At 36.3% G+C, this 134,586-nt stretch overlaps 9 protein-coding genes, 1 long non-coding RNA gene, 1 other non-coding gene and 1 pseudogene across 14 annotated transcripts in view; 5 read left to right on the forward strand and 7 right to left on the reverse strand.

Moving 5' to 3' along the window:
- The window catches only part of LOC147538632 (uncharacterized), a 3,105-nt pseudogene extending 419 nt beyond the window's left edge, over nucleotides 1-2,686 (forward strand). The window contains exons 2-5 of the transcript XR_015225895.1: nucleotides 81-215; nucleotides 313-338; nucleotides 1,165-1,209; nucleotides 2,144-2,686. The product of XR_015225895.1 is annotated as an uncharacterized LOC147538632 (transcript). The remainder of the gene's footprint in view (nucleotides 1-80; nucleotides 216-312; nucleotides 339-1,164; nucleotides 1,210-2,143) is intronic.
- A 12,767-nt stretch (nucleotides 2,687-15,453) lies between these two features.
- On the forward strand, nucleotides 15,454-20,529 carry LOC147538633 (calcium-dependent protein kinase 28-like). Its single transcript, XM_086639811.1, has 12 exons — nucleotides 15,454-16,501; nucleotides 16,937-17,067; nucleotides 17,604-17,645; nucleotides 17,784-17,895; nucleotides 18,004-18,082; nucleotides 18,304-18,473; nucleotides 18,749-18,875; nucleotides 19,018-19,133; nucleotides 19,224-19,331; nucleotides 19,478-19,540; nucleotides 19,753-19,926; nucleotides 20,065-20,529. The coding sequence occupies exons 1-12, from the start codon at nucleotides 16,100-16,102 to the stop codon at nucleotides 20,227-20,229; spliced, it is 1,689 nt and encodes a 562-aa protein (XP_086495937.1). The 5' UTR covers nucleotides 15,454-16,099; the 3' UTR covers nucleotides 20,230-20,529.
- A 434-nt stretch (nucleotides 20,530-20,963) lies between these two features.
- LOC147538634 (transcription factor bHLH121-like) lies at nucleotides 20,964-23,926 on the reverse strand. The gene is made up of 5 exons (XM_086639812.1): nucleotides 23,558-23,926; nucleotides 22,672-22,793; nucleotides 22,363-22,490; nucleotides 21,794-22,285; nucleotides 20,964-21,479 (listed from the first exon to the last, which is right to left on the reverse strand). Exons 1-5 carry the CDS (start codon nucleotides 23,686-23,688, stop codon nucleotides 21,330-21,332), a joined length of 1,023 nt encoding a protein of 340 aa, XP_086495938.1. The 5' UTR covers nucleotides 23,689-23,926; the 3' UTR covers nucleotides 20,964-21,329.
- Nucleotides 23,927-34,728: 10,802 nt separating this feature from the next.
- LOC147538635 (uncharacterized) lies at nucleotides 34,729-38,880 on the reverse strand. The gene is made up of 2 exons (XM_086639158.1): nucleotides 36,708-38,880; nucleotides 34,729-36,611 (listed from the first exon to the last, which is right to left on the reverse strand). Exons 1-2 carry the CDS (start codon nucleotides 37,073-37,075, stop codon nucleotides 35,567-35,569), a joined length of 1,413 nt encoding a protein of 470 aa, XP_086495284.1. The 5' UTR covers nucleotides 37,076-38,880; the 3' UTR covers nucleotides 34,729-35,566.
- Nucleotides 38,881-46,682: 7,802 nt separating this feature from the next.
- LOC147538636 (small nucleolar RNA R72) lies at nucleotides 46,683-46,771 on the forward strand. The gene has a single exon (XR_015226828.1). It is a non-coding gene; the product is annotated as a small nucleolar RNA R72 (small nucleolar RNA).
- Nucleotides 46,772-58,139: 11,368 nt separating this feature from the next.
- On the forward strand, nucleotides 58,140-59,671 carry LOC147538637 (uncharacterized). Its single transcript, XR_015226025.1, has 3 exons — nucleotides 58,140-58,188; nucleotides 58,313-58,419; nucleotides 59,200-59,671. It is a non-coding gene; the product is annotated as an uncharacterized LOC147538637 (long non-coding RNA).
- Nucleotides 59,672-66,523: 6,852 nt separating this feature from the next.
- On the forward strand, nucleotides 66,524-70,389 carry LOC147538638 (putative disease resistance protein RGA1). Of its 2 annotated transcripts, XM_086643314.1 has the most exons (2): nucleotides 66,524-69,636; nucleotides 70,237-70,389. In XM_086643314.1, the coding sequence occupies exons 1-2, from the start codon at nucleotides 66,583-66,585 to the stop codon at nucleotides 70,267-70,269; spliced, it is 3,087 nt and encodes a 1,028-aa protein (XP_086499440.1). In that variant the 5' UTR covers nucleotides 66,524-66,582; the 3' UTR covers nucleotides 70,270-70,389. The 2 variants fall into 2 exon arrangements, with proteins under 2 accessions (XP_086499440.1, XP_086499439.1); XM_086643313.1 differs by lacking the exon at nucleotides 70,237-70,389 and having other exon boundaries at nucleotides 66,524-70,230.
- Nucleotides 70,390-72,511: 2,122 nt separating this feature from the next.
- On the reverse strand, nucleotides 72,512-80,271 carry LOC147538639 (uncharacterized). Its single transcript, XM_086642985.1, has 7 exons — nucleotides 80,203-80,271; nucleotides 80,032-80,118; nucleotides 79,704-79,829; nucleotides 79,311-79,448; nucleotides 74,187-74,569; nucleotides 73,815-74,037; nucleotides 72,512-72,990 (listed from the first exon to the last, which is right to left on the reverse strand). The coding sequence occupies exons 1-5, from the start codon at nucleotides 80,269-80,271 to the stop codon at nucleotides 74,552-74,554; spliced, it is 438 nt and encodes a 145-aa protein (XP_086499111.1). The 3' UTR covers nucleotides 72,512-72,990; nucleotides 73,815-74,037; nucleotides 74,187-74,551.
- LOC147538640 (uncharacterized) lies at nucleotides 74,806-75,738 on the reverse strand. Its single transcript, XM_086639974.1, has 2 exons — nucleotides 75,682-75,738; nucleotides 74,806-75,576 (listed from the first exon to the last, which is right to left on the reverse strand). Exons 1-2 carry the CDS (start codon nucleotides 75,736-75,738, stop codon nucleotides 74,806-74,808), a joined length of 828 nt encoding a protein of 275 aa, XP_086496100.1.
- On the reverse strand, nucleotides 75,753-79,095 carry LOC147538641 (uncharacterized). The gene is made up of 2 exons (XM_086639990.1): nucleotides 75,805-79,095; nucleotides 75,753-75,758 (listed from the first exon to the last, which is right to left on the reverse strand). The coding sequence occupies exons 1-2, from the start codon at nucleotides 79,093-79,095 to the stop codon at nucleotides 75,753-75,755; spliced, it is 3,297 nt and encodes a 1,098-aa protein (XP_086496116.1).
- A 1,914-nt stretch (nucleotides 80,272-82,185) lies between the features above and the next one.
- On the reverse strand, nucleotides 82,186-85,481 carry LOC147538642 (tubulin beta-7 chain-like). Its single transcript, XM_086639159.1, has 3 exons — nucleotides 85,027-85,481; nucleotides 83,449-83,718; nucleotides 82,186-83,152 (listed from the first exon to the last, which is right to left on the reverse strand). The coding sequence occupies exons 1-3, from the start codon at nucleotides 85,421-85,423 to the stop codon at nucleotides 82,473-82,475; spliced, it is 1,347 nt and encodes a 448-aa protein (XP_086495285.1). The 5' UTR covers nucleotides 85,424-85,481; the 3' UTR covers nucleotides 82,186-82,472.
- Nucleotides 85,482-118,049: 32,568 nt separating this feature from the next.
- Nucleotides 118,050-125,121, reverse strand: LOC147538643 (BRCA1-A complex subunit BRE-like protein). Of its 2 annotated transcripts, none has more exons than XM_086640813.1 (14): nucleotides 124,863-125,121; nucleotides 124,581-124,668; nucleotides 124,292-124,469; nucleotides 124,112-124,202; nucleotides 123,949-123,984; nucleotides 123,741-123,839; nucleotides 120,772-120,902; nucleotides 120,615-120,663; nucleotides 120,408-120,497; nucleotides 120,267-120,320; nucleotides 119,852-119,917; nucleotides 119,101-119,198; nucleotides 118,896-118,981; nucleotides 118,050-118,335 (listed from the first exon to the last, which is right to left on the reverse strand). In XM_086640813.1, exons 1-13 carry the CDS (start codon nucleotides 124,947-124,949, stop codon nucleotides 118,912-118,914), a joined length of 1,137 nt encoding a protein of 378 aa, XP_086496939.1. In that variant the 5' UTR covers nucleotides 124,950-125,121; the 3' UTR covers nucleotides 118,050-118,335; nucleotides 118,896-118,911. The 2 variants fall into 2 exon arrangements, with proteins under 2 accessions (XP_086496939.1, XP_086496940.1); XM_086640814.1 differs by having other exon boundaries at nucleotides 118,050-118,573.
- Between the last annotated feature and the right edge of the window lie 9,465 nt (nucleotides 125,122-134,586).

A 134,586-nucleotide genomic window follows, 5' to 3' on the forward strand; every position in this document is an offset into this window, starting at 1 on the left:
CAAATTTTGTTTTGATTCTACTTTTGTGAGTAATGGGTAGGTTTTTGTTTACACTTTTGGGTTTGTTTTGTTGATCAAAGGAGAAGAAAAATGTGAAGAAGATTAAAGAAGAAGTAGGAAAGCAAAAGAAGATAGTTGAAGGTGAAGATAATGGTAAGAAGAAGGAGAAGAAGGTTTTTGATTTGCCTGGGCAGAAACGTGATCCTCCTGAGGAAGTAGGTTTTTTTTTTTAAATTGTTTGATGGATTTCTTGAAATTTATAAAAATTTTAGGGTTTTAGAGTGATGGTTTTGTTGTATTTTGAATTTGCAGAGAGACCCATTAAGGATTTTTTATGAATCTTTATAGGGAGAATTTGACATACACCCCCACTATTATATGAATATTAGGACTACACCCCCACTTTTTGAAAACTTTTGATATACACCCCCACATGTACGGAAACCGTCAACTCAGAGTTAAGTTGGGTGTGTGCGAAACACACGCACCAACCATGACGATTTTACCCTTTTGTAGATGTTGAAATATTTTGAGCGATTTTGACATACACCCCCACTATTATATGAGTTTTTGGACTACACCCCCATTTTTTGAAAAAACAAAATTTTTCAATTTGCCCTCCAACTATCATCTTTTACCTTTTTTCTTATAAACTTATTTATCTTAGACAAGCTAAAAGATCAAAGCGAAAGAAGTTATTTATCTTATATGTCAAATAAGATAAATAAGTTCCTCCCATATAAGATAAATAAATTCTTTCGCTTGATATCCCAAATAGTTCCTCCCATCTTTTCTATAGTTTGATATTTCAAATAGTTCTTTCGCTTTGACCTTTTAGCTTGTCTAAAATAAATAAATTTATAAGACAAAAGGTAAAAGATGATCGCTGGAGGGCAAATTGAAAAATTTTGTTTTTTTCAAAAAAATGGGGGTGTAGTCCAAAAATTCATATAATAGTGGGGGTGTATGTCAAAATCGCTCAAAATATTTCAACAACTACAAAAGGGTAAAATCGTCATGGTTGGCGCGTGTGTTTCGCACACACCCAACTTAACTCTGAGTTGACGGTTTCCGTACAAGTGGGGGTGTATATCAAAAGTTTTCAAAAAGTGGGGTGTAGTCCTAATATTCATATAATAGTGGGGGTGTATGTCAAATTCTCCCATCTTTATATGAACAGATGTCTGGTAGTGATATGGCAGCATTTTGGTATGAATTCTACTTCAGGTTTTATTCTTGCTTTTTTAGGTTTATTGTTGGGTGGTCTTAGACCTCTATCACCCCAAAAGCTAGTTCAAGAGGTAAGACTTCTCCCGCCCAGACTTGTTATAACCTCGCTCTGATATCAGTGTTGGGTCGTCTTGGACCTTTCTCACTCCAAAAGCTAGCTCAAGAGATAAGGCTTCTCCCACACTTTTTAACGCACCGGGATTAACCTAACAGATGTAATAGTATTTTTGGAGAGGACAAAGATGAGTAGACTAGTTGTTCGGTGAAATGGGGAAACCCATACGAGGTGATTTCTTTACATGATTTATGCGTGTTGTGCAAGACGACGCCATTTTTTCTTGTTGTGTCTTTAAGATGCTTTAGAGATTGGCATTCAACTTCTTAGAAAAGAAAAAGAATGCTATCTCACGATATGAAGATTTGTTTAGGACATCTTTATATAGGTCTCAAGGACTGTTAGAATCGGATGGTCTTGCTAGCTTGGGTTCGAATAGTAGACTTATTTATAGTCGTCAAATTGAATCACTTCTATATGTTATGAGGTGTTAGCGGACATTAATATCCTCTGTTGCTAAATGAATGAGCTTTTTGGGTTTTCTTTGCAAGCCATATGATTCATATGTCTTCTGACCCACCACCTATTTTGCACCAATAATGCTATGAAAATATTAGTTATTCTTAGTTTCGTACGTAGAACTTGATAGTTTTTGCTCGACTGCTCATGAATTCTTGATGGACTAATGATAGGCTTTTCTAAAATGTTTTTTAAGATAGCTGCTAAAATCCGAAACAATTAGACATTTATCCATCTTGTTCACTTATTTGTGTCGTTGTTTTTCCTTTCGTTTCGCTGCATCTCAGGAACATGGATTAGCAAATTTTACACAAATTAGTCCATGTTGTTTTGTGACAGGATGATGGAATGTGGGTTGCTACCAATAGACGTGGCAAAGAAGGTTTACGAGAAGAAACAGAAGAAAACTCAACTATAGAAACTCAGGTCGCCAATAAAGTCCGCTACCTCAGTGACCAAGTCTGTCTCTGTAACTACTATTACGAAGAAATCAGCTTCCACTAAATCTTCCCTACTCCATCTTCAATGAACAAGAGACCTGTCTCTGAATCTAAACCCGTGTTGAATCAGTGTAATAAGAAAAGAGAAGTCCACGATGACAAATTGTTTGATGAAGATGACAAGGAAGATTTTGTTCCTTTGTGGAAGACAAAAATTACTAAGAAACCAAGATTATGAACTAGTCAACTTATCCCAGTCCTGAGTCTTCACTATGTTTATTTCATTTGACTTGGAAAGTGAAGTTATATGGCAAAGTTTTAATGTAAGGATCATATTCATCTATATGATGGGTCCCTATGATTCATATTCATGTAAGTTGCTTTCAACCTTTGTGTATTTTTGTCCATGTTTGACAAGTTTATGAGGATTTGTGTTTGTTTACTTCTTGTCTTTTGTTCCGACTAACTTACAAGAATTGGGTCAAGTAATTAGGTGACTCCAAGAAATAAGTCTTGGTTCTAGTGGGTAGTAACATAGATTTTGAAGTCGTAACCTCCATGGGGAACCTCAAATGTGCTTTTTGCCCTAAAGAGTAAATGGTCATGATTCACATATACCTTTTTTTTAAAATGGACTACAATCTACATTAGTCATAGCATGACATTGATACAACATCAATATGTGATAATCACGATAACCATTTAAGTTAAACAATTAACGAAAGAGGCTTAAAACACAACAACATACGAAAGAGCATAATTCAATAACTAGGAATTAAGCCTGTCAATGGATATCTGAATATTCGACATTCGATCCGCATCCGTATTCTAATTTTACAAAAATATCAGAAATTTCGTATACGGATTCGGATATTCCTTATCGGATATCGGATACGGATACACTAATATTCGATCCGATAAATATTAGGCCTGTAAACGGTAGCTTATCGGATCGGATATAGGCATATCCGTATCCGAAGCCGATACGCTATCCGAATATCTGTATCTGATAATTATCCGATGGATATTATAAATTAATATCCGATAATATTAACGGATATCGGATAATATCCGAAACTTTAACAAAATTTGAAATGTTTTTTTAATTTTTAACCATTAAATTTAAATAATAAATCTCAACCATACATTTCATATATTATTATGAATAAATTTAAATTTTTATTATTTTTTTATATTACTTATCGGATACGGATATTTATCGGATCGAATATTAGTGTATCCGTATCCGGTATCCGTTATCCGATAAGCAGATATCCGATAAGGAATATCCGTATCCGAAATTTCAGATATTTTTTTAAAAATTCGAATACAGATGCGGATCGGATGTCGAATATCCATTGACAGGCTTAATAAATATCTGTATTCGATAAGTAATATAAAAAATAATAAAAATTTACATTTTTTAATAATAATATATAAAATGTATGGTTGAGATTTATTATTTAGATCTAATGGGTAAAAATTTAAAGGAAAAAAATTTAAAATTTTATTAAAGTTTCGGATATCGGATATTATCCGATATCCGTTAATATTATCGGATTCGGACATTGATTTAAAATATCCGCCAGATAATTATCGGATACAGATATTCAGATAGTTTATCGGATTCGAATACGAATATGACTATCTCCGATCCGATAAGCTACCGTTTACAGGCGTACTAGGAATTGAACCTGGGACCTCCAAGCTTTTGGAATGTACGTCAACAATATCAACCACTTGGGTACGTAGAAGTGTTTGATAGAGTATTGACTAGTGTCTTATTGTCTGCAACCTTCTTATATTAGGCGTAAAATGCGTTTCTCTGAGTGAAGTTGATGCTCTCGAGCATAAAGAATCGTTATTTGGTTTCATCGTATCCATCACTTACAACAAATCCAACAGGTGGAAGCTGGGTTCCAACATTCAATAATTTGGGAGCCGAAGAAATAGAAGACTTTTTTAGAAAGACATAAAGTAGGAGGAAACGGTTATTTCTTGTGCTTCCAAGATCTTGTAGTTTTCTGGAGGAGGGATCCCTCCTCCGGATTTTCCTCTTTTTTAGTTTTTTAGTTTGTTTTTTCGATTAGATCTATAATAAGAATAATCTGAAGTAGACGAAGAGGAAGCGACGAGGAAGATGAAGACTCCATTAACAACAATTCCATCGTCAGGAGGTTTCATCCCGACATATAGACGGTTTTGATAGATATTCAAAGACGTTTTTAATGAGACTTTCTCACTCTAAAAATGAATTCAAAGAAGGTTTTGAAGGTTTCATAGTTGATCTATACACAGTTGTGATTCGTGGAGAAGATGGACTTTGGATATGGTTCTTACGTGAACAACAACGAAGATCTGGGTTCAATGAATAAAATCAAACGACGGGAATTGACTAAGTAATCTCTTCATCGGTACTAGTATCATCATATTACGACTTCTTATTTTCAATTTTATTTGTATTACAATTCTATATTGTCGACCTTTAGGGTCTTTTCATTCTTGATCTCAAAGATCTTTTCATTTTTCATCTTTTCTTTGAATCCGTGTCTGGTCAATTCCTTTCCCTTCATGAGGCACCTTACATTCGAAAGTTCTGTGAACTTTACTTATGTAACTCTCCTGTAGTTCTCAAAGGAATAACAATTATCATCCACGTAATTTTGTGATTGTATCACTTATGAATGAAATATGGTTTCTGACTAATAACTTGGGAGCCCAGCTTCATGGTGTGCCTAACTCGGAAGCTCCACAACTGGGTTCCAAGAGCGGTATCGAATCTCTCTCAACATCTAGTTTGGAGCGTTGTTTTCATTATATTTATTTTTTTCTACTTTTTTCAAATATGAAATTCAAAATTTCCCCCTCTCTGGAAGAATTGGTCAAATTTTAAATTTGGAGTTAATAATTTAATGAGGGAATGGATGAAAGATCCAAAATTGGGCCCAAAATAAGAGCCCAACCCATACTCGGATATAATTGTAAAGCAGGTCTAATGCGTCAGACCAGGAGATGAAATGTCCGGAAAGTCCTTACTCTTTTCGAAATTTACGAAATTGCCATAAAAAAGTTTCCCAGAAAAGCGAAAATTTCTGAAAAACTAGCTGACACACCAGGCTATCAGACAGTGTACTTTCCACATATTTACAACATTGCCACCGAAAAATTTTGTGTTTAAAAATTTTCAAAAAACACGAAACTTTTTGAAAAATAGTCTGACGCACTTACATCAAACCTTGTACTTTCCCACAAAATTAGAGAATTGCCATTACAAAATTACCAACTTGCCATTTTCGTTTTTTTTTTTCTGATTTTTTTTTTTTTAGTTTCTCCCACATATATTTCTCTCTCTAATCTCAACAAATTTCTCTCTCCAATCTCAACAAATTTCCTTCTTTTTTCCAGATTTATTTCTTATCTCTTTAAAATTAAATTTTCCTCATTTTTGATAGTTTTCCATTGATTTGTTTTCATATATTCTGTGTACTGGGAATTTAGTTATGTACTAGATATTTTTGTACTGGAAAATTTTCTTGTTTTCTGGAAGTTGTCTTATGTACCAGGTATTGTTCTGTGTACTCGGAATTTGGTTATGCACTAGACATTTTTGTACTGGGAAATTCTTTTGTTTTCTGGAAATTGTCTTGTGTACCGGAAATTGTACAGTTTACTGGGAATCTAGTTGTGTACTAGACATTTTTATACTGGGAAATTTTCTTGTGTACTAGAAATTGTTTTGTTTACTGGAAATTTGGTTATGTACTAGACATTTTTGTACTGGAAAATTTTCTTGTTTTCTGGAAATTGTCTTGTGTACCGGGTATTGTTTTGTGTACTCGGAATTTGGTTATGTACTAGACATTTTTGTACTTGGAAATTTTCTTGTTTTCTGGAAATTGTCTTGTGTACCGGAAATTGTTCAGTTTACTAGGAATCTGGTTATGTACTAGACATTTTTATACTGGGGAATTTTCTTGTGTACTGGAAATTGTTTTGTTTACTGGAAATTTGGTTTTGTACTAGACATTTTTGTAGTGGAAATTTTCTTGTGTACCGAGAATTGATCTGTGTACTGGTCAACTTTAAACCAATTTCTTTTTTTTGTAATCAAATCTTTCCAAAATATGAAACAAAATAAGAATGTGAAACAAATCTTTCCAAAACGTGAAACAAAATAAGAATGATGAAGAAGATCTTGGATGTACTGGTCAACTTTAAACCAAATATTTCCAAAATGTGAAACAAAATAAGAATGATGAAGAAGATCTTGGATGTATAAATCTGGAAAGATCTGGAAACAAAATAAATTTAAAAAAAAAAGATAGAGATGAAGAAATAAATAAATCGATTGAAAGAGATGAAGAAGATGAATAAGAACATAAAACTTAAAGAGAGAAAGAACTGTAAACTTTGATGTTTTTAGAGATTGAAAGTGATGAAGAAATAAATAGATTGATTGAAATAGATGAAGGAGATAAATAAGAACATAAAACTTTTAGAGAGAGAAAGAACCGGAAACTTTGATGTTTTTAGAGATTGAAAAAGATGGAGAAGATAAAATATGAAGCAAAATAAGAATGATGAAGAAGATCTTTGGATGTATAAATAGGAACAAAAGAAGGAATTGAAACCGAATACTATGGGCGGAATAAATAAAAAATGGCCGAAATTTCGTCAAAAATGGCGCCATTTTTTCAAAAAATCTGAATGTCTTTCTGTTGTGACGTCATGTACGGGAAACTAATTAATTCGCTGTCTCGCGTCAGAGTGTCAGAAAACTGGGAAATATTCCGCCCAAGGGCAAGAAGGGGAGGAAAAAAAAATAAAACCAGGAAAAAGCCCAATTTTCTGACATTTGGACCTGCTTCACATTTTTGGCCAAAAATAGATTAGGCTCTCATTTACCCCCCAAAATTTGGATCTCTCACTCATTTTTTGTAATTTAATAGTTGAAAATTAGAATTAGAATTAGAATATTAATATTACACACCTATAACACAAATATCCAAAGCAAATTAAATTTGAGATGGAAATCTCTAATTTATGAATTTCTTTTGAAATTAGGAATCCAAGAGACTCCTTAATGTTAAGAACTACAATAATTGAATGTGAATCTTTCATTTAAGAGTCAATTGGATTTGCTATTAGCTCCCCAATGTTCAACTAACCCATGAGTTCCACCAACCAGTCTAATTTTTTCCATTTCTCATAATTGTTAATGTACTTGTGCCTACAGCCAGCCAGGGCAGGGGTCTAAAGTGGACACCTTGACCAACTTAAAAAATTGTATGTATCACATGCTACCATGATATACTCATGTATTTATTGGGGCATATTTTTAGAGCTAGATTATACAAGCTTGCTGTTAAATATAATATAAATAGGCAGTTGGTGGTCCATAATGGCATTCAAATCTTCAATTTCTCACACTAGTTATACCATCAGAGCATCTCCTAGATACAACATTGGCACATTGCACAGGTAAGATATATAGTTTCTAGAATCTAGACAAAAGAAAAAGAGTGGGATTCTGAGGCCAACTTAAATGAAATTTACTCAGCTTCATTTATTATTTTCAAAAAAAGAACTCCATTTATTATATTATATGAAGTAAGATACTCTAAAAGGCCCCCAACTCCTCCTAAGGAGCTCCCAACAATCTAATTTTTTTCGTGTGCATATGGGGCGCAAGTGCGCTAGATTTTTATTCTAAATTTGCAATTATTTGCTCTATCAACTTAGGAGTGACATGTAAATAGTTGTGCATGAGTACGACATCATCTACTTGACTATAACGTTTGAGAGTTACAGCTTGAATAGACGTTCGAAACAATAAACATATGTTTCCTAGGCGTTATCAGAAACGTAACTTGATGTTTCTCCGGCGTTATCATTTCCTAATTCAATATGAAGACCCATATTTAACAAATCTAATTCTCGAAGAATAGCATCGAACAATATATTTATGGGGATTCTCTCCCAACTAAAATTGATTGTGTTTGTTCTTTAAGATCAAAATTAAATAAATAAGGGATGGTTGATTGATTAGCTCCTCTCGACATGACCACAAGTGAAATTTTATCAAAATGATGTATTTCTTCGGAGATTGCCGACTGAAATACCCCATATTTGGCTTGCCCTTTACTATTAATCTGCATTGATTCAATTTTTCACATTGTAGTGAAATTGGGAAATTTGTAATCCATATAATAAGAGAGAAGGGTATTTCTTTTTGAAATATACCTTACATCTCACAAATTTATTTGTAGGGTTGAGATTGTAACCCTCAAACTTATATTCAATTATTACACCTCACAAATAAATTTTCAACGGTTGTTATTATAGAACTATCTAGACCCATCGGGCACAGATTATACCTTCGTGAAGAAACAAAGTGACCATGTCTGATTATAAGTAAAGGCATTCAGTGCAGTCAATGTGACATAGTTTCCAATCCCAACCATGGTGGGTGTGAAAGTAATCTCTATTCCTCATTGCATTTAGGTAGGACAGTGGATAGGCAGATAGCCCAACATAGGTAAATAGTTGGTTCAATGTTATTCTCTTGCCCTATCTCCCATACCAGGCCAGAGTAGGGGTCTGAATGACACTTAGGATTCAGAAGGTTCCGTAAGTACTTGTAGGGTCAGTCAGTTTGTGGTTTTTAGGGTACACCATTAACCCGAACCGACTTGTTCCCTCTTCTACACGTTTGTCTTATGCCTCATGGTGTGACAGTGGGCTATGTGAAATCAAAAGGTGAACTTTGACTTGGCTGTCATATGATTAAGTCCAAATCTGTCAATGCTTGGACCAAGTCTGCCCCCATCTTTAGGAAATTTTCTCTATACTTCCTTCACCTTTTTCTAGATGCTACTGTAGAGAATCTATGTCTCATATTTGCTCCTTTGTTTCTTAATTCAAGAATTATTTTTTCTTTTATTTTTTTTGAAAAACAAATTATAACTTACAAATTCTGTTGAGATAGAGTGAAAAATTATGGGTGTTCACAAGAAAGATTTGATTGCAATTCAACTAAATAATTTATCCAATCGAACTTCTTGACTCTTCCACAATGAATAGAAAATGGGTGTATATGGATTTCCATCCTTACAATATAGGTGATGATCAAACTTAGTTTACTCCCAATCATTGAGGCTTATTATTTGTCTTACATGAAACCATTATCTAGTTTCAATTAAGAAGAAATAAAAAACTTTGATACCATTGACTTAGTTTTTAAAACTAATGGGGAAACATAACACCCACAATTAAACCAAATCCAACAATTGCATGATTAGAGAGATGAGGATGTTGAACAATTGCAAGAAAAACAAAGAGGAGAAAGTAAAGACAAAAGACATAGAATACCGACATCAGATCAAAAATAAGGGAACGGGTAAATATTAATTTTAGATTATTTGGTTTACTTAGTCGCTCTTTAGTTTACTTAGTTTCCTTTCTGTTTTGAATAAATCTTATTCTTTAGGAAATAGTTTTTTATTTTATTTTTGGAAGACGACTACGATCTACCTAAGTCGTGATATTTGACATTTGATACATCATAGATGTGATAAGCTCTAACCGCCCACTCAAACACTAACAAGACCGGGCCTATAGCCCAACAAGACAATGGCCTGAAGCCCAACAACATTATTTATACCCTAATAATCTCAATTCAAATAACTAAAGATCCCACCTTCGCTGGGATTCGAACCTGGGACCTCCAGAGCTTTCTGTAGTAGTTATTTTAATAAAGTCGAATTATTGAGTCCATCTTTACTACTGTTTTAGTTCTAACAAATTTGGCACCAGAGTTGAAGGCTGCAACCTTCCAAGTAACTCCCAAACACAGGAATTCAAGAATGTCAAGTGCAAATGAAGGTCTTTTTGTCCAGCCACCACTTCTTCGTTTCGATGGTCATTATGACCATTGGAGTATGCTTATGAAGAACTTCTTAAGATCCAAAGAAATACTGGAGTTTTGTAAAAAATGTTATGAAGAATTGCAGTAAAAAAAAATATGACAGAAACACATTAAAAGAGGTTCGAAGATATGAAGGTCAAGAATTACCTATTTTAAGCACTAGATAGGAAAATTCTTGAGACGATTCTACAAACAGACACAACGAAACAAATATGGGATTCGATGAGGAAGAAATACGAAGGGAGTCAAAGAGTGAAGCAATCAATTCTTCAAACTTTGAGAAGAAAATTAGAAACTCTTGAAATGAAGGCAGGTGAATGTATTAATGAGTATTTTATAGAGTTATGTCAGTATATAACAAAATGAGGTTTTATGGAGAGAAAATGCCAGATGTCACCATTGTTGAGAAAATATTTAAGTCCTTAACAAAAAGATTTAATTATGTAGTTTGTTGTAAATCTAAGAATACTGAAACACTCACCATTGATATCACAAAAGAAATGAAGAGGAGCACACTTTAAAGATTATTACAGGTGAGATAATCAGTACAAGGGGGCGTAGCAGAAATACTTATAGAGGAAGAGGGAGAGGCAAAGGGCGTCAGACATTCAACAAAGTAGTTGTAGTATGTTACTGACGCCTTCAACTCGGACATGTTCAGTATAAGTGCCCTACCTGGGAGAATAATGCAAATTATGTCGAGTTGGATGAACATGAAAAATTGTTTCTGATTGCCTTTGTAGAAGAACATGAAGTGAAATATGATGATATATGGTTTTTAGACTCAGGATGCTGAAATCATATGTGTGGAGATGCCACAAAATTTGTTGAACTAGATGAGAGTTTCAAGTAGCATGTGAAACTTGGAAATAACTCCAAAATGTGAGTAAAAGGGAAAGGAAATATAAGACTACAACTGAATGATGTAACCCATATTATTACAAAAATATTTTATGTACCGGAGTTGCAGGAAAAAGGGTTAGCTATTCTCTTTCATGGAGAAATATGCAAAATATATCATCCAAGTAAAGGTTTAATTATTCAAACTCGTATGTCGATCAATCGAATGTTCATACTGTTAAGGGATACACAAGAAAAGGAGGCTTGCTTTCACACAAGTACCCAAAATCTCACTCAACTATGGCATCGCAAATATGGCCGCTTAGGCTATAAAGGACTCAATATGTTACAAACTAAGAAGATAGAAGATTGTACGTGGACTACCTCATTGTTAGGCCTAAAAATAGGTCTAATCCCGCAAGTATACGGGGTCAAGTTATAGTATTTCTAATAAGTCGAGTATCGTCCCAAGAGACAAGCTATTTTATCTAAATCTCGAGTTAAACCCCCTTTCAAACTTTTGATTTGATTTGGAAACTACTATGAAAAAAAAGAAAGCAATACTAATAGACTAATAAGAATTAAATCAAGATGAGAAGAAGAATCTAGGGATTTCGATTTCACCACATAAATGGACTACTTAAGACAAGCATTCAATCAACAAATCACTATTTGTTTATAACTCAAAACCTAGCTTAATGAACTAATTAGGTTTCGGATAATATTCTTTAATAGCACAATTCAAAATCAAGAATGTATGATTGACTACCATATAAAACTAATTTCCTACACTATCATTCAAGATCTAAAAGGCACATCTCATCTAATAAATCAATAAAAGCATGAAATATCTAATTATAATACATGAATGATAACAAGGTTATAGAATCAACATGAAATGACAATCAATAGGCATTGAAGCTCAAAATAAGGATTCATTGATTTATAACATATCTCAAAATAAGCCCAAATATGGGTTTCCTCTACACCCTAGATACAAAATTTAGCTACTCATGGAATCTAAAATAATATTCATTGAATTCATAAAATAAATGGAATTACAAAAGATTAATGGAAAGAAATCACCAAGAATGTTCCCAATCCATATTCCCATGTATCTCCATTTTGATGTCCAATTTAAGCTCCAAGTATCTCAAGAATATTGCTCAAAACTCCAAATAATAGCTTATTAGAAGATAAAAGAAGAGAAATTTAAAAGAGAGATAGAAGAAGAAGAGATTTTAGAGAAGAAGGTATGGAGAAATTAGAAGGTTAGAAGAAGAAATTAGAAGGAGAAAGTAAATCTAGAGAAAAGATGAAGGTGGTAGAGAAAAGAATGGTGGCTAGGGTTTTTAGTTGAGAAGAGGTAGAGAGAAAAGGAGGCTAAGAGAGGAAAAGAAGGGTTAGGGTTTTACAACTACAAGAACGAGGAAAGAGGGGCCAAGAAAAGAGGAGTTGGTTGGTCTTCTAAAGGTGTTTATATAGGATTAGGGTTGAGTTGGGGTTAAAATTGGTAAAAAATGGAAAGCTGAGGGCTAAAAGGGTAATAAAAGGGTTTAAAAGGGCAAAACCCTAGTTAGGCTGGCGGCTAGGGTTTAAAGTTGGGAATTCGGATGCTTTGGTGTAGCCGGGTGCAAGTTAACAAGTCGCGGTAGGGACAGCAGCCGTCGATGCTCCCGCGCACGGATCTGGGTGGAAGGGAAGATGCCACGCGTCCCGGAGCACGGAGTTTAAGCTGCTCCGGGTGCATGGAATAAATGATAAAGGGGTTGATGCAAAAGAACCGTCAGATCTTGAAAACACGGAAGGTTACGGTCAAGATTAAAACGTGGAGACGGGGCTACCGAGTTAAGCTGCAACGGGGTGCATCGGATCATGCGCTAAGGGTCCTATTTTGTTGCTTAGCGAGAATACGGGAATTTGATGCAATGACGTCCGGAGCGCGCCACGTGTTCCTTGGTGTACCGCGCGCCAAAATAATGCCCGACACTGTACTGAATGCTGACCAAATGTTGACCTGACTTTGACCTTGGTTTATTCCTTCGCCCGGACTCCGATTTGACTTCCGTTTTCTCCTACGGACTCGTCTCGACCTCCGATTTGACTTCCGTTAGTCAGCAATGAATTCAGAAATAAAATCCATTAAAAAAATCAAACTTGGGAGCTTACTAATATGCTCGTGGGTTCTACAATTATTGGAGTGCTATGCATATATAAAACAAAATTGAACGAACTCGGAGGAGTAGACAAGTACAATGCTCGGTTGGTTGCAAAAAGTTATTCTAAAAAAAAGGGATAAACTTTACTGAAGTATTTGCACCAGTAGCTTTTATGGGCACGGTCAGGATGAGCTGCACTTGTAGCTCAAAGATGATGAAATATTTATTAATTGGATGTAAAATCATCATTCTTGCAAGGTGAACTCGAAGATGTGTATGTAGAACAACCAAAGGGTTATGAAAGAAAAGGAAGTGAACAAAAGGTGTACAAACTGAATAAAAGGGATAAACTTTATTGAAGGAGAATCAACCTAACTGTCTTGAGGGTCGGAGCGGTTTCGGAACCCTTTGCAGGTTTCCCCAGGTTTCTAAGGAGCTAGAGCAAGAAGAAGGAGAATCAACCTAAAGGAATATCCATTCATAACAGACGTTGGCATGCATCAAGTCTCGATTTCTTGCTGACTAACGGAAAACCAATTTATGACATCAGCAGATATAGTCAGGCACCGTGACACGTGTCGACCGAATGTGTCAAATCTTTTTTATATTGGGTCTAATACTTGGATGACATCAACTGCGACGTCACGAACATGGATATGTGCCACCTTATCTTAGGACGTCTGTGGCAGTCAGACGTGGATGCTACTTACCGCGGTCGTGCTAAAACTTATGAATTTTTTTGGAATAAGAAACTGGTTACGTTGCTGCCCCTTGAGGAAGGCTCTGAAGAACTGAACTCCCTTAAAAAACGGTTCGGCGAACCTCTTGAGAGAAGAGGAGGCTGATGCAGATTGTACTGGGCCGATCGGCCAAGCTAGTGGGCCTCACGACTGAGTGATCTAAAGGGCTTCACGTGTGAGTCTATTAGGTTTAGGTTTGAGAGTTTCTATGTTTGAGTATTTCCTATTGAGTTTAGGTTTAGGAGTTTCTAAGTTTGAGTGTTTCTATATTTAGAGCATCTCCAATGGGACACTCAATCTCTAACACTTAGAGTGCCACATATGACTTTTTGGAGTTTTTGTTAAAAAACCATCTTCAATGAAACACTTTGTTAGACACTCTAATATGAGGTGGACACATTTATTATAGAGTGTCTAGAGAGAGAAACTCTAAAATGAGAGTGTCTACTTGAGACTCTCTAAGTGTTATTTTAAAATTCCAACCAATAGAAAACCTTACTTTTCAACTACTTTTTATCTATTGGATTAAGGAGGGACATGTGTGTTAAGTATAGAGACTTTAGAGATCTCCATTGGAGACCAACAAAAATTAGAGTTTCTCTATATTGACATTTAGGAAAGAGAATCTCTATTGACACTTGACAATTAGGATTTATAGAGTGTTTGTTAGAGTGTCTCATTGGAGATGCTCTTAGGAGTAGGGGTGAGCAACGGTCGGTTTTTTTCGGTTTTGGCTCGAGCCGAAGCCGAACCAATTAGTGACGGTTTGACTAAATCGTCGGCCGAAGTCGAGCCGATCATTCGGCCGACCGACGTGGTTCGATTCGGTTTGGTTCGGCTCGGTTGAGTTCAATTGATCGGTTTAGCCGAACACAATTTGGAGAAATTTGTAAACTAATGTTATTCATTTCATTGCATATGCCGAAAATAAAAATTAAGAACCCATCATACTTTTCCACAATTACATATGCCGAGAATGAAAATTAAAAACTCATCGTACTTTTTCACCATTACAAAAAATAAGGTAGACTTGTGAATACAAAATTTATAATTTTAAGTTACTAACTAAGAAGGGGTTGCGGTAAATAGAAAATCAGTGAAGAAGTACCTTTAAAACCATTCAATCAAGTTGAATAGGTGGTTGATGAAGGCGACAACAACAACTAGGAAAGATGATGGATAATAATATGGAAGACTTAGATTAGGGTTTTTTTTTTAAAAAAAATTCCTTTTTAGTTTAACACTTTTTAACTTTACAAAATTATTATTTCATTTTTCCTTAGAGTTCGGTCGGTTCGGTTTGGGCGGTTTCTAGAAACTCAAGTCGAGGCCAAACCAGACCGATTTTAGGTTGTTCGGTTTTTCGGCCGGACCGAGTCGAACGGTAATCGGTGCGGTCCAAAAATCGATTGGTGCGGTTCGACTTGGTTTGGTTCGGCCAATTGGTTCGGTTTTTGCTCAACCCTACTTAGGAGTCATAATTTGAGTCTATCTAGAAGAGTCTAAGTTCCTATAAAAGGAAGTCAAGTCTGTCATGTTATTCACTTTTCAGAAAATAATGAATCAAGTTATCGTTTTTCGCTTTATTTTATTAGTTCTTCATTTATGTTTTAATTTTCTTTTCAATTTCTGTTGCGTCTACATCACTTCCCTTACATAGAACGACGAATGAGAGAGAGAGAGAGGGAGAATCCAAAGTGGTGGTCGGAGACGGTGGTGAAAATGAAAATTGAGGAAAGCGGTGCTCCGTGTCCGGTGAAGATGAAAATTAAGGAGTAAATCTTTGAACTTAATGTTAGATTGCCATTGCCCTCTAAAATTTGATTCAAAGTGGATTAGCTAAATCACCCACAGGGATGAGACCGTGAGAAAGAGTTTGGGCAGCTTTTTTTCTCTCTCCTAACTGAAGAGAGAGAGAGAGTGAGTAAAACAGTCTACATGTTTGACTAAGAAAGAAGCTGTTTCTTCTCTTTTTCCTTCTTCCTGCCTTAAACCTTCATCAAAGTAAATTCTGATCACCACCACCTTACAATGATTACCTACATATTTATGTGAATTCTGAGATACCATCTACTAAATTTCTGCTAAAAATCGAAACTTAAAACTTGGGTGAAGGTTTGAACATTCTTCTTTTTCAGGAAAGATTAAAATTTCAACTCAATTCAATCTAATCCAGTCCAAATCCAATCATGGGTCTTTGTCTTTCAACCACCAAAGTCAGTGGTTCTAATAGCAACGCCAGCGCCGGCGCCACCACCACCACCACAATTAGTAAGAACCAGAAAGAGAATACCCGAACCTCTACATCAACAACACAACAAAACCCATCTCGACAAACCCATAAACAGAAACCCCATGAAACCCATAAAAATCGCTCTCAACAACCACACAAGGAAAAAGGGGGAAATTCTAAGAAATCAAGTGGAATTATACCGTTTGGGAAGCGAACAGATTTTGGGTATAATAAAGATTTTGATCAGAAATATATGATTGGGAAATTGTTAGGTCATGGGCAATTTGGTTACACTTTTGTTGCTACTGATAAGATTAATGGAGATCGAGTTGCTGTCAAGAGGATTGATAAAAACAAGGTATTATCTTAATTCCATATTAGTTCTTGTTGTTTCTTGAACTGAGTTTGTTAGAATTTAAAGGGTGATTTTTTGCTTTTGAATTTTTTGTTTTGATTGGTTAAATTTAGGCCTTTAGAATCTGTTTAACTTGAAATTGGATGAACAGTTATGGTGGGTAATCATGGAATTGAGTATTTGAGTGCTCAGATTTTTTATTAAATTTGGGTGTTTGAAGTTGATTCAGAGATTTGATTAATGGATTTTATCACTTCTCATGGTTTTAATAGGACAATTGTGGAATCTATGAGAGAAGGTACTTGTAGTAGTTGTTAGTAGATTAGGGCTGATTTCCGACCTAAACTTCACTCGAAAGAATGTTTTAACGTAAATTTTGTTTGAATGTGAATAACTTATTCACTTAAGATGTTGATGCTAGTATCTATTTTGTCGCAGATGGTTCTTCCAGTCGCTGTTGAAGATGTTAAACGAGAAGTGAAAATATTGCAAGCTCTCACAGGCCATGAAAATGTGGTTCAATTTCATGATGCCTTTGAAGACGATTCTTACGTGTACATAGTAATGGAGTAAGTATTTTATAGCTTCAAATGCCTGATAGTGCTTTAAAATATAAACTACACTAACTCTTGTATCAAATAATAAAGAAAGAGATTAATTCGCAGATTCTTCTACTTTTAGTCATGTCAAAGTTGAGAATCGATGGTAAAAGACCATGCATTTTTCTAGTTTACTTTGTTATTTGGATATGAAATGTGTACATTATACCAAAAATATCAACTATAACATTCATTAAATCTAAAAAAGGGCAATCTTCAGCCTTTGGGAACATTGTTGAAGTTTTAATCGTAGCAAATAATTTGTTGAAAAAAAAAATAATTCTCGGTCTTCTAATATTTCTATGTAGCAATTTGCAAACGGGAAACTAAGTTTTATGGCACTAAGCCTTATTTCCGAATTAGGTTATTTGGTTGGTTTTTCGTTTTACCTTTTTCCCACCGATGTTTTTGAGCTATTTTTATCTTTGAAATTGTCGAGAATGTGCTTCGTGATGCTATTGGTACCACCTTTTAGATATGGTTTCTTACTGTATTATGTTATATAGGTTGTGCGAGGGTGGTGAACTACTTGACCGGATACTGTCCAAGTAAGACTACTCAACTTTACAGAGTAAATTCCATTTGTCATCTTAGGTCAATTCAAACTGTACTTTCTTATTATCCGTGTACCAGTGGTATAGTCATATTTATGCTACTAACCCGAAAAATGGATTCTCTTTACACAGAAAAAACAGTCGTTACACTGAGAAAGACGCAGCAATAATAGTGAGGCAAATGCTCAAAGTTGCAGCTGAATGTCATTTACATGGTTTGGTGCACCGTGACATGAAACCAGAGGTAATGTCCGACTGAACTAAAACCTAGAACATCCTAAGTCTTTTCTGCTTGAAATAATATGCTTTTTCTTAGTGTCAGTTTCTTACTCGGGGATATGATCATTTGTAGAATTTTCTTTTCAAGTCGGCTAAACTGGATTCACCTCTGAAGGCCACAGATTTTGGTTTATCGGACTTCATAAAGCCAGGTTGGTAGATAACTTTTGCTGAGATTTAAGAACTGAATGTTTTGTTAGTCGGATTTTGAATTAGATTTTGCAATTCAATAATCTCTTAGAAAACAACGTTTGCCAAGCCAAGATTCGTTAAAACAAGTGAGCTAAGTCCTAATCTTCTAGTATGCTGGGTTGTGCTCAATAGAGATATCTTAAGCATTTTCTTGTTTTTCATGGCTGTGATCAAAATGCAGGAAAAAAATTTCAAGATATTGTTGGAAGTGCTTATTATGTAGCACCAGAGGTACTAAAACGTAGATCAGGGCCCCAATCGGATGTATGGAGTATCGGTGTAATTACATATATTCTGCTCTGTGGGAGGCGCCCATTTTGGGATAGGACTGAAGATGGTATATTTAAGGAGGTAAGATACATTCCCAACTTTGAACTTCTTTTGACGTTCTAGGTAGTAAAAATTTGCATAAACAATACCAACAAAGAAAAAAAAGTAGAAAAATAGGGATGAACTTGTAAAGTGGCTGCATTGATATGGATATACAAAGATATTCTTAAGTATTGGCCGATTATGGATTTTAACATGAAACGCTATAGTTGAATGTTGTAATTATCATCTTACCTTACGCTTTCATGCAGCTTATGATACACTAATTCTTATGTTCCATCCATGATTTATAATAGGTCATGAAGAACAAGCCCGATTTTCGTCGAAAGCCATGGCCAAGTATTAGCAATAGTGCGAAAGATTTCATCAAGAAATTATTAGTGAAAGATCCTCGTGCCAGATTGACTGCTGCGCAGGCCTTGTGTATGTATTTGATGTTCTGTCATATCTCTCTATCCCTCTTGATTAACACTTTGAATTGCTCCAACCACAAATATATATATATATATATATATATATATATATATACATAACCTTACCTGTCATTATGAAAATCATTTTTCAGCACACCCATGGGTTAGAGAAGGTGGAAATGCCTCTGAGATCCCTGTCGATATATCTGTACTATCTAACATGCGACAATTTGTGAAGTATAGTCGCTTAAAGCAATTCGCGCTCAGGGTATGTCATTTTGGCTTTGGTTTGACCATTTCTAGAATTCAATGTGTTAAACTTCTTCTAAGTTTCAATTTCGTACTGTATTATAAGCAGGCCTTGGCGAGTACACTTAACGAAGATGAGATAGCTGATCTGCGGGATCAATTTGATGCTATCGATGTAGATAAAAATGGGTCTATTAGTCTTGAAGAAATGAGACATGTATGCATCTTGATTCCTGTCACTTGTTTTTTCGGTTATCAACTATTACTTTTTACTTTTTCTCGTTCAACGAAATAGCAACAACTTCAAAACTTTTATATTTTAATTTCCTTATTTTTACATGGTTATTCCTGTTTTCTAAGCAGGCCCTAGCAAAAGATCTTCCTTGGAAAACGAAGGGGCCACTCGTTACGGAGATTCTTCAAGCGGTTCGTATTTTTCCCTAATAATTCATTGCTGAGTTTTTGTTTTCTTAATAGTTTTCGTAGTACTTTATTTGCTCTAAAAACTCTAATAATTCATTGCTGAGTTTTTGTTTTCTTAATAGTTTTCGTAGTACTTCAGAAAATATGGAGCCTAAATGAAACTCGAAAACATTAATTAGAAACTTTGTGGTTAATGTTTTGGGGATGTGAAACAGATTGACAGCAACACAGATGGGCTTGTGGACTTCTCCGAATTTGTTGCAGCTACCCTACATGTACACCAGCTAGAAGAACACGACTCGGAGAAATGGCATTCACTATCTAAATTTGCTTTTGAGAAATTTGATGTGGATCGAGATGGTTTCATCACACCGGATGAACTAAGGATGGTTAGGGTCCTTATTTTAAGTTCTAAGACACATAGCTTGATATTTTCTTTTACTCTATAGTTAGTATATAACCGAGCTTCCTGCCTTTTGATTGATGATGGGGAATATTGAAAATAACTTTCCTGTTATTCTATGCAGCATACTGGACTTAAAGGCTCAATTGACCCACTTTTAGAAGAGGCAGATATCGACAAAGATGGGAAGATAAGTTTACCGGAATTCAGAAGACTTTTAAGAACAGCAAGCATGAGTTCACGAAATGTCCCAAATTCGCCCCGTCTCAGAAACTCTCGTAAGTTATAGATTGTATTGGTAGACCGTTATATATTAGTAGATTAAAAATAATAGAGAAGAAAAAACGGCAGAGGAAATGAAACTATACACTCTCAATCTTATCTCGTTCCGCTTCCCCTATGGTCGGATTCAGGGGATCAAAGGTGAAAAATGAAATCTATTTGTTTGATGGAAATCACACCAAGCTCCTGAAAACAATTTACGTCAAAAGGATAAAGTTTTTCGATAGGTGATTCTTATGAAATTTGTTCTACCTTGTATTGTACAGAAGATTTATAAGTTATTTACGCAAAGATGTTAGTCGGTCAATTCTGTTACTGCTTTTACTATTTTGATCATAAATACTTCCAAGTGATCAGAGTTCTAAATATAATTCCAATTTAAGAAAATTTTTTTTACGGAAAATTGGTTAAACCTCCGTATAAAACTTTTTTTTCGGTAAGAAAGAATCACTCAAGTTTTTCTAGTCTTCCGCTCCTTGTGGCATTATGGTAAGATCAATGTTGATTCTGAGAACAGACATCAAGACTATTTTCGACTCTTTTTACAATCCGATTTTGTCAAAAAATCAATTTTGCACAAGAGTTGTAGGTAAACCTATTTCCTAGACCTCTACAGTTCCAAGAAATGTAATTCTAGAAGGAGCAGAGTTTAGCATTGTGACTGAGAGAAAGAGAGGGCTCTAATATATTCTTCACTTTTAACATAAAAATATAAAAACATGCTCACTAAAACAGAAAATATTAAACCACAAGACAGAAACTAAACTTTTATTCATTCACTTGTATGCTTTTCTGTCAATTACATTTCAAAGTATGGTGATTCCACCAAACTCCCTTAATCTCATTACCGTTCATATATTACACTATGTTCAACATTACTGCCGATATTTTTCTTTCTTCCACAAATTAAAATACATCAGATGGTTATTATTTGATTATGTTGGACAATACCTTTACGACATTTGAGACGTTTTGCACCCTTCTACGGAGGTAGATCAGAAATCAATGTCGAGAACCAGGATAATAATACCCGAAGAATAGGACGGCGAACACAAAGAACACGTGAGAGAATCAGAGTATCAGTTTGGATGTGGGAAGTATTACTACTTAGTTATCAGATTTTGGAGCATCTCCAACACTATTGGAAGAGCTATCTTGTAAACCTCGAGACGAATACCTGCTCAAACAGCTCTCCTCTCTAACACACCTTTCTTTTGCTTGTGACTTCTTGCCTTTCCTTTCTGCACACGAAGCTTCCTGCAAACATTTGGTTTAATCCAACATTTTCTTTATTTGCTTCTACATGTAATAAAACTATTTCTATTTAGCTAGAGAACTATTGCAGTTGGGGGAGGAATCAGCTCGAGGACCGAATAGGGGTCAACCCAAATGCTGCCAATCCGAGCCTAGCGCTTTGGCCGAGTTCTCAAAGACTCAAACATAACAACTAACTAGGGCAGGGGATCGGCGTCTGAGTGGCTTGGGCTACCCCAATCCAGATCAGATCCATGAGTTACTCTGGTGGATAGGTCAGTCCTAACTACTTGGCTAGAGAATAAGTTGAAATTCACCTGGTCTGCGGTAGATCCAGGTGTCTTAAGTTCCAGCTCAGTGGCCACATCATTTGAATCGTCACTTTGTTCATTATTGATGGCTCTTTGGCGATCAGATGACTTGCTTTTCGAATCTTGCTTGCTTGAAGTATGTGACCTACTACTTGGCTGCATATGTGGCGTAACATAATGGGCGGATAGTTGTTCCATATGGGGATTACCTGGGCCTGAGAACGGGACATAGGTCGAACAAGGATTTGGAATTGCACCAGGAGTCGGATTTCTAAAGAAGGGGAATGGTTGAAGAGATGGGTGCATAGGAATCGGGCCGGCAGGAACAGGAACTGGTACATGGTATGGATATGTATGTGGGCCCATCACAACTGAAGGATCCATTGGAGCCCAAGGGAACATAACCCTCAGTCTTTGCTGATATTGGATGTTAAGATTGTCAATATCAGATTTCAAAGATGCCTTTTCTTCTCTCAGTTCGTTCTTCTCCTGAGTCAACTGTTCAGTGAACAACAATAATTGTCAAAATAGAACACAAACTTCGCCTAGAAATTAACTTTATTCCTCACAGTTACCTCATTTGATTCTTCTGAAAGTGTTGAATATTCTTCTTTAAGTTTGTTAACTTGAGCTGTCAAATCTTTTAGGACTTGGATTGTGTCAGCTAGAATGGTTGCCTTGTCATTTTTGGGCCTATCAGGATCTGCAAGTTCAAAATCACTATCAGCTATCAAGTTATCCTCCGGCATATAAGACATCAAAAATCAAATCTTTGGTAAATATTTGATAAGTCAAATCTTTAAGTGCTAAATCCATAAGAATTATATCTATATTGCAATAGGAGTAGCACATAAATATCCAGAAAACAAGATACATCTTATTACCAAGTGCATTTCCGAGCTCCAAAAACTGCTCATTGAGTCGATCCCTCCTTAATTTTTCTCTGTCAGCTTTCTGAACTTTTCTTGCAGCAATGGAATCCTTGACTTCAGCTTCCGGCCTTTGACTACAAAATGAGGAAAAAAAACCCTTGATAATTAATTGTCAGCAAACAAAGTAACTTGAGAGTAAGAACGTGCACGATACAAACAAGTTCAAGCAAAGCAATCAATAGTCCTAATGCATGCGATTAGTAATAATCTTAACCCTTCATTGATATGTCACGAATATCTGGCATTTTCCATAGACAGCCCAAGTTCTACTTAATTTCTGGTTGCTTAGGTTCAATAATATGACCTAATCTGTAAGATACCCACACAAGTTCAGCAATATAGAGTATGAACATTATGGTTTGCTGGTCTGGTTCATGCAATTCCAGATCAAACAGCAATAGAAAAGCCGAAGTTATTCAGTGAAGATAGGCTAGCTATTCAAGTCATTCAAAATTCAAATAACTGCCTAGACCTTAATTGAAGTAATATTAATAAAAGTAGTACTCATTAACTAAAATTTCAACTAGAATGTCTTTAGACTCTTAAAGCCCTAATTCTCTACAATGGCAAGAATCCACTTCCCAAGTTACTGCAGTCAACTGATAAACCTAAAAACCCTAATCTCCATATCTATCACATATACCCTTCCAACAACAAATAACATCAAAAGAGTCAGAAGAAGAACAAAATAGCTAACAATGTGAAAAACATATGTTGAAATGGCAAAATCAATACCAAATACTTGACAGAAGTAACCAGAAAATAACAATTTAGGTCAAAATTATTAATCAAACTACTACAAAACCTAGTTAAAAGTGAAGAATCGGTGAATATGAACCTGGATTCAGGGAATGAGGTTTGTAATCGATTGGAAGGCAAGCAAAGATCAGGATGAGGTTGATGAAGATCGGAAACGGGGATATTTGATTGAACAGACTGACAGAAAGCACTTGATTTCCATTGATCCATCTAAATGTTCAAAAATTAAGGGGAAAGAAATCTAGGGTTTTCGAGAATTCCGATCAAATATCCTTCGCCCCCAACCCAATTATGGTGTCGTTGTCAATCGTGCTATCCACGAGGATAATGCACTTACTGTTGTCCGTAGATATCGAAAAAGATTGAAGAGAATAGGGGGTTGCCTCTAAAGGCATCCCTCCTTTTTACTCAGACTTAGCCTTCCCTGTTGGCTCTTCTCGTGGCCTTCGGACTGGTCTTAGTCCGTGTTGTTCAGTGTTCAAGCCTAGAGCGGATTAGGGCTTGGTCCATAGGGCGCGAAAAGATACATTATACGAGCCTTTCACATTATATGAAATAGATACATTAAAAAAAGGATAAATTTTGTAGTGTATATAGATCTTCCTACAAAAAGAAAATTGATGTCGAACATGGTCATTGCTTCTAGGGGAATGGTCCTTGCTTCTGGAGACATAAGTGTGTTCGGCTACCTAGATATCAAATAAAGAAAGCATGCACTGCTAGGCACGAACAAAACCTTGTTCTAGGCACGAACAAAATTTTGTTCTAGGCACGACACAACCCTGCTCGGCTAGGCACGAACACAACCCTGCTCGGCTAGGCACAAACACAACCCTGCTCGGCTAGGCACGAACAGAGACTTGATTCGTCAGACACTAAAAGCTCTATGAGAACAGGATCCCAAACCCCATGCTTTTATATATAAAAAAACCTGAAGGTCCTGCTCCGAAGACACAAATCACAAGACATTGTCGTGATAGTTCGGCTAATATTAATGTTGTTGTTAACTCCTCACAACTTGTGTTAGCATCTGTGTTCCATATGTCCTCCCAGGGTTGAATAGAGGATCCCGATAAAGGTAGAATAGGTGTCAGAGCTCGAGACTCAAGATAAAAAAATAAAGTACATTCAGTGGGAATTTTATAAATAGGTAAAGTTCCAGTACGCAATAAATTATAATTAGGCAGAACAAAGTTAAAAGCATAGCATAATTTTATTATAGAAGAAATTACCTTAGAAACCGAAAGAGAAAAAAAAAGTCTGATGTGAGAGTTGTCCTACAGACGAATACTCAAAGCGTAGGGGAAGAGCCAGACAAAGTAAATAAGCATAAATCTAGAGTTGAAGGAGAGGAAGACGAAACAAGTATGACCCCGAAGCAAACATTCACCCCTCGTTGACATCGAAAAGGATGAGGTCTTCAGCAGGGACGGTGTAAGTTAGTGGGCAACCCAGGTTATAGATTTCGTTGGTAGCCATTTGCTTTAGCATGCATTTGGTCAGTAGTCCATTGTCTAAACATGATTTCCATGGATAACTCTTGAAGACATCATACATTATAGATTTATGTTTTGCCCGGCCAACTTCCCTTCGATTTGCGAAACACGACAGTGGGGGCGACAAGAAAGCAACGAGTAGTCAAGAAAAGAGTACATAAATCTTAAGATTTGGAAAGGGTCAGTGTGAAAAAGGTCGTTACTCCAAGAAGTGGTAAGCGTCTCTATTTATAGATGTTCCGAAAGCAGTAAATGCTTCCATCTGAGCAGAAACATTCATGCATTGACATATGCAGTAACATCAAATGGAGACGAGTCCCAAGGAAATGTCTATACCACCTCAGAATCTGCAGACAAGAGTTGGGTGGCAGATGAATGAAATAGTGGTCAACAGAAGGGGTCTACTAAGAGTCATACTTCGGTAGCACGATTATTCCTCCCAGGAACAACGAAATAGAAGCATAATAACAGCGCAATGGAGAACTTAACAAAATTAGAAATAAAAACCTAATTTATTGATTAGAACCAAGTGTTCAAGAAGTACAAATTAAAAGACAAAAAGAAAGGTCAGTTGTAGAATTCTTCTACCTACCCAAAAAGATTGGCAATAGCGTCGAGAGAAAGTTCGGCCCGAGGAACCTGATTATCATGTTCAGCTTGGAACAAACAAGCACACTCCAAGCTTTTTGTTAAACTAATCAACCGACTATTGACTGACGAGCAGTTCAAACTCGTCTGAGGTTTTAAACTAGTCCACTACCAGGGCTAGGGGTGGGAATCGAACAAAAATGAGATGCATGTCCACAAGTCAGTCTCTTGGCAGTAAACAAATGGAAGTTACAAAATTGGAGTGCACTTTACACGATATTTATGGATTTGTTGTTGAAGAAAATCTCTTGTTTATGTTGTTTTCTGGTAAAATTACATGTGTCATCCACTAAAATAATGACACGTAAATTTTTTTTCTCATTTTGTTTCTTTCTTCAAACTGAAATATTCTCTCTCTCCATTACTTTTCTAATTTTTTTTTCTCTCCAAATTCTAATTTTTCTCTCGCTAAATTTTATTCTTGCTCCTTATTATCTCTCCAGAGTTTCTCCATTTTTTTCCTTTCGCACATATTTATCCCTCCAATCTCAACTAATTTCTTTTTCTTTTTACAATTTTTTTCTCTTCAGATTTTTTATTTTTTAAAATTTATAATTTTCTCACAACGTACTTTATTCTTCTTATCATTTTCTATTCTACGTAAAATGAATTCAGATTATAATGAGACATAACTCTCATTCCGAAATTATATATAAAAGTTAATTTTTTATAAATAATGAAAACAAAGTACAATGTTAGATAATAAAGTAGAGATAGATGTTTTTTTATGAAAAATGAAATATTTAACAAATAAATGAAGAACAAAATAACTCTATTTGTAAAGAAGTATATGTTATTTAGTTACTCAATATATAATTCACTTTCAAATTATAAGCATTCGAAACCATGTAAATATAGTTCTATCTAATAAAGGTAATCGATAATGTGCAGCCATACTGTGACCTATCATAACTCTTGTAACACACATTTCTCTTCGTCCTTCTTAAGTTACTTCGAAAGGCCTCGAATTTTGACCTTTGTTTCTCTCACTTTCTTCAGAAACAATAAAATCTTCACTCTGAACATATCTGAAGATACATAAAATGGTCACCTGTTGACATTCGTCAATAAGTCAAGAAAAGACCAAAAACCCAATGGGTCAACTTGTCTAAAGGCAACAAGATCGCTTTGTTCGAAGAGGTCTACCACCTAAGCCCAGAACTAGGAGGTCGGCAAGATCCTCTAAGGAGTTCAAGCCCTGCCTCAAACACAACCAGGTCTGCCTTAGGATTTGCAAGAAGTATTGGAGAATCCACGTAAGCAAGGGCGGTGTCTTACACCCTAAACATGGGAAGACAGAAGCGCGACGCGCGCTTACCGACTTAATCCCGAATCTTCCTAGAAATCTCAGTCGGCTACGGTCATAAGTGTTTAATTAACTTGGACTTCAAGAGTCTCAAAGGATGAAACATCTCCCAGAAAATCTATCAACTCGGCAGGATATTAACAAGAGATCCTTGAACATAAGAATTTCTAAATACCAAGATACGAGATAAACATAAAGAGGAAACATTAACAAAAAAATAGTAGTTCTAATATGAGACAGTGGATCTCAACCGCCTCAATCTCACCGTCTATCATAAACGGTCCAAAGCAGCCTATAAAGGTCATCTCATCACCTTTATCAAGGGACGTTCCCCAAGGATCAATCCATACTCAATACTTTAATTGCAAAGGGAAATCTGATTGTCCTGAACATCGGATGGGTTTTCGAACTCTTTGCAGGTTTTCTCCCAGGTTCTCAGGAGCGGGGGCGAGAATTTGTGGAGCAGTATAATTCACTCAGACGCGATCCAACTTCAAGTCTCTTATTTTAGACTAATAACCAGATTGTCATTTTTTGACATCAGCAATATCATAGTCCAACACATGTTTCCCAATAAAGTTATGTAGTGCACACGCTACAATTACGATGTTTCTCTACTTTTGAAGACTAGAACGTCGCATCATCTTTAAAATTGGGAAGCGAGCTTTCAATACTCCAAAGCATCTTTCAATCACATTGAGCAATGATGAATGCGCGTAGTTGAACTGCTCTTTAGCAGAACACAGTGCTCAGCTACTTCCTCTGTAATCTTTAAGATGGTACCTCTCTCTCTTGTAAGGCTCTAAAAAATCATTTACGTTAGAATATCCTGAGTCAACCAAGTAGTATTTCCCTGTTAATAAATTAAAAATTATATCATAAAAATTGGTTTGTGATAAATTAAGTTACCTTCCAGAGGATGGGGAATATTTATTTGTTCATCAGTAATTGTCTCTATGAACACCCTTGAATCATTTGTTGTGTCTTCCGACCCCGGGAACAACAAACTCAAAACACATATCAAAATCGTTTGTATACATAATATTTTGAGTAGGTAAAGTTTTTCTACCATGGTAAGGTATTTGTGATTTACCGGCTAGTACAGAAGCATTCACGTGTATCCCATCATTTGCACCAATATTCTGAATATTAATCAAATAACATAATTATAATAATAAATACTCCTAAAGTTATACATAATTTCATAACAATTATAATACCTGAAACCAAGGTCAGTATATGTCTCCTTTGCTCCTAATGTAAGGGTGCACGGTCTGAAAGTCATGAGACATGTTGACATACTTGGAAAATTTACTTTGAGACTCTTGAAGCCTAAGTTAATTAAACACTTAGGATCTTAGCTGACTAGGATCTTTGTAAAGATTCGGGATTAAGTCGGTAAGCATGTGGCGCACTTCTGCCTTTCCATGTTCTTGGTGTAAGGTATCGGCCTAGCTTACATGGACTCCCATATACTTCTTGAGAATCCCAGGGAAGACCTGGTTGTGTTTAAGGGGAAACAGGGTTGGAGCTCCTTAGAGGATTTAGTCGACCTCCCAGATCTGGGCTTAGGTGGCAGATCTCTTTGGGCTTAGCGGTCATGTTGCCTTGAGACGAGTTGACCTGTTGGGCTTCTGGTATTTTTTTGACTTCTTGACGTTAGTTAAAGGTTAACCATTTTGTGTATCATCATGCATCACACAAGTCATACAATACATATGCCTTCAAATGAAACATATTTGGACACCAATTGACGTGGCCATTTAGTACATTATAAACATATTGTCTTCCAGTGAATGAATTATTCCTATATGGTTGTCTCGTGAAGTACCTACAATTATATTGTTCGAGAAAATGCATTGTTAATAAATCATTAATATGTTCTTTTTTATAAGTACTTGTTTCACTATCTGAACTCATTTCAAAAACTTCATAAATTTTGTTGCTTTAAATAGTTTCAAATATTTTCTATTAACGCAATCAAGTTGAATTGGTAGATTACCATTTTTCTCTAGTCGGTGTTTTCACATATGTGGGACTTTCTAGTTGTTGCCTCCAAACACTTTCATTGTCTCAATCACGCACATTTGAAATGTTAAGAAAACATAATTTAGGCTTTCAAATGATAAATCTTCAAAAGATTTTTGAACAACATGAACTAATTCATCAATTGTTTTGGGTGTTGCTTGATGTTACAAGGATTGAATTGCCCGAAATAACCAAGATTTAGAACATTAAAATCTGGATTATTTGGTGCTTAAAAGGACAAGCGAAAATCAAATCCATCTCTACAAGTGGCTTCAAGAAATTCATTATCGTTTGGATCTATATGTGGTCTTGCGTTGTCTTGTTGAATAAATATAGTTTACATATTGTTACTATGTGGCCATCTGCTTTGAATTGACGGTAAAACTTTGTTAATGAAGCATGATCGAATAACATCTTTGGTAACCGATAATTAGTTTTGTCTCTGAGGTTCCAGCAGTTCGATTTTTACTATTCCTCTTTATAGGCTCTTGAAATGTAAGTGGAAAAATTCTTATCTTTCCATTGAATTCTTCATTGCTAGAAGACCCAAATCTTGGATGTGCAACCACGGCTAAAAACATGACTTTTGTGATGAAACGTTTACTTTTACAAGTACGTTGAGGCTTTTCTTCTTGTCGGAGAAGAGAATATTTATGAGATTCTTTTGTTAAATAAAACTATTTTTCATCAATATGCACATAATTGAGCATATTTTTGAAGATCGGTTTGTCAAGAAAATTAAACTCCTCTTCAAGCATTGATAGACAAAAACACAACCTGGATTTCTTATTTTCATCTGTTAAAGTTGGCTTTAACGGATTTGAATGAGTCCTAATGCTACCTTCTTTGATTCATCTATGAAGTGTTCATTTTGACATGTCCACAACTGTTTCTAATGAACGGATATTTGTACGCTAACGTAAAGGAATTTCAGAAATTTTAGTAGGATCAATCTCACCTCGCTTACGCCCAACTCGTTTTGATAGCCCATGGGACACATTGGCCAAATATCCATAAAAAATATTGGGTAATGCTTGATGCCAAATACGACGAATTGCGTTTGGATGTACACAAAATAATTTGACAACTTTAATTGCAACACCTCTTTTAAGTTTTCCATTTTGACTTTGTTTGAGAAAGGACCCAAAGATTGTTAGTCGTTGAAGATTCGTTAAATTTCTTCTCGATGTTGATTGTTTAGGAGAATTGGGAGTAGTTCTCAATTGAGCTTCCATTATGTCAAAGATGTAGAAACTTATAAGAAAGATAGATATAGAAATACAAAAGTAACATATGAAGATAAAAGAGTTTTTTTCATGTAAGATGGGGATAAGAAAAGTGAGTGATGGGTATTTATATACTCCTTGTTACAATTTCAAGCTAAAGTTAAAAATCAAATTTTCATCAAAATTTCTAAGTTCTTTGATTCGATTTGAAACTAAACTTTCAAAATCAATTTATACTCCTATTAGAATTAGTTGCCGCCAAATATCTATAGCAAGGGTTGGCAGTTTGGCACCACTACTTTGATTATCAATTTCCTTAAGTCACGAAGAAGAGAGCCCCGCCTTACGTCACGAAGAAGGTGATTTCCCTTTCTCCTTTCTACCGAACCCTCAACACCAACTCCAATCTATCAACCCTAATCCTTGATTCGCTCATTCCTCTAACAATCTCACACAAAATCATCTGAGTCTTCTTGTATTATCTTAACATAATCATAAATCTAAGGTTTTTCATAAACAAACACACCCAATCGACTAAACCACTGATCTAGGGGTTATCATCAAGATTGCTAGAAGACTTGAATCAGACGGAAAAACTCAACCCTGTGAGCTTACTCACTCTCAAAGAAGATCTTAACACTAACAACTAACTGAAGATGGAGCTGCTGCAAGATGAAACCCCAAAAACTTTCAATACATTGGTAACACCAGGGAAGTAAAAACACGATCATCAATACTTTTTTCACTATAATCTTTAGCTTCTCTCTTTAATCTTATCCCATATGAAATTCCAGTGCGACTTCATTGGGCACTTGAAACTTCATCTTCCTTACATGCTCTATGTGATGATGATGGCTGATGTCAAAAAATGGTCTTCCGTTTATCAGTCAGTGAATCGAGATATAGCTTCTGTTATGATTGACATTCCGTCTAGGTGATTGATACTCCTTCCTTTGATTCCTGCTCCTTGCTCCAATAATCCTAGGGGAAAACTTGCAAAGGGTTCGGAAACCTCTCTGACGCTCAAGACAGTCATGAACCATATTCTTCTTCTTGAGCTCTTCTCCTTGTTGCGCCTTCTCCTTTGCTCCTTAGTGTTTTTTTCTACACCAAAAACGGAAAAGCAAGTAAAAGTGTCCAAAAATATAAACTTACCAAAAATAGAAATAAAATTAGATCAAATTTAAACTAAGTCCCCGGCAGCGGCGCCAAAAACTTGATGGGCCTAAAAGGTTACCCTAAAAGGTCTCCACCCGCAAGTATATGGGCGTCAAGTAATAAGTCCGGTAAGACCGGTTCGTTCCTCAGAGACTAAGTTAAACTAAAATCTAACCTTAAAACTATTGAGATTTAAAAATGGTTTGATTGAGGTAAAATAAAAATAAAATATAAAACTCAAAAATAAATAAATAAATAAGTCGGTATTCAGAAAAAGGGAACCTAGGGTTTTCGAATCCGTCTTCCTAATAATTCTAACGACAATTTAATGTTGATCTAATTAGAGAGTTCTTTATATAACTCAGGTTTTAGTCCATGAACGGTCTAAAAACCCGGAAGATTTTATCGTTAAAATGGTAAAAACTTTAATAAATTATCGAGAAAACAATTATTATGACTTCATCTAAAACCCTAGATAAGAAATTTAGTTTCTCATGATGATAGATGGAAGTTTAACTAAATAAATGATGGGAGAAAAGTAGAAAAAGTTGGATTTCTTACTGATTTTGCAGCCAAACAGAGCCTTAAGGAATTGATTTCCTTCTGTTTTTCCCGGAAATCTGCCAAACGCACCCTCTGGGAAAACGATTTTCTCGTCTTCCCGGAAATGGATTCCTTCTGGGAAAATAATTTTCTCGCCTATTTTCTCGTCTTCTCCAACTCTGTTTCTCACTCTAACCTCCTGTTTCTCTCTTTCTCTTTAAGTATTCTATTACTCTCTCACCAAGAAAACAGAAAACAAAGAGTAAAATAAAAAACAAGATGAAAAGTAATGAAATCCGAATCTCTCCATTATTGTTCTCTCTCTCTCTCTCTCTCTCTATCTCTCTCTCTACAATCTTTTTCTCTTTCTTTCTCTGTAAAACTCTCTATCTCTCTGTAATCTCTCTACCTCTCACAAATAAAGAAACCACAATTAAAGAGATAAAAGGAAGACAAATAAAACGATAGATGAAGATGGTGATGATCTCTAAAACCGATTCCCTCTCTGTTCTCCTTTCTCTCTTTCTCTAATAATTTCTGTTAGGGTTGAGCTCCGGGAAGATGAACCCCCAGCCGAGAGATCTCCCTACCTCTTGTTCAACCTCCCTTTTATAGAAGTCTTCCCTCTTTTGATTCTGAAAATATATTCATCTCTATCTTTCTCTCTCTAATCTTCTAAACCAGCCGAGAGCTTTTGATGAGACATGAAAATGTCCCATCTGAATCTCTTAACTCGGGTTAGTTAGTTCATTTCGAGCAGTTACTCTCATGAAATACTTGTTTCTCTTGTCCAGGTGTCTTCTATGGAATTGAGCGCGAAAAACGGTTAAAATCGGGAGATTGACACATTAGGGGCATTTCGGTAATTTGGTGCTAATGATGCTCTGGTAGTTTGGTCTATTTTGGTACTCGGATGAAACTAGAATTCAAGACGAACTCGTGGGCGAAAACAGAACTCAAATCGGAATTCGGACGAGAAAAATATAGTGGGTCAAAGTTGGTGTCAAATTCAAGTCAACTTTAGTCTTCAAAGACACGTGGCGATCAACCATTGGAGAGGTATAAATTCTGGTTTAGTGGTTGGTGCAATGGTTATTTCGGGACCCACTACAGGAGTTGATTTCACGTGGTGCGACGCAAGTTACCATAGTAGTCCCGGGTGCTCCATGCCTTCATCTCCACACATTTTATGATCTGACGGTTGCCTTTTAATCCTTGCTACTAAGTGGGTTTAATTTGTGCATTTCAATTCCTTAAACTACTGCTGCCACACCATAACGGCTCCTATTCTTGCCAGCCTACACACGTTCATAGGCCATGCTCATCTCCTTCTTTTGCTCTCATATCTTTTTTAAAAAAATAAAAGGGTTTATTTCCTTTTAGGTTTTAAACAGTAGAGAGAGGGGATTTGAAATGGTGTTTAGAACTGGAAAGGAAAGAAATATTGAGAGAGATTGGTAAGATATATTTTGGAGTCTTTCTCTTCTCAGGTTCCTTAGATATTCAGTGGGATTGAAGGTTTTAGAAAGACAGAAGGACTCGGATTTGAGAGAGAGGGAGTCGGTTATGGAATATAAAAAAACAGAGAAGAACAACTGAAGGACATCTCGGATTTGGGGAAGACAACCTCTCAAGCTCAACTAACAAGAAATTACAGAGAGAGAGGGAGATAGAGAGAGAAACCATCATCATCATCTTCATCTTTTCTATTTCTTCTTATATTGTTTCTTTATTTTTGTGAGAGAAATCAAGAAACAGAGATTGATAGAGAGGTATTGAGTGATTGTATAGAGAGAGAGAGAAAGAGATAGAGAAATCCAATAAAATCAAAGTTCATTATCTTTTCTTCTTCTTTTGCAACTGTTTTCTGAATTTTTGTGAGAGAAATCAAGAAACAGAGAGTTATAGAGAGAGAAAGGAACATTTTAGAAGGATTTAAAGAGAATTTCCAGAAAGTAGAGAGAGAAAATCAGTTGGAGAAGATGAGAAAATCAGTGGGAAAATCATTTTCCAACAGAGAAATCGATTCCGGGAAGATGAGAAAATCGTTTTCCCTAAGGGTCTGTTTGGTCTGTTCTCCTGGAAAATCGTAAAAACAAAAGGAAAACTCTTCCCTTAGGGTCTGTTTGGCTGCCAGACAGGAAATCAGCAAGAAAAGTTATGATTCTTCTTCCATTCTCTCTTTTACTTTTCGTATTTATTTTAAATCTCGATCATGATTAATTAATAATCTCTCATCTAGGATTTTATGAAGAAACTAATTCTTGATCTTTTAGATATATTCTTGATTGATTAATTCTTTTGATTGAATGATAAAGTTTAATTCATTTTGGTTTGATAAATAGATTTTCTTTTCACTATTTATACTTTTCGATTTGATGCATCGTGCTTATGTTAAATCATTTGACGGTTCATACTTATTAATTGATAAATAGTAGTTTAGAGATTTATTTATTTAAAATAAAATGATTACATTGTTATGTTTTATTCGGTTTTAACGAAAACATCTCCCGGAATTAGGATAGTTCATTATCCGAAATTCTGAGTTATAAAAAAGAGAATTAACCATTTTAAGTATTTGTTTCTAAAAGTGATTTTATGTGGTGGAATCCTAAACCCTAGACTCCTCTCCCCATTTGAGTTCATTTTCATTTCCGTAATTTTATTTATTTTATTTTAAAAACCAAAATCAAAACCATTTTCAAAATCGTCTTACTTCCAAGTCTTAGAATAGGTTTCACTTAGTCTCTGAGGAACGAACCGGTCTTACCGGAATTTATTATTACTTGACGCCCGTATACTTGCGGGTGGTGACCTATTTAGGAAACTTTCTAGGCCCACCAAGTTTTTTTTTTTTTTTTTTTTTTTTCATAGTACTTTTCTGGTAATCAAACTCAAATACACAAAGAACTTTCTTGACATTATTCTTTCCTTGGGTCTAATTCTCTTCATTTTGCTTCATGCCTTATTCTCAGGGTTCTAACAAATGGATTTCTATCTTCCTCTAGTTGACACTGTTTTCAAGTTTCCAGACTACAAGAGAAAGGTTTACTTCCTGATGACATCCCTAGTGGTTGTAAAATTTGAACTCAAGAGATCAACTGAGCTCTAATGAATGTTGCGAGGTTGAGTAGCTCTTCACTCTACTCGGAGTTAACGCAGAAGAGGTCACTCAAAGCAAAAAGAAAGGCTCAGAATCTCACATAGGTTAAGTCTCCACTAATGATCGATTAAGTTCTCTCAGAAAAGTCTACTCTTCACCTATCTAACACTCACATGGCTAGTACACAGACAACTTCAAGACTCGAAATTCATGGAAAAACCTTTAGCAAACGGATAGTCCGACCAACTAGATTTTATAACTATTAACAAGCAAAAACAACTAGACTCACATTTTCAATCCAAAAATTAAAAATTTTGAAAAATTTTAAACCCTTTTGAATTTTTGAAATAAGGACTTAGCAAAAATTTCAATCCCCTATCCCCAAACTTAAACCGAACATTGTCCTCAATGTTCTGAAGACTATGCAAAAATAACAGGATGAGGGAAAGATATTACCTGATTCGGAAGTCCTAAGCGTGGGTTGCCTCCCAGAAAGCGCTAAGTTTAACGTCTTCAGCCAGACGAAACAGATGACTCGAACAAATAGAAAGAACTAACCTACTGGATTACAGATATGTGTTTAACTGTAAACCAATATTCGATACATCTGTGGGTCCACCCAAAACACAAAGTTTTCAGTGAACGATAGTCTCACATCTTTGTGAATTGCAGAGAGTGCATGTGAGACTATTAAAGATGAGGGGCAATCCCCAAACTTAGTGGATGCACAGTCCACTAAGTAACTATAAATACTTGGACCAATGACTAGAAAGTCATCAAAAGGATCGACATAACAATGAAGGGCCAATATATCCGTCGAAGGCAGAAAGTCATCTGCAAGCTTAGTGGATAGAATATCCACTATTTCCATAGACGTTCTAGAGGAGACATCTGAAGTGTCCCAAAAGGGATCAACAACCGAGTCTGAGACCATGTGAAAGGTCAAACTAGACTCTAAGGGTAAGGCAATATGCTCGGGGACCAGGTCAAGGTCCATGGTTTCCTTAGGTACACAGTCTGACAAAGTATCTAACATGTCTCTAACGTTATCAATGTCCTCAAAGACATCTGAAGTCTCGCAGTCAGGTATAATATCATGCCTTCCTAGAATTTCATCTAAGGCTGACTCCTTACAAATCTCAAATGTCGGAAAGTTCAGAATAGTGTCATTCCCAAACTTGCTCATAGAGCCATCATCTTGAATATCAATGTCTAGTGTAGTCCTATCATGGTGAGATGACATAGGTGGAGGAAGCAAGACAACAAGGTCATCAGACCTTTCAGGCTCTAAGGTATTATCAGTAAATTCATCGACATTTAACTTAGTACTAGGGTTAGACGTATTAACCTCGTCATCGTACCTAGTACCTTCCTGAGTTTGGGGTGGTGAACCCCCTTCCTCGTCGGCGAATAACTGTGACTTAAACATTTTCATCTGTTGAGCCAAGGACTCAGTATCCTGCTGCATTTGAGTCGCAAATTGTGACATAATCTCAATAAGACGACTCTCGGACTCTGATCGAGATCTATCTTCAAGAGTCTCCTCATAATAAGGTTCGCTAGTGTAATTAAACGTAGACTCTTGATAATAACTTCCTCCGTACATATTAGGATCATACCTGTCTCTAAAGTCATTGGTCACAGAATAGTGTGGACAATAAGGTCTCTCATATATATTTGGCGTCGGACCATATCCATCGCTAATCGGACCATCTCTACACATTTGCTGATAATCTCCTAATGTCATATGAGATCGATCAGGCTCATATGGTCTACTCCACTCACTAATCGGACTGTTTCTAGACATTCGTTTATAATCCTGAAATGTCATACCCGGTCGGTTAGGCTCGTCTCTACACATCTGTTGGTACTCTCCTAGGGTCATACCAGTTCGGTTAGGCTCAACTAGCCTATTCCCCTCGTTAAGTCGTTGACAATCTCTTAGAGTCGTACCACGTTGGTTAAGCCAGTCTTTACGCAACTGTTGGTATTCTCTTAAGGTTATATCAGTTCGGTTGATGACGGGTCCCTTTAGATCAAGGTCATCATCATCAACAGGGTACGTCCAACCATTAGAAAAATGCGCCATGATGGTCAGGCACGATCACAAGATGAGAATTGACACTTATGTAACTAAACTTGACTCCTTTCTTTTGGTCCGAATTTTTTTTTTTTTTTAATTTTTTTAACACGAAAACCGAGGAAGCACTACGAAGATCTTATAAAAAGTACCCACTAACAGGGGATTCGTGGGTGATTAGAGAAAGTTACCTCCCGTTCGAGACGGGCGACGACCTTTGCAGACGACCCGGGCCACTCTCCCCGCGAGTGTTCGAACCCGAGGCTTCGTTTTGGTTTTTCGGTTACAATTTATAAGCCCTCTAATTTAGGGTCAAAACTTTAATCCAAAAATAAAAACTAGAAAGTCTAAAGTCTCTCTCTCACCAAAAATAAAATAAAATAAAAAAATAAATGTAAATTTCTTCTTTTCGACTCCTCCTCCTTGTTTGCGTCTTCTCTTTCGCTCCTTAATGCCCTACACACCAAAAATAGAGAAGCAAGTCAAAGTAGCCAAAAATTAAAACTTACCAAAAATAAAAACTTCCCAAGATTAGAAAAAATTTTGAACTTAGTCCCCGGCAGCGGCGCCAAAAACTTGGTGGGCCTAGAAAGTTTCCTAAATAGGTCACCACCCGCAAGTATACGGGCGTCAAGTAATAATAAATTCCGGTAAGACCGGTTCGTTCCTCAGAGACTAAGTGAAACCTATTCTAAGACTTGGAAGTAAGACGATTTTGAAAATGGTTTTGATTTTGGTTTTTAAAATAAAATAAATAAAATTACGGAAATGAAAATGAACTCAAATGGGGAGAGGAGTCTAGGGTTTAGGATTCCACCACATAAAATCACTTTTAGAAACAAATACTTAAAATGGTTAATTCTCTTTTTTATAACTCAGAATTTCGGATAATGAACTATCCTAATTCCGGGAGATGTTTTCGTTAAAACCGAATAAAACATAACAATGTAATCATTTTATTTTAAATAAATAAATCTCTAAACTACTATTTATCAATTAATAAGTATGAACCGTCAAATGATTTAACATAAGCACGATGCATCAAATCGAAAAGTATAAATAGTGAAAAGAAAATCTATTTATCAAACCAAAATGAATTAAACTTTATCATTCAATCAAAAGAATTAATCAATCAAGAATATATCTAAAAGATCAAGAATTAGTTTCTTCATAAAATCCTAGATGAGAGATTATTAATTAATCATGATCGAGATTTAAAATAAATACGAAAAGTAAAAGAGAGAATGGAAGAAGAATCATAACTTTTCTTGCTGATTTCCTGTCTGGCAGCCAAACAGACCCTAAGGGAAAAGTTTTCCTTTTGTTTTTACGATTTTCCAGGAGAACAGACCAAACAGACCCTTAGGGAAAACGATTTTCTCATCTTCCCGGAATCGATTTCTCTGTTGGAAAATGATTTTCCCACTGATTTTCTCATCTTCTCCAACTGATTTTCTCTCTCTACTTTCTGGAAATTCTCTTTAAATCCTTCTAAAATGTTCCTTTCTCTCTCTATAACTCTCTGTTTCTTGATTTCTCTCACAAAAATTCAGAAAACAGTTGCAAAAGAAGAAGAAAAGATAATGAACTTTGATTTTATTGGATTTCTCTATCTCTTTCTCTCTCTCTATACAATCACTCAATACCTCTCTATCAATCTCTGTTTCTTGATTTCTCTCACAAAAATAAAGAAACAATATAAGAAGAAATAGAAAAGATGAAGATGATGATGATGGTTTCTCTCTCTATCTCCCTCTCTCTCTGTAATTTCTTGTTAGTTGAGCTTGAGAGGTTGTCTTCCCCAAATCCGAGATGTCCTTCAGTTGTTCTTCTCTGTTTTTTTATATTCCATGGCCGACTCCCTCTCTCTCAAATCTTTGAACATGGTAAGAAATAATAAACCCAACTATCTCCTTGTCGGTTTTCATTCTCTCTTTCTAAACATTTAAAAACTTTCCTTCATTGATCTCCTCGGTTAGGAAAGTCTTCATCAACACAGCTCTCTCTTTCTACTGTTAAGAGAAAGATTTCATCTTCTCTCTCTCTGAATATCTTCTATCCATTTCGGTTTAGCCGAGAGATTATCTCTCTAAATCTCGGTTTGTGAAACATTCCTTTCTCTTCTCATTATTTCCTTTTTCTTCTTTTGAATCGTTGAAGTCGGTTTTTGATGGAGTCGGCTAAGAAAAAAAATGGAAACTCCCAAAAAATGGGAAGTCTCGGTTTTAAGCTGAATAATTGGTGATGAAGGTGATGATGCTGACGTCATGATGACGTCAGCAGAGGCTTTGACTCATGGTCCACCTATTTTTACCCGAACTTTGACTTGCTCTAATTTGCTCATCCGGACTCCGATTTGACTTTCGTTTTCGCCTACGGGTTCGTCTTGGTCTCTACTTTCCATGAGTACTAATATTGACCAGAATACCCTTGTCATTAAAATGACCAAAATGCCCTCAAGTGTGTGTTTCTTCCGATTTTAGCTATCTTTCACACCGAACTCCGTAAAGACACCTGAGAAAGAGAAACACTCAATTTATCAGAGTAACTGCTCGAAATAGACTAACTAACCCGAGTTAAGAGATTCAGATGGGACATTTTCATGTCTCATCATAAAACTCAAAATACATAACATACTTTCTTCACATTATTCTTTCCTTGGTAAAATTCTATTCACTTTGCTTCATGCCTTATTATCAGGGTTCTAAATAATGATGGCGTTCTTATCTTCCTATAGTTGACACTGTTTTCAAGTTTCTCAGACTACAAGAGAAGGTTTGCATTCCTGATGACATCCCTAGTGGTTGTAAAATTTGAACTCAAGAGATCAACTGAGTTCTAAGGAATATTGCGAGGTTGAGTAGCTCTTCATTCTACTCAGAATTAGCTCAGAAGAGATCACTCAAAGCAAAAGAAAGGCTCAGAATCTCACATGGGTTAAGTCTTCACTAATGATCGATTAAGTTCTCTTAGAAAACTCTACTCCTTACTTATCTAACACTCACATGGCTAGTGCACAGACAACTTCACGACTCGAAATTCGTGGAAAAACCTTTAGCAAAAGCATAGTACAACCAACTAGACTCTATAACTATTAACAAGCAAAAACAACTAGACTCACGTTTCCAATCCAAAAATTAAAAATTTTGAACCCTTTTGAATTTTTGAAATAAGGACTAAAAATAAAAATTCAATCCCCATCCCCAAACTTAAACCGAACATTGTCCTCAATGTTCTGAAGACTATGCAAAAATAACAGGGTGAAGGGAGAGATATTACCCGGTTCAGCGTCCTCTGTATGGGTTGCCTCCCAGAAAGCGCTAAGTTTAACGTCTTCAGCCAGACGAAACAGATGGTTCGAAAAATAGAAAAAATTATACCTACTGGATTACAATTATGTGATTAACTGTAAACCAATAATCGATACATCTGTGGGTCCATCCAAAACACAAAGTTTTCAGTGAACGATAGTCTCACATTTTCGTAACTTGGTGATAGTGTAAGTGAGACTATCAAGAAAGTAGGGCAATCCCCAAACTTAGACGACAATAAGGTCGTTAAGTTTGGCACCGCACTAGAGAGAGTACAGACCGGATAGAATGGGTCTTCATATGGATGATCGACAGAGGGAGTGAGTGCTTCAAAATCTACATATGGTTTTGAGGGACAAAATGCAAAGTAATCTAAAGGACTATCAATGACACCCGGACTTAAACTAGGGTTCTCTAAAACAGGTACTTCGGGTTCCTTCAATGGAGAAGCCCTACTATCAGACTCACAATCCCTAGAAGTCGAGTTAGATAGTCCTTCTATAATTTCTTTTATCATGTTATCATTGGTGTCCCTAAAGAATTCTAAATCTTCGCCTAAATCAGGCGAGTCAATCCTCTCATTTAGCAAATTGGTCAACCATGATTCATCATCCTCAGTTGAGTCAAACAACTTCAAATCATCTTCAACTCTAGTGAACTCTTCATTATGGTCTGAATGGATTTCAAGTTCGATACACTGAGAGGATATCTCAATATCGGGCTCCATCGTTTCTGAGATTTTAGTCTCAATAACGATGTTGTCGGGAGAACTGTACTCCTCTAAAATTGTATCCTCGTCATCATAGTACACGGGACACTGTGGACCGTACTCTACATTCTCATGGTGATCTTCTTCTATAATACTAGTTGTTATTTCTTGTAGAGTTCTATAGGTATTGTCATTCTTTTCTTCTAAAGTCTGACTACACTCGAGAGTACTCTTTTGAAGATCACTAACAGTTTGGGTCAATGAAGATGATGCTAAAGATGAAGAGTCAACCTTTTCACCGTTATCCCATTGAGGTTGAGACACGTGTGGAGCAGAAGATTCTCCATTAATCCTCCTTAGCTCACTAATAGACTCTTCATGAACCTTCTTTAACATACTCATAGTTTCGGCCAACGAAGGTGATGCTAAAGATGAAGGATCAATAGTTTCACCGTTATCCCATTGAGGTTGAGATACGTGTGAAGCATAAAATTCTTCGTTATAATGCATGTAAGAGTCATTAGTTTCAATGTTTTCCCATTGAGGTTGGGACACATTTGGAGCATAAGACTCTCTACTATAATGCATGTAAGATGATCTGTCAGGATATCTATAATATGGTTCATAACCTTCTTGAGGTTGATAATAATCCCTACGACCATCATTATGCACATTGTCTCTAGGATGACTACTACTATTCTGCCCATTTGCTAAATACCACCATGGTAGATTTGAAGAACTCTCGTCCCTTCTGCCATTATGTTGGGACCACGATCTATCCATTTCTCATCAAATTTTTTTTTTTTTTTTTTATAGACCGAAAACCGAGGAAGCCCTACGAAGATCTTATAGGAAAGCAAACACAATTAGGCTGACTCCACCAAACAACCTAGACAAAATCTAGCAATGAGTGGGTTTGTCAGATTCACCTAAAAAGCTAGACAGCTCCTACTTCGCCACAACACTTGAACTTTGACTGTTATAAAGGTTACTCGATCAGAGTAGTCGGTAAACAATTCTCCAGGAAGACAACCAACGATGAACGTTGTGACAACCGTCTTCCTTCGGCGAACGTTTCCTCTTCTCGAGGCGGCCTTTTTGACAAGAATTGTTTACAAACTTTCCTCTGAGAATGCCTAGATAAGAGTCAATTTCTCGAGTTGTTTTTTAAGGGTCTTATGAGCTCGATACCTTAGGGGCTGATGTCTAAATAATATTTTAGCTTTTTAAGTGAGGTTTGGGTTCGTGAATTTTGTTACCTATGTGGGCAAGAGAACGGTGATGAAATCCGTTTCTTAACTTGTAACTGGGTTAGTGCCCTTACTAGAATGATTACACTAACAGTTCGATCAAAGCAATTAGGCACACAAATTCACACCAATACCCACTGACAGGAGATTCGTGGGTGTTCAAGAAATTTACCTCCCGTTCAAGACGGGCGATGACCTTTGTAGATGACCCGCGAGTGTTCCAACCCGATGCTTCGTTTTGGTTTTCGGTTACAATTTAATTAAGCCCTCCAATTTAGGGTCAAAACTTAAAAAAATAAAACTAGAAAGTCTAAAAGTCTCTCTCTCACCAAAAAAAAATAACAAAAAATGTAAATTCTTCTTCTTGAGCTCTTCTCCTTGTTGCGCCTTCTCCTTTGCTCCTTAGTGTTTTTTCCTACACCAAAAACGGAAAAGCAAGTAAAAGTGTCCAAAAATATAAACTTACCAAAAATAGAAATAAAATTAGATCAAATTTAAACTAAGTCCCCGGCAGCGGCGCCAAAAACTTGATGGGCCTAAAAGGTTACCCTAAAAGGTCTCCACCCGCAAGTATACGGGCGTCAAGTAATAAGTCCGGTAAGACCGGTTCGTTCCTCAGAGACTAAGTTAAACTAAAATCTAACCTTAAAACTATTGAGATTTAAAAATGGTTTGATTGAGGTAAAATAAAAATAAAATATAAAACTCAAAAATAAATAAATAAATAAGTCGGTATTCAGAAAAAGGGAACCTAGGGTTTTCGAATCCGTCTTCCTAATAATTCTAACGACAATTTAATGTTGATCTAATTAGAGAGTTCTTTATATAACTCAGGTTTTAGTCCATGAACGGTCTAAAAACCCGGAAGATTTTATCGTTAAAATGGTAAAAACTTTAATAAATTATCGAGAAAACAATTATTATGACTTCATCTAAAACCCTAGATAAGAAATTTAGTTTCTCATGATGATAGATGGAAGTTTAACTAAATAAATGATGGGAGAAAAGTAGAAAAAGTTGGATTTCTTACTGATTTTGCAGCCAAACAGAGCCTTAAGGAATTGATTTCCTTATGTTTTTCCCGGAAATCTGCCAAACGCACCCTCTGGGAAAACGATTTTCTCGTCTTCCCGGAAATGGATTCCTTCTGGGAAAATAATTTTCTCGCCTATTTTCTCGTCTTCTCCAACTCTGTTTCTCACTCTAACCTCCTGTTTCTCTCTTTCTCTTTAAGTATTCTATTACTCTCTCACCAAGAAAACAGAAAACAAAGAGTAAAATCAAAAACAAGATGAAAAGTAATGAAATCCGAATCTCTCCATTATTGTTCTCTCTCTCTCTCTCTCTACAATCCCTTTCTCTTTCTTTCTCTGTAAAACTCTCTATCTCTCTGTAATCTCTCTACCTCTCACAAATAAAGAAACCACAATTAAAGAGATAAAAGGAAGACAAATAAAACGATAGATGAAGATGGTGATGATCTCTAAAACCGATTCCCTCTCTGTTCTCCTCTCTCTCTTTCTCTAATAATTTCTGTTAGGGTTGAGCTCCGGGAAGATGAACCCCCAGCCGAGAGATCTCCCTACCTCCTGTTCAACCTCTTTTTTATAGAAGTCTTCCCTCTTTTGATTCTGAAAATATATTCATCTCTATCTTTCTCTCTCTAATCTTCTAAACCAGCCGAGAGCTTTCTCTATCCCTTCTGTTTTGATTTGAAAAATCTCGGTTTCCTCTCTCTAGCTCACGCACTCTTACTGTTAGAGAGATGATTCTCTCTCTTTCTCTTTACCTGCCAAAGATTATGGGAAGTTGCCAATCCTGTGTTGCTGTGTTGGCTGGCAAGATTGGATGATTCTATGCTTCGCGGTAAGAGGACAGGAGATGCAGCGCATGTCATGGATGAAGCCACGTAATCTGAGAATGCACCGGCCGTTGGATTTTGTAATCTCACGTATAGGGGCATCGTTGTATAATGAGTCGCGCCACACAAAATCAGCGTGAAGAGCTGATCTCGACTATAACCTGTGTCACCACCAGTTGTACCGAGATTTCATCCCTCACCATAGCGTTGGTCGCCACGTGTCATCCAGCCATTTGGTCAACCTTCTACACTCCAAACTTTGACATCGTCTAACTTTCTCGTGTGGACTCCGATTTGAAATCCGTTTTCGCCACTAAATTCGTCTCGGACTCTACTTTCATCCGAGCATCAAAATCGGCCATAACTCGCAAAATACCCTTACTACCAAAATGACCAAAATGTCCTTTTTTATCTGTTTTTCAAGCTCAATTCCGTAGAAGACACCTGTACAAGAGAAACACACAATTCATGAGAGTAACTGCTCGAACTGAACTAACTAACCCAAATTAAGAGACTCAGATGAGTTATTTTCATGACTCATCACCCAAGTTAATCAAACACTTCAGATCTATAACCGACTTAAATTTTTAGGAAGATTCGAGATTAAGTCGGTAAGCATGCGGCATGCTTCTGCCTTCCCAGCTAGGGTGTTAGTCATCGACCTTGCTTAAGTGGACCCCCTACACTTCTTGAGAATCTCAAGGGCAGACCTGGTTGTGTTTTAGGCCGAACAGGGTTGAAGCTTCTTAGTTGATCTTGCCGACCTCCTAGTTCTGGCCCTAGGTGGCAGATCTTTTCGGGCCTAATGGTCCTGTTACCTTGAGTAAGGTTGATCGGTTGGGCTTCTGGTATTTTCTTTACTTCTTGACGTCATTCAACGGTTGAACATTTTGTGTATTATCAATGATGAACCTTAACTCTATTCTTGTTTTATTTATGGTTAATCATCTCTTACTTTTGTATTAGCCTATTAGCTTAGTATTATTTTGAACACAGTCTTCTCTTGCCTTATCTCTGCTAGTTCTATTTTTATTAACTCTTTTTTGCTATTCCCCCACATCTGCTCAGTTAACCTCCATTATAAACCAAACACCACTACATCTAAATCAGATCTCGACTTTATTGTTCCGTCATGTTTACTCTTCATGGTTATTTTGTTTCTTACTCTGTAAGTCATCTTCATCTTACTTGCAATCCACCCTTCCTCCACCGGAATCAATTTCTGACGGTCGGCTGGCATGTGGTTGGCTTCTTTGGTATTCATTCAGTACAACCACACGTACCTTCCTACTACAACCACGTGTCTTTGATCTTGCATCTTAAGGGCCCTGTCCTTTTTCTTTTGAGAATTATAATATCAATCTCTTTTTACCGTTCGACCCAGATGATACTATGTAATGGATATGAACTCTCCTTGTTGTCGTTCATGGTTTGTATCTCATTTCACATCCCCTTTTTTGTCGCTCACTTTAGTCTCTAGTTATCGTTTACATATAACTTGTTATCATAACCCCTTAACATTTTCACTTCCATCCTTTTTCGTAATTTATTTGCGACCATTTGTCGGCTTAGTTCGTTATTTATATCCTTACTACGACAGTGATCCCAATTACTAGGTGTCAGACTCGTTTCTTTTATTTAAGATTGAGTAGACATGGCCTCTTTACTTTGAGAATACTGGCAGGATAATTTGGAATCAACTTTTGGTTCCTCCCTGTGGAAATCTTCTTTTCCCTTGGGAATTTTGGGTGTCCATTTAGTCCATATACAATGATATGGGATGCTAAATAAATTTTTCATCTTCCATTTGACTATGCAGGCTTCTAGCATCGAATTTCATATCATTGTCAAGACGTGTGGTCAAATTTACAAGCCACAAAATGAAGAATATCTTCCGCATCGAGGTTATAGTGTTGTAGTCGGGACGTGACAGGTTAGGATTTGAGATCCCAAACCGGTTAACCCTAGTCCCGTTGTCCAAGGGACCGTCTTCTGTACGTAGACACGCCTTGACACCGTTAAGGCAAGGTACATCGCCAACCACTAAATCAGGCTAGGTTATTTTTCCCCACTAGACACGTGTATAAAGAATACAAATTTTATTAGGTATAAAACTGTAAATTTACACAGACAAAATGAAACCCTAGCCCTAAAATACAAACTCCTAAACATCTTAACTTATATAAGAAACGGCGCACAAATCAGAACTCATAATCTAATCTGTTCTTGGATCCGCTTGCCTCTCCATCTTCATATTTTATTAGTTTGATAACTATTCCTCTCTCTCTCTCTATATATAAAATACTATATAATTCTATTATTTACTTTGGTCTTTCTATCTTTAACTTCCATGTTCAATCAAAATGAACTTCATAGTCTATTATTTGTTTTGTTTTTGTTTATAGTAAAAAATGAAATAATTGGGGAGAATAAACTACTATTTGTTTGAATAAAAGTATAGTTTTGATTGATTGTGGGGTTTAGCATGCTATGATGAAATTTGAACAATGAAAACAGAAGCTCTGATTGATTAGAGCTATGTTGTTCTATAAAACTTCCATGACTCTGATGCATGATGCCCTAACCCTTATAATCTAAGTCCATATTCTTTTAATTTATAATTTTTATTTTCTAAAAATTTATATTATTCCCACCCCCTGATTGTTTTTATTTGAAGAAATTTGAAATTTTCTCTTCATTTGGATCAAATTAGTTTGTACAAAATAATTATTTTCAAAAGATTGAAAGATGCAGGGCCTGCAATATGAACAGATTCATGTGTACCACAATGATTATTTTGTAAAGAATTGTCATATTTTACAAACATTTGATGTATAGAGTGAATTCAACACTTTTCTATAAACTTTTATTATCTTTTCCGAAAGAAATTTATTTTAATTGGTTCCTAAAATATCATTAATAGGTGAAAGTTAGAATTAAAATCTAATATCTATATTACAAAACAGCTTGGTTGTGACTAGGACAAGCTGACTAGGACAAGAAAAAAAGAAAATCTGCCAACTAGATTGGAAGACATACATGTATTTAATTTACTTTGTATTAACCCTCCATAATTGCTTACTTAGATGTAATGACATTTTATAACCCTCCCAACCAATCACATTCCTTAACTCATTCTATATAATGGAATTCTAACCAACAATTCTTCCTTCATAAACCCCCATAAGTACTCTCACAAAATTCTAATGGTTTTTTTAAACCTCCTCTACTCCTCCAACAACAAATAAGTTACAAAGTTGCATGAAGAATTTTTTTTTTTGTTGAAGCATATAACAAAATGGGAAATTTCACTTTATGCACAAACAAAATTAATGTTTGAAGTTTATTCATGTTTGTATGTGTGATGTTACATTTACATGAATAATTTTATACTCTTCTCTCCCTTCGATTTTTGTACTTCGGATAAATTTTCTTTTATCTTTTTGTTCAAATCAAACAAAATTAATGTTTGAAGTTTATTCATGTTTGTATGTATGGTGTTACATTTACATGAATAATTTTACACTCTTTTCTCCCTTAGATTTTTGTACTTTGGATAAATTTTCTTTTATCTTTTTGTTTAAATCAAACTAGATGCATTTCTGTATCTATCTAATTTGTAATGATCTGGTATCTTTAAACTTAATTCTAATATAATCTCCCTAATTTTAATTAACCCTTACCATGTCTCTTCCTAAGTTCTTCAATTTTGACAAATTTAATAAGATTAATTTGAGAAATTTATTAAGACTATACTTTTACTTTCTAAAAAGAAGTTTTTGTTCGTTCAAAACTAATTAAGTTTTATTTGTTAATTAAAATTCATGGAAAAAGACCATCAAAATATATTCTACCATCAAAAAATAGAAAAATTGTCAACTCGATCGACAACTCCTTGATTGTTCATCATTTTCTTTTAATTAGTAGGAGCCCTGATATCAAATACTCCCTATAGTACAATACAACTTGGCTGTGACTAGGACTAAGACAAAAGATAGGAAAGTTGTCAACTAGATCGACAACTCCATGATTGTTCATCATTTTCTTTTAATTAGTAGAGCCCCGATATCAAATACTCCATGATTGTTCATCATCCTTTTGAGTTAATCTCCCTTATTCATTGTATCATTCAAATTTCATTCCCCAGAAACTTCTCTTTCTACCACCAAAAAATTTCATTAACTCTCTCCTTAAAATTTTATGTTCATCAATAAATTGGTTTTGGACTTTAGGCTACTCTAATTTCTCCATAAAAACCTGATTCATTCTCAACTAAAGCACACCAACTTAGTTCATTCGATTGTTAGTTAACGCAAGTGTTTCCTCCTCCATTATTCAACATTTTTTTTATAACTCAGCATATATAGAGTGGATTCTTAGCACTTTAGAAGCAAACCGTAAGTTTAACAACTCAATTTAGCCAATATTGAAATTAAGATTGACTAAAACTCTCTTAATCATTGTAATATTTACAGGGATGAGAATACAATGTTACTAGGGTACCATTACATTTATTCCTTATTTGTTTATTATATGTTGCTTATAATACGAATCTTATACAAATGTCGTATTAGATGAATCGTACACAAATTATGATGTGAATGTCGATCTAGGCCAACAGATATTTGGGCACATATAAGATATACCTAAATTCCAATGGTCAAGAATGAACAACTATTGCTTATTGCTTCTTACTTAAATTCGAGTTATGCACTAATAATACTAATACAAATTTCAGTCGTGATTACGGCCTGTCCTAATATCTAGCTATACTTTCTCTTTTCTTCTTCTTCTTTCACACTTCAGTAATATGAGTAAAAATTTTAATCTTTACTACAACCTGTTATAGTTTTGGTTATACATTCTCTTTTCTTCTACTTCTTTCACTCGAACAGGTAATAGTGTTCATGCTGAAAGAGAAAAGGAAATATCATACCTGTGTTTTTGAGGGAATCTTCGTAAATAAGATGGAATGTTGCTTTAACATTATACAATTATCTATGATAAAATAGATAAATATGTAACAAGAACTGACAAAATTTAACACGTATATGTTGTCTTCTTTGTAATAAAATTATTTACTATAAATTTCAATTTATGACAATTTTTATTTTTAATTTTAATAAAATTATTTGAGTTCAATTTTTCCTAATAACTGAGCATATATATATTGTCCGTCTTACTCTTAAGAAACATGCCCGGAGCAAAAAATTAAATGCTTTACTCCATATCACACATTTTTTCTTCAACTTGTCGTCTTTAAAAATATCTCCACACATTTGCTCTCAATCCTCAAACTATACGTCTTCATATTAAACGATAATCAATTTATGCATCTCTATATTATATGATTCTCACATGTTCATTCACTTAAAAAAAAGTTGTCGAACTCAAGCTAGAAAAGATAGTAAACAATGCTTAACAAAAAAATATATATATGATCGCACTATAATTAGGATTTTCACCGTGCCGGAGGCACGGGCTATGCCTAGTCTATATAACAAAACAGAGTGGGGTTGTGCTGACTGGGACAAAATAAATGCTCCTTGATGGTGAGTTGGCTGGTGATTTGGACAAATCAACGGTAAGATGGAACTAACTGTTGTTTTGCATGTCTGTCCCCAATCAAGCTCGATTCCTATTCCACAACTCTCTCTTCATGGCCCTCAGCCTCTTTCTCTTCCACCAAGCTCTTTCATTCACTGTACCGATCCATCTTCATGAATGAATAAATTTATGTTACTATTTTTTAATATAAAACTATTGGGTATGAAACCCTTGCATATTTGTGTTAGAAATGAAATGAAATTCAGCCTGGTAAGTCTCTAATGGTGTTCGCCCTTTTTGATTATTCATTGATTAAACATTGTAATTTTGTGTTTCTAAGATTTACTTTGTTCTAGATGCAGTCTAACATTCTGCACTTTGTGTTTTGTTCCATTAGTCCTTTGTTTGTTTTTGTTCATATATTTAATCGAATTATACTCATAAGGTGTTTGAGAAAATGTCAGATAGGATGCTTGTTGTACATTAAAGACTGGAAATCAACAAATCTTGTAAATGCTAACGGCTGTGGTGGACAACTTGTTACACAGTGAAGATATCTATAATAATCTTCGTGCTCTGGAAGTACTTGACTTACATGTCGAAGAAGGCAGAGAATAATAGAGTGACTGTTGAAGGTTCCAGTGGACGATTTCTGTTGAGAAAGAAGCAAAAGAGGAAGGTCAGCTTTTCTTGTGGAATGTTGGGTCAGGAATGCGTCCATTGACGGCTATGGTTACTGTTGCCGGTGGAAATGCCAGGTTTTCTATCTATACCTTATAACTTGTAGACAAAGATATATTCGGGAGAGGATTTTTATTGAGAAATTGATAATTCTTGAAAAACATCGTTCTCATTTTCGAGCCCACTGATATGTTGGAGACAGAGAGAGAGAGAGGTTGGACTTGGTTGTGGGTCTAAAGCAGCTTGGTGTAGATGCAGATACTAATTGTCATCTATGTTTGCATTAATGCAAATGGCGGCCTTCCTGGACGAAAGGTGAAGTTTGTGTTTATCTTCTTTGTGGGTCATTAAGCATCTATACAGTACCTCTTCTCCAACCTAGCTTTTTTGCTTTACATATTTACGTCAAAACATCAACAACAAGACTATAGGAGTTATGTTGTTTATATGTTTAAGATTTTAAAGATTCAGAGAAAATTATTACACATCCTTCGTTTATTACACATCAATCTGTGCACAAAAGTCACTCTATCACCAATACAATAACCAGCGCCTCCATATTTGTTGGGCGTGTACACTAATAACGCCACTCTCGCTACCACCATGACAATGAAAATCATTACGACCACCATAATTACAACTAGCACCATCACGATGCGCACTTCTGGACCACCATTATCAATACCAAACTAATCTTGAACTCAAATAATCTGACTTCCGTAAGAGAATTTGGAGGTTCAATTCCGCCCTAATTTTAGAATCGATGCCTTTTGATTATTTGTTTTCCAGCTTTGGTGCATAATAGAGGCTTTGGATTAAAAAGGATAAAGTTTGATTTCCAACCGTTTCTATAGCACTACCGACAACATATGAAATGTTTAATAATGTGGCAATTAGTGCAATTGATATCTAGCTTGATATTTGAGAAAAATTTATATTATTCTTGCTTGCATTTATAGAACTTCACCATGGTCATACCCCATATGTTTGAAGATTTACTTTGATGTATGGCATTTTTTGCCTAGATATGTTCTTGGAAAGAAGCCATTGTACCTTCTTCCTTGAGCTCCTGAACTGTTAATGCTTATATTCTATACTTTCATTTACAGGTGAAACTCTCTGGATCTAAGTAGTCAATATTTTTTCAACAAAAAAAAAAGTAGTCAATATTTGACATCCTTGCTGAAGGCATATCTTTTGGCTCTAGGAGACGCGAAAATTGAGATTATCGATAACCTAATATGTGCCCCTTACGTCGAGATGACTTGTGTGTAGTTCATTCTTTTGATGTCTCATGTTTTGTTTCTTTCACCAACGAGAAGACCGAAAAAGAATCTATAATTTAGATTCTTTGATGCCAATGAAGTTGGAAATAGGTTAAAGTGAGAAAGGAATAGTCCCCATTTTTATATTAAAGTCGCCCATTTTTATATTATGATATCTATATTTCTTTTATGAACTATATATATTCCTTCTATTATCTCTATAACTTTTGGATGGTTGTTGAAATGTTGCTTATTGCTACTACTTGATATGCAAATGATCTCTCTAAGAGATGAAGCCTTGGGTGATACTATGTTGCAAAGGGAAAATCAACTATCAATACTTTTTTTTTTGATGAAGTCGCAACTACCAATACTTGAATATTGAAATTTTTTATGAAAGAGAAATGAAACTAGACTTGAGTAGTATTTGTTGTTCTCTTGTTTCACTGAGCCTTTTTCTCTCACAAAAGTCTTTAAAATAACTGCTCAACTGTCCACGAACTAATTGTTTCAAAGTCTCCCATTTGAACACCTCTTAGACTCCCTCTCATTTCTCATTGACAAAAATGAATTTTATTATCTTCTATTTTTTCTACTTAATAACCACAACAAATTTGTTCACACACACGCAGAGTGTTCAATGGAAGTGTCCGTGCCAGAAGCACGGGTAATATCTAGTTTATATCAAATGCACACAAGACGAACTAAAACAAATTAAATTTGGATTTTTGAGTAAACAGTCCAATTTATGGGGGGTAAAACCAAAAAAAATCCAAACTTGTCAAAATATTGAGTGCAGGTCCAAATGTTTTTTATTTTTTTAACTTTTTGGGCTTATAGCCCAAAAAACGGGTCTTAATAGCAGATATAGTCCTCTCTAATCCTATAAAGGGTTTCAAAACCAAAAAAATAATATAAATGGATATCTAGTCCATTTGGTCTCATCTAGATAGAAAACACAAATCCCTAGAAAACATATTAATTTATAATACCTATACTAACCTTCTTTATATATAAAATCTAATTTACATTCTAAAATCTAAAATATCTTTTTTCTATTTTTATCTCCACATTCTCTCTACAATCACGTTTAAATTCAAAGTTACCTTTATCTTCAATATCTTCCGTAACTTCTTTGTATATAAAATCTGATTTACATTCTAAAATCTAAAATATCTTTTTTCCATTTTTATCTCCACATTCTCTCTCCAATCACGTTTAAATTCAAAGTTACCATTATCTTTGATATATTCCGTAACTGAAATGTGGAAACATTCTCTCTCTCTAAAAACGGAAGCTCCAATAAACCTCCATTAATCTCACCAACAGCAGTACAAACCTCCATTGTTTCATCTTCATTATAGCAGCAGTAAAAACATCCATTGTTTATCAGATTTTAAACTGTGAAACTCTTTGTTCAAACCATTGATAAGATCTAGTATTGCTTCTCAGGTTAAAGAATCATATTCTCTCTATCTCTCTAACATTAAACATATCAGATTTTGATTTTGTTTTCAAATGTTTGTTTACTAATTCATTAACTTCGTATTTGTGAGGTTTATTTTCTCTCTCTAAGATATTCATAACTGTTTATGATCTCGATGTTTAATCCTTCTCTACTGATTCCTTCAAATCGATTATGTTTTGTTTTCATCCGATTATCATATCATTTTTCATTAGATTTAGGTATAAGCTTGTTGATTTTCTGATATTTTTTCACCTCTGATCTTTGATTTCGTACAATTTTATGAACCAGGTGTTATTCCGTACGTTTATCATAACAGAATATACAATATAGGTAATTTACTGTAAATTTTCATACTTTCTAGTACATTACGCAAACATCTTCCGTACCATATTTTTATAAGAGAATGTAAAATACGCGTAATTTGTTATACTTTATATATAATTTATAATAAATTCTAAAACATCGTATAAGTGCACATAAATTATGTATTATTTATTTACCATTACGCGTACTTTTCATCCAAAACGGTAGCCTTGTTAAGCTTACCAAATTACTCAAAACCTTCAAATATTGTCAAAATTTGACAAATATTATACATAATTTACGGAACTGTAGATGTAGTTTATAATACAATATATGATTTTTTGTTTAATGTATGTGTATTTATGTGTGTAGATTTCATATAACAGATGAAATTTCAAACAGAATCATCAAATCAAAGTAAGTCAACGAAACTAAAATCTGATGGCTGGGACAAAATATTTACTGAAGTTGGTCAGTTGTTCCTTGGTGGTGCAAAAGCATTTGGATATGCTCTTCGACAATATAGTGTAACCGTTGTTTGTCCTGCTCAAGACTACAAATGGAGAGTACATGGATGGGCACCATTTTTGAATCAGAGAAGATTTTGTACGTTTTTTTTGTAACGGAATGTAAACGATGTGTAATGTACAAGAATTTATGTGTAATTTATTGAACATGACCCACATACATTTGATAAATTACGTTGTATACATGACAAATGATGGTTTCCTCGTCATAAATAACACATAATTTACGTATTTGTTTCATTATTTGTATTCGATGTGTATTTATGTATGAGTAAAAACGAAATAAATACTGCTGTAATGTTCCCAGAAAAATATACTATTTCCAAATCCAAAAATTAAGTGAGAGAAAGTGATATACACGTTGTATATTAAACACCAAATCACGCTAAATTGATCCCAGAAAATATACTCTTTCCCAATCTGAAAGTTAAGTGAGAGAAAAGGATAATAGGAAAGAGAAAATTTGATTTCCAAATCTGTTTAGAGGAGAGAAAAATTATGATTTGGGAAAATATTTGATTTCCAAAACGGTTTAGAAGAGAGAGAAAAATCAATTTTGCTCCTTCTACCGTTGCCAGCTTTAAATCCCCCAAATCATGCCCGCTCACATTAGAAACTTTCCGGATTCACCCAGAAAATTAAAAATCCCGCGATTGTTTTGGGAGGGACATGGACGGTATAATTTCATAAGGTGTGTGTTATTTCTGTCCATAATGTAAAAGGACTAAATATCCATATTTTGGGAAGGTTGGATCATATACCTTTTTTGAACATTATTTTGGTCTATATACCCATGGACTATATTTTTTTTCTCCCATTCTTGCCTCTGGCGGGAAATTCTGCTGTTTTCTGGAAATATGAAGCGCGAAAGTAAATTTTTTTGAAAATTCGAAATTTTTGGCCGAAATTTTAGGAACTCGTCCAACAAACTCTGTCTTCTCGTCTTCTTTCTCTCCCTAAAACCTTAAGAGAGTCACTACTTTTGTTACTTCCCTCTTTCCGTTTCTTTCTCTCTCTAAAATTTCCCAGTTTTTCTCTCACTATTTTTGGCCGTTTTTTCTAGAAATTTTGGTGAAATTGTAGGATCCCCCGCCTACAGATTTTCGCTAAGATCTTTATCTCTCCATATTTATCTCTCTCCCTAATTTCTCGCATAAATTTACGGTAAATTTATCTATCTTTTAGGAAGGTTTTTTCTTAAATCTTAAAGTTTTTTTTGGATGGATTTCATTTCAAATTTTAGATTTATCTCGCAATTTTCCTTCCCTCTTTATCATATTTCTCTCTAGATTTTTTTCCTTTTGAATCAAATACTTTATTTTCTCAAATACTTCCATTTTATTTTACACTTTCTCTGTAAACAATAAAATTTCTAAAACACAAGAAATTTCGTAGTACATAAAAACATTTCCGGTAAACAAGAACATTTCCAGTACAAAAGTGTCTAGTACACAAGAAAATTTCTAGTAAATAAAATAATTTCTAGTACACAAGAAAATTTTCCGGAACAAAAGTGTCCAGTACACAAGAAAATTCCCAATAAATAAAGTAATTTCTGGTAAACAAAAAAAATTACCAGGAAAATTCCCAGTAAATAAAATAATTTACCAGAGAAAAATTTGAAATTTGAACCAATCTAAAAAAATTCAAAATTTGAACTAATCAAGAAAAAGTCAAAATTTGAGATAAGAAACAAATCTTCAAAAAAAAGAATTTTGAATCAATTTGAAAATATTTGTTGAGATTGGTTAAATTTGGAGAGAGAAAAAAAATCTAAATTAGTTAGAATTTTGTTAAAGTGGGAGTGAAATTAGGATTTGGTTAAATAAGTAAAGAGAAATAAATCTGGAAAGAGAATTAGAGAGAGAAAGTAAAAGAGTAGAGAAAGGAAGTAAAAGAGTAGAGAGAGAAAGTAAAACACAGAGTAGAGAGAGAAAGTAAATCCCGTGATTTTTCAGAGTGGCAATTCCGTAATTTTTTTGGTGGCAGATTTCGTAAATTTGATGAAAAAACAAGGACGTTACGGTACTTTCGCGTGGGGCTCTGACTATTTAGACCTCCCTTTCATTTATGGGCTACCGTGGATGGGATGCCTATAAACTCCTTCTTTTTGGACCCTTGACCCAACGCCCCAATTAAATTTTGGTGAAAATGTTATAGGTCTAGTCTTTTTTTTTTGAGTTAATTCCTATATGGCCCCCTACTTTGTGACCAGCTTCCTTTATGGCCCCTTTTTTTTCGTAAATTCAAATATGACCCCCTATTTTCAAGTAAATGTCATTACTACCCTTCTTAATTTTAAATTTAAAACATTTAAAAAACATTATTTCCACCTCACCCCTCTCTCTCTCTCCACCTCATCTCTCTCTACAACTCACCCATCTCTCTCTCTCCAACTCACCTCTTTCTCTTCCAACTCACCTCTCTCTCTTCAAACTCACCTCTCTCTCTCTCTCTCTCCAGCTCACCTTCATCTTCCCCGATTAAGGTCGCCGGCTGGAAAAATTTTCGGCCGGCGACCTCCAAAAAGAAAAAAAAAAAAAAAAATTCCTCTCATCTCTTTCTCTCTAAAAACTCCGGCGAAGGGGGTTTCCCTTCGCCGGAGCCGTGAACAGACCAGATCGGTCTGTTCACGAGCAGACCTTTTTTTTTTTTTTTGGAGGTCGCCGGCCGGAAATCTTTCTCAATGCTCCCTAACGCCCTAAATCACCTTGGTTCCATCCTTGAAGATGACTATAAATATGCTTGAGTAATCACCATCCTTCAAAATTTCTCTGTAGATTGGTAAGTTTCGAAACATCTCTCTTCCAATTCCCTATTTAGTTTTTATTTAGTTTCTATAGAGGAATTTTGTAGTTGTTTTGTATTTTGTTAGTTTGTTTCCATACATAAATTTTGTAGTTGGTTTGTAGTTTGTTTCTATAGAGAAATTTCTGTTGAGAAAATTGTAATTGTTTTTGTAGTTTGTTTCTATAGAGAAATAGTTGATTTGTAGTTTGTTTCTATACAGAAATTTTGTAGTTGGTTTCTATAGAGCAAATTATGTTGAGAAATTTGTAGTTGTTTTTGTAGTTTGTTTCTATAGAAAAATAGTTGGTTTGTAGTTTGTTTCTATTGAGAAATTTGTAGTTGGTTTCTATAGGGTTTATATTTCAAACAGTTGCACATAACATGTTTGACAAAACTCCCCAGATAGATTATACCGTGCTAAATCATAGTTCATTATTTTGCTTATGATCATGGTAATTTTAGTTTGACTCTTTTACATTTTGTATCCAGGGTTTACGTATTGCGTCCAACAGTGTTCTCAACATCTCCAACTTCCATCGTTACACATAGGTTAGTACTATTGTCAACTTCCAAATAATGTTTACCAAATGTTATCTCTTGAATAGCACAGTTATCCCGCTAAATAATGTTACAAAAAGCTAGATATATTCATGCTCTTTGAAGAGATTGATGTGATGTCAAGGATATTACAAGCTTTCTAGACATCATAAGAAAACCCTGTTTTGATTTCATGTTCCTTAATGGCCTTGGCTCAGTTGTGATCATATCGAGTAAATAGGTTCTGCAATCTATTTGACTATATATGTGTAGTAAGAGGTTAGTATAACAGAAACACTACCTCATATATGTAATGTCAATTTCCTCCTCTCGGACAATCTCTTACACAACACACTCATAACAAAACAGTACAAGATAATTTCAAGCCAAATTACAACTACTAGGAGTAAACAACAACAGTAAGCATAGTATGAACTTAGACAACTTTAAGTAACGACGTACCTCTTTTTAGTTGCTTGAGCTATCTCTGTCAAGTCAGCTCCATAAGGACCCCACGGTTCATCATTTGTTGCATCCAGGACCTTAACAAGTAAAATTGAAATACAATGTCTGGAAATTTATATTGGGATAAAGAATATGTGATATTCATATATGTAGTTTAAACTACAGGTTGGGAGTTTTGTTCCTTCATGGGGCGATGAAATGAAGATTAGTTTTTCCATGTTGTGAGTCTGTTGTCAAACCCGGTACCCTATCGATATTTTTCCATGATCTCCACTTATTATTGTATATCTTGAACTTTAGTTTCTCTTCCATGTTTATCGATATTTTTGCAGCTGATAATGTTGTGTTAACCAGTGCAGATTAAAGATATGAACACTAGGGAATTTGAGGTGATTAAGGTGCCTTCAGGTGAGTGTTGTATTGGTTGTTGAAGATTTAGATACGAGAAATTGTTAACAGCAGGTTGGGTTTACTGATTTCCTTATTATCAGCGTGTTAACAACAACGTATTATGATCGTGTTTTCTGGACAGGCCTCCTGGTTCTTCATATGCTATAGCTCAATTGATTTAATCGAAAAAGGCTTGTGTAGGATTGGTCAAACAAGACTCATGGTTGCTTATGATGCTTTGTTAGTAAGGTCAATTTTCTTAATCCTTTTGACACTGCATGACTTCATATAGAAATTTGTATAGCTTTAGCTCTTCTATTATCTTTGTCTTCACTTTTTGTAGCTCCGGTAATAGTTATTCTTAACAATTTCGATTTATTGGTGTTCAATAAAAAAAACTCAAGCTAAGTCATCATGATATAGTCCAGCATAACATTTCTCTTCGCTCATTGTGCTTAAAATTCTGCTAACAATGAGTTTCCTAAGTGTTTATTCTTCACCACTGACCAGACAATTCTTATTGAGACACGTATACCCTGATTGATTTAAAAAATAATATTTTGAGGGACAATTGATTTTAATGGTGAACAATGGTAGCTTTTCTGAACTCTAAAGTATAATTTTTCATTTTTGGTCACGAAATGAAAAGAAAATAATTGTTGTTTGATATTTTCATTATGAGGTCAATGCGGAAGTCTTAACTGTTTTACCGGTTACCTCTAAATTTTATTTTGTCATTTATTGATTAGGTGAATCCCTTCACTTTTGCAAAATATGATTTTATGGTAATTGATAAGCAATCCTGAAGTAGGTTTTTGTCATTCTACAAAAACAGAAGTAAGTTTTTGTCTGAAAGAAAATTTGTAGCGTTGCCACTTGTGTCTAACTTATGAAGACCAAGACTAATAAACTTTTGATTTCATGTCTACAGGTAGCCAACCATTTTCTCCTAATATGGAAAATTAGACGCTATTATTGTATGTTTATTTTTTGTGTTTTTTTACTTCACATTTGTATTTGTGTCTTCAGGAGTTCTTAATTGTCCTGAAGTGAAGAAGTTGCTCTGTTCTGCCTTCCATTATTACCTCTGCCATAGACTCCAACTGTCACTACTTCTGCAACATCACAATCTATTTTGTCTCTGTTTTCGGCTTCAAGCAAGATATGTAAACGTTTTTTCTCCTTCTTTGTTGTCTTCGCTAAAAAGAGATAGATACATTCATCCTTAGTTATGAGCCAGAGGATTAGAAGAATAGAAGGTACTCTTTATCACTTGAGATCAGACATGAACTCAGTTAGTTTTTTAAGGATTCCCAAAAAATCCTATTGCCGCTGCAATAAAACTACATGTATTCCATAAATTTGTGAACTAAAATCGAGTAATGGACAACTTTGATCAAGTAGGATCAACATGGTTGAGAAAGCGTGAACTTGTGAGTCTGACAATATTGAATATTGTAGTATTGGAATATTATTACTATAGTTAAAATTTCCTTCATTATGTTGTAGTGTTGTGCAGGTTCAACTTTTTGAATTGTTTTTGATATTTGATATCCAAGAAATATTTTCCAATGCCTTTTCCCTTCTTAGAACACATTGTAGCAAGTCGGGGGCGTCGATAAAAGATGAATTATAATTGGTTATTCTTATAAGCTTCTAGCTAACGAGAAGACACAGATTAAAAAAAATGCAAATTCAAACTAATCTCAGCAAAGGTCTCCAAAGATGAAAATCTATGTAAATAATACTAGATACAGGCTATAAGTTGTGAAGTAGTAAAGTACGTGATCAACAAAATTAACCGTGCCGGAGGCACGGGTTATACCTAGTATATGCTACAAAGAAGGTTTTATTTACTACTCTCCTCTCTTACTTTTACACGCTTAATACTCCTCCACTTCCTATACTAGTTAGTAGATTGTTGCTTCATTATGTTCTATTTTCTCTATTACGCGCAGATGGTGACCTTGATTGAGCGCAGTAGTGATACGCAACTATCTGAAACATCCAATAACACAAATTAAGCCAAACTGAAGAAAACAAAGTCGACGTTGATGTAATTATTGTGAGAATAGTCCCACATGAAAGAAATGGTAACTAGCAACCAAAAATATAAAGAATAGGTCCTCTCCACTCATTGCCAATTGGTTTTGAGTTGGATGGCCACAAACTTAACATGGTATCAGAGCTAGGCCCACACGTGATAGGCTTAAAAGCCACACGTGCTCCACGTCACCCGTAAAGAAGAAAAAAAAAAACACACGTGTTAGGCTCAAAGAACACCACACGTGAGGGGGCGTGTGAGAATAGTCCCACATGGGAGAAATGGTAACTAGCAACCAAAAATATAAAGAATAGGTCCTCTCCACTCATTGCCAATTGGTTTTGAGTTGGATGGCCACAAACTTAACAATTATGACATGAAAAATGTTGGAATTTGTTGCTGTTGGAAGACGAGAGTAAACGAATGAGTCATTTAGATCTTTGATAAGAAATACCAAACACCTCTTCTTTCTTTCTCCGTTCCATTTTCTTTTTGACATCAAATATAACTAATTTATTTTAAACACTTATTACTTACAGTTGATGTTGACTTTGTTCGTAACGTCTTGCTCATAGATGCTTTCCATTGATTGTGAACTTAACCTTTTCTTTTCCACCCAGGATGTCCTATACATCTGCTGCAGAATTGAATACTATCCGGGCGAACAATGTTTTTTTTATTAGGTCCACATAGCAAGCCCGAAATCAGAGAGCTATAATGTTGACAAAATGCGATTTTTCAGCATAAAGTTTGCAATGACCAATTAATTTTTTGTGTTACTTCCATAACTCCTCAGAGAGAAGAACGTTTGAAGATTTTACGTCTTCATGAATAACAGCTCGAGAGCATTCATTGTGAAGAGTAGAAGCAAAGCAATTGTGAAGTTTTCGAAAACAGAGAACTCTTAAGAAGGAAAGGTACACTTTATGTTCAAAGCTTTTCGGTATCTAAAGGACAATTTCGAAAGTTGTTTACAGTCAAAATGCTTGACTTCTATTGCTGAAAGCAATTTTCCATATGTCTTGTGCAAGGCTACTGTTGCTGATGGAAAATGAAAGTAAAAAAGCTGAGGATCAGGAAATAGTGGTTGTGGAGGGAGAACAGAAAAAACCCGGGTAGGCCGAAACCTGAACCAATTCAAGTGCCCACTGAATTTGCCGGTGGAGCTAGCAAAGGATCTATTCATCTACATGACTCAATGAGCAGAAAGAGGCTATGGATTCCACTCATTTTGGAGCTTTTTTGTAAGCAATAGCATTGATGATGTCTAAATATATAGTGTTTATAGTGGTTATAGTGAACATGTACATGTTTTCTCTAACTAAACCCTTATATGTGATGAAGTCAATTGTTGTGCTGAGCACATGTTACATAATGCTCTGATGTAGTTTGTTGCGGAAGCGTAAAAATAATGGAATCCACCATTGTTATTAAACTAAACTAATGAAATAAACTGATAAAATACGTAAATAAACTGATAAAGTAAAGAACAAAACGACAAACTGATTAATAAACTCAATTGATAATATTCTCTGATCTGATTAACAAAGACAAACCCTGACTTCCTTTTATAGGAACTTACACACTTCTAGATAGACTCGAACTAGGATTCCTAAATATCAAAGATACTCAAACATAGAAACTTCTAAACCTAGACTTAGTAGGAAATGCTCAAACCTAACCCTAATGGTCTCGGCCGTGAGGCCCAATGGCTTGGCCGTCAGGCCCATATTGATGGCCGCCATCATACTCCCCGTCCGAGAACGAACTTGCCCTCAAGTGAGACTCAACAATGCGATCCTTAATTCCCACTTTGCACGAAATTTGCCAAAAATTCGAAGAAGACAATGATGGACCAAATCACTAGCATAAATCCCGTATTGCAAAGAATCTTGCAAAAACAATTGTGGGAAAGAAACTTCCAACAAATTGCGACATCTCCCGTCATCTTTTAGTTTGATGGAGAAGATCACAAATAGGAAATAATATTTTATGGAAAAATCAACATTGAAATTCTTCATCCACTTCATCACTTAAACAATCTTCCCACTTTCATCTTCGCGATGATTATAAACCGCTCCCTCATAAATTTTCAAGGCCGTAATTATCTTCGCCAAATTATCACACACATGATGCCAAGAGTCTCGCAAAAGCAATAGTAATGAACAGAGCTCCAATAAATTTCTACATCTTCCGTCATCTTTTAGATTGATTAAAGATAACACGAAGACAGGTTTCTTCTTTCTGGGAAGAAAATCAATGAATGTTGTTTTCCAATTCAATATGTAGTCAACTTTGTTTGTTTTCAATAACCCATTTACCATACCTTCGATGATCTCCAATGGAAGAATAAAGTGTTCTTGAACACTTGCCTTGCAGATCTCCAAAGCGGCCTCAAACATTACCCTCTCAATAAAATTCCCAATCATAGTAAAGTATGAAACAGAATTTGGAGAAACTGAGTTCTCTGCCATACTTTCACAAACCATTTTAGCTCCTTCAATATTACCACTACCTCGTATATCTCTGGCGATGTAATAGTGGAAGAATCTAACATCACCATCGAGTGGTGCATGTTCATCACGCATGGAAGTGTGCACACCAAGAATACATGAAAATGGAGTGCATCCTAAATCTACCCACTCAACATCTTTTGAAAGGTTGCAGGTCATAACCATGAAGCAATTTCCAATAGAAGCATTAAGTACCCAGTTTGGGTTTCTAAGGAGTTCGACTTCTTGACCCCCTAAATATGTAATGGTGTGATCATGTGAACAACCCTCATGCTCATGGTGATATTTTGCCAAAAATCCATGTCCATTTGCTATATATCGAGCGACATTAGAAATTGAAGGACTGTCGGCCTCGCTATGCGAGAAGTATCAATAACAATTATACTTTCTCTGACTTCAGCTTTAAAGTTTGCATCGACAACATCCTTCTTTTGGGGAATGCATCTCAATATATCATGACAAACAGATACATTATCAGGTTTAGTACAAGTTTCTGAATCAACTACACTAGATCCATGGAAATGGTTCTGGTTTCTATCAATGGAGTCCAGAAACACGTATGCGGGAATGTCAACCAATGGAGTCCAGAAACACGTATGCGGGAATGTCAACCAATGATCTCAAAGGCCTATTTGTTAACTTAATTGAGCGATGGTTGCAATAAAAATCAACTCCTTTCGTGGAGAAAGTTAACAAGCTCTTTATATCAGAATCAATTGAGAGAGACTGAACTTTTTTCACACACTCGATACCACCACACTCATGACTTTTCATCACTTCTAGAACAATGGTTTTTCCTGGTTTTTCATTATGAACATCCATGACTTTTTGTTAGTAACTATGGCTTCCTCCGCCACTGTAATGAATTTAGTTAGTGTCTCCACCATACAAACAAAATCGTGATGAGTATTACTTGTATTTTTCTTAATTAAAGTTAAGGGAAGATGAACAATACATGAATACTTAGGGTTTGTATGATTCTTTGGAGTTGAAAACCATGAAGACATCAATTGAGGCAAAAGTATTTTATGATTCGAAACAACTAATTCTTCTCTCGGGATTATATATTGATCAAATAAATTGTTCCGGCTAGTCTTATGCAATTGAATTTCTTCTACTTTATTCGTCTCATCAAATTTTTCTTCCTCCGTCATTGAAAAACTAGTATATTGTTTTTCATCAAGAACCTCTCTTTCAATAGTATCGGCCATGGTGGTCGAAGCAATTTCGGATAATAATTTTCGCGATGCAATTCTTGCTTCAACATAAGACAAATATTCATCCATAGGAAGAAAAACATACCTGAAAATATTTTTCAATTGAGCCCAATCATCTATGAATTATTTTCCTTGATCAACGAGTCTCCATTGCATCTCGTTAAACTTTTCATAGACTCTCTTAGACAAGTGTTGTTCAACGAGAAAAACCTTATCTTTGGCATGAACAACTTGATTTCGAAAAAAATCCTCTATGTGTTGAATCCAGAAATCTATGTGACATTGATTGTCGAAGAGTGGAACTTTAGAAACTCTATTGATTTTTCCTTCATCTTCTCGACCAACATAAAATTGACGTGCATCTCGAATAGGATCCCAACATAAACGTGGAAAATTTTTCCAACATTCAAGAAGAAACGTATCCATAAAATTGCATCTGTTCCCAGATTCTTCAAGCTCTGAATACCAGCTGATGTAGTTTGTTGCGGAAGCGTAAAAGTAATGGAATCCACCATTGTTATTAAGCTAAACTAATGAAATAAACTGATAAAATACGTAAATAAACTGATAAAGTAAAGAACAAAACGACAAACTGATTAATAATAAACTCGATTGATAATATTCTCTGATCTGATTAACAAAGACAAACCCTGACTTCCTTTTATAGGAACTTACACACTTCTAGATAGACTCGAACTAGGATTCCTAAATATCAAAGATACTCAAACATAGAAACTTATAAACCTAGACTTAGTAGGAAATGCTCAAACCTAACCCTAATGGTCTCGGTCGTGAGGCCTAATGGCTTGGTCGTGAGGCCCATGTTGATGGTCGCCATCATAGCTGATGTAGATTGTTGCGGAAGCGTAAAATTAATGGAATCCACCATTGTTATTAAACTAAACTAATAAAATAAACTGATAAAATACGTAAATAAACTGATAAAGTAAAGAACAAAACGACAAACTGATTAATAATAAACTCGATTGATAATATTCTCTGATCTGATTAACAAAGACAAACTCTGACGTCCTTTTATAGGAACTTAGACACTTCTAGATAGACTCGAACTAGGATTCCTAAATATCAAAGATACTCAAACATAGAAACTTCTAAACCTAGACTTAGTAGGAAATACTCAAACCTAACCCTAATGGTCTCGGTCGTGAGGCCCAATGGCTTGGCCATGACTCCATGAGGCCCATGTTGATGGCCGCCATCATGCTCCTAAACCAACGGTATTTTTTTTTTACTTTGTTTTGGGTCTTGAATTAAAAAAGACAAATTGAGGAAGAAAAGAAAAGACCTTAAGAAGAGTAATGCTTCAGTGGCAGAATATCTGATAGAACGAAAACAAATATCATGCTCATTATCGTCAATTCATGATAGAATCCGTCAGATTGGCTTCACAACGTCTGGATTCAGACTATGATCAATTTGCAGGGGCACTTAGAGTAAACAACAAGCGTCTTACACTAGCACAACTGAAGTCTAGGTTAAGAATCAGATCAAGACGCATATTATGTAGAAGGACACATTAGAAACAGTTTCATAGAAACAATGTCAAACCATCACCAACTTACTACAAGAATCAATTTTACATAAAGAAAGGAACTCCAAACTTACTACAAGAATCAATCTTACTTAAAGAAAGAAACTCCAAACTTAATACAAGAATCAACCTTACGTAAAGAAAGAAACTCCATGCTTAATACAAGAATCAACCTTACATAAAGAAAGAAACTCCAAACTTACTACAAGAATCAATCTTAAATAAACAAAGAACATCTCCAATGCAAAACTCAACCTTCGAAACTCGGAGTGCGCCACGTAAGATTTTTGGAGTTTTTTTTTTGTTAAAAATCTTCTCCAATACAAAACTCAACTAAGATCTCAAAGATGACGTGTCGAGGATGGAATAGAAATATCTCAAGAGGACACTCTATTTCTAAAGTGTCCTCTTGAGATATCTCTAATTGTCCAAATCATTAATATTTGAATTTTAACCAATAGAAATCAAGTCTTCTATATTTTCAAAATAACTAATTATTTCTTTACAAAAATATCAGTGTCACATAAGAAAATAAACACAAGTTTAAAGTTTTGCATTGGAGACAAAAAAAATTGAGGATCTCTATTTCCGCCGCCTTGGAGTGAGAATCTCAACTGAAACTTAACACTTAAGACAAATAGAGATTTTTTTTTTTTTTTTGAGTTTTGCGTTGAAGATGCTCTTACTACAAAAAGCAATCTTAGATAAAGTAAGAAATTCCAACCTTAGATTCACATCCTGGAACTATACAAATATTAAATAACAAATGATTTTGATTTTTTCTTGGTCCCATTGCTATGTGCAAAAGATGGGGCTATTCAACATAGAGGGTTGATGCTATGCCCAGCCGAATCTCGACCCAGATACTTGGCCGGCTCAGAAAATAATCACTTGAAAGAGAAAATAATCACCATCGTGCTAATATCAGAAATATCTTCACAAAGACAATTGTAAACCATTAGAATAAAGAAAAAAGAGAATAAAGTCATGTGTCAATGAAGAGAGAGAGCTCTTTAAAAAAGAGAATAGTTCAGCAAATGAGACTCATTATCCTTACTGAGAGAGAGAGAGAGAGAAAGAAAGAGAATGACAACAGTTGAAGGTCTTGTAGTTAATGGTGTAACAGAAATCTTGAAGAAACTGGTGGGTGTCATCTCAGATGAGATTAGTCCATTTTGGAAGGTGAAAGGTGATCTGAAAAATCTCGAAAAAACACTTGAGATGATTTTGGCTGTAATATCTGATGCTGAGAATCGACAAGTGAATGAAAATTCAGTCAAGCTTTGGTTGAAACGCCTCAGAGATGTCGCTTATGATGCTGACGACGTGCTCGACGAGTTTGCCTACGAATTAATGCGTCGAGATCACACTAAAAATCATATTATGAACTGTTGTAAGCGAGACAAGGTAGGCAATTATTTACTTTCAGTATGCAAAAACATCTCATTTGATTACCAGATGGCGACTAAAATCAAAACTATCAACACAAACTTAGATGCTCTTGCCAAAGATATGGCTAGCTTTGGATTCAACCAGTTGGGTAGTGGTACTAGTATTAGTGATCATCTTCAATGGGACGGGCAAAACAACACTGACTCCTACGGAGACGATTCCGAAATTAATGTCGAAAGGGAGAATGATATATCCCACATAGTTGACTTGCTGATTAAATCACATGATGATGAAAAAGTTTCAGTCATATCCATTGTGGGTATGGGCGGGATTGGAAAGACAACACTTGCTCAACGAGTATATAATGACGAGACTGTAACCAAATACTTTGACTTAAAAATATGGGTTTATGTCTCAGATCGTGATATTGTTGTTGATAGAGTTTCAAAAGATATCCTTGGCTCAGTTACTGGATCCACTTCTGACACACCAACTACTGATGTGTTGGTACGTCGACTTCGTGAAAAGTTGAACGGTAAGAGATATTTGTTAGTCCTCGATGATTTTTGGGACAAAGATATTGGAAAATGGGCAGGTCTTAAAAGTCGGTTGGTAGTTGGTGCTCAAGGGAGCAAAATTTTAGTAACTACACGAAGCATTGAGGTTGCATCGAACATTAGGGGAGCGATTTCTCCATACATTTTGCAACAAATTTCGGACGAGGGTTGTTGGTCTATTATCAAACACCGAGCATTTTCTCCTGGTGGAGCACGGGAGAGCTCAAATATGATAGATCTTGGAAAAGGCATAGCAAGTAAATGTGGCGGTGTTCCCCTTGCAGCACAAACACTAGGAAGTTTTATGCACAACAAAAATCAACAAAAGGATTGGGTGAAAATAAAAGAGATGCCCATAATGACAATCTTAGAAAATGAAAGTAGAATAAAGGAAATACTGAAATTGAGTTACGATCATTTGTCGCCCAGACTAAAACAGTGTTTCTCTTATTGTACAATATTTCCAAGGGGATGGGAATTGGAAAGAACAACTATGGTCCAGTTGTGGATAGCAGAAGGGTTTGTTCCATCACTGACGAAAGAAGAAGGAAAGAAATTTTTTAATACTTTGGTAAACAATTCATTACTCCAAACTCATCCGCCAAAACGATATAAAAAGTACAAGATGCATGATCTTATATATGAGCTTGCACAAAGTGTTAGTGAGAATAATGAGTTCTTAAATGTGAAGGTGAGTGAAATGGATGCCATTTCTAACAAAGAAGTTCGTCATCTAGGGGTTAATTTTGACGAGAAAGATATTTCAACAACATTTCCAAAGAAACTGCATACTTTTCTTACCATCGGAGCATATGATCCGTGGAGATCTAATTGTGTTTTTAGTAATAAGTACTTACGCGTATTAAGTCTGATGCATCCAATGGTTACGAGTCTTTCTTTTGCCAAATTGAAACACTTGAGATACCTTAACCTCTCATACTGCGGACTCCAAGTACAAGATTTGACTATCGGTGCTCTATACAATTTGCAAACACTCCTACTAGAAAATTGTTGGAATCTTGGAGGTCTCCCTAATGACATAGGAGCATTAAAAAAGATAAGGCATCTTTCTCTTTATGCATGTTCAGAAGTTGAAGAACTGCCCATGTCTATTTGTACCTTGACTAACTTGCAGTATCTATTCCTCCATTGTACTAAATTAGAAGGGTTACCCAGTGACATTGGAAATTTGAAAAAACTGAGAATTCTTGATCTTTCTAGTACTAAGATAGACAAATTACCGGACTCCATTTATAACTGTCATGATTTGGAAGTGTTGAATGTTGGTGGTTGTAAAAATCTTAGTGAGCTAAGGAAAGAGTTGGGAGATTTGAAACATTTACGTGTCCTAAGTATTTCTCAGACAAGGATACAAGATTTGCCTGACAGTATTACTGGATTGACGGAATTGACCAAATTAGATTTTCGGTGGAGCAGCTTAGAAGTATTACCAGACAGGATTGGAGATTTGAAACTTAGGAAACTCAACCTGGAAAATACTAAAATCAGATTGTTACCAGAGTCATGTACTAGTACCAGGGGGCTATGCAATCTGGAGGAAGTAAATCTGGGGAACTGTCAGCTTCCCAAATACATAGGAAATTGGACCAACCTGAGAAGTCTTACATGGCCCGAAAACTGCACCATCGGAACAATGCTAGGTATGGATCGCCTAACTCGTCTTGAAAGATTAGATAGGTATGATGTGAGTGGATCACATTGTGCTGCTGGTGGCGGTGGTATTGGAGACCTTGGAGGTCTAAACCTCATTGGTGGTGAGTTAACGATCAATTGTTTGAAGAGGGTAAGAGGTGGTGGAATAGAGGAAGCCAAACGAGCAAATTTGAGGGAAAAATCATATATTACCGGTTTGACACTAAACTGGCAGGGTCCTCGTTCAGATATTGATGATAATGATGTTGACGAAAACAGACATTTGGATGAAGACGTACTGGAAGGCCTTCAACCTCATTCTAATCTGAAGATAATGAGTTTTGATGGCTATAAAGGTTTGAAATTTCCATCATGGATGACTACTAATACGTCATTGTCTCTACCAAATTTGTTGGAGCTAAAACTGCGAAACTGTAACGGAATTCAACAACTTCGAGGCCTTGGTCAACTTCGTCACTTGAAAAAACTTACTTTACTTGATATGGACAATTTAGAAGAATGGATTGAGGAGGATGAGGCATCTATTGCAGCAGAATCCACCAAACTTTCGCGGCATTCTTGTTATTTTCCCATGCTTGTTGAGTTGGTCATTAGATTTTGTCCAAAGTTGATTACAATGCCAACTAATTTTCCCTGTCTTCTGGGGCTCACCATTGAACAAGTCAATGCCAAGCTATTGAATATCAACAACATCACTTCTCTGCACCAGCTTTGTATAGTGAATCTTCCACAACTTGAGTTTCTGCCGCGCCAGATGTTACATCCTAGACTTAAGTCTCTCGTGGTTAAAAAGTGTCCTGATTTCCAAGGTTTCCTTCCACATATACAAGACGTTGACTTACAAGCCATTGATAGGTCATGCAGTATAGAGATTGAATGGTTACATCCTAAATCTGATAGTACAAAGAAGGTTCTTTCAAAGCTGCATGTTCGGAGCAGATTGCGGCGTAGACGTATTCCAACAAAATTGGAGATTTGAAACTTAGGAAACTCAACCTGGAACATACTATGCAATTCAGAGGAAGTAAATATGGGGAACTGTCAGAAACTGCACCATCGGAACAATGCTAGAAGAATGGATTGAGGAGGAGGCAGCTCTTGCAGCAGAATCCACCAGAGTTTCGTTCTTCTTATTTTCGAGGCTTGTTGAGTTGGTCACTAAATTTGGCCCAAAGTTGATTACATTCTCAAGGAGCTTACCATTGAACAAGTCAATGCCAAAGTATTGAATATCACCGACTTGACTTCTCTGCAACAGCTTGATATTACATCCTAGACTTAGGATGCTCTAATTTCCAAGGTTTCCTTCCACATTTACAAGACATTGATTTACAAGCGCCCTTGAGAGCATGTAGTTTTATAGATATTGAATGGTTGCATCCTCAATCTGATAGTACATCAAAGATATTGAAGCAGAGTATGCACAGTATATGGAGAGACAGGTGCGTCTTATTTACTACTTTCCTCTCTTACTTTTACTAGTTAATAGGTTGTTGCTTCATCATGTTTTATTTTTCTTTATTAGGCGCAGAGACTGATCAAGAATGAGGCATCTGTGATATGCAACTAACACAAAGCCAAATTGAAGAAATCGAAGACATTGATGTCAGAGTTGAATTTCCTATTTTATTTGAGATGCTATAATTATGTCCATCTAATGATTTAACAGATCAGAGTGCATTATGAAAGTGATATATTATTTATGAAACATACATTTGTAATATGTTGTGAAACTATATATCAACCATAGTACCGAAATAAATTCCTACAAGTGAATGAAGATCAACTCCATCTACCCTTAAAGTATAGTCTTCCAAGGAATGATGTTGTTTGGTTCAATACTATTGAATGATGGATTGGGAACGGTAGCTTCGGAAGTTAGTGCATTATACGCTGCTAAGGATATTCTGGATGCTCTTCGAAGCAAGCACCATGTTTTTTTGATATAGATAAGCGGGACAAAACCCAAAAACGTTACAAGAAATATGCCGAAATCAAACAAAAAGGAAAAAGATAATTACAAATAATTTCACCCCACCCTTTCCTTAACCGCACCGTTCCTCTCGTATCCATACTTGACATCCAGATACGTCTCCATTTCCTAACTTCATTTTCGATAAGAAATCGACTGCTTGATTCGTTTCTCGATATCATGTGTTTGACTACACAACTGTCGAAGCGGTCTTTTAGGCGTTTTACCAACGCCCATATACAAAGTGCCTTCCGCCACACCTTTGGAATAGCCTTCGCAAAAAGATCCCTGATGTTAGAAGAGTCAACCTCTACCTCGCTGTGACTAATCCCTAAGTCAGAGGCCAATTTTAGGCCCAATTTGACTCCTTGAAGTTCATGTATGAAAATAGTCTGCTTCTCTACCCTTTGCTGTGACTGCCTTTCTCGCCTCCCCTTCCGAATTTCGTATTATTGCCCCATAACCAGCACTCTCTTTATCTAGAGCTCCATCCGTATTAAGTATAAACTTCCCTGGACTAGGCCTGCTCCACCAACACGTCTGGTGGGACTTGTGAGCCAGTGGAATCGGTAAATTCCACCGTTCAATAGTACAACTGTTTTCTTTCTCTCCACAGTAGTTCCATTGGACGCTGTTGGTGGGTGCAGTTCCGTTGACCCACTTGTGACCTGGAAACCCACCATCTTAGTGTCCATTCAAACCCAATTACCAACATGGCAGAGTTCAATCCTACCTAAAAACCCTGAGATATTTTTCCCGATTACAGTTTCCTCCCGATCTGTAGGATTAATTTTTGTTTCATGATATCATATGTGATCTTAAACTTTGTCAGGTTCGACTCGTAGAAGATGATCCAATGTGTATCACATTCCTTGAGGTATATGAGTTCAACAGTGCTCGGAACAATCGAGAGGCTGGTCTCCCTATCATCCATTTCAAGGAACAACTAGACCATGTTATATCTGGTCTCATATCATCAGAAACAGTTTCGGATTTTCGACTTCAAACATACACTGACATAACAACGAATCTAGTAAACGAAACCGTATTTTCTCATTACATGCACAAGACTCTTATGAGCAATAACCATCTCTGGGCTTTCAAAAAGCAATTCTCTATTCATATTGCACTATCCTGCTTCATGTCATTCATTCTAAAAATTGGTGGAAGGTCCCCGGACAAGATTTTACTTTCTAAGAACACCGGCAAAATATTCCAGACTGATTTCCGTCCAGCTTATGACGAAAATGGGATGATCAAGTTTGACGAAAATGGGATGATCATCTAAGCACCAATTCATGAATTCTAAGTTTGTGATAATATTAAATCCGAACATCAACCTTTGGGAGCGACTTTTTGTGACCCTGAAAGACACCAACTTTCCTTGTTGATTTATTTTTTTCCTTAATAAATTTGAATAATAAAAAAAGGTCAAACACTTGTCTTGCATAGAACTATATGTAATGAACAACATATTTGGATAACAAATTACATAGGGTTGTTGATCTAATTTTGAGATTCTATCATTTTTTGCACTGTCATATCTGTACTGATATAAAGATAGGTAACAAGTATAAACTATTTTTCATCGGTAAATCAGCTCAAGTATATCTAGATTTGATGGCAGCAGAGATTATCTTTATCATTTAGCAGCACATTGGAAAACATTGCCAAAATTGTAGCATATGTAAACTAAAGGGCCAACCCAGCTAAATCACATTTACGAGACGGCCTTCATGTTAGACTACTTTGACAAGAAATTCGTGAGGAGAAACAAGAAAACGAGATGCAGATGGCAGATAGCTCTACATCAAATGAGAAACTCGATAATACCGTATACCTCCTCTCCTGTACCAAGAGTTCTTGCACTGGGCTTTATGCGACAGCTATACATAAATTCTGCAAATAGGGAAAAAAATGAATAAATGCAACCACAGATCTTAACTTTTGCAAAATTACTCATAAAAATACACCAAGTATTTAGGAAGGTGTCTTCAAATCACTACCAGAGTATCCTTGAGTTGCATGGGCAAGTTTATGGTATTGGAAACCAGGCTCTAGGTTTTCTTGTGCAAGAACGATATTTAGAATTTTCTTCTGAATTTGACCGAAATCGTCGTCATTCTACATATGAAGGACGGTTGGCACCTCAAAGTGAAGTCATTCTGAAATAGGGTTGGGACCACCTCAAATTATAAGACATGTGAATAGTTTTGACTGAATGTTAATGGACCAAATTACATAGGCATGAATGTTTAACTTAAAAGCACAAGTTCTTTACTTATGGTTTCTACTAATTGTTTCTTGGTTAATACAGATTATCAGAAGCACTTTAAATCAGGATTAGTAATCACCAATATTCAGTTATTTCAATTGTGGTATCGAGTCAGGGTCAAAATTGTATTTATTTGTAAATGGGTGAAGAGGGCAACTACTTTATTTATTTGATATGTATTTAGGCTGATTGATTCGAGCCGTGTTAATTGATATAATTGTGCATCAATACGACACCATTAGTGGATTTGACGTGAGCTTGAAGTTGCAACTTGTTTTTCTTTTGTTTGAGGGGACTCAGTGTAGAAATTATGTATGAACAAAATCAGTGTAAGAAAAATGATTAATTTATGTTATTAGTAAATGACATAGTAAACGTGCAATTGGGAAAGCATGGGTTTAATTGATTGACATCGAGCATGAGAAGAACTTAACGATGAATATTTTACCTTGGAGTAGGAACAGATTCAATATGGTATTGAATATTATGATATGTAGCCGATTGTTACGACGCCATAAAATTAGTAATTACTTGCTAACCCGTTCAATTTTTCAATTGAGTCTGACATGTCTGCTTCATATTCATCTGTGGTTCAATGCCGAAGATTTTCTGAAGTAGTTGCATGTTATGCTTCTCAATTTTGGATCTAATGACATTTGGTTGAAGAACACCTGAAATGATGTAGCATGGTGAGAATTAAACTTATAATGTGATTATAGTTATACTTGTTGAATAATAAAATGGGATCAATTTTATTGTAAGTACAGATGTAATTTGACTATTGATTGAATCTCTAGACAAGAACTTGATTCTTAAATACCTGTAACATCATTAGTAATTGAGGTACTGCCCATTCCTGTTGGCTGCTTTCACCTTCAAGGTTGTACGAATTATATACAGAGAACAAGAATCAAAAGAATGAAACTAACTTTGTCCAGTTGAAGTGGAGAGGGTTGTAATATTTCTTTTTAATTTTGGATAAACAAAGTGAAGATATCGATTAAATAGTTGTTAATAAATTAACAGAAAGAAGTACAATGAGCTTATATTCCCATATCAACAGTTTCACGAACCTCATCATAGCAACTTATATAGACCAATATATTACTTTCCTGTATATAATGGATACACATATACCTGTCCTATAGTAGTTTTGTTTTATTAAGCTTCATCATCGCATACACATCAGGTATCCACTTTGACCTGCAAGGTGTAGAAAATGTGAAGATATGTTTACAATAATTTTTGCCTCTTTTGCAATCCTTGACCTGGACGAGCTATTTATAAATATCAAAAGTATATATAATCGGCATGAGCTACTAAATTCACTGTAGATTCCTTTTCATAACTATGTAATAGTAAATTAATCACGAATACATAATATCATTAAGAAATCGTATAAACTGCAATTCAATCAAAATGGAAAATGTTTCTAACAACTATAATAAAACTTCACTATAAACAACATTAGGGGTACCAAAAGTATCAGACTGTTCGGGTAGTAAAACGTGGACCCTACTACTCGCAGTGCATCTTGATAAAGCAACATACAATTGACCATGACTAAACACTGGAAAACGAAGGTCGATTCCAACAAATTTCACAGACTGACCTTGGGACTTGTTTATTGTCATGGCATACGCTACCCGTATAGGAAATTGACGTCTCACGAAGTGGATGCCCAAATCAGAAGATGTTGGTGTCAAAGAAATTCTAGGAATAAAAACCAGGTTGCCCGATTTATCTCCTGTTAATATTTTTGCTTCAATAACTCGAGGGGCACATCTAACCACCATCAATCTTGTACCATTACAAAGACCATCTTTCGGAGAAAGGTTTCTTAACAACATAATTGGACACCCAATTTTTATATCCAACTTGAATTCTGGAAATCCAGGAGGATTAAGGGAGTTAAGGAACTCGGGTGGGTAGCTGACATTAGAGGAATAATTTGTAACTTCTGTATCAATCATCTTGTCAGCTGTGAGATAAGTGATAGTCTCTCCAGAAAAAATGTTTAAAGCTGCAAGATTGATGGCTGATACATCTTCGTTTTGCGCAGATAAGATGGTTCTTTGTGTAAGGTAATCAGGGGGAACATTTGTAAGTACACCTAACTCTGGATAGATTTTTGTAATCAGATGTAACAGAGAGGCGCATCTGTTAATCGAACAAGGCAATTGTATATTTTCCGATGGTGTTGTTCCAACCTAAAAATTATAGAGTATATGTATATAATCAATTATCATGTTTCTTACATCATAAAAATAAAAAAAATATTTAAGTGTGATTATCGAGACATAACGAAGATGTACCTCTTGTAGGAAAGTTTGAAAGGAAATACTCCCCGGATCATCTAAATCAAGTCTCATGTTTTGGGAGAGAGTTAAGACTTTAATGTGTATCCAAAGGGGAGACTTCCTTAATGAGGCCCCTACAATTTCCTCTCTAACGCCTTTTAGAATAACGGGTAGAATTTGTCTAAAGTCACCTCCAAGAACTACTGTAATTCCCCCAAACGGTCGATTTGAATCTCGAATATCTTTAAGTGTACGATCAACTGATTCTACACAATATCGATGTTGCATTGGAACCTCATCCCATATGATCAACTTTGTTGCTCTAAACAAGTCTGCTAGTGGGGTTTGTTTGCCAATGTTGCAAATAGAGTCTTCATGGACATCTAGAGGAATGCGAAAGGTCGAATGAGCTGTTCGCCCTCCAATTAACAATAAAGATGCAATACCAGATGAAGCAACAGTTATAACTATACTACCCTTCAGTCGACAGGAAGTCGCAACTGTATTGTACACAAACGTTTTCCCAGTTCCAACAGGACCATTTAGGAAAAAAACCGAACCTTCGTTATGATATACAGACCTTGTTATTAACTCAAAAGCGGATCGTTGTGCTTTATTGAGACGATCAATTTTAGCTGATAAATCGAACTCATTTATTGAGTTTTGTAGTTGTAAGTGCTCCCATATTAATCTATTCCCCAATACTTGATTCCAAATTTGCTGAGGTTGAGGCATGGAGGGAAAATCTTTTTTAAGGTCCTTACCAGATTCAAAAAGGAGTTCATTGAGGAAGTATAATCCTAAATCAAGTATTTGGGCCTCTGTTGGATTTTCAATTCCATGTTTAGTACGAATGATATATGGAATATCATCACATATTAAGAGTGCAAACTTATTCCACAAATCAGCAGGATTCAAAGGATTACACTCCAATAAAATGATACAGAATAGTCTTCGCAACTGGTAACCTGTTTTCATCAATGCAGCTTCTTCTAAACATTGTATCCACTCGGCATCATCTTCTAAGAGTCCATGGGCCACACATGCTAATTTGAATGTATCATATAAAACATCGTTGAAAGTGCGTAAAGATTCGAAAGAAGACGGGCCAACGACAACTGTTAATAGCAGCCGTAAGTAGAATCTTTCCCCAGTATTTGGGCTTACGAAATACATTCTCCCTATTGCAGAACCTTGTTTCCGTTTAGGCCAAAACTTCGCATCTCTATCCCAAACATAGTGTTGTGGAAAATCTTGATATGTGTAATTTCTTGCATTTTCATCCGTAGAACATTTGATGAAATATGACATTAAAGTAGACATTTGTTGTGCAGCTCTATACTGAATGACGTCAGGAGGGTCTGCTGGGTTAAAAACAACATGATGCATACCTGGTAGATGCACCGCTAGACGCACGACATTTGGGTATTCTTCATGTAACAAATGACCAAATAACCTCCAAGCTGCTTCAGGTGGGGCAATATACCGTGAATCCAGGTATTGCTGAATTTCGTCTGCTGCTCCCACAACCATTGTTGCTCTATCGTGACCTTTGTATATATATTTGTGAATATATTTGACACATCGAACACTTGCACAAATTTCAACATTAATGTGACAATCAAATTGTTTTGAAAGACGCGGGATGTAGGGAACAACATTCCTATTATCAACCAGGTGTCCCCTGACAGTATATGATTGTCCATCGTTGGGACGACGATATATTGGATATCCATCTTCTCCGAGGGTCGTTTTATCTGTGAAATTGCGAGGATAACCTTTTGAGCATTTTCCATCAATCATACATGGGGAAGTAGGCCTTTGCTGACCACAGGGACCATGAACCATACAGTTTTTAACTGTTTCAAATAGTAATGGATTGTTTTGCTTTGAAGGGAATTCGGCAGAAACAATTCGATCAACCTGATCTGCAATATGAATTTTATATGACTGCTCGAGAAAAATGAGGGAATGCATATGGGGTAAACCACGTTTCTGAAACTCAATTGTGTAAACATGGGCAACTGATTTGCCAAAGACACATTCTTTTTTTATAACGTCCATTAATTTTTTCCTCTTGAGTTCAAAGACCCGGACAACCAAATCTGGGCGATCCACCGCATTTTGATTAGGTAATAAAGCAGATGTTATCTCTGGCCATTTTGGATTTGCAGTCATTGTTAAAAATATATCAGGATGGTGGTGGTAACGTGTTATTGCCATTGAGTCTTGATATATTTCAAACAAGTGTCGACTACTCCCTGTGAAGGATGATGGCAATATGAACTTACGACCCAGTTGATCCGGACGTATTCCATCTTCAGTTATATCAGTAAGACCATTATAAAGTTCAGACCGTAGTTGACCCTGATGATGTCTAATATACATCAACCTATTTTGCTCGGTTGACGCCCAAGCATCGACCAAAAATTCTTGAAATAAGTTACCTGCCCTTAATATTGATGAGTACTCATTCTGACGTTCGAAGAGACGGTAAGAGTAAAATTGCATCTGCGTCAATCGTATTTTGCTAACACGATTCTTCTTTGGATCCCATTGTTTCAAATCTGGGTCCCAGCCTAACTCTCCAAATGGAAATAGTAAGACGTAATGTAAAGGCAAGTAAGCTGGATGACATTCGGATATCCTAAGTAATTCGGTTGACCCTTTTAAATGAAGTACAATATCCCTTGACGAAGCTTTTTCAGAACCATCACCCGGTATTATAACTGCAATCTCATTTGATGTAGGCAAATTGTAGAGCCGTCTGTCAGTGGATGGATTGTAATGCAAGTGAACATGTAAATGTTGGTCAGAAGAATTCATCTCTGATAAGATCTCATAGGCCTGACAATATTTACTATAAAATGCATTGTGAAGGAGGATAGTGTCTTGAATAATACTAAGGATAGCAACATCCAGATCAGCATTTCTCTCGCCACGGATCTGTAATGCAGTTGAAGGATCATAAATATAGAGCTGAGCATAAGAGGCCGGAGTTTCATTCGCCGGTAAGAGTGAACTAGTCCTGTGGCGTAATTCTCCGTGTATAGTGAATGAATATGGACCCCGACCGGGTAGAATTCTTGATTCTAAAGTGCATCCTAGACTTGTGAAAGCATTTGCGGCGTTGTAACGCCGAATGTCACGTCGAAACGAGGTTGACATTACATCATCTTCATCATACAACGCTTTCAGTGCCAATGGTGGTTCTCGTAGCAATGGGAGACGGATTTTTCCTTGCAAACAACATGTTCCGAATAATGGTCTTGATAAAGAAGATTTCTGCAATCTTTCATCTATCCAATGTAGTGCTTGACAGTGAGGACAAACAGTCTCCATTGCTCCTAAGAAGTGGCGGTCAATGGAGATTGTACTGCTTACATCTACAGGTGAAGTTGTATGTGCGTTCGACCTCTCACATTCCATGGAAACTTGGTTATTAGGTGTGACAACACCAGTTTGTTGAGGCAATATTTTCGCACGCTTCGATATATTTGTACAATGGAACGACGTACTGGGTGTCTAATATATGGAAAATATATAGAAGATATCAATATAGATATAATTGGTTGATGTATATATATATATATGCATAATGGAACTCATAAATGATGAGAGGACAACAATAAGAGATAATTAACCTCATGAACATGTGTTTGGGTTGGTGTAGGTGGTACGGGTTCATGAAATACATCAATAGGTCCCGGCAGAGCTTTTCTGTTATATTGGGAGGTTAATCGTTCCCTGTTGCGACGCAAGCATTGAGCTATGCTGCGATTCTGTTAGAATAAGAAGGAAATGAAATTGACAAGGCCATAATTGTCTAATAATCAATATTGGAAAATATGGATGTGGGATTAGGTAAATCGCAGTAAGGTAGGAAATGTTTAGTTTAATAGTAAGACAATCTATAAACTGGTTAACTTAAAATGATATAAAAGTATCATTTAATTTGGTCTTATCTTTCAATCGTAAAAAATAGCAATAGTTAAAATTAAAATATTTAATGAAGTTGTAAATATTTCAAAACTAACCTCATTTGCATATGCATTATTGGGGAGTGTTGCGTGTTGAATGGGTACGGTTGAACTTGTATCATATATTCTCAAAGGCCGTAAAGGTGTTGTTTGTATGAAGTTAAAGGGGCAGTTCGACTGTTCCTGTAGAATGTGACTTGATAGTTACGTAACATGAAGCGCAAAGTAAGTGGGGATATCATTTGGGAATGTTGAAATTTATTTGCAAGAACGAAATAGTATTATTCGAACCAACCGATGTTGAAGTAATCAGCTATTTAGGTTGGAATAGTGAAAACTAAGGTCAAGTAAGACTTAGTAAGGAAGGGAAAAAATATTGACATACATTAATAGGTATCACCAAAGCTTTTCCTTTATTGTTGCGTGTTAGTTGCTCCCTCTCACGACGTAGGTGATGACTTGCACTGGATTCCTAGAAAATAAATAAATGTAGTTAGAAAATAAATAAATAAACGAAGGAAGTTAAAAAAAACCATATACCAGCTATATAACATACATTCTTTGATATATTAGACCATCCGTGCAATCTGTCTTCTTTCAATTGCAAACTCAAATGGTCTAACATCATTAATCAAATTTAATTCATTTATTTTCATTTAGCTATATTCAGGTTAGTTCTCTTTGGTTTAAACCAGCTACCTGTAATGGTCATTTGGTTACTTCCTTTTATTTAATGCTATTATGTTTGTGTTCTGTTTCTATCTATTATGAGCAAAATAAGTTCAGCCTAGCTGTGGTGGTGTTTTCATTTTCTTGAATGTGCTTCCTTCATGTTGGGTAGAGCTTTGACTTCCGTATCCTTAAGGAAACTATATAGGCGATATGTGGGTAGAAAGAGGTGAGTTGGAGAGAGAGAGAGAGAGGTGAGTTGGAAGAGAGAGAGGTGAGTTGGAAGAGAAAGAGGTGAGTTGGAAAGATAGAGAGGTGAATTGGAGAGAGAGATGGGTGAGTTGTAGAGAGAGATGAGGTGGAGAGAGAGAGGGGTGAGGTGGAAATAATGTTTTTTAAATGTTTTAAATTTAAAATTAAGAAGGGTAGTAATGACATTTACTTGAAAATAGGGGGTCATATTTGAATTTACGAAAAAAAGGGGCCATAAAGGAAGCTGGTCACAAAGTAGGGGGCCATATAGGAATTAACTCTTTTTTTTTTCTTTTTTTGTCGAGGGGTCTAGTCTCTCTTTGAATCAAGGAAAATGACACTATCACGAGCACGTTTTCCGACAGATCTCAATAAAGATCTAGCAAGAGAAAATTAAAATCTGGAGAAAGTTTCACTAGATCTTGACCAACACATCACCCAACCAAGATTTGGTTGGGAGACCTGTGAATTAAATCTTGAGAGAAAATTAAAATCTTTAAAAGCTTTAGAGCCTTCGAGATGGGAGCTTCTATTAAAGGAGTCTATGTTTAGTGTGACTAATTTAGCTTAAACGAGCGTATATGTGAAAAACAAAATTGTATAATGTATATCGTAGTCAACACTTGCTTGCACAAGTGTTTGAAAGTGTTGACACAAGCTCCAAAATTCTGAAAGTCTCAAGTTCGATCCTCAGACGAGGTGGAAAAACAAAATTTCCTTTGTAATAAAAAATACCACACTCGTTCGAAACGTTGATTGACCGCCCCTATGGATTAAATGCGTTTCTCCTAGATTCTTAATCAGAATTTTGGCCTAGAAGATTTAAGCACATGCTCTCTCATCAAATCGTCTTCAAAATCTCACTAATTTGAAAGCATCAGCACATGTTGTGTCATCAATGCATGAAAGCTTTAGTATTTCGTACATGTTTTTTTTTTAATATGGAATACAATCTAGGGTAGCATTACATGGAGTTGATATATCATTAAGATGTGATAAACATGACTCCGACCACCACCATTCCGACCACCACCATTCCGACCACCATTGCCACTTTTTTTTCTCCTATATCGGTCACTGTTAATCGGTCTCTCACTATCTCTCTCTATTGCTCTCACTATCTATGACTCTCGATCTCTCACTATTTCTCTCATTATTTCTCTCTTAATCTCTCATTATTTATTGACTCGATGCCACGACCTCATGGGCTTAAGAGGGAGTATCCAGACCCTGCACCAAAGGTGGTGGACAGAGTTTATGTCGTGTTATCAATGCATTGACTTATTGATGTAGTATTCAGTAGAGACTAATAACTCACTCAGCTCTCAGCTGTACACAACACTCCAATAATGCAACTCAAGTCGTATTTGCTGTTCTCCTAAATCAGATCTCAAATCTGACTCAATGTCTGAATGGTTAAATTTCTAATTGTTTATTGGGATCTATTTGATTTAGATGAGTCAGACTCCAACAATAAGGGAAAAGAACACATGAGAGAACTTTGAAATTCCTTTCTCTGAAGTAGATGATAAAATCTTAACCCAATTGGATGATCTGTTAAATGAACAGAGAGGAAAAAACAGCAGAAATGATCAAAAGCACAGAATAAAGGTAGGAATTTAAAGGATAAAAACAAACCATTACTTATTGACTTGAATGAAAAAAACATCATCATATAGGAGAGTTCACTTACTAAGAGGAGATATAAACTCAAAAACAAATCAACCAAACCAGAAATTCATAAAAGCAGGAGCATACTACTATCAGTTTAACAACATATAAAGTAATTATATGCATCTCACTCTCTCTCTCTCTCCCTCCTCTATCTTCAATATAGCATTCACTCTTTCATCTGATTCTTCAACTCGTTGGGCTGCTGCGATATCTGTCTGATATATTATCGACTCAGCCTTCATAAGTTTCTTCTCCTTCCTCGTATTCACCCTCTTCATCTTCCTCAACAGTTGCATCCTGGTATTGTTGATACTCAGAAACAAGATCATTCATATTACTCTCTGCCTCTGTGAACTCCATCTCGTCCATTCCTTCTCCTGTGTACCAATGCAAGAAAGCTTTACGCCTAAACATGGCTGTGAACTGCTCGCTCACTCTCCTGAACATTTCCTGGATTGAAGTTGAATTTCCAACAAAAGTAGAAGACATCTTTAGCCCAGTTGGTGGGATATCACAAACACTTGATTTCACATTGTTTGGGATCCATTCCACAAAGTAAGATGAGTTCTTGTTCTGAACATTTATCATCTGTTCATCTACTTCCTTGGTGCTCATCTTGCCTCTGAACATGGCTGAAGCTGTTAGGTATCGACCATGGCGAGGATCTGCTGCACACATCATGTTCTTGGAATCCCACATTTGTTGAGTGAGTTCAGGGACAGTAAGAGAGATGTATTGCTGAGATCCACGGGAGGTAAGTGGAGCAAACCCAACCATGAAGAAATGGAGACGCGGGAATGGGATTAGGTTAACAGCAAGTTTACGAAGATCCGAGTTTAGCTGTCCTGGGAACCTTAGGCAGCAAGTTACACCACTCATGGTTGCTGAGATGAGGTGATTAAGATCCCCAACTGCAATAAACAATAACGAGGATTCATAATTAGGTTAATGAACTTTTTTGATTGAAATTTAGGTGGTGTTGTTGAAGGGACACAATAGCCATTTCATGTTATCTTAGACAATTAGCTCTTTTTCCTCGAGATTTGTTTTATGTCTGACTCTCACATAGACTCAAAATCAGCATGAGGTCAGTCATTCAGAGATACAAGTCATAGAAAGAACAAACGTTATGAAATCTGACTCAAGTCAATTTAGATCTCTAATGGAAAGAAAAAGTGTACAAGTTAATTTAGTATTCAATACTTACAGCTTGGGGTGCTAAGCTTTAGGGTTCTGAAACAGATATCGTAAAGAGCTTCATTGTCAAGGACCATGCATTCGTCTGCGTTCTCCACAAGCTGATGTACTGATAGAGTTGCATTGTATGGCTCCACAACTGTATCAGAGACCTTTGGAGACGGGAAAACGGAGAAAGTAAGCATCATTCTGTCTGGGTATTCTTCTCTCATCTTTGATATAAGCAGAGTTCCCATTCCAGATCCAGTCCCTCCTCCAAGAGAGTGACATACTTGGAAACCTGACATACATCAATGGTGAAACACCAACTTGATCAACTAAGCATTGAAAACTTCTCACATAAATGAGTCACAGTATAAACAATGACAATTCATAATGACACAATCATGTGGAAAAGAAATACCCAAACTAGGTTGGATCTCCAAATGAATAAGTAATGGGGTGCTGTAAATAACAGAATTGAGTTTCCTTCAGATTATAAATGCTACTGAGACCATTACTACCCAACAATATTCAGATTCCTCTTAGCAGTGGAGTGTAGTAGAATACATAGATCTTCTCACCTAAGCCGATCTTGTAAGTTCAGTGTGTAGAAGAGCAATGTAACGATTGTAGAATACTAGTTTCATACAGATCGGATCATCCCAATTTAGTGCTAGTCTCTCAACCATTATAACCTCAATATAGAACACACATCACACAACTGAGTACGGCGACTCTTATCTAGATCTTGCAATTAAAAGGACAAAACACAAATATCGAAAGAGATCCATGTTCTATACATGAGAAATAGATAAATGCAATTCCATGATTCGACATTATTAGGTAAGATGAAATGAATCAGGAAAAAGTTAATGCATTTTGAAAAACAGAAATCATCCACAAAGATCAGAATCATCAGATCTAAAGTAAAATTGGGAAACTGAAGTTCGGATTTCAGATCATTAACAGATTAGAAATCTGTGACTCCAATGTCTTACCTGTCCAAATACCAAAAGATCCGAACATATAAAGCATTGGAGCACGAAAAGATCTTAATAACGTGGTTCAAAGAAAGTAAATCGAGCATAGCTAAGAACTACGAAATAAACACAACATCAAATTCTCAATCAATTCATCCTCATTTCAGGATAAATGAGGATAGTTCGAAGAAGAACTAAGTATATAAACAGATTGCAATATTTTTCATTTAAATTATAGATCAAGTAAGCATAAGACAAAGAAAGCTAGAGGCAATTCGATCAAATTTTAACAGAAACATAGATCATAATCAGATTAGACGATCCACTATAGATCATCGATTAGCATTAGAGATAATCAACAAAAGACAATTCGATCCAAGAAATTTAACATTTCAAAGGATCCTCAGATCAAAATCAGATCAGACGATCTAATACAGATCAATGAAGCATTAGAAAAGATGAATCAGAGAGGCATTTAGATCTAAGAAATCAATTTATAGAAGGATCCTCATTCATCAGATCATAATCAGATCACACGATCTGCTCATAATCATAGAAAATCAGATCATTCGTGATAAAGAAAAATTGAAACAAAATGAATCTAATAAGAGAAACTAAAATCAAACCTTGAAGACAATCACAATTCTCAGCTTCTTTACGAACAACATCAAGAACCGAATCAATCAACTCAGCTCCTTCAGTATAATGACCTTTCGCCCAATTATTACCAGCACCAGATTGACCAAAAACAAAATTATCAGGACGAAAGATCTGTCCAAAAGGACCAGATCTAATACTATCCATAGTTCCTGGTTCAAGATCCATAAGAACAGCTCTAGGTACATATCGTCCACCAGAAGCTTCATTATAATAAACATTAATCCTCTCTAATTGAATATCTGATACTCCTCCTTTGAATCTCCCAGTCTGATCAATTCCATGTTCATCACAGATCACTTCCCAGAACTTAGCTCCGATCTGGTTTCCACATTGGCCTCCCTGAACATGTAGAATTTCTCTCATTCTCGAATTAGGGTTTGGTTGATCTCTCTCTCTCTCTCTCTCTCTCTCTCTCTTGCTGTGAAATCTCAATTAGTATAGAAGATAGGCTTTATAAAGGAAACAAATCTAGAGAGAGAAAGAGAGAAGGCAATAATGGAGAGAAAATAAACGGGTGGTGGAGATATTTAAAGTGACGGTATGCGCGGGAATACGGACGATCCACCGATTATTAGAGAGAGAGGAGTAGGTACGCCCGGGTGTACACGTAAGGCATTAGACGGTTATTTCCGTCGTGGTTGTCACCACTCTCTCTCAAATGTTAATCTGCCTTCTCATCAAAAAAAAAAAAAAAAAAAAATGTTAATCTGCCTAACCGTCTCTATGCCCAAGAAATCTGTTTTTTTACTGTCTTTTTAAAAGTAACATTGGAAAAAGAAAAGAGTCCATCAATATAAGCCCAAAATGACGTTCGAAAAGGATTTACGGTCAAACCTTTCCGAAAAATAGGTTTTTAGTCCTTTTGCACTTGAGACATAATAACCCTTACTATATAATAACCACTTTCTCTCTCATCCTTTCAGATTTGGAAACCAAATCAAATCTGCCTCTTTTCGAATCAGATCAAGGACCAAATTTGTCTGGGATCAATTTAGCGTGATTTGGATACAAAACGTATATATCACTTGCTCTTACTTAACTTTCAAATTTGGAAAGATTATATTTTTCGGGATCAATTTAGCATGATTTGGGGTTTAATATACAAAGCGTATATATCGCTTTCTCTCACTTAACTTTCAGATTTGGAAAGAGTATATTTTCTGGGATCAATTTAGCGTGATTTGGGGGTTAATATACAAAACGTATATATCACTTTGTCTCACTTAACTTTCAGGTTTGGAAAGAGTATATTTTTCTGGGATCAATTTAGCGTGATTTGGGGGTTAATGTACATAACGTATATAACATTCTCTCTCATTTAATTTTCGTTTTTACTTATACATAACCAAACATCTTCTACAAATCATGAAACATGTTCATAAATTATGTACGATTTACGAACATTACAACAACATTTGTTTTCGTTTTTACTCATACATAACCACACATCAAATTCAAATTATGAAACAAGTTTGTAAATTATGTGTTGATTATGGCGAAGAAACCATCATTTGTCATGTATACAACATAATTTATCCAATGGTTCACATTATTTATACTAGAACTTAATGTTTTTTACACAGGTACACTGCATTATTTTCTCAACTATCTGAGTCATTCAACACACAGCAGTTACACGCTTTAAATCATTCTTGACAAACAAACTGAATCTTCACTGATGGAAATCGAAACAACTGACCAACTTCAGTAAATATTTTATCCCAACCATCAGATTTTAGTTTCGTAGTCTTACTTAGATTGGATGATTCTGTAGGAAACTCTACCAGTAACAACAAAACTACAAGAAGAAAAACATATACATTAGTCAACAAAACATATAATTTACCACAAACGACATGTATAATATAGTAAATTATGTATAATGTTTTATAAAATTCATCACGTGTTGGAGACAACAGAACTTTAGTTTGAATAACAAGACTACTGTTATGTAAAAAAAATATATGTAAAGTGCAATAAATGACATATAATTTTTGGAACATTACACACTGTTTACTTTCTGTTACAATAAAATTGTACGGAATCTTCACTGGTTCAAATGTGTAAAGCGCAATAAAGTACATATAATTGTTTGAATAATACACATTGTCTACATTCTGTTACGATAACATTGTACGGAATGTACTCTGGTTAAAATGTGTCATGTTCAATAAAGTACACATAATTTCGTATAAATTACACATCGTTTACATTCTGTTACAAAAAAACGCATGGAATCTTCTCTATATCAGAAATGGTACGACTACCGGATCTGATATCAAGAAATGTTCTGAACATCAAGATCTCTAAATCTAATGAAAAATAAAATAATACATGGATTCAAACATAACATAATCGAAGATAATGAATTAGTAAACAAGGATCTACATTAACATCATAAATCGGTTATGAAGATCTTAGAGAGAGAAAAATCATGAATAATGATGAATATTTGAAAAGATGATACAGAGATGAAATCGATTATACTGAAAATCATAAATATTTTTAAAATGATGATGAAAAACATTAAAAAGAAAGATTAAACTTGTTACTTGAACCTCATAAGCAACTGTTGATATTAACAATGGTACGAACCTGAATCTTTGATGATGTAAATCGAAATAAACGATGGAGTTTTCAGCTGGTCTAATGAAGATGAAGCTGATTTCGAGACTCAATAATGGAGGTTGAAAAGAAGATTTGGTTTTAGAGAGAGAACATTAATGGTTTCCGTTTTGGAGAAGAATGAAGATAAAGTTTCTGTTAATATGATCGTGATTGGAAAGAGAGAATGGGAGATAAAAATGGAAAACGGATATTTGGGGATTTTGAAGGAAAAGAAGTTTTTTTTTATGTAGAAGGTTAGATTAGGTATTATGATTTAATATGAATTCTAGGGATTTGTGTTTTCTCTAGAAATGGACAAATGGACTAGATATCCGTTTATGTTAATATTTTTGTTTATAAACCTATTTTAACATTAGAGAGGATTAGATCTGTATGTAAGGGTAGATTTTTGGACCATAAGCCCAAAAATTAAAAAGAAAAAACAGTTCAACATGTATATGTTTATGATATACGATCAATTTTAGCATTTTAATTTCATCTAAAAATACAATAAATATTTAAAATGCAATAACAATCATTATAACTGTTAATACTAAGAATAGTTTCAACCGTGAAACATATATAACATGGTGATATAACAATCATTTTATTGTTGCTTTTTCACTATGACAAAAAAAAAATCTTCGAAAATCATCTCTCTGGTTGGAGAACACCAAAATTAGTAAGTCCTTGGGCGAATTTCACATTAAGCCAAAACGAATCTCACTACAAAATGAATGCTCGAGCTAGAGAAGTTTCTTACCGTGGGCTAATGAATTTCAATAGGATAAATGGATAAGCAATATTATACTACTAACCACCAACTGCCGTCTCTTTCTCCTCCATTCTCTCTCCTAGTGGTGGGAAAAAGACTCGGAAGACCGTTACCGATCCGTTCCACCAACACAAAAGTGTCCATGGGCACCCGATGGTCATAACGGTCAGTGTCCGACCGACCAGAAAGAATTGGCGGGCCGTCACGGTCAAAATTTTATCCCGACTGACCACCCGCTAACCAACCGACCAATATGGCCCGTCCAAATACCCGACCGATACTAGTGACAGAATAAATCCGTCCTCACTTTTAAAGGTTATAGACCGTCGGATTTTATAGACTTACGATGGTCATTGGATATAGAAGACCAAACTGAATCCAAAGCCCAACTCTTTATAAATACTCCTTCAGCAACCTTAATTCTCTTTTCCTCCAAGGTCCAAGTAAGTAAGTAACCCTAAATACCTAACTTGAATGGTTGTCGACTACAAGTCTTGAGGCTCTTAATTTTCTCTCTGATTTCTCCATCTAGAATAGAATCTCTGATCATCTTAGTTCTTTTTCCTCTCCATTTATATTGTTCTCTCTCTGAATCTCTCCATCCATTCGAAGTTTTGCATCGAGCATCGTGCTACAAAGATCTGTATAACTTTGTGTTATGTTTTTCTTTGAATTGGTTCGATTTATACTTAGTTACTTACTGGTTTCATTCACACTTACTGGTTTAATCCATATTTGTTGTTTGACGGTTGCTTCATGCGGATGAAATGAAGTTATAATTTTTTTGTAAAGTGTTACTGGAAAACCCGAACCGCTATCGTCAGGCATCCGACTAGCCCAATAAAATAAACGGTCTTAGACGATCAATGGACAAACAATTCTCGAAAGTGACCGCCCGAATAAATAAATTGTCACCAACATTTTATGTCCAAGTCGACCGGTTCGATGAAGTTAGACACCAGTATCGACCGGCCCGAACCGATTCCCACCACTACTCTCTCCCTATCCTCATTTTCTCAATTTCTCTCTACAACCCACCCATATCTCTCTGCTATATACAAACCTTCGTCTAGATTAAGAGTCCCAAAAGAAGGTGACGCCCTTGACATAGGATCTTCATCGAAGACCCCCCTTCATCCCAGAAATGACTTCTGTCAACAGTGAGCACTGATGAGGAAAAAGACAAAGACAACGTCAGTGGTCGATGAAGATGGTCGGGGTCGAAGGTGGTGGTGGTCGACAAAGGTAGAATGAAGATGAAGAGGAAAGATGGTTGGGTGTTTCTTACAAAAAGAAGAAACACAAGGAGAGTTTTAATTAGGGATGCCCAATAGTTAGGGATGCCTCTTTTGTATCACACTCTAAAATAACTCTAGTCAAATAATTTTTATTTTTCGTATGCATCTGTCACGTCCCTTGACGGAACTGGCAGATTGGCCAGAATCTTCACCATCTTTGTGACGCTCCAAGCCCAACAGTTACCGATATTGCCCTCCCTTTCGCCACCACCCTCGCACGGATGATATGAGGTTTTGTTCGTGGCGAGAGCACTCCCAGCTCCTCTAAAAGGCCTCGGCATGGGTGACGACACACGATTCTGTAGGGATTTACACCCTTCTACTAGTGTTTATAGCGGAAATATGACATCTAATGTCTACACTAGTATTCCCAGGATCACATGCAAAACTAGTAATTAATCTAATGGAGATAGTAGATTACCTTAATCGCTTTTCCCTCGAACTAGTTGAATTGATTGAAGAAGACCAAGAGCTTCAAGTGTAGCTCCTCTACTTGGGACACGAGCAATCAATTTGATCTCCCACCTTGTTGTATAGCTAGCACACCAATGGTGGTTGGAAAGAAGAACATCTTCTTCTTTGACTAGATTGATAGTTAATGGGAATTAGCTCACTTTCTCCTCTCTACTTGATGTGGTAGAGTAAGAAAGCTTAGAGAGAAATTCCACTCCTCTCTACTTTCTCCTCACTTTCCTAAAACACCCTTTAGAATAAGATTTAGGGAAATAGTCGAAAATAGCAACTATTGGTATTTTCTCAATTCCCTAAGGAGGAGATGTCCAAACACCACGAAAATTGGCAGATATAATGTTTATTATATCAGCAACTAACCCTCCAAAATTCAGCCCAATCCGAGTCCTAGAAGTACCCGAACCGGTCTAGGCCCAAAAACCCTGTTTTTGGCCTTTTTGTACTATCTTTGCCTAATTCCTTTTTAGGCCTATGAGATATGTTTATGGGACACTCCCATGATTATATCTCACTCCCACTAGTCACATCCTAGATCAATTTGTCACTCTTATGTGTAACCCGTTGTAGGATCCGATCGAAGTTAGCCGCGAATTACTTCGTAATTCGACGATCGTAGTTGGTCTCTAGCTACAACTCTACGATCCCTAAATCAATCGGACTTGATGATCTTCCACATCAATTGTCCTATCCGACAATTTGTTCGCATTGTCACCTTGGTCGAAGGACATCTCCTTCAACTCCTTCAGACTCCCACTTGGACTTAGAACAAGTGCAATGCCTCGATTCCCGTGTCAATTTAGTATCCCATCTGATACGTCACATCATTCAGACTTTCTTGATATCCGAGTACAACTGTAAAAGACAAACGATTAACTTTTAATCCGTTTGAGCGCGGCCACGCATTTTCAGTTGCTACTCATCAAGTGGCCTTGAGACACTTTGTACCTAATGTGATTAGGGTGACACAATCCATTCTTGCGCTCCCACTTAACTTCATGTCTATCCTGTCCTTCCCAGTATCCGTCTTTATAACCTCCTTTTACGGCGCGGCGTTTAACGGAACCAAAGTCGGGCATTCCTTACATAAGATGAGTGGAGCACTCATGTTTTGAGGAATCTCTCCAATTGTCTTTATGAGAAGTATTGACGTTCATCACGAATGATGTACTTCTCATTTGAGGGTTATCTAGTGTATAAACCTTTTATACACCCACGTAGTCGAATAGAATATGCTATTCCTATAGCCCATGAAACTGCGCTAACCCATCGACTCCCGTGCTAGTCTTCGTGAGTCATTGTTGTCCATGCAATGACCTGGACCAGGGATTTTTGATAATAAATATTCCAAGTTCACTTAATAGGGTTTCATTCATCAGATCACGTATCTGACAAACCTATTCGGAACGTTTTATTATCGATGGACTGTCGTTTAAACACTAAACCAAGTTTAGACGACTGGTGAAATAATTCTTATTATTTCTGATAACGAGAGTTGTAAATCTGAGCCTCTTCCGTAAAACTCCTTTTACCCACTCAGTTTTACTTGTCGAGGTTTAAAATTTATACCTCATGCCTTAGACTGTGTATGAATCTCATACTATGTCTTAGGTGACAGTTTAGTTTGACCACCGTGGTAGTCGGTTTTAAACTTTGCTTATTATCAATTAATTTGAAGATTACTATCTTCAACCTTGATAATATCTAGTAATCTTTACTAGAGTTAAGGCCTTTAATTCTTTGTGTAGTATTTGCAACAGTTCCCGGCTTAAAACACTTTTAGCCTACTTTCCTTCCATGTCTGGAAGTTTGCTACGATGACATGTTCAACTTTGTACTACTTCATCCTTTAGCCTTCTAGGATGTACTAAGTAGTGTTTCGGTTTTCCAATCCGAATTCGGATGTTTAAATGCTAATCATGTCCAACATGATTGACTTTATATTTTCGAACATAAATGTCTCTCTCATGCGTGCTAGCTCATCGGTGTCTTTTAGACTCCGAGTTTTGCAACGCCCTCTGTCATGAGTTTTTGGGTTGAAATTCTTTTAGACTTTCCGAGTCTTAGATTTTCTGTTTCGGATCTCAAGCATCTCAGCGTACTGAGTCTCTCTAATCCTATCATCCTTTTGATCTATGCTTATAGATCTTCAGATGCCCAAAATGGCATTTTATCCTTTTGTGTGTGGTCCTTTATTGAGTCAGTTTGTTACTGTTATACAACACCTTATGTCGTACTCAATCTTTTGTATGTACTCTGCATACGGACCCGGAAGGTTTGTTTGCTCCCACTTACCTTCTTGAAACTCGTGATTCAAGATTTTCTTCATTCTCCAGGAATCAAATTTCTCTGATTGCCTTTTGAATCGAAGATTCTAACTCTTGCGTGCTTTTAATCCGTCGATAGATTTCTAAAGCATGCTTGTGGACATAACTTGATTGGAAGAATCTTTATTCTTCTTGTCTCGTTTCGGGAAACAGGAATGTTTCCATCCTTCTCAGTTTTCTATTTTGGAAAACCAATTTAGGTCTTTTGTTGACTTAAATTATCAAGCTTCATGTCTTGACGAGATATGGATTCCACGATGATTTTGGGTTCTAGCCAAAATCTAGAGTCAGTTTCCGTTTCTGCGCAGGTCTTTTATCTCTTCAGAAATAACCTTTATTTTCTGTGTCTTTGAGATTTGACCTTTTAGGGCTTTTGAACAACAATTTGGAATTTTCTCAATTACTTTAAGATATTCCTTTAGAGACACTTTCACTTGTTTTGAGAGTTCTCCGGCGAATGACATTCGCTTTTGTGCGGTGGGTTTATAAGATCATGTCTTTAAACTTTCCTTTTCCGAGGAGCCGCAGTTTGTTGCTCTTGGTCGACTTTAATCGTCTTGTACAAGTTTCATGATTGTTCTTCATGACTCTCCATGATTTTTCTCATGATCGAATTAAATCGACTTGTACTTTTCTCCCACTTACTCTTGTAATAATTAGTGTTTTCTCCCAGACTACTAGGTGTGCTAATTATTAGAAGAATACTATCATGAGCAACAAACACTTTGTTCTCTTGATTGGTTATGGAAGAAGCCCAAATTTCTTTTAAAAAAGAAATTGCGTCAGATATTACCTAGTTTTGTAATGCTTTTACAAATTTAGCTTTAGACGGAATTTTGGTAAGTGTGAAAACAATCCTTTATAGAATATGTCCCAAAATATTTGGAAGACTGGCTTAAACCCATCTTTGATCGAATTATGCATAGCAATGTTCGATTGCTCCCACTGAATCCACCATCCGTCGGATGTGTTCCATGGAGCAGAGTTGGGAAACTGTTTCTCAACTCCTTTGATGGTTATCAAGTGTTTGACTCAAGTTTTCACTATCTTGTCAAAGTGATTCTTTACTTCGGTTTGTACTTTGTTTGAACCTTTCAAACATTCTGACTTATACTTTATGATTTGTACGTTTCCATACTTCATGAAGTTGTCAGAGTACGTATTTGAAGTTTCTCTCGTTAGCTTCTGCAAGTAAACTTATAGGTCTGCATAACACCGTATGAGTCCTAATAGATTACTAGTCTTTATGCCTTTTGAAAAGGGTGACTTTGTCAATTAGTCCTTAAGACCCAATTTACAATGCTGAAGTTTAATGAGTTTGAATCTCTTGATTTTAGCCATTATCAATGTTAACCTTCAGTTAATTTTATCACTGGTTTAAAACATCAGACGTTTCTAGAATAACAAAATAATCACTATTAAGTTCTAAGCTAGATCAGTGTCTAAAAGAAGACTTCGATCCCTTTCAGCATCCCTAGCATTACTGCTTCTGCTCCCTCTTGGATCTTTACTTCTTTTAGTCAAGTATGTGATTTCCTTGAGCTCCCACTGAGCCGCTCATCTGGTCTTAAATACCTGATGAAGGAATTTTACGATACTTGTTTTTAACTTTGTTAACAAGGATACGGAATCGGAATTCATAATTCCATTCCTTTTGTCCTCCAGGTGCTAAAGGTAGTTTCTTTTTAAATGGTCTAGCCATTGTTCAGAAACATTCACAGTAATGAGAAATACTCTTGATCATGTACTCGGTAGCTGCTTTTCTTTGATCAAATGTTTGTCTCACTTGACTGATCCTTTTGCCCTTTTGAATCTATTTCTTAGATTCTTTGTACCAAATCTCAAGAACCTTTCTTAGACTGGATATTCCCGTATGTTCTGCTCAGTTTGTTTGTAACAACCTGAGTGACTCATCTAAGGTCTTATCTATCTTTGTTCAATCAATATTGAATTGGGTGATAGATGTATTCTGTTGTCTTCCGTTAGGATGACTTTCAGATTGCCTTGGAGGTCTCGTACCTCTCCATTTATGACTTCTGTGGGAAATTCTTCCTCAGTTTGTCTTAATGGTTATGCTAGCATTCATTATTCTTCCAAAGAGAATGTTATACGATTGCTTGCAAATGGCTTTTGACCTTCTCTTGTATGAGTCAACATTGGGATTGGGTATTCTAGTGACCTTCCTTTTGAATCTGAGAATTATTCTCGGATTCATTCTTCCATTCTAGGAAGTGGATCAGCACCTCCCTTAGGTGTGATTCAATGTTGAAATCGTTTGTGTCATCTTAAAACTACATAAAGAAATGGCAAAGTTTTAAAACTCGTTATCGTTTTTGAAAAACATTAGTTTTCCCACATTATTCAATAAAAATCGTCCCCGATTGAATAAGTGATTCCAAGACCCCAGTTCTTCGAAGTAAAGCGGACGAAGGCCCTACCCTTTGACTCCGTCGTTCCGGGTGAGTGAATTCCTTCACTGATCATACCTTATGACTCTTGGTTAATAGATTTCATTAATGAATGACTAATCTATCCTTTTGCCTCGAGTATCCAAGACTCTCTTGCTGATCTCGTTGAGTAGAACCATTTAGACGTGTAGGCCTCTTCTATAGACCTACCCGCATTGTCCCAAGGTAGAGGAGGTACTCTGCGAAGGCCGACCCACCTTCCTCGAACAAGGGCGCAACGAGTGTCTTAATCTGGATAGGCGATTACTCAAGATTACTTTTGGGGACTTTTACGCTAGTCTGGCGTTTGTTATAGTGAACTATTTAGCCTAACTAACATCCATGACATAAAGCGTAAATAAGTAAGTAAATGCGCGCGAGAAAGTAAATCAAGCAGACATGGATCCTAATATGGCCCCTAACCTAGAAGATCTAATCACCCTTGGTTTTCTTCTTGTTTCGCCTTTTGGTTCGTCTTAGATCGCCATCTTTGAACCTCCATTGATTTCTCCCACTCGCCTTTGGATTTCATCCTCGAGTTTCTTCAATGGACTCATAGACCCTAAACTCTAATTGCAAGACTCTAACGATTCGCAGATCGTATAAACTTGAAATTAAAATTAATTACAAAGCATGCACCCATCCGTGCTTAAAACAAGAATAAAGAATAAATCTATGGTCATACTAGTTTCCCGCATTCACATCACATGCAATCATATAATATATCAAGGCTAAGAATTATATATGCATGATTATCTTGGGAGATACTTTTGTTGACATCACATGTCACATTACGGACCTTAAGTCTAAATTCGAAGAATTCTACTAGTGGTGCTTTCCGGTTTTATCTTTTATGATTTCTAAAATCATCTTTAAGAAAAACTCCGTTTTGGGCTCGAGAAAGCCCGGGTCAATTTCGGAAAAAATATTGGTTCGATTCTTAATGATTTCATAAATCAATTTAAAGAGAAATCCGTTTTGGGCTATTGGATGGCCCGGATTGATTTTGGAATTATTTGGTTGGAATCGGAAAATAATTTTTGGCAAAAACTCCCACTCGAATGATGATCCCTTTTCGTGGTCCGAAAAGCCTCGAAAAAGCCCGGGACAAGTCCTAGACAAGTTCCGGCCCAAGCCCAAAAAGGGCTCGGACAAGGTCCGGACATAGCACGGCCCATAGGGCCGGCATGTCCTGGCCGAGGCCTATCAAGGCCTGGTCTCGTCCTGGCCGGAGCCAGGACGCTAGTCCATGTACCAGACGCGTCCTAGACGTGTCTGGTACTAGACCGGACCAGCACTAGGTGTCTCGGACTAGTCCGAGACACCCAGAACCTCCCAGACGCGTCTCCAAGACGCGTCTGGTCGAGTGCTCTGGACGCGTCCTAGACGCGTCCAGGAAGCTCCTTCGCAGCTGCTGGTCGCGTCTTAGACGCGACCTGGACGCGTCTTCAAGACGCGTCCTTAGTAGCTGCTCTGGACGCGTCTCAAAGACGCGTCCAGAAGCTTCTGTCGCAGCTGCTGGTCGCGTCTTCAAGACGCGTCTCAGCAGCTGCTCTGGACGCGTCCAGAGGACGCATCCAGGAGCTTCTGGTCCGGCCAGGAAGCTTCCTGGCCGGACACTAGGGTTTTTCAAAACCCTAGTTTCCAAAAAGAAAATTTTTTTTTTTTTTTTCTTATGCAACTCTAAGTTGCTATTTTCCAATTTTAAAACTTTTCTTAAATTTTTGAAATTCCTTTTAGAACACTTCTAAAAAAAATTTTAAAACTTTTAGAAACTTTTAAATTTTACCAAATTTGTTTTGAGAGCTTCCTAAAGTCAAAACTACTCTTTTTAGAACACTTCTAAAATTCCAAAATTTTGTTTTTCAAAAGTTTCCAAAACTTAAAAACAACTCTTAATCAAACCAATTTTGGATCAAAATCTAGATTTTTGAAATTTTTCAAAGAACAATTTTGAAATCAATTTTGAAAAATCTTTGAATCCAATTCAAAATTAATCAAATTTTATGTTTTAAAATCTTTTTAAACATAACTATCAATTTAATCAAGCAAGGATTAGTTTGAAATTCAATCAAATTGAGACTTTTAAAACACTTTTAATCATCAATGTGATTCTCAATTTGAAAATTTATTGAATCCTATCAAATTATGAGTTAAAAATACCTTTTTAAAATACTTATAAACTCAATTTTCAAACTATCAAGCATATGAATAAGTTCGATTCTTAGCAAAAACTAGTTAATAGCAAGAGGCTCTGACGCCACTGTAGGGATTTACACCCTTCTACTAGTGTTTATAGCGGAAATATGACATCTAATGTCTACACTAGTATTCCCAGGATCACATGCAAAACTAGTAATTAATCTAATGGAGATAGTAGATTACCTTAATCACTTTTCCCTCGAACTAGTTGAATTGATTGAAGAAGACCAAGAGCTTCAAGTGTAGCTCCTCTACTTGGGACACGAGCAATCAATTTGATCTCCCACCTTGTTGTATAGCTAGCACACCAATGGTGGTTGGAAAGAACAACACCTTCTTCTTTGACTAGATTGATAGTTAATGGGAATTAGCTCACTTTCTCCTCTCTACTTGATGTGGTAGAGTAAGAAAGCTTAGAGAGAAATTCCACTCCTTATTCTCTGCCCTAAGAGTGTTTATATAGAACCCTAATAAGAATCCACCTCCTTTTAGGTTTCCTAAAACACCCTTTAGAATAAGATTTAGGGAAATAGTCGAAAATAGCAACTATTGGTATTTTCTCAATTCCCTAAGTAGGAGGTGTCCAAACACCACGAAAATTGGCAGATATAATGTTTATTATATCAGCAACTAACCCTCCAAAATTCAGCCCAATCCGAGTCCTAGAAGTACCCGAACCGGTCTAGGCCCAAAAACCCTGTTTTTGGCCTTTTTGTACTATCTTTGCCTAATTCCTTTTTAGGCCTATGAGATATGTTTATGGGACACTCCCATGATTATATCTCACTCCCACTAGTCATATCCTAGATCAATTTGTCACTCTTATGTGTAACCCGTTGTAGGATCCGATCGAAGTTAGCCGCGAATTACTTCGTAATTCGACGATCGTAGTTGGTCTCTAGCTACAACTCTACGATCCCTAAATCAATCGGACTTGATGATCTTCCACATAAATTGTCCTATCCGACAATTTGTTCGCATTGTCACTTTGGTCGAAGGACATCTCTTTCAACTCCTTCAGATTCGCCCGACCATCAGAGTACGCAGCAACACCGTGGACCCCCACAACGATATTGTCTTAGCCACCACCCTCGCACGGATGGTAGGAGGTTTTATTCGTGGCGAGAGTACTCCCAGCTCCCCCAAAAGGCCGCGACACTTACCAAGCTTGAGCATACACCTATAGCCCAGACTCCGGACACTCTCGTGAGCGATGTGGGACTATCACAATCCCCCACCCTCAGCGAAGAGCCGTCCTCGGCTCTGATACCACTTGTGACGCCCCAAGTCCAGCAGTTACCGATATTGTCCTCCCTTCCGCCACCACCCTCGCAAGGATGGTAGAAGGTTTTGTTCGTGGCGAGAGCACTCCCAGCTTCCCCAAAAGGCCTCGGCACGGGCGACGCACGATTCGCCCGACCATCAAAGTATGCAGCGATACCGTGGACCCCATACAACGATATTGTCCTCCCTTTAGCCACCACCCTTGCATGGATGGTAGGAGGTTTTGTTCGGGGCGAGAGCACTCCCAGCTCCCCCAAAAGGCCTCGACATGGGCGACGACACACGATTCGTTCGACCATCAGAGTACACAGCGACACCGTGGATCCCCCACAACGATATTGTCCTCCCTTCAGCCACCACCCTCGCACAGATGGCAGGAGGTTTTGTTCGTGGCGAGAGCATTCCCAGCTCCCCCAAAAGGCCTCAACACTTACCAACCTTGAGCATACACCTATAGCCCAGGCTCCGGACACTCTCGTGAGCGATGTGGGGCTATCAGAATCTTCTTCTCATGTCCCCACTTCTTCCATCATTTTTCATCTTAATGTATGGTTCTTCATCTTCATCTCTCTCTTTCCAAACCTCTCTCCTTTTCTTTCAGTCTCAATTTCAAATCCTCATACTCTCAAAAGACAAAAAAAAAAATGCATGGACCTTCCCGTCGTTGGATCACTTTGTTGTTCCTCTGATTATGAGTCGAGTTCACGTTCCCTCTACGTCTTGTCTTGATTAAGACAAAATCTTGGTTTGAAGTAGGAAACTTCCTTTCTCTAAGCTATAGAGATGTAGATAATAAGTGAATTATGATTTATCAGTATTCCTTCTTTCGGATTAACTGAGTTAGACAAAAATAAAAAATTGGAGGATAAGAAGAAGAAGAATTTATGTTGTCGATGCGAGGATAAATTCTCTTTCCTTAAGAAATTTTACACCTTTGTAACAGTACCAACAGTTAGGGTATATGCCTTCGGGATAAAACGACCAGCCTTTTAGAGTTTTGATGGTACTTCAATATTCTGAAAGCGGACGAATCTTCGTAAATAATATGAGCTCCTTGACTGATGTGACTTGATCATTAGACACTTGAATGCTTCTGACTATTTCTGAAATCAGAATTATATCCTAGACACACTTGGAATACTGCGTTCAGACAGGGAGAAGAAGAGAATAAATTAAATTCACTCGGATACTTCTTTCTTCAGAATTCTAGATATACTGGAATATTTTTGAAATCAGAATTGTATTCCAAACACATTTGGAATACTGATTTCAGAAGGAAAGAGAATGAAATGAATTATTTTTGGAATGAATTTGGGTTGTTTATATAGGAATTAAATCGGCACTTTCATTAGGGACACATCTCTTGGTTTTGAGGGACATGTCCCTTGGTTTTTGAGATGCAACTCTTGAGAAAGTGTCAGTTACATAACTGGTATTTTCGGTTGACTTGTGACTCGTCGTATCAAGCTAAGAGTTGCGGAGCAAACCCCACCGTTGGGTGGCGTTAGACCCATTCCCAAAGCTACCCAACGAGACAGCGAGATGGTCCCAACGAGATCCCGAGATGATCATCGCACGTCTATTAGATGATCTCTAGTTGAAAGCGAGCCGTCTAGATCTGGACATGCTCGCTTCACCCAGATGGCCCCCAATCTAACTTGACCTTTTTGACGTTTAGTCTATAACTTAACATATCTTCGTCCAAACTTTAAAATTGAATTTCTCATTCATCTAGAATCGGATTCCAGTGATTCTTGGCTCTAAGTTGAAAAGCTCGACGAGACAAACGCAATGATGCACTTCGTTTTTGAATTTGCCAGCCGAGTAGAGCCAAAATTGGCTCCGATTCCAACACTCTTTGTCCTTTTAGCTTTGGTGGAAGAATTGGTAGATGAGAATAGAAGATTATGAAGTTCCCTTATTGGCTAATTTGTCGATTTTGGCCCAATAAATTTTCTAGCGAGGAATATAACATAATTAAGATTGAAGGGAAATATGCATTTTACTACAATTATTTTGGTTTTTTCTAATGTATAGTTCACACTGGTAAAAGGAACAACCTTAATTGGACACTAAAAAAGTATCCCTAATTGAATATTAGTAGCAGAGGCTACAACTAAACTCCTTTCTCTATTACCATAGTACTTTACTAAACACTATTAGATCTAATTTCAACAAAAAAAAAAAAACACTATTAGATCTAGATCCAAGGGAAATGGTAGGGTGCACCTATAAGGAGTATACAAATGCAAACTTTATGCACTAAATAATTTGATATTATTTGTTTTAATATAGTATCTTATAAAATGGGGTCCAATGTGAGGTAACATTGATTTTCTTTAATTTGTGGAGCCCATGATCAATTGGCTGCATCTTAACACTGTCTGGTTAGGTGCGAGTTAATTGTTTGGAAAGATACCTCCAATCTCTTTTATTCTTCTTGCTTGTGGGTATAACCCAAATACAGATATGAATCTATCAAATAAAAGAAAATCTGTATTCAGATTTTTTATCTTTAGGTCCTTCAGTTGGTCATTTGAACATTCCAATAATCTAAACTAATGTAGTAGTTCAGTTGGCTTTTATACTCTATAATGTAGAGATTTTTGAATATTGGCCGTCACATTTGAAGCCTCATTGTTCACATCTTTAGATTATAGAGTTGATGGGAATAATATTTTTGGTCCTTGGTTCCCATAAAATTTATCCTTACATGTTTTATAAATAGACACTTCTGTTCTATTATTTTTGTATTCTAATAAACTAATAATACTATTTAATTAACTATATAATTATGAATTACCATAATTAAAATTTTACTAATAAAAATAAAATATTTAACAAAATACAAATTAGATAATAAGAATCTTGAAAAAAAAACTAAAGATTTTATGATTAGAAAATCTTATCGAATCTGAAGACGCTATAAGAGTACGAATTTTCTTATCAGTCGCGTCTTATCAAATAATCTTATCGAATCTGAAGAACGTGAATATTTTCGAAAACAAAAACAAGCAATTATGAGAAAAGATACCGAAGCGGGATGATCTTCATCAATTTTTACTCAATTTGGAAGTGGGTATGGAGGTGGTGGATATTGAAGAGAGTATAAAAGTGGTCGATATGGAAGTGGTGAGTATGAAGGTGGTGGATATCAAATTGGTAGATACGGAAGTGGTGGATACGGAGGTAGGTGTGGAAGTGAATCTAGAAGTGGATACGGAGGTGGAGACTTACCGGAGTACTAAATAATTTTACGGGAGTAGTTACGTAACAATATTAGTTTATATTTTCGTATTTTGTAATAATGTACGCATTTTAATATCTCTAATATTATATATTTGTTTTTAATATAACGTTTTCATATATAATCTATATTAATTATATTACTTTATCAAATTTTAAAAGTTATAATAAATAAAAATAATAAGTTATAGATTTAAAACTAATAAAATAACAATGATGTCAGTATAGAGACTTGAATAGTGTTTTGCGTTTAGAGTGAAACTCTGTTTAAGGAGTAAAAATATAGAGATTATGCCAATATAGAGTTCCAACGTTTGAAGATGCTCTAAGCACACGAAGTGTGGGCTACGAGTCTGTACTTTGAAACTCAACTTTAGTAAGTATCGCTTGTTTTTCAAGTAACTTGTTGGTATACGTTTACTTTTTCGTTCTTTTTTCCAAACTTTCTTTATCCCACCCTCCTCCATCTCTTCCAATTGCAATGGGAAAAGCGATTTCTATTGTGCCAAAATTTCCCACCTGACTCGGACATAACATTACATTACTACTTACTAAGAATCAAAATAATTCATCGTTTTCAAATGATTTTGTGCACAAAACAATAGTAACTCAACCGAAGAAATTTAGACTATTACTCGAATCCAAAGAAGTAAAAAAGTCTGAACCCACTATATAGTTTGTAAAACGGTGGAGAGTGGGAGTGTGATGCGATCAAACCGACGTTATTTCATACATCATCCTAAATGTTCCTTTTTTTTAATTGGTCAAGTGAAGGAAGCCACAGTCATAGAGTGATGACATTATAAGTTTGGGGAATGAACTTGGGATTGTTTCGAATTCTATGTCCTTAGCATCTGTCATGAAATACTTATTAACATGGATGGTCGTCTATATAAGGTACAAGGTTACAAGAATTTAACCCTACCCATTCCACAAGGAGGCCCATCCGGTTTAGAGATATAATTCATTTTTGTTTCTATATGGTCCATCATTTATAGCTCGACCTATCTTATCACTAAAAACTAAGGGAAAAGTTAATAAATTTCAGATCAACACCAAAAGTGTAGAAATTTACTAGGTTATTCTAATGCAGAAAAATTAATTGATATTAAAGCAACATAAAGTAAAATAATACTCTATAATGCCTTAATGACTAAATAGTGACACAGGAACATTTTGATGTCAATGTTTAGGTGTTTGTCTGACATCCTCTAAAAGCTAAACAAAATTTTGCTTTTTTGACTAATAATAGTTTGCTATTAACCAAGATTCACAAAATTGTAAACAAACATTGTAGTGGTTCATGATAGTTACTGTAATAAGACCAACCTGCTTGTGATTCCTTACCATTCGTAACCTAGCATTCATGATTCACCGAACATGTAAACCTCACCGATTAGTATAGATGGTTTAGTTGGTCAACCATAGAGATGGAGCCCGGCCACATCCTTTGAAATGGAATGCTTGTTTGGAACAGCCAGTCCGCATCTGTAGTTTGGAGTGTACTGGCAGCAAGCATTCTTCGTTGGCGAGCGCACGGACCGAGATTTGTTTAGGGCCGGCCTCGTTACCCCACCCACCCCATAGCATTTAGTTCGAGTCGCTCAATCGAGCCTAAAAATACGATCTTTACTCACCCCCTTCAATCTTTCATTGTACAACAAGAATTTTCAGCAAATTCTCGTTCAAGCGAGGTACAATATTGTGAAAATTAGCACACCTTCCCCAACCTTCTCAGGAGACACTTAAATTGCGTTCGTTTGTTCTGTTTTTTTATTCCGTTGTTTAAATCTGACTTGTCTAATCCGTTCAAAAATGAATGGTTGGACTTGTTTAAATCTGAATTATCTGTAACTCAAATGTACTAAAATCAACTAAATAGACGAGTCAGACGAAAATAAACATTCTAAAATCTGATCCGAAATCTTTTTGACTTTGATACTAATATCATATCTAACTCCAAGACAAGACAAAACAAACACAAATTTGACAAAGAAAATCAAATACTAGAACAATAACAGTTTGCAACTAAAAGAAAACGAGAAATATTTTCTATGTACCACCGATCAATGCTCGGCGACATACATGTAATGTTTCGGTGCAACATACCATTATTTTTCTTTTGAATGATATCACACATTCACACTTCGTTGTCATGGGATTGTTGGTCACTTACATCACCAAAGGTACACTATCAAATATAGTAGGAAAAGTTGTCATTTCATAATGTCACACCACTTGAAACTAAAAAGATAAGCTACCTTCCACATTTATAAATAACAAAAAAGAAAAAAAATTCTCTCATGGTAATAGGGCTGGAAAAAAAATCCGCAAACTCGAACCCCTTAATGAGTACCCGAGTCCGTTAGAGCCCGCGGGTACCCGAAACCTGAAGGTGGGTTTAGCCCGACCGATCCGATGAAATCAACGGGTCGGATACGGGTTTTGATGTGCTACCCGGCATCCCGCCCGAGCCCGCCCGATAATCTTTACCCGACATAACCCGCTTAATAATGTCATCCATTTATACGATAATACCTATGCACATTATATGTATGCTTGCTTGTATGTACTTATGTATGCATGTATAACATATATATATATATATATATATATATATATATAGATATATAAAGACATTTTGAAAGTATTTGAAGTGTATAATATAGATATATATACATATATTGTTGTCCAAGTGCGGAGTGCCCTTGACAAAACATTGTAATTTTAGTTTCGGTAGAAATAGAAATATTTTGGTCATTTTGACCGAGATATTTTGAAACTTTGGTGAAACCCGATACTCGACCGCCCGATACCCGAGAAACCCGAAAAGTTTGACGGACTTGGACGGTTTTTGGACACTAGGATTTTTTGAATTACCCGCCCGATTAAACCCGGAAGCCCGAATAGACAGAGAGTTTAAAAGCCCGACCGCCCCCACCCCACGAATGACATGAACCAGACCGATCCGACCCGGACCGATTCCCACCCCTACACGGTAATCAACAGAATTGTTTGAGGCAAGTAAAATGAAGGGTTAATTCTCTTTTGACGCGCAATTCGTGACCAATTGATATTCTATAAGTGTGGGACAATTTATTTTGACTTCTAATAACAAAAAAGAATGGGGTGGAACTACTCGTGTGGTACTTCCGTAAATAATAATTTTAATTTTTGTCTACATCATCTCCATCTATCTCGTACACATCAGTCTCTCATTCTTCTACTTCATCTTTCGCTCTCTTCACCTTACGTCTTCCCCTTCACTAAGAAAGTCGTCGAGAGAAAGTCGTCAGCCGACAACTTTTTGCCAGAAACATTCAGATAAAAGAAATTTATCTTCATCTATGTCCTCTTGTCACCACCACCATCATGTGTTTGCATGTCTCTCTTTCTCTGTCTCTCTTCTCTCAGTCTCTCTCCCTTCCTCACTTTTTCGTTATCCTCCTCCACTACATGCCCCCATCTCTACCTTTTCCTCTCTCTTTTTCTTATTTTTCTTTGGAGGATTAAATATCAAAAGGTTATAGATCTTCTAGCGGTCCAAATAATAGTTTTGTGGTTGCTTTTGTTAAACAGATCTTTGTTCCGAAGCGGGGGATTTGACCCTCCTTCTTAATTATATTTATAGGTTAAAGTGTCGATCTAGGCACCAAATGCTCCAATCACTATAAAGAGGACTTGGTGCTGAGTTTTGTTTCCTCAAATTACTTCTCTTTCGTATCTTCGTTGTTTTTAGGTTACTTCTGTTTTGGCCCCTAATTTGTGACCAACTTACCGTTTTTGGCCCACATAAGTATTTGGCAATTCGTTTTGGTCCCCAAAGGCTCAATTTTTTTGAAAGTACCCTTGGGGACCGAAATGGAACTAAATCTCAAAAACTTTAAAGCCACCTCGTCTCTGCCTCTCTCCTCAATTTCATCACCTCTTGCCACCTTCTTACCTTCTCCAGCGAAGGTCGCAGACCGACCAAGTTTTCCGACGACGTTCTCTTTCCCCTTCTTCTTCCCTTTATCTTCTTTCTTCTCCTTCTCTTCTTTCTTTCTTCTTCCATCCCTCCCTCTCACTAAACTCACTAGCGAAGGGGTTCCCCTTCGCCGGATATCTGGTCCGCCAAATTTGACCAGACCATCGATGGTCTGGTTCGCTAGAAGAAGACAGATGAGGAAGAGGATGAGAAGGAGGAGGAGGAAGAGGAGAAGAAGAAGTAGAAAAAACAAGGAGAAGGAGGAGAAGAAGATGGAGAAGGAGGATAAGAAGAAGGAAGAGGAGGAGGAGAACGGAGACATGAATGGCTTTAATTTTTTTAAAAGTTTTTTAGATTTAGTTCCATTTTGTTGGCGGGGGTTTTCTGAAATAAAATGAATTTTTTTTGGCATTTGGGAGTCAAATCGAACAGTCAGGCACTTATGGACCACAACATTGAGTTGGTCACAAATCGTAAGCCAAAACAAAACTAATCCTTGTTTTTTATCTTAATTTGTCAGAAAATAAGTATTTTTGTCCGGTTTGTCTTTTACTTTCACAAATTGAAAGTATGAATTTCTATTCATGATTTTGTTGCTTTGTGTTTTTAGTTGGAAGTGTAGGGGTTTGTGTATCCTATACACTATCTAGTGTTCTAAGCGGAATCTCAAACATCATATGTTAACACTAGAATTCCCAGGATCATATGCATAAACTAATCAATGAACTAGAAGAGGGATAAATACCTTAACGCGTTTTTCCCTCGAACCATTCCAATCGCATGTAAAGATCGAGAGCTCCAATTGTAGCTCCTCTACTTGAGACACCGAGTGAATAGACTTGATTTCCCTTCCTTTCAGACTGCTAGGACTTACTAGAAGGTTGAGAAGGACTCTGCTTCTTGACTAGATTGATAGAACGGGAGCTTTTCCTCTATATTCCTCTCTCTCCACTAGCTGTATATTGAGAGAGAAAGAGAGAGTTGTATATTTTTCTACTAGAGAAAAATCCATACCTTTTCTGTTCTCAACTGACCCAATATATAGACAAACCCTAATTAGAATCCCATTCAGATTAGGTTTTCTATTTTCGGGTCACAGAAAAGATAATTACCAAAATACCCTTTTGGGGTATTTTGACAAGTCCCTTAAGTGTGGCCGGCCAGAACAGGCCACCATGGGCTTTCTATGGCCGGCCCACTTACTTTGGTCGGCCATCACATGGCCGGCCTAATGAGCCTTCCTTTCTATCTTGTTCCGAATCTCCATTCGAACCCTTTCGGCCTTTCCAGTTGGATCCCATCCATTTTTAGCTCGTTCTCGTCTAGTCAAGTCTCTCCGATCAAGCTTGCACTCTTATGTGTAACCCGTTGTAGGATCTGGTCTATGTTAGCCGCGAATCAACTCCTTGATCCGACGATCGTAGTTGGCTTCTAGCAAAGCATTACGACCCCTAATTGGACCGGACTGGATGATCTTCACGTGTGGTCATCATTATCCTAACTGACAAATTGATCGTATTTCCACCTTGGTCGAAGGACACTCCTTCGGAAGGACATCTCCTTCAGACCAAACGGATAAATCCTTCAGTCTCCCACTTGTACTTAGAACAAGTGCAATGCTCGATTCTCATGTCGCTTAGTATCTCATCTGATACGTCATACCCTTCAGACTTTCTTGATCTAGAGAACAACTGTCAATACAAATGGTTAACCATTAATCCATTTGAGTGTGGCCATACATTTTCCAGTTGTTTCTCCTCAAGTGGCCCGGAGATACTTGATCCTAACTTAATAGGAGGACATCATCCAGTCTTGTACTCCCACTTAACTTCATGTCTATCCTGTCTCCCCCAGTATCCCGCCTTTATAACCTCCTTTTACGACGCGGCGTTTGATGGCACCAAAGTTTGACATTCCTTACATAAGATGAGTGGAGTATTCATGTTTAAGGAATCTCTCCAATCTTGCCTATGAGAGTTCGTGACGTTTTTCAACTCCTTGAAGAACTCTCATCTTTGGGTTATCCAGTGTATATTCCCCAATCATACACCCATGTAATTGACTTAAATACCATATTCCTATAGCCCATGGAACTGCGCTATCAGTCAATTCCCATGCTAGTCTTCTTGAGTCATTGTTGTCCATGCAATGACCTGGACTAGGGACTCAATAATGAATCAATTCCATGTTCACTTAGTAGGGTTCCTTTTACCAGATCACGTATCTGATAAACCTACCTGGAATGCCTCATTATTTTTGGACTGTCAATTAAACACTAAACCATTATTTAATGACAGAAATAACTTATTTATTTCTTTTATTGAATGTAGCTAATTGATTACATGAAACTCCTTTCATTAATCCAATTACAACTTAAAGTCATTCATCGATGCGCTTTATACCTATGCCCCTTCTATGACTCTCATACTTAGGCTGAGGCAGTGGTTTAGTTAACGGATCGGCAACATTGTCGTCCGTATCGACTTTGCAAATGACCACATCTTTTCGCTCAGTGATTTCCCTAATCACGTGGTACTTCCTTAGGATATGTTTGGATTTCTGGTGTGCTCTTGGTTCCTTAGCCTGGGCGATAGCTCCATTGTTGTCACAATACAGAGTAACCCCATTTTCTATGCTAGGAACTACACCAAGTTCGGAGATAAACTTCTTTATCCAAACTCCTTCCTTGGCTGCTTCCGAAGCGGCAAGGTATTCTGCTTCTGTGGTAGAGTCTGCTACAGTAGTCTGCTTTGAGCATTTCCAGCTTACTGCTCCTCCGTTTAGACAAAAGACATAACCCGACTGCTATCGGAAATCATCTCTGTCCGTTTGGAAGCTCGCATCCACATGGCCTTCCACGATTAGTTCATCTTTCCCGCCATAAACCAAAAAGTGATCCTTTGTCCTTCTCAAGTACTTCAGGATATTTTTGGCTGCGGTCCAGTGTTTCTCACCTGGATTAGATTGGTAACGACTACACATGCTCAGAGCATATGAGACGTCTGGGCGAGTGCAGACCATGGCGTACATGATTGATCCTATTGCCGAAGCATAAGGCACCTTCTTCATGTATGCTAGCTCATCAGGATCTCGGGGACAGTGAGTCTTGCTTAGCGTCGTGCCATGTGTCATGGGTAGGAATCCTCTCTTAGAGTCTTCCATCTTGAATCTCCCAAGAACCTTATCGATATAAGTCTCTTGACTGAGTCCAATCATCCTCCTCGATCTATCTCTATAGATCTTGATGCCCAATATATATTCTGCATCTCCTAGGTCTTTCATTGAAAAACACTTCCTAAGCCACTCTTTCACGGAGTTAAGCATAGGAATGTCGTTTCCAACGATCAGTATGTCATCTACATACAGGACCAAGAAAACTAGGTTGCTCCCACTAATCTTCTTGTATACACAAGATTCCTCTTCATTCTTCAGAAAACCAAACTCTTTGATTTTCTCGTCGAATCGAAGATTCCAGCTCCGACTTGCTTGCTTCAACCCGTATATGGACCTTTGAAGCTTGCAAACTTTTCCCGCATTCTTGGAGTCCTCAATACCCTCAGGCTGTGTCATGTACACATCCTCTTCCAGTTTACCGTTAAGGAAGGCGGTTTTGACATCCATTTGCCAAATCTCATAATCGTAATGAGCTGCAATTGCTAGAATAATCCTAATGGACTTAAGCATCGCGACAGGGGAAAAGGTTTCTTCGTAGTCTATCCCTTGGACTTGTCTGTAACCTTTTGCCACGAGTCTAGCTTTGAAAACGCTCACGTTTCCATCCTTGTCTGTTTTCATCTTGAAAATCCATTTGCATCCGATGGGTTCTACTCCATCGGACAAATCAACCAAGTTCCAGACATGGATTCCATTTCGGATTTCATGACTCCCAGCCATTTTTCGGAGTCTGGGCTCGTCATAGCTTCTTTGTAGGTGCTGGGTTCATTATCCTCTATCAACAACAACTCTTGTCGTTGAGATAATTCAATCAGCCTTGCGGACCTACGCGGGGCTTGAACAACAGGTGAGACACTCTCAACTAGGGGTGTACTCGAGTCGAGCCGAGCCGAGTAGTAAGATGTTCAAGCTCATTTCGTGTATTTTACTGTCGAGCTCGAGCTCGTTCGAGTAATTGTCCACTTGTTCAAGCTCGGTTCGTATAAGTTTGAAAGAGCTCGAGCTCGAACTCGAACTCGAGCTCGCATTGTTTTAAGCTCGTTTATCAAAATACTTCAAATTAAAACTTTCTAAATCATCAAAATACTTCAATGATCATTTGTCACATACAATAATAATGATTAATGATTCATATTCCGATAATTTTTTAATGGTTGGTATTTTATGTACAAGTTTCAATACTAATACGTAATTATGTACTATACTATTATAAGAGTATGTTAAACGAGCTGTTCACGAGTAGCTCATGATACACTAAAGAATGTTCAAGCTCGGCTCGTTTATGTAAACGAGCTTGATTTTGAGCTCGTGTTAAACTCGGGCTCGTTAATATTCGAGTCGAGCCCGAGCAATAGTCGAGCCGAGCTCGAGCAGCTCGTTAAGAGCTCGGCTCATGTACGCCCCTACTCTCAACTCCTTGAGGGTTCTCCTGCGAATCACATTCGCTCTGCGCGGGAGGATCTCCGAGATCTACCATCTCTTCCTCTCTTTCCTTTTCTATCGGCTCAGAATAGTTAAGAATCGCGACTTCTGACATCGGTACAACGGTGTCAGTTTGTTGCTCGGATCGAACTTCTTCGATCCCTATATTTCTCCCACTTGTCTTCTTGGAAAGAAACTCTTTTTCAAAGAAGACATCATCACGAGCAACAAACACTTTGTTCTCTGATGGGTTGTAGAAGTAATACCCCTTTGTCTCTTTTGGATAACCAACGAAGAGACACTTGTCTTATCTTGGTGCTAGTTTATCTCCTTCTAAACGTTTTACATAAACATCGCAACTCCAGACTTTGAGAAAAAACAACTTTGGAACCTTTCCAGTCCATATCTCATATGGCGTCTTTTCTATAGCTTTTGACGGAGCTCGGTTTAGTGTGAAAGCAGCCGTTTCTAGAGCATACCCCCAGAAAGTGTTAGGAAGATCGGCTAAGTTCATCATCGATCGAACCATGTCCATCAAGGTTCGATTTCTCCTTTCGGACACACCGTTTATCTGAGGTGTTCCGGGAGGAGTGAGTTGGGACACTATTCCGCAACTCCGAAGATGATCCTCAAACTCTTGACTCAAATATTCACCACCTCGATCCGATCGAATGACTTTTATTTTTTTGCCAAGTTGATTATCTACTTCATTCTGGAATTGTTTGAACACTTCAAACGATTTCGACTTATGCTTCATAAGATATACGTAACCATATCTAGTGAAGTCATCTGTGAACGTTATGAAGTAGCCATAGTTACCTCTCGCAAGTGTACTCATAGGTCCGCATACATCTGTATGTATCAGTCCTAATGGTTCACTCACCCGATCTCCTTTCCCCTTGAAGGACGATCGTGTCATTTTGCCCACTAAGCATGGCTCACATGTATCGTACGATTCTAAATCACACGATCCCAGAAGTCCATCTGAATGAAGCTTCTGCATGCGTTTCATGTTAATGTGACCCAAACGACAATGCCAGAGATAGCTTTGGTTAGAATCATGAGTACGAAGCCGTTTCGTGTCTATGTTCAGGATTTCGTCTTCTATGTTCACAACATAAAGACCATTACGTAGTTTAGCACTGGTATAGAACATCTCACCTTTGTATAAAGAACAACACTTGTCCTTTATTATAGCATGATATCCCTCTTTGTCTAACACCGACACAGAGATGATGTTCCTTGATATAGTGGGTACATAATAGCAATTATGCAGCACTAATATCAATCCAGTATCTAAACTGAGCTCATAGGTTCCTACAGCCACAGCAGCAACTCTTGCCTTATTTGCGACTCGTAGAACCATCTCGCTCTTTGTCAGATACCTGACCTCCTTGAGCTCATCTAATTCTGAAATTATATGTGCTCCACATCCGGTATCAAATACCCATGAAGGAGAGTCAGCCATATCTGCCAAATTGACCTCTATAACATAGGCACCGACTTCCACTTCCCTTTCTGGTATCTCTATTTCGCTTTCTTTATTCGAAGCATCGAGAACTCTTCTCTGATCTTCCTCCCAATCTAGAAAGTCGTATAGATCTCTATCTAAAAGTGAACTAATACTATATGCCATCTCTACTCTACATAAACAGAATAAGGATTTTGCTAAGTACTACATTCAATGTTTACGCAAAAACAGTTTTTGCCATATTATTCAATGAAAACCGTCCCCCTTTGAATAATACGATTCCAAGATCCCATTCCTGTGAAGCTAAGCGTACTTTGGCACTGCCCTTAACTTCACCCTCCTGGGTGAGTAACTCCTTACTGATCATACTCCTATGACTCTTGGTTGATGAATAACACTTATGTGTTCAATTCATCCTTTTGCCTCGAAATCCAAAACCCTTTTGCTGACTCGTTGAGAATAACCATTTAGACATGTAGACCTCTTCATAGGTCTACCCGTATTGTCCCGAGGTAAAAGATGGCACCCTGCTTTGGCATGCCCCACCATCGATGAACAAGGGCTCAACAGGTGTCTTAATCTGGGTAAGCATTACTCAAAATTCTTTTTGGGGACTCTTACGTTATTGTTTGCATGCATTACTGTGAACTCTAACATAATCATACACCACATAAAACGTAAATAAGTAAATGTGCCTTAAGTCTAATAATATGACACTCATAAATCACCCAAGTATGTATGAGATTCGCTTTCTTAGGTCGAATCTAGGTTTGCTATGTTCTAGATAGCTATTCGGGAGATACTACCGACATCTCTATGTCTAACGTGCCTTAAGTCTAATTTTCTCAAAATTCTGACTAATGGCTCGTTTTGGTTTTATCCTAAAAGATTATGAAATCGTTTTGGAAAAACTCCGTTTTAGGCTTTTGATTGGCCCGGGTCGCTTTCGGAAAAAATATGGTCAAAGTCGGAAGAAGAAAATAGAAACCTCCCACTTAAGTCAAGGCCCAAAAGACCCGAGTCAAACTCTAAGGACTTAAGTCAAACTTGGTCAAGGACCCCTTTGACTAGACCAAGTCAAGTCAAGGTCCGAGCCAAGGTTGGACCCGGATTGGCACGTACTAGAACGTGCCAAGTCCCTCGGGTGGACGCGTCCTGGCCCTAGGCCAGACGCTTCCCAACCCCACAGACGCGTCCTAGACGCTCTGTCCAAGTTTATCCATCTCGGACTCCCAGTTCGAGACGGCTCCTGGCTTCACCAGATGCGTCCCAGACGCGTTCTGAAAGGGACAGTCCTGGTCGCGTCCGGATTCTCAATCCGAGACGCGTCCAGACTTCTCTGGTCGCGTCCTGAAGACGCGACCTCACGTGCTGGACGCGGATCTCTCGGGATCCCTGTCCGAGACGCGGTCGGACTCCCATTCCGAGACGATCTCGGACGCGTCTTCCTGACCGAGAGAAACTCGGACGCGTCTGTCCGAGACGCTCTCGGATTCCCAGTCCGGGAAGGACTGGGACGCGTCCTGGGCGTCCGCGACTGGCCATACACGTCCTGGTCAGTCCGGCTCCTGGACAGCACCTTCTTCCCTTCCAATTTTCGTTTTCTTCCAACTATTTGCTGCTGTTTTGATGAATATTCATCCAAAAACCAGCAGTTTCGAAAACTCTTTTCAAAAAAACCATCTTCTTTAAAACTTCCTTTTGAAAACTCTTTCCAAAAACTCAAAATTTTAAAGTTCTCCCATTGAAACACTTTCAATTTCTATCCGATTAAGTCTAAATCTAATTATAACTAATCAATTTTATGTCTAAATCCCTATTTAAACATAAAATCATCTAATCAATCAAGCTCGAATCTAATTCGACTAGTCAGAGATAGTTTCATGCAACCGGTTCGTGATGCCACTATAGGGTTTTGTGTATCCTATACACTATCTAGTGTTCTAAGCGGAATCTCAAACATCATATGTTAACACTAGAATTCCTATGATCATATGCATAAACTAATCAATGAACTAGAAGAGGGATAAATACCTTAACGCGTTTTTCCCTCGAACCATTCCAATCGCATGTAAAGATCGAGAGCTCCAATTGTAGCTCCTCTACTTGAGACACCCAAGTGAATAGACTTGATCTCCCTTCCTTTCAGACTGCTAGGACTTACTAGAAGGTTGAGAAGAACTATTCTTCTTAAGTGTGGCCGGCCAGGTCACAGAAAAGATAATTACCAAAATACCCTTTTGGGGTATTTTGACAAGTCCCTTAAGTGTGGCCGGCCAGAACAGGCCACCATGGGCTTTCTATGGCCGGCCCACTTACTCTGGTCGGCCATCACATGGCCGGCCTAATGAGTCTTCCTTTCTATCTTGTTCCGAATCTCCATTCGAACCCTTTCGGCCTTTCCAGTTGGATCCCATCCATCTTTAGCCTGTTCCCGTCTAGTCAAGTCTCTCCGATCAAGCTAGCACTCTTATGTGTAACCCGTTGTAGGATCCGGTCTATGTTAGCCGCGAATCAACTCCTTGATCCGACGATCGTAGTTGGCTTCTAGCAAAGCATTACGACCCCTAATTGGACCGGACTGGATGATCTTCACGTGTGGTCATCGTTATCCTAACTGACAAATTGATCGCATTGCCACCTTGGTCGAAGGACACTCCTTCGGAAGGACATCTCCTTCAGACCGAACGGATAAATCCTTCAGGAAGATATATACATCTAGATACAATCAATATTAAGCGTGCCCCTAGATCAGTGTTACTTGTATTTAGTTCATTTCTTTGGTTGTTATCTATTATAAAGATCACATCGGACGGCTGGTATAAATCCCTCTTTATATAAATCTACTCAAAATGGAAGGGCGATAGTGTCATTAATTATTATCCTTTTAGATATCAAAATCGATTAGGATGTCCCCAAATAACTAATGCTCCACTTTCTTCTCATTCTACTTTCTCTCTCGCGGTTTATCCGATGATATCTCTCCACTAAGGTTGTGTTTGATTACAAGTGGAGAAAGGAAGAAAAAATAGAGAAAATGTTTCTTTGAGACGTTTTCCATGTTTTCTACTGTTTGGTTCATTAAAAATAAAAGTATTCACCTGTATAGCAAGCTAGAAAAGCTAAAGATCTATATATTAAGATTAAATTTTGCTTCTATATTCGCCTCCAATAGTGAAGCTAATTCCTAATAGCCCCATCTCACTCCTTAACCTCATTGTTAGTAGTTAAACCAGTCCAAGTGATAGGATAAGTTAAAGTAGAGGCAACATGATTCATTTCGAGTTAACCACTAATTTTAATTTGGATAAAAAACAGATTTAATCACTACGGGGGGGGGGGGGGGGGGGGGTTGTGGATCAGGACATTGGGGGACACCCAGAGACAAAAATATTCCGTAGACATTTTAAGACATCTCGGGACATTTGTCCAACAAAATGTCCAATGTCTTTATGGACATTTCAAGACATTTGATTCATAGACAAAATGTCTTTGAGACATTTCAAGACATTTGGTTCATAGACAACATGTTTTGAGGACATTTCAACATATTGAATCCATGGACAAAATGTGTAGTGGATATCATTATTATTATTGTTACTTTTATTATTATTATTATTATTATTATTATTATTATTATTATTATTATTATTCATTGAAGGACAATTGATAGACATTTATTATTTTAATATTATTATCATTGTCTAACCATATGAAATAATACATTTGTACTCATATTTCAATAATATATTTTTCGACTTTTGTGAACATCTGTGGATATTTGAGGACATTGGTGGACATTTATTATTTTAATATTATCATTATTGTCTAATCATATGAAATAATTTATTTGTACTACTTTATCGAAAATATATTTTTCGACTTTCGTAGACATCCGTGAATATCAGTGGACATTGATAGACATTTAGTTAATATTTATTATTTTAATACTATTACTGTCTTATCATATGAAATAAAAAAAGTTTAATTAACCTTTTAAATATATATTTTTCAAAACTTTCGTAGACATCCGTAGATATCTGTAATATAATATAATATAATAATATAATATAATATAATATAATATAATATAATATAATATAATAATATCATAATATAATAATAATAAAATAACATAATAATTTTATAATAAGATAATAATATAATATAGTAATATGATAATAATATCATTATTATTATAATAATTAATATTTTTATAAATTATTAGTCTAATTTGATAATAATAAATATTTTTTATTATCTTCCTTACTGAAATGTCCCCACGCGTCCTCAAACGTCTTCTATATGAGAAACATTTTCTCTCCAAAAGCTCTCCAAATTTACACAAAAATGTCTTCAAAACCAATTTGTCTTGAAATGTCCATATTTCTGTGTCCCAAACGAATAACACATACATTTCAGGACATTTGAAATGTTCCAAATGAATAACACATACATTTGGAGACATTTGAAATGTCCCCAACCAATAACACAGACATTTGGGGACAATGGGGGACATTTCAATAACCCCCCCCCCCCCCCCCCCTAAATCTCCCGACCAAAATCTCAAAAAATCCAAACCATTTCAAAATAACAAGCACTTAAAGTGACCAAATACGTATTGTATATTTATATTCATATATCTCAAAGTTGAGAACTCAGGTTTCACGAACAACAAACATGAAATTGAAGAAATCAAAAAATGATAAAACTAAAAATGATATTAAAGAAACTCTTCTGGAGATTTCATCAAACAGTTCGTCTACAATAGTTTAGACCAAACCAAATCAATGAAATACAGTTTTATGACATTGAAAAATTCTCTCATAAATAAGTAGTCATTGGAAACATACCACTGAAATTGGTTTTTATTTAACAAGGAAAAGAGATGGTGAGAGATAGATGTTCACCTTTTTTTTTATCACAATAGAAAATAGAAAACGAGAAATTTCAAGAAAGTGAGATTAATCAAGAGGATTAGAGGAGTAGAGTAATCCCTGAAGACCTTTTTTCCAAATTTTGGCTGAAGAAAATGCTCATGGAAATTCGACTAAAGAAGGTTTATTAGTTGATGAAAGTGTGGTAGGTCAAAGTTGTTGAGAGAAATATGGGCAAAGTGAGAAAGAAGGTCGTTGGAAAGAGATTCTTAGGGGGGAGGAGGGTCAACACTTTCCCTTATTTAAAGGAAAATTAGGAAATTTTTGTCACGTGAGTGAAATTTTATGATTCGGGAAACTCCCAATCAAACACACCCTAAATCGTTTAAAGTATCCCTAAACTAAATTACTTGCCCCACTTTCTTCTCATTCAAATCTTGGCTACTGAATCTCTTCGAATCTGTACATTGGATCGTGAAATCCATTGCCAATGATGGATCTCCCCAAATGCTCGTCCACTTAGAGAAAGAGAGAAAGAAGAAGAGGAAAAGATGAAGAAGATGAACAGCGAGAAGACAAAAACAATAGAAACAACGAAAGTCACCAAAGGCAAGGATAATATTGGAAAATTAAAATTTAACTTTTTGGTGAATGCATAGATAACCCAAGGTAATCTCAACATCAAGGTAATCTCAACATCTCAAAGTGCCAAATGATAAATAACCCAAGCATTATTTGTTACGTTCATCACGTTCAATTTCTAGTTGGAGTTGCACACATTTAGTCTTGATAGTGGGGAGAAAAGAAGATAAAGAAAAACGTTATATACTTTCTAGTATAAAAGTTGCTAGCGGAAGATGGTCGGCCGCCCATTTTCTACCGACATCTTTAGTGAAGGAGAAAAAGTGAGGTGGAGAGAGGGAGAGATAAGCACAAGGATAAGAGAATGAAGTGTAAGATATTTACATATATTTTCAACAAAAAAAAAAAAGATAGTTACATATATATGTAGTAGATGATGTAGATAGAAAAAAAATGTTATTAATAAAGGTGGGTTATTGAGAGAAGTAAGAAAATTATCCGAGTATAAAGTTTTGAGTGCAAACAAAAGTTTTTGACACATTTTATTTCTTCCAGACACTTCAACCTTTCAGCTTCTCCTTCCTCAACCAAAATTCCGACGGCCCCCACCTTTATAAAAAAACCATAAATGTGTCAAAAACAAGGGAGAGAGAGAGAGAGAGAAGAGAGTTGTTGCCTGTCGTCGCCGGCCAAGAGCCAACCAGCAACCCTTCGACGGCAACAAGGGAGTGTGTATTTGGCTCACCTTCTTATTTCTCCAAATCACCCACCTTTATAAAAAAAAACCATTAAGGTAGTTTGACGAAAAGACAAACAAATTTTGGTCTTTGGAGACAAATGAATTGCCCAACATAGAAAAAGCCCTAGATTGATCACAAATTCCAATCCAAAACAGATTTCCCCTTACAATTAAAACCCAAAAAGGATCACAATAAGTACAATCTTCTTTTTGAAACGGAATTAATACAATCTTTTAGATATAGACTATAGTAGAAAGCATGAAAAATCTCTTCTCTGCTACATAAAACAGACTATGTAACTTCTCAGTTGCTGTGCAGGAGCTTGACCAGTCACCAGACCCAACAGAGCCACCACTCACTGATCAATTTTAACCACAAATGCACATCACTGCGGTCCAGAATCTAAGTTATTCTCATCGTTAAACCACATATATTACTTATTTTTCATGTTCAGTTCTATGTTTGTCCAACTACCAAAGAGCCGAGCAAAAAAAGGCTGAAAAATAGGAACCAATATTCAAGAACGGTCTACTACTTCTTGATGTAGTAGTGGTTAGAACCCACTCTGAAACCCAAAGATCCCAGCTTCGGTTTTGGGTGGAAGTAGAAATCCATGACCTATTAAACTTAGGTAAATTAAGAATAAATAAGTTTTAGGCCCTTTAGGGCCCAAGATGCTTTTGGTAATGACATTTATAAAGCTTATTCGATTCGATGTATCTATATATTATATGTTCATGACACATCCATGTCATGTAATGACTTGAAGTCCGTGTCATAAAAAAAATCACAAAAAGCAGACAATATATTTCATGGTATTAACAACCTCAGATTACAGTTTTTACAATATAGAAACTTGAATATAAATTCATCCAGGAAGAAAAACAAAGGAGAAGTTCTGAAAAGGAATATAACAACATTATCAAAATGATATTAAACATTGATTACCTCCCTATCTCGAATGCTAATGTTGCTGAACTATGGTATCGTTGCAATACTTCTTAAAATTTAAGCATTCTTCCACTAGAAACTCACTGCCAAAATGAATTTATAGAAATATATAAGATTTTAGTTTCTATTATTTCGTAACGGAGATTCGAGGAAAAAATAGCTGAATGAACTTCAAAAGGTAGAGGTTTTAGATGTAACTTACAAGATTCTTTCAGCCATTTGTGATGCTTCCCATCTGGGGCTCCATGGGTAATCAGTCAAGGGAGGTGACATGATTGGCATTCCTTGAGAATTGAAGTGCTACAAAAGATAGATAATTGATGAGACCAGTCAAATTTATGTTTGCAAAGGCATATTTAAATGTATATGAAATCACAAAAATGTATTGTCAAATGGACAAATGTCATCATTATTGGAACAATTTATGTACTTGTGTGATGGTATGTTGATCTCATGATGTGAAGTTGATGTAAATACGTAGGCGGAAGTTTCTCAAGAGGTTTATTTCAATTAAAATAAATATTTCTCTCACTAGGATTTTTCTCCTAAACTTCTCTTCACAAAAAAAAGACCGATTCAATTATAAAGCTAAGAGTCATTATGCAAGGTGGCTTAGGCATGTAGGACTTTGGGGCCGGAACGTCCAGGAAATAACCTCATTCACCCAAGAGATATTTCTTTTTCTTCTGGAGGGTTCTAATGTTAGAAGATAAATGTTCAGAAAATGTAGACTTAATTTAAACTCTTCGGTGAAGGCCCACTTTGTTGGGTCGTAATATCCGAGTCTCTCCACTCTGGTCACAGGGTTTCCAATCTTGTTGTGTAAATCAAATATGGAACTCCATACATCTTTACTCATGTGATGAAGCTTTTCTTAACCCACTCACAAAACATGTTGAAACATATACATGAACTTACACATGACAAATATGAAGTTAAGATCTCTCATTTACCTGTGAACTTTGTAAAATCAGAACTGGTTGTTGCTTTGGAAACTGAACTGACAAAGAAAAATGCACCTACAATAACATGTTATATGAAAATCTTTAGTTGCAGCCAGGCAGGCAATATGAGAAACTGAGAACTACACAAACTAATGTGCAGCAAATGGCACAAAAAGGAATTAATGTATTATTCCGAAATCAGTGGTCCTTCGGACACTAATCAAGAAGACATTTTTTTATGTTTCTACTATATTATTAACGAACCAAAAATGGCTTCATCTAACTGACTAACAAATGAAATTTGTGCTTCAATGCTGTTTGATAGGATCTACTTTTCTTTAATGATGAATCATGGAAGGGCCAGCTTTTTAATGAGTCGCGTAGACGCGTAGTTGCAAAAATAAACAAAAAGGAAACATCATACCAGAAATGTGAAAACCCCAGAGGCAGCGAGAGTAGTCACCTTTCGGCAAAAAACCTAGTGGTAGAGAACAATCAGAAACCAAGTAAAGAAATGCATAATTGGTAGACACGAGATAAAAAAAGAGATTTTTATAAAGCATACTGGATCCGCTTCTACTGGCCTTCCGAATACAGGAGCTAGAGCCTCTATAAAGCGTCTTCTAGAGCCAATTGACGCGACTGCCTCCACAATCTACAAGAAAGTGTAATTCAGAAACAACAGCAGTAATAAGCATGCCATTTTTCTCAGAAGGAAGGAATAGTCAAAAGTAATTCGAGAAAGACGAGTTCATCACTCAATTAAACAGACCTGCAAGTTAAGATTTTGTTCTATGCTGGGCAGATATTCAGCCATGCACCTGCAGATAGATCAGAAAAAAGATGCAAGAAATATCAACAAAACATTGTTTCTTCTCAAACAAGGACACATACGAAACTATGTCAAGTTTTATTTGAGCATAACTTACATGCCATCTAACCATGGAAGAAGCTTGACATCTTCAATGGAAAATAATGCTTTCAATTCTGGGGAAGAAACTAGTTTTATTCGAGGGGCAGAAGGAGCTGAGGAATATTTTCTGGTAACTGGAAATACAACCTGTACCCATCTAATTTTCCACCATTCGATTAAAGGAAGAAAGCAAAGATATCATGCGTGAATAATAGAAATTATAAATTTTTATATTAGCATATCTGTACTACTCTAACCAGTAAATAGAACTTCAGTAAAAGATGAACTACGTTATCTTGTATTCCTCACTTCAGCAACTCCTTTTTCCTAGTTCCCTAGATTTGGCAACTACATCTTGGGAGTTGTATAAGATTAAACCATGTAAAGAAGTGTTATTCTTTGGGTCTCGTAATAAACATTTGGGAGAGAATTGCCGATATCACGTCATATTCTTCAGTTCTCATGCAAAAATCAGGCAATATATGTGACGTTCGTAATCAATAGAGGTAAAAGTTAGCCAACTGACCATGTGCAGGGCCAGTTATTTGAATATCATGAATTTTCATTTACAGCTGCGTCTTCAGTTTAAGACAAGTGCTTGCATGCTACTTGAAAATTTTTATTACGACACGTACTTTCTTCCCAAAATTGGAGTAATATCATCAAGTACTCTATAGTTCTTCATAAGCCCCTTCTTCAAAAGAGATATGTCTCTTACAACCTAACTAACTATTCAATTACAACTTGCCCGCCCAATCTTAATGTCCCTTTCTTTTCTGGAAGTGCATAAATATTTACTGGGAAAATATATTTTTGCACAAAGCCTTATCAATTCACCCAATTAGAGATAACCCTTGAATGTAAATGTTAAGCTCAATTTCATTGTGTCCTTTTCTCCGTATTCCTAAACCTCGCCCGTGGTCATATTGCTTCGCTATCTTTTTTACAACCAGTGTTGTCAAACTCGGCCGATTCGAACAAGTTGCTTGGGGATCGGCTCTCGGGAGTAGCCCAAGCCGAAACCTTAGCGAGTTCCCGATCCTAGACCTTGGCGAGTAACTCGGCTTACCTCGACAAGTCTAGTCAAGTATGGGTGACTCAACTATAATTTTGTTGCAGGTAGTTTTTTACCTTTTTTAAGAAATATGGTGTTTCTAAAACTTGAAATAACATATCCTACTTCTATACAAACAAGGCTGAAAATAAAAATTGAAATCTTCTTATAAATTATAATACAAGAATTAAGACAAGTTAAGTTTTTAAAAATACAAGAATCAAAACCATAGGCTTCCAATTCTTCAGAAATCAATGCATCCAAATTGAAGAAAGACAAAAAGAGAAAGGTTTGAATCATCCAAGTTCTTCATCATCAACTTATTTTAGCTATTTACTACTTATTATTTGACTTGATTTTGTGGCACATAATTTTTTATAATTGATACTTGTTCAATTTATTTACTTTATAATCATTTCTTGATAGTTATTTTTTGTAATTTTAGAGCTTAATTTGAAGCATAATAGTTGACATATGTTGTGTATGCATGAAAATATGACATATGTAAGAATGCAAAAGTAAATACACTCGGTCTGACTCGGCACTTGGCCAATCTTCAAACGCAACTGCTTAGTTTACATCCTCAACTCAGCACTCTTTCTCATTTTTTAGGTTTATCCTCACATGTCTACGTTTTACATAAACCTCCCCAATAAACTTTGACCATGCCAAAACATCAACAAATTGACCTTAGCTGCTGCGCAGCATGTTCCATCTTCACACATGTACAAAGAATGAGCCTTTGATAGAGCTAATAGCTAAGTGGACCGGAATAAACTCTCTACCCTGGACCCTATTTTAATTGGAGAGATTGTAGGGAGGACAGCACGAGTTTACTCGACACCTGAAAACATGTTATAGCATAGAAGCAAGTGGAGAGGTGGACCTGAGCAAGCTCTGCTCTGAGCCCTGCTCTGAGCCCTGCTCTGACCAGAGAGACAGAGCAGGGAGATCTAGCAGAAGTGAGTTCGATCCTTGAGCTTTGCTCTGCCCGAAAGAAAGGCGATCACGCAAAAGGCCAGACTCCGCTAAAGATCCGCTTCTCCAGTTGGATCTGTTACTGACAAAATATGCGATCACGATACGTGATGATTTCCTTATACGACCATCCTACGTGACTATCATTAACGGTGGTAAATCACCGCCTCGCGAACCTATAAGGATCATCCAGGAGGGGTTCGATCTTTACAACTTCACCGATTTCTTCATACTTATGCATTAAACTGACTTGAGCGTCAGACTGCCTTTTACGGACACACACACACGCCGCTCAAATATCCATTACAGTAGTAGGAAGGAGTTTATCGAGAGTTACAGAGGCTATTCCCCCTATGGGTATCAGGAAGCCACTTTCCGACATCATCAGTTTACAACCACAAATTTGCACTCTTTGTCAGTTCTTAGGTCCATCTTCACTTGTCTACGTTTTACATAAACCTCCTCAATAAACTTTTCTTATGTAGTCATCCAATTTCAAGCTACGCCAAAAAGTAAATACGCTTTAATTCTGTATGTTGAGTTTTATCAATGTACATAGACGCAGTTAGATAGTAAAGTACCATTAATGAAGGACATAATTTCCTTTCAAAACATATAAGCTTTTGCACTGCCATCCCAACTCAATTTGCAGCATGGGTTTGAATATGATTGTATATTGAGTTAGTGAACAAGACCAAAGTTGATAAGTTTCGTTTTCTACAGCAGTTATTTTTTAATTGTACCTCTTTTTTTCCTTCAAGGCTAATATTTTAGTAACTTTGAAGCCAACTGATTCTTAAAACATGCCAGCTAATCCAGTATAAATATACTCCCTTTCACATATGACATGTTATGACACTCAACTAAACCGTAAAATGGTAAAATATACTAAAATCTAATACTCTTTAATAAAAAATAGCAATTAATTTGCATTAAGAGAAGCAGAAAATGACCTGTAAGTAAATCTTTTGTTGATGCTTCCACGGACATCCATGTACTAGTTTATTGAAGTCTATGTCCAATAAAGGTACAGCAAATTTAACTTCCTCTGGCTACACTAAAATTCAAAGCAATAGAAATTTAACCAAGGCTAAATGAAATACAATATACATGGACTGTTACAGCGGAAAAAGTAACTATAGAAGAACCAAAATTATTCACCTTTTCAGGTCCCGAAACCATATAGACTTCAATTCCCTGTCCCACAACAATAAAAGAAAAATTGGAAAAGACAGGTTAAAGACAGATCCCGAACAAATGAAATGATACCAAATCACGTAAGCTCACGCACACACGTATATAAATATGGTGCAAATTAAGTTACTTCTCTAGAATGTATGGTGCTGATTTCAAACTTCAATCTTTCATCATCAAGTTCTGCTATTCGCTTCCTCTGGTACAACATGTAGACATCCCTACACACATCATTCTAAAATCCATAAAAGCTGGTCTTTGCTGCACAATCATAGTAAAATTAAGGTTGAATTTTTTTCAAAATCCTAACCTAAGCTCGTGAATAAGCGAAAGCAGCTTGGAAGGGTCTTTAATATTCCAATCAGATAAACTGTTCTTCAGAGTCTCCCCATCACCAGTAACAAAAAGAGGGTGAAAATTCTCATCTTCCGGGGCGAATATAATATCTGGAGCTGCCAATGGGTAATGTGCGTTGTATATAACGTCCCCTAGAACGACATTGATGATACAACTTTTAAAATAACATAAAACATCAAAAGTTCGAGTAGAAAATGGTAACAGATAGATAAGTTTGAAATGAAAATGAAAAATTTACTAACATTTTATGTAATCAAGGCAGAGTGGTATCAATAGAGTGAAACGATCAGCTAAATAAGGGTTTTTGCTACCCGACCATATCCGATCAACCTGCAAAATTTAGCAGTACGAATACAGTATAATGAATTTCGAATTGAAACTAAAATTTGAGATCTAGGGTTTCTAATATTAGCTGTAACTAATAGATTTGAAAATAAATTTGTTTTGACTGTGTTAGATCGTTATTGTAAGTGGATTCAGATCAAATTTGATAGCATGAAAGAGGGGTATGTAAATTTTTATACCTTGATTGATAGAGGAGAGTGATGGAGGAGGTAACTGAGCTGAGCAGCGATCAGAGGAGACAAAGTAATATCAGTAGTGACGGCCATTACAACTTGAGAGAAAGCTTTGAAACCCTAGTTTTTATTTTAGCTATGGGTTTGGGGCTTGGTTGATCACCGGCGTTTTCAGCATCAGACGGGAAAGGGTTTTTAACTTTTCTTCCCCCTTGACAGAAATGGGTAATTCAAAATGCCCCGTTCTAATGACCGATTAAAAGTAGGGAGATGCTAGAGAGCCCAAATTTTTTGGCCATTTTAATGCCCAGCTGATGTGGAATCACTAAAAGACAAGGTTTTTTCAAAGTTTGACTACGGTGGAGACCGCTTTTATTTCTAAATGAGGAAATATGTCACCCACTAAGTACCAATTTCTAAGTCACTCTATCATTTCCCTTAAAAGTACGGCCGTGTTGCCAACAATTGTTGGTTGAAGGGGTAAGAGGTAATACTCTTCCACTTTAGAAGTTAAGGGTTCGAGGCAGCTGAACGATTAAAAAAAACAGTATGGCCGTGTTTGGGGATCGTCGATCAGTTTATTGTAGTTGAATGTTTGGTTTGATCGGGATTGAGAATATGATTCCTGACATATTCTTAATTAGGTGTTTGGTTCATACAAGAACAAAAATGTAACTTTTTGTAAAAAGTTCACTTTTATCTTTACTTTTCCTTTTTAAGAATACGACTACGATCTACGTTAGACGTTAAAGATGTCATAAACACGATAACCGCCTAATTTTAACTAAGAATGAAATAGACCTAAAGCCCAACAACAAAGAGACCTAAAGCCCGATAAATTGTTACATTATTTATAGCCTAAATTAGGTAGGATAAATCTTGATGGCAAACTGCTTCCACCGAGACTCGATCCCACGACCTCATGGGCTTAAGAGGGGTGTCCAACCACTGCACCAAAGGCTGGTAGACACTTTTATCTTTACTTAAACTACATAAATTACACATCAACTTTGTCATATATTAAAATCAGTGTTAGGATATGTTATTCGTTAAGATCTTTTTACTAGATCTTCAAAGTCCGGATCTTCAAAGATCTCAAAAAATTTAAGAGCTCCAGGTAATTTTTTAGTTTCCATGACAGACTAATTTCCATGATGTTATCTATGTGAGTTTAAGTCCTCTTTTAGCTATCAGGTTAATCTCTCCTTCCTTCCTCTTTCTAGAGTGGGTCAAAGTCTTCTCAAATTTAATATGACTTTAATCTAATTTTTCAGTTTTAGGTTTTTAGTGGGTAAAATGATGAACAATAATGTTTGATGTTAAAAAATGGTCTCCCGCTATATCAGCACGAAACATGGACTTGATGCATGACAGCATCCGTTATGATCGAATATTCCGTGATGTTGAGTTAGATTCCTGCTTCTGCTCTGGTTCTCGCTCCCTGATCCCGCTCCTTGATTCTTGGGGGAAAACCTGCAAAGGGTTCGAAAACCACTCCGACGCTCAAGACAGTCAGGGTGTTCTCTGCAGTAAAAGATTGAATATTAATTGAACCTTTTGGGGGCGAGTTAGGGTAACTCAGTGTAAAGTGATTGTGTTCAGTTTATTCGAACCTGTCCTGTGAAAGACGATGGGGGCCCTTTTATAGGCTGAAGTAGACCGACTGTGATTAGACAGTCTAGATGAGGCAGTTGTGATCCACCGTTTAGGGAAGTTTCCCATTGTTCCTGGTTAGGGTTTCCCTTGTAATTATATAGTATCTAGGATACATAGAAGTTCCTAAGTTCAAGGATCCTTCGTAGATATCCTGTCGATGCGATAGATCTTCTAGGAGATGTTTCCTCATTTGAGACTATTGAAGTCCAAGTTTGCTTAAACACTTTAGATCTTTAGCCGACTGGGATCTCATAAGGAGATTCCGAGATTGAGTCGGTAAGCTGCTGGAGCGTTTCTGCCTCCTCAGTTTAGGGTGTGAGGCATCGACCTAACTTACGTGGACCCCCCCCCATTCCTTTAGAAACTCCAGAGCTGATCTGTTTGTACCGGGGGCGAAAGAGAGTTGATACCTCTAGCCGACCCCCCAGTTAGAGATGTAGGTGGCGGAATGTCAAGGACTTAGCTATTCTATTACCTAAAGTCGGGTTGACCCGTTGGACTTCAAGTATGTTCTTGACTCTTTGACGTTAGTCAACCTCTGGACATTTTGTGCATCATCAAGTAAATTCTATGTTCAATCACAGTTCTAACTTTTCACGTGAGAATCACAATACCTTTTCTCTTTTTAGTTGGTAATTCCTTCCTTTCTCATTTTCTGTATGTCATTGTTTTTAAGGACTCTTATCATTTGATTTTGAACAGACTGTACGTTTATCATTTTTGTTTATGATTTCCCAATAATAAGGGGAATATCAAACTTAAATGAAGTTCTCATGCATTGCTTAAGGAGGGATGGTGGAGCGCACATCAATTCTTAATTAGTGTTTTTTTTTGTTGCGCAATCTTAATTAGTGTTTAATGATAGAAAATTTAGCTTTCTCAACTTGATGGTTTTGTAATTTATTTTACATTGCATAAGTTGGCTCACTTTTCTACTTTTGAATACGAATTTTGCATAATGTATTTTTACATTTTATAAAAACAGTATCTAATGTGATTTTTTCATCTAAAGTTTGCTTTTCATTATGTATCAAATAATATATAAGATTACCCCTTTTCTATATGAGTTATTTTTTCAAGTTTTAATTTTTACTATTAAATTGTGAATGTGCAGTGAAGTTTTCAGTAAATTTTCTTTCAAATGGTTTTGGTGATGAAATATCAAAATACTAAAATAACAAAGACAAATAATATCGGTAAACAGATCAATGGGGGAGAGGACCTAGGATTTTAGAATTCATCTTAACATGTATCAATAATAACTTAATCATGCATATCTTTTTTATCACTCAAGTTTTGGTAACCGAATGTACCAAACTCGGGAAAATATTCTAGTTAAAGCTGAATAACACTAAAGTCTAAATTCGAAGTTTTGAAATACGAAGTCGCAACTATTAACTATCAATTTATACGCATGACTCATTAAAGAACTTAACCTAAACACGAGACATCAAATCTAAAGCATAGCTAATGAAGAAATCTCCCTACGTCAACACTAAGGATTCAGTATTATAACGATTAAAACATTTCAGATATTAAGCCATGAAAAAGACACCATCATCATTATGCTAAAACTTCATCATAAACCCTAGACAACAAATTTTATCTAATCAAAATATGAGATTAAAACAAATATGAAGAATAAGAGATAAAATGGAAGAAGAATTAAACTTTCTCACTGATTTTCCTTTGGCAGCGAAACGTTCCCCTGGAGAAAATAATTTTCCAGCGGTGTAGGAAAATGATTTTCCAACAGTAATCTCATTCGAAACATGGTCTTCTTCTCCGCTTCTTTTTTCTCTCTCTGTTTTGTTTCAATTTCAATTCAGCAATAGTAAACCAGTTGAAGATGAAGATTATATTAGATTAGAAAATAACAATCCTCTCTCTCTACAAATCTCTCTCTTTCTCTTTCAATTTCTATCATTGCTCTGTTTCTCTCTCTATTTTTTACTTTCTCTCTCAATTTCCATCACTCTCTCTTTTCTCTCTAATTTTTCTATTTAGTTGAGCTTAAGAGAGGATTCGATCTTGAAAGATGAGATGTCATTCTTCTCTGTTTTCTGTAACATTTATATGAAGATTAAGAATCTGCAGCAATATCTTCTTTCACTTGCTCTATTGTATTTCCTGTGAAAATATCCATCTTGCTCTATTGTAATCTCTCTATAAACAACAACTCCAACTCTCTCTCGGTTCTGTCAAGAGAAACCAAATTTATCACTCAAGAATCATCCCTCTCGGCCTTACTGTTGCCTTCAGAATTCTCAGTTATCCTTCAACCGAATCCAATCCTTTCCTTCTTTCTGTCTCCAATTATCTCTTTCTATTTCACGCTCTCTCTAGATTATATTTCCACTGAAATCCTAATTCTCTATTTCTTGTTTAAATTTCTAGAGAGAGAGATGAATATCCTCTTCCAAAAATCTCTCTATGTCCAACTCTATTTTAGAAAATAAATTTCTCTCTCTCTTTTTACTGGTAATGGAAACCAGAGAAAAGGGAAAGAGAATAAGAAGTAGAGAGAGAAAAAAAGAAGGGAATAAAATATTCTCATAAATTTGGGATCAATCGGTTATGGCTTGCTGGCTGTCAAGAATTAGGATTCGGTTTTTCGCGGCTGCTTTGAATAGTTTGGCTTCAGAATCCCCTACCGTAGATTTAAAGAACACGAATTTGCAAGCGAGGTGGTTGGCGGGAGCACTGATCTTATGTTGCGACGGGTTGCACTGGTTTAAATTCATTTCGATGCTGACCTGACATACGAAACTAGTATGTTCCAATATTTGTAATGCGCCACGTCATCTAAAACTATCCCGATAGCCAGAACCAGACTCGAACTTATCCCGGTTGACATGTAGGACTCCCATTTGACTTGCTCTATTTTGCTCGTCAGGACTCCGATTTGACTTCAGTTTTTGCCGTCGGGTTGGTTCTCGACTCTACTTTTCATCTGAATATCAACATTGGCCAAATCACTAGACCATCCTTTTCTCCAAATGACCGAAATGCCCCTCATGTGAGTATTTTGCCGATTTTTATCTGTTTTTCGTGCTTGATTCCTTAGAAGACACCTGAGTAAGAGAAACACTCAATTTATCGGAGTAACTGCTCGAAATAGACCAATTAATCCAAGTTAAGAGATTCAAATAGGACATTTTTATGTCTCATCAAGTATATAATCGCTAACTGAAGTATAGTATTAAATATGTTATTTTTGAATTTTTCTTTGTGAATTCACACACTCCCCCCCTCCCCCTCTATCTATCTCAGTATTTTTTTCATGTTGCAGTTGAATGTCTTCCACCATCTTTCCTCTTTACATCGTATCTTTCTCTTTACTTTGTGTCTTCGTATTCTTATATGGTTGTATTCCTATAAAGAATTTGTAATCTCTTCATTACTATTGATAGGTGCATATATAGGTTGCTTCTTGGCATTCGACTGCTTCCCCCTTTTTATTTGGCTTATTATTCTTCTTTAGTACACTGAAGTATGTAAGTATTATTTATCTATGTTTACTTGCTAGTGTTCTTGTGTTGAAGTTTTACTCATCATGAGTATGAAAACCATAAGTTCTATACTATGGTTTCTGAATAAATTATATTATATTTAGAAATTAGAGGTGTCAAAATTTGCATTAACACAAAACACAAAGCGGGTTCACTTGAATATCAATTTTTCTTTGTCAGTTCTAAGTCGATAAGTTGCCGCCAGTCAATACAGGGAACGCCACTACTTAAAAAGGGAAAAATCATGAATATATTAAATCACATGAGAGATGTTAAAGTGATTTCCATCATTGAGAGTATAGTGGGAAGAAACAATTGATGTTGTAAGCTCATAATTGCAATCACCCTGCAAGCCTCACCATATTTCTGTTATGTTAAACTATGCAAGTGTGTATGCAATAATTTTGCGCAACATTGAAGCTATACTTGAATTATATTGGGTAATTCGAGCTTATTATGGGTTTCATTTTTCTAGAGCAGATAATGAATGCAAGTTTGACCCTTTTCTCTTTGGGATTAATTGAGTACATGAAATTTGTTTTGGATGATGCTGAAGAAGTGAACATCAAAAAGATAACAATAAAGTAATAAAGTATGGGATGCAACAATCTTCCCCCGGCTTCTCAAGACTTCCCAACTATTTTCCTTTGATTTCTCTGTGCAGTTTTTTCTTACTTGAAAGCAACATTTTTTAAGAACGACTATTATGAAAGATGACAACATCTTCTTTATTCTCTCTTGTTTGGGTGGTTATCTTTCTTTGTTCGAGGTACTTCATGTGACCATGGATTATCTTATTTATGGTTATATGCAATATGATACTGTTACCCCTTAAAGATTCACGTGTTATTTGCAAATCTATACTCACCTATGACACATGTAGTTCTATTGTAAAGAAATTTAAAATATGATTTACTAGAAATTTAAGGAACATATATTGCTTTTCTGCGTAATGACAATGATTGGATACAATGTAGCTTCTTTTCAAGCATCAACCAACACCATCCTATTTTCATCTTAATAAGTTTATTTGTCTTCACTTTGAGTTTGGTTACAATCTTTTTTTTTTATTCTTTTGCATCGTTTGTTGACATATCTCCTCTAAGTTCAAGCAATAATATGCAATTTATGTATACCATTCTAACATATTATTGTACTAACTCTACAAGATCGATCGATCACATTGTTAGGTTCCTTAATCATACAAAGGAGAAATATTCTCCAATTTGGTATTTAAGCATTGAGGCTAACCAAAGTAGTGGATTACATCGGGATGAATCCTCTTATTACCTATGTTGTCGAAGGTGCGCTTAAGCGTCGCCTAGGCGACCGAAGCGCCGGGTCAGAAGGGGGGTCGCCTCTTTCAGAGGCGGTTTCCCCAGGTCGCGACTAAAGACGCTTAAGCGAGCGCCTTTAGTCGCTTCGGGGAAGCGGACCTAGGTGAAATGCGATTAGGTGAGTGGTCATCAGAAATTTTACAATTTTCATTAAGCCTAACAGCAACATCAAAAGCAACATCCAACTATCTAAACCCAACCCGATTTGGTTTAAACTTAACTCAAAAACACTTTCTCTCTCTAACCAATTTCCAAAAACTAACCAGTTCGTTTTCCCTAGTTTGGTTGTTCTTCATCTCCCAACGACTCATTTCTTCTTCACCAAAGGTGATTTTTCAACTTATATTTACTTCTTTCTTTACTTTATTGATCTTTTACTACAATTTCATCACGGTTTCACTCCCTCTTTCTTTAACAAAATCTATTTTGTTACTTAGGGTGTGTTTGATAGCTTATTTTCCTGGGGAAAAGAGAAAGTTTTTCTCTAAAATAGAAAATTTCCATGTGTTTGATTGACCAACTAGAGAAAGAGAAAAGAACATCACGTGATTTTTTTTTTCTTAAGTTTCCTCAAAAAGAGGGAATTTTTTGACCCCTCTTTTATAGAAGAAAAATTATTCCCGAAAAAAGTTGCGTACTTTTCCCTTTACAAAACCCTACTATAAATAACTACTAATGAAAAAGACTCCACCATCAGAAAAGAAAAAGCTGCAAAAACACAAAAAAGAGAAGAAAAAATTACAAAGCATTATCCCAAGTACAGGTAACTTTCTCCTTCATATCTCTCTTTCTCTTTCTATGCATCACTTTAACTCCTTTTATCTCTCTAGATTGTACTACTATAGGTAGTAGGAAATTGGTCAATCTTTTATGTGAAAGTGAATCATAGATTGTACTAATGTGGGTAGTATCTTAATTGAAGATGGATTTCAACCTCAATTAATGATTGTACTTTTTTGTATCTCTCTCTCTCCCATATCAACCGGTCAATAGGTCACCAAAGAAAAAAGAAATCAACCTGTCAATGACTTCATACTTAAACCCTTTACAAACATTAATTCATTACAATCACTTTTTTTCTCTCAGGTTGTAGTGGTTTAATTAATTTATTCTTTCCCATAAAAGAGTTCAATGACTTCATATTTAAACCCTTTACAAACATTAATTTATTGAACTACAAACATGAATAAATTAATTAAAGAAATAGTTCAATAATCAATAACAGTAACTTTTTCTTTTTATCTTTCTAGGTTGGTAGTAAATATAATAAATCAATTAATTAAAAAACAAGTAAAACGGAAGTATACTCAGTTTAAACACCTTATTTTATCTTTTATTTCTCTAACTTCTGTTCACAACCTTTGTAGTGAAAGATATTTGATAAATGAAAAAACAAAAAAATAAATATATTTTTTCAAATTCTTTCTAGATTGCTTGTATAGTTGTATATATACACCACTATTTTATGTAATGTTTTATTTTATTTAACGACCAATTAAATATTAGATATTTATATAAATTAATGTTTTGTTATAGTCGTTACCAACGATATACAATGCAAACACCGCAATTAAGGTTACGTATTGTGTATACTATGATGATTATCATCATACATGCATATTTGAGTAACCGACGTAGAAGACATGCCATTATTGAAAGGAGAGCTTACATAAATCGAGACCAAGAGAGAAACAACATATTACAAAGAATTTACTCCGAGAGTGATCGATATTATCACGAACAACTTCGAATGAAACGAGAACCACTTCGACGATTATGTGTACGCTTACGAGGCTATGGTTTAGTTGACAATCGACATGTGAAAGTAGAAGAACAAGTTGCTATATTCTTATACACAATTGGGCATGATCAACGTAATCGTAGTTCAGTTCTTCAATTCATTCGATCAGGTGAAACAGTGAGTAGGTATTTCGATATAGTGTTGTCAACAATACTTAGGCTTTACAAAGATGTTGTTAAACCAGCGACAATTGCTAACTCACCGATGGATGGAAGTCGTCGACAATCTTGGCATGAGTACTTCAAGGTTGGTCTAGATTCAAGAATGTTTTGTTCTTTTACAACTAAATAATTTAGTCAATCATAACACAGATATTTTATAGAACGCAGTCGGTGCAATTGATGGTACACATATCAGCGCAACTGTTCCTATCAAAGACCAACCTAGATATCGTAATAGAAAAGCTTATATTTCCCATAATGTTCTTGTAGCATGTGTGTTTGATATGAAATTTCATTACGTACTTGCTGGGTGGGAAGGGTCTGCTCCTGACGGTCGTCTTTTGAGATGAGCAGTATCTCGTCCTGGACGCAAATTAACAGTTCCAGTTGGTATGTGATTTTAAAATATTATATCACATAAAAAAAATTAGTCAGGTACAAATTTATTATTCAACTAGAATTATAATAAATTATGTTAATGTAGGTAAATATTATCTTGCTGATGCTGGATTTCTGTTGGTGCCTGGGTTTCTCACACCATATCGTGGCACACGATATCATCTCCAAGATCATATTGGTCGTCGACCTCAAAATCCTAAAGAACTATACAACTATCGTCATTCATCTTTACGTAATGTCGTCGAAAGGACTATAGGATTGTTAAAGAAAAGATTTGCATATTTGAGAAATGCACCATTCCACGATATTGATACACAAGCTAAGATTGTTATCGCATGTTGTGCTTTGCATAACTTCTTACGAGATAGAGATCCTGATGATATAAGTAGTGACGAAGATAATGAGAGCGACGACGATGAAGTAAGCGAACTTGAGGATGTAGACCAGCTCGTGCAAGATGAAGAAATTAATATTGTCCCATCACAAATTTGGACAGCAAATAGGGATATGATAACAGAGGAAATGTGGACAAATTTTTCGAATTTATAGTTATGTTAATTTTTTCATTTATGTTTCATTATATTGTTGAATATTTTTTTTATCATTTTTACAAGTTTTTATCATATTATTTCTACATTATGTTTTATCGCACAATTTATATAATTTTAGATTATCAAAATAGATAACATTGTGATTCTTTATGTGTTGATAAAGATGGCTGCTGAGTCTAGTCCTGCCAGTTCAAACAAAAAGTGTAAGAAACCTACTGTGACGTGGAGCACTATAATGGATGATTTCTAATAAATACGCTTTATGATTACATTTTGGCTGGAAAAAAAATGGAAATCAACAAGTTATTGATGA

The sequence above is a fragment of the Eschscholzia californica genome, unplaced genomic scaffold, assembly GCF_041429995.1.
Source record: "Eschscholzia californica isolate CP2 unplaced genomic scaffold, dmEscCali1.0.p SCAF_5, whole genome shotgun sequence".
NCBI classification, from domain to species: Eukaryota; Viridiplantae; Streptophyta; class Magnoliopsida; order Ranunculales; family Papaveraceae; genus Eschscholzia; species Eschscholzia californica.

Excerpts from the sequence above, each read along its gene's own strand:
- LOC147538633 (XM_086639811.1), top strand. The coding sequence starts at position 16,100 with ATGGGTCTTTGTCTTTCAACCACCAAAGTCAGTGGTTCTAATAGCAAC. Across the intron at positions 17,646-17,783 it reads CTTGACCGGATACTGTCCAA|AAAAAACAGTCGTTACACTG; the intron begins GTAAGACTACTC and ends CTCTTTACACAG. Across the intron at positions 19,332-19,477 it reads GTCTTGAAGAAATGAGACAT|GCCCTAGCAAAAGATCTTCC; the intron begins GTATGCATCTTG and ends TTTTCTAAGCAG.
- LOC147538634 (XM_086639812.1), bottom strand. The coding sequence starts at position 23,688 with ATGGATCAATGGAAATCAAGTGCTTTCTGTCAGTCTGTTCAATCAAAT. Across the intron at positions 22,491-22,671 it reads GGAGCTCGGAAATGCACTTG|ATCCTGATAGGCCCAAAAAT; the intron begins GTAATAAGATGT and ends TTGAACTTGCAG. Across the intron at positions 22,286-22,362 it reads TTTCAGAAGAATCAAATGAG|TTGACTCAGGAGAAGAACGA; the intron begins GTAACTGTGAGG and ends TTCACTGAACAG.
- LOC147538635 (XM_086639158.1), bottom strand. The coding sequence starts at position 37,075 with ATGGCGCATTTTTCTAATGGTTGGACGTACCCTGTTGATGATGATGAC. Across the intron at positions 36,612-36,707 it reads TTAGGAGATTATCAGCAAAT|AGACAGGTATGATCCTAATA; the intron begins GTGTAGAGATGG and ends CAATGACTTTAG.
- LOC147538638 (XM_086643313.1), top strand. The coding sequence starts at position 66,583 with ATGACAACAGTTGAAGGTCTTGTAGTTAATGGTGTAACAGAAATCTTG.
- LOC147538640 (XM_086639974.1), bottom strand. The coding sequence starts at position 75,738 with ATGAGACTTGATTTAGATGATCCGGGGAGTATTTCCTTTCAAACTTTC. Across the intron at positions 75,577-75,681 it reads TTCAAACTTTCCTACAAGAG|GTTGGAACAACACCATCGGA; the intron begins GTACATCTTCGT and ends TATAATTTTTAG.
- LOC147538641 (XM_086639990.1), bottom strand. The coding sequence starts at position 79,095 with ATGGAATGTGAGAGGTCGAACGCACATACAACTTCACCTGTAGATGTA.
- LOC147538639 (XM_086642985.1), bottom strand. The coding sequence starts at position 80,271 with ATGTTAGACCATTTGAGTTTGCAATTGAAAGAAGACAGATTGCACGGA. Across the intron at positions 79,830-80,031 it reads CTTTGGTGATACCTATTAAT|GAACAGTCGAACTGCCCCTT; the intron begins GTATGTCAATAT and ends CACATTCTACAG. Across the intron at positions 79,449-79,703 it reads ATAATGCATATGCAAATGAG|AATCGCAGCATAGCTCAATG; the intron begins GTTAGTTTTGAA and ends TTATTCTAACAG.
- LOC147538642 (XM_086639159.1), bottom strand. The coding sequence starts at position 85,423 with ATGAGAGAAATTCTACATGTTCAGGGAGGCCAATGTGGAAACCAGATC. Across the intron at positions 83,719-85,026 it reads GAATTGTGATTGTCTTCAAG|GTTTCCAAGTATGTCACTCT; the intron begins GTTTGATTTTAG and ends GATGTATGTCAG. Across the intron at positions 83,153-83,448 it reads AAAGCTTAGCACCCCAAGCT|TTGGGGATCTTAATCACCTC; the intron begins GTAAGTATTGAA and ends TGTTTATTGCAG.
- LOC147538643 (XM_086640813.1), bottom strand. The coding sequence starts at position 124,949 with ATGGCCGTCACTACTGATATTACTTTGTCTCCTCTGATCGCTGCTCAG. Across the intron at positions 123,985-124,111 it reads GCACCATACATTCTAGAGAA|GGAATTGAAGTCTATATGGT; the intron begins GTAACTTAATTT and ends GTTGTGGGACAG. Across the intron at positions 118,982-119,100 it reads CAAATGGCTGAAAGAATCTT|TGAGTTTCTAGTGGAAGAAT; the intron begins GTAAGTTACATC and ends TCATTTTGGCAG.